Here is a 144,179-nt window from a genome sequence, read left to right as displayed (position 1 = left end):
ATATTTTGAAGAATGCTGGTTGCTGGGCCCCGTCGACTTCCATGGTCAAAAAAAAATTACTATGGAAGTCAATTGTCCCACTTAAGTTTGAAACTCAAATAGGTTTTAAACAAGTGAAAGTTGAATTAGTGATTACAGAGTTTACATTTTTTGGTGAACTATACCTTTAATAAAAGGATTAAACCCTTTGTAACTTGAAACAGATACTCAATTTTTTTTTAAAGTAAAGTCAACTAATCGCTTTTTACAGTGTTTGCATTATTTCAGCTTTATCACAGTGATTTGTAATTCAAAAGATGTATTTTGCCAACATCCAACATTGTAAAACTAATATATAGCTACACTGTAAAAGACTCTGTGGGTTCCACACAATCAATTTGTTTTAAGTTTTTTTTAAGTAAATTTTTCCCTCTCCGCTGTCGCCACCGGCTTGCATGGTTCGGGATCTGTAGAGCTGCGCATAGTTGGATTTGCTCTTCGGTGTTTGGACTCTCAGTAGTGATTTTTAAACCACACTGAACTGAACTTAAACACTACAAACTGAACTACACTGTTCATATTTACTATGACCTTTTATGTGAAGCTGCTTTGACACAATCTACATTGTATAAGCGCTATACAAATAAAGGTGAATTTAATTGAATTGAATTTTAACTTAATCAATTTGGGTTGGGACAACATGTGCCCCAAAGTGTGTCCATAAATTGTTTGCCCTTTGCTCGAACTATTTATTTTAAATGAGCTGAAACAATTCTTCAGTTTTTTAAACTTATTTTTTTTATGTTCAATCCACTTAAATTTGTTAAAACTAATAAGAGAACTTAATGCCTTCATGTTGTCCCAACACAAACTGATTGTGTGGAACCCACAGTCTTTTACAGTGTAGCTATATATTAGTTTTACGGTAACACTTTACAATGAGGTTTATTAGTTAATGCATTTACTAACATGAACTAATCATGAACAACACTTGTACAGCATTTATTAATCATAATTGAACATTTACTAATGCATTATTAACATCCAAGTCCAGGTTTGTTAACATTAGTTAATGCACCGTGAGTTAACATGAACTAACAATAAACAACTGTATTTTCATTAACTAACGTTAACTCTCACGAACAAATACTGTAGTAAATGTTTTGTTCATTGTTTGTTCATGTTAGTAAATGCATTAATTAACATTAACTAATGAACCTTATTGTAAAGTGTGACCAGTTTTACAGTGTTGGACGTACACAAAAAACATGTTTTGAATTCCAAATCACTGTGATAAAGCTGAAATAATGAAAACACTGTAAAAAGGGATTAGTTGACTTAAAAAAAATTAACAGTTCAGTTTTTAAAGGTATAGTTCCTCCAAAAATGTAAACTCTGTACTCACTTATTCAACTTTTACTTGTTTAAAACCTATTTGAGTTTCTTTCTGTTGAACAAAAATGAAGATATTTTGAAGAATGCTACTTCCATAGTCAAAAAAAAAAACCTACTATGGATGTGACTGGTCCAATTCAAAAGTTTAAAAGCACATGAGGGAGAATAAATGATGAGGTAATTTCAATTTTGGGCGAACTAACCCTTTTAGGTGAAGTCAACTTTTCATTTTCAAGGCACCTTTTTTCTAAGTACAGTAACTAATTGCTTTTTACAGTGTATAAGTTCAAGATTAGCTTTAGCATAATAAAAACTTGAGTAACCATAAATTAATAAAATAACAGCACAAATATAGGCCTGTGTACAACAATTATATAAGAGATAAAACAGTATTTAAAAGCCTCACAAATGTCGCAATATGATTCACAGAATTACCCATTAATAGCCTTTGTTGAGGAAAAATGACAAAATCAGAGAATTGTAGGACAAAAGAAAAACTAGAGTGCAGGGGCGGACTGGGACAAAAATTCAGCCCTGCACTGTAGCCACACCAGCCCACATTACCACACAGACACAGCCCCACCCACGGACATGCACATTCAATACTTATATTAGTGTACATATGGTGAATTAATATAAGCAGTAGTATATCTCATAGATATTTAAACATTTAATGTATGTGACTGGAACAAAACAACCTGTTTTTAACAAATTTATGCCTACGGTAAAAACTAAATAAAAAATAATCTGTGAATCCTGTAGAGTCTGTGTGCTGTCTATGTCGTTTGTCGGCTATTACCTGTGAATGTGTCTCACAAACACACACCTTTACACACTAATAGACATGCAGCACTAGCAACACCAGCATACTTTTATTCACAAATAACTATGTACAGTTGAAGTCAGAAATATTAGACCCCATGATTATTTTTCCCCCCAATGTCTGTTTAACAAAGAGCAGATTTGTTCAACTCATTTCTAAACATAATAGTTTTAATAACTCATTTCTAATAACTGATTTATTTTATCTGTCATGATGACAGTAAATACTATTTGGCTAGATTTTTTTCAAGACACTTCTATACAGCTTAAAGTGACATATAAAGGCTTAACTAGGTTAATTAGGTTAACTAGGCAGGTTATGGTAATTAGGCAAGTCATTGTATAACGATGGTTTGTTCTGTAGACTATCGAAAAAAAATATATAGCTTAAAGCGGCTAATAATTTTGACCTTAAAATGGTTTTTAAAAAATTTAAAATTTTATAAAATAAAAATGATTTTATTCTAGCCGAAATAAAACCAATAAGACTTTATCCAGAAGAAAAAATATTATCAAACATACTTTGAAAATTTCCTTGCTCTGTTAAACATCATTTTGGAAATATTAAAATTCAGGGGGCTAATAAATCTGACTTCAACTGTATGTTATTCTCTGCAGTGTTGTCATTCTCTTCGCCTCTACCTAAGGATTAAATACATATTGTAACCTATGCATGTATTTAATGTTTTACTTTAAAGACTAGCAATGTATTCAGTTCACTACAAATGCCTACAGTACTATGGCTATAGCTACAGGTTCCTTTGCATGTTAGACTATATTGCTAGTACAGTAGCATACAGTAGTCTGTATACCCTAAATCCCACGTTATCTGCTGATAATGACATTTTAAAACGTACGGGAGTCCTACAGTGAGCTTACAACTGTCAAACACAGTGTAGGTAACTGTCAGAAGTAGCGTGAATGGTGTCAAAATTACTTGGTGTATTTTAGTATAATGACTTAGAAGTATATTTTCTGTTTTCTTCTTACCTCCTCTACCGTGCTGCTGTCCTCTGATGCAGCAGCCCAAATTTAAACCTTTCGAGATTATTTCAGTAAATTTTATGCATTTGGCAGCGTCTGATTTTAGAGCCCTTTTTTGCTTTCCTGGAGCTTTTCGGCATCGCCTTTCCAGTTTTTACCAGTCCATCTCTGACACTTAGCTTGTATTGCTCTTACTGTTTGTTTGACATTCTTGCCAGATTTTAATTACGTCCGCGTAACCTCTGATTGGGTCAGCCCCTATCAAAACTAGCCGGTCGTCACCGATTGAGCCAAATGCTTAACATTTAATTGTTATTTTTATAATAATAATAATTATTATTATTACTATCATCATCATCATCATCATCATCATCATCATCATCATCATCATCATCATCATATTCACATCTTGCAAGAGATAAAAGCTGCCTGCATATAAAAACAATACATATTAAGAAAAAAAAAACTGACCGGCCCACATTTAAAAATGGTCCGCCCCTGCTAGAGTGAATTATTAATGATTTATGATGCAGAACTTTACTTTTCAGTTGTCTTTAAATGTATCCTGTTTTGTTACACTGTTTTATTGCATTAGAGATTCCTCACCTCAGCTGCCCAGGAGCCCGCTGAATCTTTTTGAAGCCGGTATGTGTAGACAAAACCTTGACACCTGGCAGTGTGAAGTAACAAATGAAAATGAGCAGAAGACGATCATTTAAACAACAATTTGAAATTGTTCTTTGACACCTCAAATAAAACGGAGTAAATTCATTGCCTTTAAAGTGACAGGCTGACTTTTCTTAAAGGTACAGTTCACCCAAAATTTAAAATGTACTCACTGTTCCCGCTCAGGTGGATCCAAAATTTTCTTTCTTCTGTTGAACACTAAAGATATTTTGAAGAACGCTGAAAACCTGTAAACACTGACTTAGTAGAACATAGTAGAAGCGAATGCTATGGTAGTCAATAGTTACCGATTTTCAGCTTTCTTCAAAATATTGTATTTTGTGTTCAACAGAAGAAAGAATCTCAAAAAGGTTTTTACTTTAACAAGTAAAGGGTGAGTAAATGATGACAAATTTTCATTTTTGGGTGAACTCTACCTTAAAAATAATGAGTAAACCATTGTAACTTGTAACAGTTAAGCTGACCAAATTTGTATAATTATGCACAAGTTTTACTCACTTTTTAAAAATGTAAAGTCAACTATTGGCTTTTTCCAGTGCAGGCTAAGTGTTCAGTTAAAGGGATAGTTCACCCAAAAATTTGCTAATTTCAAACATTTTCAAGTTTCTTTATTCTGTTAAACATAAAAGTAAGTTTTCTACAATGGAGGTCAATGGTTACCGGTTTTCAGCATTCTTCAAAATATATTCTTCTGTGTTTAACAGAAGAAAGAAATTCAAAAAGGTTTTAATCAAGTAAAGGTTGAGTAAATGATGACAGAATTTCATATTTTGTTGAACAATCCCTATAAAAAGTTAGAAAACAATGGTATTTGGCTTAATTTGGAATAATTAAGTTGGCAAAATGTGTACAGTATAATTCCGCAAATAATTTTAATGTAACAGTTTTACTCACTTTAAAAAAAACAGTAGTCAATCAATTGCTTTTTTGCAGGTCTGTCATCATTTACTCTCCCTTTACTTATTTCAAACATGTTCAAGATTTCTCATAAATTTTTTATTTATTTTATTTTTATTCAAATGTTAGTTTCCTGCAATGGATGTCAGTGGTCTTCAGCATTCTTCGAAACATCTTCTTTTGTGTTCAACTGAAGAAAGAAACTCAAATTGGTTTTAAACAAGTAAAGGGTGGGTAAATGACAGAACTTTTATATTTTGTTGACCTGTCTCTTTAAAAAAAGTGAGAAAACCATTGTAACTTAGAACAGTTAAGTTGACTAAATGTGTATAGTTATGCACAAATATTTTAATGTAAAGATTTTACTCACATTTTAAAAAAATAGCAGTCAATCAATTGCTTTTTGCAGGCTGTCATCATTTACTCTCCTTTTACTTTTTTCAAACATGTTCAAGTTTCTTTTTTCAGTTAAACACAAATGTTACAATGCTACAATGGAAGTCAATGGTTACCGGTTTTCAGCTTTCTTCAAAATATCTTCTTTTGTGTTAAACAGAAGAAAGAAACTCATAAAGTTTTTAAACAAGTAAAGGGTGAGTAAATAATGACGGAATTATCATATTTTGTTGAACTGTCCCTTTGAAAAGTAAGAAAACCATAGTAACTTGGAACAGTTACGTTGGCAAAATGTGTTTAATTATGCACAAATAATTTTAAGACAATAGTTTTACTCACATTTTATAAAAGTAAAGTCAACTAATCACTTTTTGCTGGCTGAGTGTTGATTTAAAGTGAAAGGTTGCCCAAAAATTAAAACTCTCATTTTCAAACATTTCCAAGTTTCTTTATTTTGTTAAACACAAAAGTTAGTTTCTTACAATGGAAGTCAATGGTTACCGGCTTTCAGCTTTCTTCAAAATATCTTCTTTTGTGTCAAACAGAAGAAAGAAACTCATAAGGGTTTTAAACAAGTAAAGGGTGAGTAAATTATGACAGAATTTTCATTTTGGAGTAAAGGCTGAGTAAATGATGACAGATTTTTTATATTTTGATAAGCTATCCCTTTAAAAAGTGAGAAAACCATGGTAACTTGGAGCAGTCAAGCTGACAAAATTTGTATAATTATGCGCAAATAATTTTAACGTAACGCTTATACAAGTTTCTTTATTCTGTTAAACACAAAAGTTAGTTTCCTACAATGGAAGTCAATGGTTACCGGTTTTCAGCATTCTTCAAAATATCTTCTTTTGCGTTCAACTTAAGAAATAAACTCATAAAGGTTTTAAGCTAGTAAAGGGTGAATAAATTATGACAGAATTTAAATTTCTTGTTGAATTGTTCCTTTAAAATGTAAGAAAGCCATGGTTACTTAGAATGGTTAAGCTGACAAAATGTGTATAATTATGCACAAATAATTTTAATGTAACAATTTTACTCACTTTTTAAAAAATAGTAAAGTCAATCAAGTGGTTTTTGCAGGCTGAGTGTTGATTTAAAGGGATAGTTCAGTCAAAAATGAAATCATTTCCAAGTTTTTTTATTCTGTTAAACACAAAAGTTAGTTTCCTGCAATGGAAGTCAATGGTTACCGGTTTTCAGCATTCTACAAAAGATCTTATTTTGTGTTCAACAAAAGAAAAAAACTCAAAACGGTTTTAAACAAGGGTGAGTAAATGATGACAGACTTTTTATATTTTGTTGAACTGTCCCTGTAAAAAAGTGAGAAAACCATTGAGCAGTTAAGTAGTCAACATTTGTATAATTATGTGCAAATAATTGTAATGTAACAGTTCTACTAATTTTTTTTTAAAATAAAGTAAGGTCAAGCAATTGCTTTTTGCAGGCTGAGTGTTCATTTAAAGGGATAGTTCATGCAAAATTTTAAATTCTGTCATCATTTACTCGCACTTTACTTATTTCAAACATTTTCACGTTTCTTTATTATGTTAAACACAAAAGTTATTTTCCTACAATGGAAGTCAATGGTTACCTGTTTTCAGCTTTCTTCTAAATATCTTCTAATGTGTTGAAATGAAGAAAAAAAACTCAAAAAGGTTTTAAACAAGTAAAAAGTGATTAAATAATGACATAATTTTCATATTTTGTTGAACTATCCCTTTAAAAAGTTAGACTTGGAATAGTTAAGTAGTCAAAATATGTATAATTATCCGCAAATAATTTTAATGTATTGGTTTTACTTACTTAAAAAAAAAAGTAAGGTCAAATTGCTTTTTGCAGGCCTGTCATCTCTCCCTTTACTTATTTCAAACATGTTCAAGATTTTTTATTCGGTTAAACACAAAAGTCAGTTTCTTAAAATGAAAGTCAATGGTTACTGGTTTTCAGCTTTCTTCAAAACATCTTCTTTTGTGTTAAACAGAAGAAAGAAACTCAAAACTGTTTTAAACAAGTCAAGGGTCAGTAAATGATGACAGAATTTTCATTTCTTGTTTAACTGTCCCTTTAAAAAGTGAGAAAACCATGACTTGGAATTGTAAAGTAGTCAAAATGTGTATAATTATGCACAAATAATTTTAAGACAACAGTTTTACTCACATTTTATAAAAGTAAAGTCAACTAGTCACTTTTTGCTGGCTGAGTGTTGATTTAAAGGGAAAGTTTGCCTAAAAATTAAAACTCTAATTTTCAAACATTTCCAAGTTTCTTTATTCTGTTAAACATAAAAGTTAGTTTCCTACAATGGAATTCAATGGTTACCGGTTTTCCACATTCTTCAAAATATCTTCTTTTTGTTGTTTAAACAAGTTAAGGGTGAGTGAATGACAGAATTTTCACATTTTGTTGAACAATCCCTTTAAAAAAGTTAGTAAACCACTGTAGCCTGTAACAGTTCAGTTGACAAAATGTGTATAATTATGCGCAAATAATTTTTAGGAATGCCTTTACTCACTTTTAAAAAAAGGTAAAGTCAATCAATTGCTTTTTGCAGGCTGAATTTTAAATTTAAAGGGATAGTTCACCCAAAAATGTAAATTCCGTCATCATTTACTCATCCTTTACTATTTCAAACATTTCCAAGTTTCTTTATTCTGTTTCATACAAAAGTTAGTTTCCTACAATAAAAGTCAATGGTTACCGGTTTTCAGCTTTCTTCTAAATATCTTCTTTTGTGTTAAACAGCTGAAAAAATCTCAAGGAGGTTTGAAAGAAGTAAAGGCAGAGTAAATGAGCTATCCCTTTAAAAAGTGAGAAAACCATGGTAACTTGTAACTGTTAAACTGACAAAATTTGTATAATTATGCGCCAATAATTTTAATGTAACAGTTTTACTCACTTTAAAAAAAAAAGTAAAGTCAGTCAATTGCTTTTTGCAGGCTGAGTGTTCATTTACAGGGAAAGTTTACTCAAAAATTAAAACTCTGTCATCATTTACTCTCCTAGTCAAAAGTTTCTTTATTTGGTTAAACATAAAAGTCAGTTTCCTACAATGGAAGTCAATGGTTACCGGTTTTCAGCTTTCTTCTAAAGATCTTTTTTATTTTCAACTGAAGAAAGAAACTCAAAATGGTTTTAAACAAGTAAAGGGTGAGTAAATGATGACAGAATTTTCATATTTTGTTGAAGTGTCCATTCAAAAAAGTGAGAAACCATTATAACTTGGAAGTTACGTAGTCAAAATGTTTATAATTATGCACAAATAATTTTAATGTACTGTAACAGTTTTACTCACTTTTTAAAATTTAAATAAAGTAAGGTCAAGCAATTGCTTTTTGCAGGATGAGTGTTCATTTAAAGGGATAGTTCATGCAAAATTTTAAATTCTGTCATCATTTACTCGCCCTTTACTTATTTCAAACATTTTCAAGTTTCTTTATTCTGTTAAACACAAAAGTTAGTTTCCTACAATGGAAGTCAATGGTTACCGGTTTTCAGCATTCTTCAAAATATATTCTTTTGTGTCAAACAGAAGAAAGAAACTTATAAAGGTTTTAAACAAGTAAAGGGTCAGTAAATGATGACAGAATTTAAATTTCTTGTTGAACTGTCCCTTTAAAATGTGAGAAAGCCATGGTAACTTGGAATGGGTAAGCTGACAAAATGTGTTTAACTATGCGCAAATAAAATAATGTAACAGTTTTACTCACCTATTTGTTTTTTAAGTAAGGTCAATCAATTGCTTTTTGCAGGCTGAGTGTTCATTTAAAGGGATAGTTCACTCTCACATTCAAACATTTCCAAGTTTCTATATTTGGTTAAACACAAAAGATAGTTTCCTACAATGGAAGTCAATGGTTACCGGTTTTTAGCTTTCTTCAAAATGTCTTCTTTTGTGTTTAACAGCAGAAAAATTGTCAAGGAGGTTTGAAACAAGTAAAGGGTGAGTAAGTGAGCTATCCGTTTAAAAAAGTGAGAAAACCTTGGAACAGTTAAGTTGTCAAAATTTGTATAAATATGTGCCAATAATTTTAGGGCAACAGTTTTACTCACATTTTAAGTAGTCAACTAGTCTAAAAAAACTAAAAAGTAAAGTCAACTAATCCCATTTTTACAGTGCAGGTTAAGTGTTCATTTAAAGGGATAGTTCACCAAAAAATGAAAATTTTGACATCATTTGCTTTCCCTTTACGCATTTCAAACATTTCCAAAGTTTCTTTATTCTGTTAAACACAAAAGTTAGTTAATGGAAGTCAATGGTTACCGGTTTTCACCTTTCTTTAAAATATTTTCTTTTGTGTTCAACAGAAAAAAGAATCTCATAAATATTTGGAATCGCTTGAATAGAGTAAATAATGAGTGCATTTGTTTTGTTTAGGTGAACTATCCCTTTAACTGATCCAGCTGAAATAAGCTTGCATGTCAAAATGCTGAGATTTGTTGAGAACTTACAGAACACAGAGGCAGTATGCGCCCGGAACGCTCTCGCTGTCCCGTATTAAATAGCTCCCATCTTTGCCCGCTTCATTCAGACGCATCTCACACATTTCTCGGCTGATGGCACCGTGATAAACAGAAAGCGATTCCATTGTGCTGCAAGCATTGTATTTCAGACAATCACTACATGCAAGCGATATGTGTCCCTGAGCAGGAAATGACGAAACAAGGCAGGAAATAAGAAGAAGAAGAAAAAAAAAGAAAATCTATGCAATGCATGCTATTCATGCCAGTGAATGATAATGTCAAACTCATCTCTCAAGTCCTTTTACAGATTAATGCTTCAGCATGCCATCATTAGTGTGCAATAGTTAATATATCAAATTTAATCGAGTTTTTACAGAATGACACCAAAAAAAATCATGCTGTTTCACACAGGGTTATTATTTTCTTCTACTCACTTCGCAGTTCACAGCTCAGACTTCTGTAAAGATATAGATGTGGTTTTATAGATCCCTCAGAGTAATAAAGAGCAGGTCATTGCTATTAAAAACGACTGACATTTTCTGTATGCAGATTTTCCTGCAGCATCTTTGAGATTATTGTACTGTATTATAAGAAAGTGGAAAATTTGTGTTGTATCCAGGAAAGGGTTCTGTCACATCAAAAAACAATCCATGTGACCACATCCTGCCTATATTGCTCTGTATGTGTGTACGTTTTTGTGTTTGTTTCACAGATATAACAGATAACAGAGAAACAGATATGTAAATGGATTTTAAAAGACTTTTTGACTTCATATTGATGATGTGTGGATGGAAATTAAATAAGTTTAGAACAAAAATCACTTTTTTCAGTTGAACTTTGCTGAATTACTGGACCTTTGTCATTAATTTAAAGGGTTAGTTCACTCCAAAATGAAAAATCGGTCATAATTTATCCAGCCTTTACTTGTTTCAAACATTTATGATGTTTATTTCTTCTGTTAAACACAAAAAAAAGATATTTTAAAGAATGTTGAAAACCGGTAACCATTGACTTTCATAGTATTTGATTTTTCTACTATGCAAGTGAGGTTTTCAGCTTTCTCCAAAATATCTTCTTTTGTGTTCAACAGAATAAAGAAACTCATAAAGGTTTTAATCCACTTGAGGGTAAATAAATAGTGAGTACATTCTCATTTTTGGGGTGAATTATTTGTTTAATACTAAATAAATTCCTAAATGTTTGTTTCCACTTTTTAAAAATAAAATATTTTCCCATTAGAAAGTTCACATCTGAATAAGTGAAGTTTATTTATTGACAATTTCGAGAGGATCACGTGCTTATGATTGCTAGCAGCTGGATCCGCATTATCCAATTCTCAATGCACCAATCAGACGACTCCTAAGCTACTAAAAATATCCTGGGTTACGTACCACCGCTATCTTCATTTTGAAGAATCCTTCTTTCCACCCGTACTCCTCCTCTTTTTTAGATGGGTGACACAGTGGCCCAGTGCTTAGCACTGTTGTCTCACAGCAAGAACGTCTCTGGTTCCAGGCTTTACCAAACCAGCAGATGTTTCTGTGCGGAGTTTGCACTTTCTCCCCGTGTTCACGTGGGTTTCCCCCGGGTTCCCCGGTTTCCTCCCACCGTCCAAAAACATGCAACTTAAGTTAATTGACTAATCCAAATCAGCACCATAGACATGCTCCTAGTAAATAGTTATCTCTTAAGAGCAATCACTATCTGTTCATTAGTTATACAGCAGGGGAGTTCTCGAGATCTCCCTGAGCTCAAACTCCCCTCTCGCCTTGCAACGGGAGGGAGCCCCGGGCTCGAGGATCTTATAAGCTCAGGGCTCTCTCTGGGAACAGCATGCCAAAGTAGCTTATAATTAATCATCAGCTAAGTGTGAACTCTTGAATTGAACCACAGATTTGCATTTTAAGTGTTTATAGTTAATGATTAATATTGCTCTGTGTGTGTGTGTGTACGTTTTTGTGTGTTTGTATCTTCAGGTGAAGGTGTTTGCTTCAGAGATATAACAAATAACAGAGAAACAGATCTGTAAATGGATTTTAAAAGACTTTTAGACTTTATACTGATGATGTGTGGATGGAAATTAAATAAGTTTAGAATAAAATCATCTTAACTTTTTTTCAGTTGAACATTTTTGCTGAATTACTGGTCCTCAGTCATTAATTTAACCCTCTACCGTACGCATTATGATAAATCTGTAATTTTTTTTACTGTTTTTCTTTGTTTAAAATGGCTTAAATTGAAGTGCTGTAAAAAAATGTTGGAAACATTTCTTTTTTTAAGGTAATTTATGATATGTTGTCATATGGCAACAACGTCCAACAATGGATCAAACTTAAAAATTTCAAATTTAGAACTTTCCTTATAATTAATAATTTAGTTGTTTGAAATGATTTAATTGGTGTGGCAGTATTATAAGCTTTAACACAGAACTTATAAATGAAACCTCATACATACTTTACCACAACTCATATTCCAACAGCTTTCATTCCATCCTTTTTTGCTGAATATTATTGAAAACAATCATAATAATGTATTATCATACATACAACATACAGTAAATATAAATATTTCCTTCAGTAAATATTATAACAAATAAATAACAAGTCTAGTATATCCAGATGCATCAGAATAATGTAGCTACTAGCTAACAATGTTTATATATTATACTATACTACACCTGTCTTATCTGCATCTGAGCTAACTTACCTGAACTGTCTCTATCATCAAATGTCCAGTCTGCATCATTCTCGTGGTCACTAAAACCCATCTCATTCTCACTTTCATTTGCAGGAAGAGCCAGTTCTGTCCTTTTCTTCTTTCACTTACCATAGAACATGGTGGTGCTCGCTAATACACTGTTTCCTGTATTCATATCTATTCAAAAGTAATACTGCCATTAAAACTAGATTTTATTTATAATGCGAATGCCATTAACACACAACTAATCAACATTATATTACTAGCATTCATGTTATTGTTACAACTTAAAGGTTCACAGCTGACCTTGCTAGTTTGCTAACCCATTGCAATATTGCATGTTCCACTATTGCACAGTGTTTCCATTTGGCAACACAAACATTTTATCCATTTACAAAAAACTAATTTGATTAAATTTTTTTTTAGTTGTGAATATGACATCATAACTTACTGGAGGTGATGTTTCAATTTTTTTTGTGGATCTGACATAATTTAATCCTTTGTTTTTATTGACGTTTACATTTGCTTTCAGCAACTACTCACTATAAGTGACAGTCTGTCAGAAATCGCGCTACAGAAAAACACAGCATGTCATGTGACTTAACCAAAGCACATCATTGGCTACTCTAAGATCTTCTCTTTCCAACAAAAAAATATGTTGGACTTAAATAAACAGTGGCAAGGAAATGAATATAAGTATCATGTTGCCATATGGTTACACCGTGCAGTAAAGGGTTAAATGGTTAGTTCACTCCAAAATGAAAATTCTGTCATAATTTACCCAGCCTTTACTTGTTTTAAACATTAATGATGTTAATTTTTTTCTGTTCAACACAAAATAATATATTTTAAAGAGTGTTGAAAACCACTAACCATTGTCTTCCATTGTATTTATTTATTTTTTCTACTATGACAGTCAAAGGTTACATGTTTCAGCTTTCTTCAAAATATCTTCTTTAATGTTCAACAGAAGAAAAGAGGTTTGAAATAATTAGGAGTAAATAGTGAGTATTTTAATTTGTGTGTAAACTACCCTTTTAATACCAAATCAATTCCCAAATGTTTCTTTGACTTGTTTAAATAAGGAAGATATATAAGGATCATACAGAATTTTAATAATTGAACAACAAATTTTCATGTTGAGTGTTGGTATGTATATTTAACAGGCACCAGATTAAGAAAGGGACTCAGCCAAAATGAAAATGAAAATAAATTTAACAAACAAAATGAAAACTTTAGTGTTTAAAGTATTGGTTTTCAGTTTACATTATTAGATTTTTATTAGCTCACAAAGAGTAGTACTTTGAAATAATGGTGTAATGTTAACCACGTTGATACAGAAATTAAATATATTTTTTACTTTTCTTTAATTTATATATAAATGTATAATCAATCAGTGTTCATTCATTCATTCATTCATTCACTTTCTTTTCGGCTTAGTCCCTTTATTATCTGAGGTCGCCACAGCGGAATGAACCGCCAACTTATCCAGCATATGTTTTAGCAGCGGATGCCCTTCCAGCGGCAACCCATCACTGGGAACAATCAGTGTTCAATGTTTTATAAATAATTAATGGTACATTTAAAAAAAGGATAGGTTACAAATCTAAAAGGAATGCCAAAGCAGTCAGAACATACCTGAATCAAACAATCTAGATTTATGTCTACAATTTATATTGTTCACCCAAAACTGAAAATATTTCCCTTCACTACTTCTCAGCTTCTTTCTTCTGTTGAACACTATAGATATATTGAAAAAAGCTGGAAACTGGTAACCAAGTGTCTTTCATTATTGTTTAATCAACAATGGATGTCAATGGTTACTGATTTTCAGCTTTCTTCAAAATACAGTCAGAATTATTAGCCCCCCTTTGATTTTGTATTTATTTTCTTAAATATTTACTAAATGATGTTTAACAGAGCAAAGATTTTTTTTACAGTTTTTTTCTGGGGAAAGTCTTATTTTATTTTGGCTAGAATAAAATCTGTTTTTAATAAAAAAACAAAAAACATTTTAAAGTCAAAATTATTAGACCCCTTAAGCTATTTATTTTTTTCGATTGTCTACAGAACAAACCATCATTATTAACCTAGTTATTATTAACCTAGTTAATTATTAACCTAGTTAAGCCTTCAAAATGTGCTTTAAGCTTAAATACTAGTGTCTTGAAAATTATCTAGTAAAATATGATGTAATGTAAAAATAAATCAGTTATTAGAAATTCGTTAACAAAACTATTGAGTTATTTTCAAATGTGTTAAGAAACTTCTCTTCGTTAAAGAGAAATATACAGGGGGGCTGATAAATCTGACTTCAACTGTATCTACTATTGTGTTCAACAAAAAAAAAAAAAACAGGGTGTCAGCTGAGTCTTAAAAAATCTTAAATTTCAAAAACTAAATTTTAGGTCTTAAAAAGTCTTAAATTCAGTGCAATATTGGCTTGTCTTAAATCGTTTTAAATAGGTCTTTATTTTGCTTTGTCCAAATAAAGCTACTCAGTTGGGCTGACAACCATCCAATCATCAACAATACATCTCAATAAAACTTTATTTTCATATTCAAGTTTTTATTGCAGATACAACTCTCAACAGCAAATTCTCCAAACTAAATTCTATAATCAGGAAAAAAATACTAATAATAATTACATGATTCCTCATGATAAGGCTAGAAAAAAAATCAACCATGCCTGTTGCTCAGTAGAGTGATTGGTGGTCTTTGAAAGGCGAGTTGTTTTTCCTTTATTTTAATATCCTGATTACATGACATAATAACACATCCATATCTCAGCGGGGTCCGTCAACCTAAAAATGCAATTTCCATCGTGTTACGTGGATATTTGCAAGTGTTGTGACCAATTTGCGGGGTGTTTCTTCAGTTGTTTGTGTTGTGACCAATTTGCAACACGTGTGCTGTCAAATTGATGAAGATAGTTTCTTTATTTGCTGGTGTTTTTTGTAATTGCATGTGCTCTCTTAAATTGCAGAGTGTTAAGCTACGGTCACACTGGGCTTTGTGTGTGCGAAATTCTGTCGTGCGGCACTGCGAAAAGGGGCGAGATTAAACATTTTAAAAAGCGAGCGATCGGTCTATGTTTTAAATTTCTGTCCAGAGCTGTTTTGATCCTCAATTGGTCTCACGCAGTCAAGTGATGCGATTTCGCAGGTCAGAGTTCACCAAGCTTGAAATTTGCACCGCATCAAACTTCAAAACTTGACACATGACCCTGCGTTTCCGGTCTGACGCATTCGCGTGCGTTTGAATGGAAGTCTATGGGAAGAAAAGTCTAGTGTGACCGCAGCTTTAAGCTCTCTCGGTCACCGTACATAACACTGGAACCATCGACACACAGGAATCAACGGTTGTAGACAATATTGTACCAGACACAGGACTGAACAAAACACAGGACTTAAATACACAGCACGATAGAACTAACTGGACACAGGGGTGAGACACAGGTGGAAACACTGAACATTAACAAACGGCGGGAAAATGGAACAAAGAAATCACAACACATGGGGAATTCACATAATCACGGTGCACATGGAACACAAAAACACAGAACCTGACAAGTGAATGGTGAATAAATAATGATTAAATATAAAATGTTCAGGCGAATCTCTTAAAAACAGATTTTATTAGGTTAGACTGCATGACTAATTTATGTTTATCCACAGGGCAATGCATATTGCATCAGTTAGGCATCTCCTGTTATGTGATAAAAAGATGGCATATTAAAAAGGCAACAAATCAACAGATTTATAATGTCTTCTTTAAAGAAGTGCTTTTAGCATTTTTGCCACCTTGTTCTGATCGTACAAAGATGCAACGTGGGAGAGAGGAGGAAGTTGAAACCAAATCTTGATTAACCTACTGCGCACTACGCAACCGCAAGCTATTTCTGCCCCCTAACATCCCCCCCCCTGCTTTGTCTTACCTTCTGATATGTGTAAATTCTCATTGTGTGAGAGCAAACAGAGAAGTTATTCGCACAGTGACACTGAAACAATATCTTTTATTCAGGAGCACACTAAAGAAGGTTTATATTTGTTCTTTCAAGTCATGTTTATAGTACTGAATCATGTGTTCATGATAGGTATTTTTGGAGAAATATACCCTCTAAAACACAATTATGGCAGATATTAAAGACTATTAAATGATATCTAGTAGGTTTATCATGTAACTTTCCAGAAGACAGATGGACATGTTCAAAAAAATAAAATAAAAAACACTTAGAAAAGATAGGGAGTGTTAAAGTTTAACCTTATTTGTTCTCTAATTTTACACTCCCTGACAAAAGTCTTGTCACCTATGCAAGTTTTATAAAGAACAAATAATAAATTAACTTCTAGTTCATCATTTGGTTTCAGAAGTGGCTTATATGAACGGCAAAGGCCTCTAGATTACGCTTATTTCACCAAAATAAAATATGATTATGACTTGATAACTGATATGAGCTTGAAGGACTGCATCCATACATCTCTGCAATGACTCAAATCACTTATTAATAAAGTCATCTAGAATGGCAAAGAAAGCATTCTTGCAGGACTCCCAGAGTTCATCAAGATTCTAGGGATTTATCTTGAATGCCTCCTTCAACTTACCCCCGACATGCTCAATAATGTTCATGTCTGTTGACTGGGCTGGCCAATCCTGGAGCACCTTGACCTTCTTTGCTTTCACTTTGATGTGGAGGCTGAAGTATCAGAAGGAGCGCTATCCTGCTAAAGAATTTGCCCTCTCCTGTGGTTTGTAATGTAATGGGTAGCACAAATGTCTTGATACCTCAGGCTGTTGATGTTGCCATCCCCTCTGCAGATCTCTTGCACGCCCCCATACTGAATGTAACCCCAAGCCATGATTTTTGCTTCACCAAGCTTGACTAATTTCTATGAGAATCTTGTGTCCATGCAGGTTCCAATAGATCTCCTGCAGTATCTGTGATGATTGTGATGCAGTTCAACAGATGATTCATCAGAAAAATCGACCTTCTGCCACTTTTCTAAACGATCAACTAGAAGTCAAATTATTATTTGTTGCTCTTACAACTGGGATCAACGTCAGGTAGTGTGTACTGAAGTAGATGTAAAGTTAGGCTTCTGGTAGGGAGTTTGTGTATCATAGATGGTACTATATTATTTACTGCCTGCCTTAGAATGTAATGTGATTTTATTAATTTTGAGAGTTGCTGTTGTCTCCAGTGTTGATGTGTACCCTGCAAACATACTTCCGCCTGGCCCATTGTTGGCTTTTTGTGATTACAGTGGGCTACAGTAGCCCATGCCAAATATGCCCAGTTCTGGCTTGCCTGGGTTTGGCACGCTAATGGATTGTCCATGTAATGTGGTGTAGCAAAGTTCGTTGTTGAGGGAAGAAGAAGACAGGGTCGGCGATTCAGGTAAGCAGTAAGTTTTATTTTTCAAATGAGTGCACAACAACCGTTGTGTGTGTGTGTGTGTGTGTGTGTGTGTGTGTGTGTGTGTGTGTGTGTGTGTGTGTGTGTGTGTGTGTGTGTGTGTGTGTGTGTGTGTGTGTGTGTGTGTGTGTGTGTGTGTGTGTGTGTGTGTGTGTGTGTGTGTGTGTGTGTGTGTGTGTGTGTGTGTGTGTGTGTGTGTGTGTGTGTGTGTGTGTGTGTGTGTGTGTGTGTGCGTGTGTGTGTGCTCTCTCCCTCTTTTCCCGGCTGCTCCTTCTGCTCTCCTTAAGAAGGGTGTCTCTCCGGCCCAATCACTAGAATAAACAGGTGTTATTTATTATTTCTGATTGGCCTGCTGATTAGCCGCCGGGCTCCAAACCTGCTCTCCCCCCTCATTCGGTGGTCGATCATGCTTACCTCTCCACATGTGGCAATAATGATTTTTGGTCACACTTTACAACAAGGTTTCATTAAGTAATGTATTTACTAAAATAAACTAATTATGAACAGTACTTGTACAGCATTTATTATTCATGTTTCAACATTTACTAATGCAATATTAACATCCAAATTCATGCTTGTTAACATTACTATAACATGTATAATTAATATAACAATTGTATTTTGATTAACTAACATGGACAAATACTGTAATAAATGTATTGTTCTTTGTTTGTTCATGTTAGTAAATGCATTAACTACTACGACCTTATTGTAAAGTGTTACCTGTAACTTAAATATTGTAACTATAAAATAAATAAAGTAACTTAATACACACTATAATAAAAAAATATATATTTTAATAAAAAAAATGGAAACCGAACATGCCAACCCTTTTTATAAAGTTAAAATAATCCCCAATTAATTTAACAAACAGGTTTATTAGCAGAAAGTCAGAGAAATGTGGATATAGAAAATATTTATGAAAGTGAATAGAAATAGAAAAGACTTTAAAACATAATCTGAAGAAAGGTATGTTTAAAAAAACACAAAATGAAACCCATTTTGCAATAAAATAAATTTAAAAAACACAAATACAATCAGTAGAATAAGCTAATTCTTAAAAAAATTTTATTAAAAGTGGTAATAATTAAAAAATGCATAAAAAAGGAAAAGAAATAACATAAATTCAAGAAAAACGACAATACAAATGAAATGGGCAAAGGCTTAACCATAGCGGGGTAGGCTAGCTGCAAAGCGGTTATCTATAAACCACATGGCTGCTCACACATACACATGCACACGCATACACACAGTGTACTAAGGGATCATAAAGGACAAACCACACATGCTTGATACACCACCAAGACGAGGACAGATAGCCTCCTGACTCAGGGCTACAAAAGCACAGCAACAAAAGAAAAACAAACTTACAATTAATATCAAGCAAATTATGGTAACACTTTATTTTGATGGTCCATGTGAGTATTAGTAGACTGTCTGCTTAATATCTGCTGATACTGCTCCTTCAAAAGACATTTAACTGACTATAAGAAACTTTGCAAGTATTTGTTAACTTACATTAACCCTAACCCCAACCTAACAGTCTACTTATAATCTAATGAGAGTTAGTTGGCATGTAGATGCAATGTAACTTAAATTCAACAAACGAAGCATCAAAATAAAGTGAGACCCAAATTATCACACAAAGACACACACGCCTGAAATGAAGCAATTTATCATTGAACAAAACAATAATGCAAGTCAATGAGATAAAACTGTATAGAAAGAAGATAAACAAAAGCCAGCAATAGCGCAATAATACAACCTAAATTATGAAGTATAAAAAAACAATTCAAAAACTGAGAGAGTCAGCAATTAAGTTAAACACCATCGATCTCGCATGAAGGGTTGAGAGACAGTACATACAGCGTCTATAGAAAATCATCAACCCACTTTAAACCCCCTTACTTTATTTGTCATAGAGCCTGAAATCAATTCACATTCCAAATAACTTTTCCAGCCGTTGAAATGTTTTTGTTACCTTCTACTAACCTGGGCCTCTCTACAACTTATCCTGAAGGTCTTTTGAAAGCAAGGTGCAATGTGAGAAAAGGTATACACTCACTGGTCACTTTATTAGGTACACCTGTCTAACTGCTTGTTAATGCAAATTTCTAATCAGCCAATCAGAGTCATCTGCTGCAGCTCAAACTGAGCATCAGAATGGAAAAGAAAGATGATTTAAGTGACTTTGAACGTGGCATGGTTGTTGGTGCCAGACAAGCTGGTCTGAGTATTTCAGAAACTGTTGATCTACTGGGATTTTCATGCACAACCATCTCTAGGGTTTGAAGAGAATGGTCCGAAAAAGTAAAAAATGTCCAGTAAGCGGCAGTTCTGTGGGCGCAAACGCCTCGCTGACGCGAGAGGTCAGAGGAGAATGGGTAGACTGGTTCCACCTGATAGAAAGGCAACACTAACTCAAATAACTACTCGTTACAATTGAGGTATGCAAAAGAGCATCTCTGAACACAACACATCCAACCTTGAGGCAGATAAGCTACAGCAGCAGAAGACCACACCAGGTGCCACTCCTGTTATCTAAGAACAGGAAACTGAGGCTACAATTCGCACAGGCTCACCAAAATTGGACAATAGAAGATTGGAAAAATGTTGCCTGGTCTGATGAGTCTCGATTTCTGCTGCGACATTCAGACGGAAGGGTCAATCGGATGGAATTTGGTGTCTAAAACATGAAACCATAGATCCATCCTGCCTTGTATCATTGGTTCAGGCTGGTGGTGGTGGTGTAATGGTGTGAGGGATATTTTCTTGACACATTTTTGGCCCATTAGTACCAATTGAGAATTGTGTCAATGCCACAGCCTACCTGAGTATTGTTGCTGATCATGTCCATCCCTTTGTCATCTCAGACTGGTTTCTTGAACATGACAATGAGTTCACTGTACTGAAATGGCCTCCACAGTCATCAGCTCTCAATCCAATAGAGCACCTATGGGATGTGGTGGAACGGGAGAATCACATCATGGATGTGCAGCCAACAAATGTGCAGTCGCAGGTCTATATGGACCAAAATCTCTGAGGAATATATCCAGTACCTTGTTGAATTTATGCCATGAAGGATTAAGGCAGTTCTGAAGGCAAAATGGGGTCCAACACGGTACAAGTAAGATATACCTAATAAAGTGGCCGGTGAGTGTAGATTTTCACAGGGTATGATGATTTTCTATAGGCTCTGTAGCTGACATTTGTGGCCATGCAGTGCAAACAGTCACCAACACAAATTTCCAACAGCAGCTTGATGTGAAGGCACACCCACACACACTCACACCCACAAAGTATGACAACAGTGCAATGTTTATAGTATCTCTTATGGACCGCGGTCCTTTAATAACCTCAAGAGATTATGAGATTGCATTGCAATCAAATTTGGAAATGATGTGACGTCATTGTGTGTATCTTGTTTTGAACCTAGAGTGTGTCTGAGCCTCGGACATTATCAGAAAGGCTATTCTAGAGTTTAGGAGTCATAAATGAGAAGGCTCGACCTCCTTTAGTAGGATTTGCTATTCTAGGTACTACCAGAAGCCATGAGTTTTGAAATCTTAAAGAGTGAGTTGGATTGTAGCGAGACAGTAGGTTGGTTAGATAAACAGGAAGATAACAAGCAATATTTTATCATCTATATATAGAACTAAACAGGCGGCCAGTGTACATGAAGAACCAATTGAGGTGATATGGTCATATTTTCTTGACCTGGTAAAAACTCTGGCAGCTGCATTCTGCACTAACTGAAGTTTATTAATAGAGGATGCTGGGCAAACAGTGAACAGAGCATTACAGTAATCCAGCCTAAAAGTCATAAATGCATGAACTAGCTTTTCTGCATCTGAGATAGATAGCATGCTTCGTAGCTTAAAGGTATTTCGCAGATGAAAGATGAAACCGTACAGTGCTCCACTTCTTGACCTCTACCCAGCAAAAAGTGCTACAGACCACACATTTGTTAAATCAAGAGGACTCAAAACTGTGGCCTTAATCTGATTAGATATGAGTAGGAATACCAAATGTGTTAAACCACTTGTTCAGCAACACTTGAGCCACTGTCTTTGCTTGCTGGTCTTGAGTAGGAATAGCCATTGTATACTTGGTGAAAACATCTGTCATCACCAAAAGAGAAGGCTCAACCGTCAACAGTTACAACAGTCAATAGATTTCATTAGGCCTAGATGCCAACAAGTGACCCAAGAAACTCTGGGCAACAGGCTGTGTGTACTTGGCATCACTGCACTACAATGGAAGTCAAACCTGCCCAATAACAACGCTGCTGTGCCAACTTGGTATAATGGACAACTTGGTGTCCATATGTCCTTGGGGCACTTGTGTGAGGACCTCACTATGCAAAACAGAAGGCAGAATTAGGTGTAAATTTACCTCACACTCCTGTGGCTGAAAAATCTGATGATACAAGACAACTGTCTACGCTCTAGGAATATAGGGTGCATACCTGGGCTGAAATTACATGGCCCCAGTAACTCACTTGATGCAGCTTTTAAACGCTCTCATTCCCATCGACTTAAGACCATTTCCAGATGCTCCATTTGTTGGGTCAGAAGAGGAGAACTCCACAATATCATCCAGGTCAAGAAAAGGAGACCTACCCTGTTAATCCCCAAACATTTATTCCATTAAACACTGAAACGCGCCTGGGGCATTGCAGAGCCTAAACGGCATTCAGTTCTACTCAAATTGACAGAGGTGAAAACTGTCTCATTTAGTAACGGGAACCTGATTCTATCCACTGGCTGAACTCTCAGGAGCCCTGTGCTCACAGTCTGCTAAGGTCCCTTAGGCTAGCCCTAAGTGGGCCCATAAAGGACCAGAGCAGGTTTTTTTGTAAGCTAGCAACACTAGTTCTAGTATTCGCCTAAATGTTTGTGGCACCTCTGTAAATGTAAGCAGGCTATTAGAGTATGAGTGCATCACAGGGGCTCAAGTAGTTAGCATAATTACAACAAGAAGGTCACTGGTTCAAGTCCCAGCTGGACCAGGAGGCCTTTCTGTTTAAAGTTTTCATGTTCTCCCTGTGTCTGTGTGAGTCTCCTCTAGGTTCTTTTGGTTTCCCCAACACTCCAAAGACATGCAATATAGGTAGATTGGATAAACAAAAACTTTGGTAGCCTATATCATTTCACCCTCTTCAAGTCAGTGTGCGTATTTACTACAGGCAGTTTTGATGTAAAAACACTAGAGTCAGCAGCAGAACACGCAAGCATTGTATTGCCTGTAGTAAGCCTGCACCCTGATCTGATGTGTAAGAAACAGGCAAACAAAAGTGTTTTAATAGTTTTTTTGGCACACAAAAGTCTTCTTGGAGCTTTCTTTGATTACAGTTGAACCACTGAAGTCAAATGGGATGTTTTGACAATGTCTTTGGATCCTTTTCTGAACTTTTAATGTCACACATTAAAAGCATCTAGGCATCTAAGATGTTAAGTTCTACGGTAACATTGTAGGCACACCGAGAATATGTTGTGATTTTATCTAGGATGAGTAAGTTTGGAGTCAACAAATCGTTATTGCCCTCTTGTGGACTACATTATTTTAGTCATTTAAAGAATAGTTACATGATAATAACTGTAATGTCAATGTCACCTCCATGTGATTTTAACCTTTTATGACTTTCAATACTTAACTTAAACTTAAGATCATGACCACACAAAAACCAATGAGGTTTGGAGTATGATGTGTTACCAAAATCAATTCCTTTTAGGGTATAGCCTGTGCTACATATTTATGGTGTTTAGCATTTGATGTCTGAGATTGCTGAACATCTGACCCAGGTCAGGAATGTAAGAACAGCATTTATTCATTAAGAACAGATTGCAGATACACAGATAAACAGCTTGTAATTAATAATTTGATCAGCATGTAATCAAAATAATCTAGAGTTCTAAAGTGTAACATTTTGTTGTCATAACTCTCATGAAACACACAATTTACACACTATACAGAATACTTGCCAATTAAAATGCAGGCTTGGCTCCAATGGTCACTATTTAAAAAATAGATCACTGAATCATATAGGGAACTATAAGTAGACATTTATGCCAGTTCAAGGATTTTTCTGTTTGAATGTTGAATTGTGTTCCAGTGATACATTCTGCCCTCTGCATATTTAATTTAATTTAATATTTTTAGGGATTATTTAGCAATATAGGAATATAACCATATCAATGATCTCCAGGGGTCTAATTTATGTCCTGCAATGTGAAAAAAGAATGTAAGAAAACATATTTTGTACAAAAATATCAGTTTAGTGTGTTTGAATTCTGGACTTTCTTATTTTCTGGCATTTTGAATAATGGTGAAATCTGTCATCAGTAAATTCTCCTTGTCTTTGGTTTCACAAAACCAATTCTCATGGTTTTGTGCATCCAAAAAATAGAAAATAAATCATGTCCTAAAACATTAAAAAATATAATTTAATATTTCACATATATCATATAAAGTTTTTCTACTTTCACCCTTCTTTTTCTACCAGCATCAGTTCTAATAATTACCAAACATTAATTAATTCTTAGAATTTTAACCTTTTAAATGCTAGTTTGTTTACAAAAAGACAGGTGTTTTTATAAAAGGCCAACACGGTGATGCAGTGGGTAGCACTGTTGCCTCACAGTAAGAAGGTCACTGGTTTTAGTCCCGGCTTGGTCATTTGGCATTTCTGTGTGGAGTTTGCATATTCTCCCCGTGTTGGCGTGGGTTTCCTCCGGGTGCTCTGATTTCCCCCACAAGCCCAAAGACATGCGCTATAGGTAAGCTAAATTGTCCGTAGTGTATGTGTGTATGTCCTAGTCCTCCAGGCTGAGCATTGGGCTAACGACCTACCTCATAAACATTAGCTGTTACGAAACACCAATATGGTGGGCTAAATATCAACTTCAATATAAACGGCACTGGGAGTAAGTAAGTTCTTATGAAAAACAATTAATTGTTTTCCATATACTATATGCTAAGCAGAATAAATCATTGTTCATTACAGTCTTGGATGTGTCAATACACAACACCATTCATTTTGAGCCATTCATATATTTAATGTAGTCTACTGTAAGAAGGAAGAAGCTAAGTCAAACCAGCCATTCCAGTACTTCAACTTGTATATTCACACCTGAGCTCTCAAAAGAGGAAAAGTCCTAACCAGAGTCTGGGCCATATTTTCATCTTAAATCGATGCCTTTTATCCTCTGCCAGTTCATCCCCCAGTAACCTGCACTCCCTTGATCCATACAGAATTCTTTATCCTCATCTTCTGCTAGTTTTGTCCACCTAACAAACCCCTTGGTTGCACTCAGTCATCTTCTGACAGTTGTGAAATGCCTTAAAGAGCCCCTATTACGGGCTTTTGAAAATGATCTTCCACACAGTGTGTAACACAGCTCTAAGTGAAGTGAAATATACAGCTAAAGCTTAATGCTGAAAGTGTGCCGTGTTTAAAACTATTGATTCATTTATAAAAGAGTCGACCCATAGTGATTAGAATGAATCACAGCGTTAACAAGTCTTTAGCCGTGTCGGTGTGATGACGATACGGAGCTCAAGCTCTGCCCATTTGTTACAAGCGCAGACCCGGGAAAATTGAAACCCTGGCCCTGCCCACAAACACTGTAGAAAGAAAAAGAAGAAGACCAACACTGTAGCAGATCCCGGTTAATCAAGTCGCAAAGACGCTGTGCTCTGAAGTGTGAAGGAAAGTTAGTGTTATTTTCCCTACCCAAAGATGTGGCTGTGAAGAGTCAGTGGTTGAAGATTACTTTTGCAAAAATACCTCAGCATTATAGCACCAGACTTCTGCTACGTTCCCATAATTTTTCTGATGAGTGCTTTAGCAATCTACACGCTTACAATGGGAAATTCGTCTGCTGTTTGTTAAAGGAAGGATCAGAAAAGACTATTGATGTATGGGACTTTGTCAGAGCTTGACAGGAACTTTATCGGTACACAGTTCATGGATCAGTTCCTTCCTCCATTTCACAAGAGTAAGTAACTTATGATTAAAATGGTTCCCTAACTGTTTTCTCTAGCTTGCAAAATATGTGTTTAATTGTGTTTTGTTACTTGTAACCTCTTGTACTGTATCTGGTTAACTCTTTATATTCTCATATCACGTCTAAAACCACAACATGTGCGTCACGAAAACACGACATGTTCATTTGCATCTTCAGAGTTTACTACAGCAGCCCAAAATTTGAGGCCATTGAGGAGGATTGCCTACATTTAAGAAGCGGTTAAATAATATCTCTTGTTCTTTTTCAGTCAGACCTTGAGCTTAACAGGTATATTGTCTTAACAGGTATATTGACAAAATCATGGGTCACGTGTAAAGAAGCCATCCTGGCAGGCACAGGATGTCAATATGATGCATACCTGCCAACACTCCCGTATTGTTCTGTCCCCCGGAAAACTCCCGGCAGTCCACCCCCCCTCCTTTCCTCAGCTTTTTGGTTCAGTCCCCATGGTCACCGAACCCACCGCACAACCATCTTCATACCTGCTTCCCAGTTCGCGTGCACCTTCACCCCTGCTCTTCAGTTCGCGCGCAACCGCCCCCCACCCCTCCTCTACACCACGCGCACCCCCGGATAAAATTTCCCGCATTTTATGATCCAAATGTTGGCAGGTATGATATGATGTCAGATTGATGTTGTACCCCAAATGTTGCATTTTGTTTGGAATTGAAAATCAGGTTGACGTCAGAACCCAACGTCAGGCTGACGTCAATATCGAATGTCGGACAGATGTTGCATTATGGTTACTTTCCAACATAACCTAAAATCCACCAAATATCAACGTCTAATGATGTTACAGCTTGACGTTGTGTAGACGTTGCCACTATGACCTCTATCAGACGTTGGATTTTGGTTGCCATACTTGATGAATAAATGTCAGAATTTGACATCAGTATGACGTTGGTTTAAGATGCTGGCTAGATGCTGGATTTTGGTCACTTTCCAACACAACCTAAAATCAACCAAATACAAACGTCATTTCATGTTGTTATTGGATGCCAAAATAACAGTGTCCTTGAAGCTGGAGACCTAAATCTAACCTAATATTAACGTCTTATGATGTTGGGTGCCTGTTGGGATTTCTCCACACCTGAAGCATCTTCAGCATCAGATGAAGTTTCTCAAAAGAAAAAACAAACATGCAAACTAAACAATACATTAAGCAATATAAATATACAAATAACTAAATAAATGCACTTAAAGAAAACATCATGACTTTGGCTTTGAGTACTTTAAAAGTTTTATGCAGCAAGAAATTAAAAGAAAAATAACAGAAAGTACTTGATTTTCACTCTTTACTTTAAAACATAGCACATCATTACAGCTAACAATATGTAAATTCATACTAAACATTCATAAGAAAGTAAATAAGGAAGTGCATTATTACTGAACACCAACAGATTATATAGTTATGAATAAATCACATAACTGCTTAGGTGTATCTATAGATATGAGCACATGTCATACAAACCCATTTTCACATCCCACGGTTTCTTACATTGTCTACTTTGTGCCAAACGTAGCCTTCTAATTCACCAATCAACAATAAATGAATGTATATGTATGTAGCCTATTTAAAAAAGGGTTTCTTTTATAATGTTAGACTTTAAGCCTGCTGAACAAATATTTCCTTTCATGATATACAGTAAACACAAAGGTTGAGTCATTGAATTCAGTCACACAAAAGGTTGTTAGATATTCTCAATAAACATTATATGGGTCATTGCCTGACCAGATCACTTTTGAAACTTTTAATTCAGAAGTAAATGTTGTAGACATTCCATGACTTGAAATGGCCATCACCACTTTCTCAACTGGTAACTTATTTACCCTCATTGTGAAAACGTAGCCCTATATACATTTCTGGAGATCGTGAATTATGTAGCCAGAAGTACGTATGGCTGCATTTCGTCGTTAAAACGAATGCTACGGGGCGGTATGACACTTCTTTTTCACGATACCTGCTGACCGCTTACCTCCGTGTGAACGCTTTCCTGCTCTTACCAGATTGTCCAGTGGCTTGCAGTGTATGTTGGTGTACTTAAGATGAAAAATGAGTTGACCGTGACAACGGGGTTCGAGTATGACGAAGAAAGGTTTCAGAAAGCCGGTAAGACAAAAACAAAAGCCAAAAAAAAAAACCAAATAAATAACAGTGTGAGAATGTGGTAAAATCTGAAAATGTGGTAAAAATCTGGATTTTTCTGGATTGCTTTTTAAAACACTATCGCTTGGGTTTAGGAAAAGGGGTAGGTCGGGGTATTGGTCGGTTGGTCAGTCAGTCACTCATGAGAAGAGCCGGCACGAATGACACTCGTGAAAGAAACATGAGATCTCAAAAAGCGTACACAGTGGCCTCTGGTGAATTTATACAAGAAGAGCAGGCACAAATGGCACTCGCATGATTTACACAAGAATAGCAGGTGTGAACAGCACACGCGAGAGAAATTTGACATCTCAAAAAGCGTACAAAGCAGCCTCTGGTGGATTTACATGAGAAGAGCAGGCGCGAACGGCACTTGCGAGTTAAATTTGAGATCTTAAAAAACGTACACACTGGCCTCTGGGGGATTTACGCAAGAAGAGCAGGCGCGAACGGCAATCGTGAGAGAAATTTGAGATCTCAAAAAGCGTACACAGCAGCCTCTGGTGGATTTACGTGAGATGAACAAGTGCGAACGGAACTTGTGAGAGAAATTTGAGATCTCAAAAAGCGTACACATCGGCCTCTGGTGGATTTACGCGAGAACAGCAGGTGCGAACGGCACTCGTGAGAGAAATTTGAGATCTTAAAATTACGGCACTCGTGAGACAAATTTGAGATCTTAAAATTACGTCACTCATGAGACAAATTTGAGATCTTAAAATTACGGCACTCGTGAGAGAAATTTGAGATCTTAAAATTCGTATACAGTGGTTTTTGGTGGATTTTCGTGAGATGAACAAGTGTGAATGGTACTCGTCAGAGAAATTTGAGATCTTAAAAAGCGTACACGGCGGCCTCTGGTGGATTTACGCAAGAAGAGCAGGTGCGAACAGCACTCGCGAGATAAATTTGAGATCTCAAAAAGCGTACACAGCGGCCTCTGGTAGATTTACACGAGATGAACAAGTGCGAATGGCACTCGCGAGATAAATTTGAGATCACAAAAAGTGTACACAGCGGCCTCTGGTGGATTTATGCGAGAAGAGCAGGCGTGAACGGCGCTCGCGAGAAAAATTTGAGATCTTGAAGATCATACACAGTAGTCTCTGGTGGATTTATACAAGAACAGGCGCGAACGGCACTCGCATGAGAAATTTGAGATCTTAAAAATCGTACACAGTGGTCCCTGGTGGATTTACACGAGAAATGCTGTGTGAACAGGACTCGTAAGAGAAATTTGAGATCTCAAAAAGTGTACACAGCGACCTCTGGTGAAATCATGAAAACAAAAACTGCAAACAAACGTACCTCCTGGGACGTATTTGGCGTTCTCCAGAAATGTATATATGGGTAAGTTTTCACAATTGGTTGTATTTACCAATATTCAAAGAATTCTTGAGTGAGCAAGTCTACCAATATTGAGGAATTTTCAAATGACAGCTATGGGGTCTGTCCAACTACTCAGTTATTATAAATTTGCTGCTTTATAATTTACATTCATTTACTGAAAATATAGCAAATGGGCTATATGAGTTTCTTCTCATGAGCACACTATTTAGTCTTGGGCCATATGGCTATGGTTATGACATCTGGCGTTAGACAAAAGGAAAATAGCACAGATAATAAATTACCTAAAATAAAAAATATACATATGTGACAGTCAAAAAAATTAAAAAAGTGAATTTTCTTGGCCTAAGACTTCTGCACATTACTGAATGAAAAAGAAAACACTTGCTCAATATTTGCCATGAACTACAATAATAAATAGTATCAGAGTAGCTTTTACGAATCAACAATAGCAGATAAACAAACGAAATATGATCAGAAAAATAATACAATGTGTATGAATGGTTTCAGTGTGCTTACTACAGAGTAAGTATATTATACAATCAAAAATAACCCCATTGGGAGGCAAATTCAAAAATCTACTTTACCTTTTTTCTCTTTTAGACATACAAAAACATCTAGTTATCATATGAAATGAGTTCAGTCAGTATCATACAACATCTGTGATTCATTAAGGAGAGCGCGATACAAGATTGTGACACTTTCACAAATCTGGAATAATCTCATACTAGGAATTAAATTCAAAATCACCCAGGTAAGTGAAAGGAATACCCTGTTTAGACTATTTGGCTGTGGAACAAATGTCTTTGATCATCTGGTAATAAATGAGCACTGTATGCTGGTCAGCTGAAGTCTGCCTTTTAAATACCACAAGGCAAATATAATAGTGGTGAATGATACAGATTTGAGCACATCAGGGTTATGATTGTCAGTCAGTTTTCTCCGGATGGAGGTTTGTGGAGTTTTTATAGTCAATAAATACTAGAACTTCTATTTCTTCCCATTTTTTGATGTGAACTTATTAAAGTTTTGCCAGAATGGAGATTGTCCTGATTTGGAAACGTGGAATTCGACTAGATCTGATTGTTGCATGTCATCCGAGAGCACGAAGGGTCCGTGAGACGAGGGGTCCGAGGGAGACACGCACCTGCTCTGGCTCACACCTGCTCGGGAGAATTCAAAAGACAGGAAAAAAAGAAGAGATGTTTGAGAAATGATGAAAATGCAGCCAACTGGAAGAAGCGAGCCAATGCTGAAAGCAAAATAATCAGTGTGCAGCTGTGATGAATCATGCTTCAAAGCATACAGAACATCCCTTAATCAATGTACCATGGTAAATAGCCACAGTTTCCACCTAAATACCATAGTTAATAATAAAAAAGTCCACTTCTGCCTTAATGACACACTTAAATTTAAGCAAATATATGATGGTGAGGTAAATCTCAAAACTACCTTCACTTTTCTGAGCCACTTTTTGCAATCCGCTAGTGTATAGGGGAGAGCGGGGGCGAAAGTAACATGTGATAAAAGTAACAAATCGATTTTCTCAAATCCCTGACATTTGCTTTTCCAGCCTATAGCAGCACATCCTGCATGCAACCCTTGATGGAGCTGCCAAATATCCTGCTGATAGCTTCAAATTTCAGTTTCAAGAGCAGAAATAAATTATTGTAGCGGTTCTTTTTTCCTTTTCACAAGTCGTGTTTCTCTTTTCATGTGTCACACTAATGATCAATCTACAGGTTATTTAGTGCAGTAACACATCCTTAAGTTTGCAATGTTTGAGCTTTTCAGTTTAAAAGTAGATCAGGTTTAAATGGAAAGAGTGCCTGTGGGGAAGAACGTATTTACAGTTAGTTCCATAAATATTTGGACATCGACACGATTCTAACATTTTTGGCTCTATACACGAAACAAAATGACTGTCAGCATTAATTTGAGGGCATTTACATCCAAACCACGTGAGTGTCTAGGAATTACAGCAGTTTGCGTATGTGCCTCCCACTTGTTAAGGGTCCAAAAGTAACAGGACAGAATAATAATCATAAATCAAACTTTCCCTTTTTAATACTTGGTTGCAAATCCTTTGCAGTCAATTACAACCTGAAGTCTGTAACGCACAGACATCACCAGACGCTGGGTTTCATTCCTGGTGGTGCTCTGCCAGGCCTCTACTGCAACTGTCTTCAGTTCCTGCTTGTTCTTGGGGCATTTTGCCTTCAGTTTTGTCTTCAACAAGTGAAATGCAAGCTCAATCGGATTCAGGTCAGATGATTGACTTGGCCATTGCATAATATTCCACTTCTTTCCCTTCAAAAACTCTTTGGTTGCTTTTGCAGTATGCTTTGGGTCTCCATCTGCACTGTGAAGCCTGGTCCAATAAATTCTGAAGCATTTGGATTAATATGAGCAGATAATATTGCAAATAAGTCATAATTCATCCTGCTGCTTTTGTCAGCAGTCACATCATCAATAAATACAAGAGAACCAGTTCCAGTACATACAGTACATGCCCTCGCCATGTCACTATACTACCACCATGCTTCACTGCTAAAGTTCAAGAGCAGTTCCTTTCCTTCTCCATACTCCTCTCTTTCCATCACTCTGGTACAAGTTGATCTTGGTCTCATCTGTCCATGGGATGTTTGTTCCAGCACTGTGAATGCTTTTTTAGAACTATAATCTGGCCTTCCTGCTTTTGAGGCTCACCAATGGTTTACATCTTGCGGTGAACCCTCTGTATTCCCTCTGGTGTAGTCTTCTCTTGATTGTTGACTCTGACACACATACACCAACCTCCTAGAGAGTGTTCTTGATCTGCCCAACTGTTGTGAAGGGTGTTTTCTTCATCAGGGAAAGAATTCTTCGGTCATCCACTATAGTTGTTTTCTGTGGTCTTCTGGGTTATTTGGTGTTGCTGAGCTCACTGGTGCGTTCTTTCTTTTTAAGAATATTTCAAGCAGTTGTTTTGGCCACGCCTGATGTTTTTGCTATCTCTCTGATGGGTTTGTTTTGTTTTTTCGGCCTAATGATGGCTTGCTTGACTCTCAGTGACAGCTCTTTGGGTCTCATCTTGAAAATTGACAGTAACAGATTCCAAATGCAAATAGCACACTTGAAATTAACTCTGGATGTTTTATCTGCTCATTGTAATTTGGATAATGAGGGAATAACACACACCTGGCCATGGAACAGCTTAGAAGCCAATTGTTCGATTACTTTTGGACCCTTAACAAGCGGGAGGCACATATGCAAACTGTTGTAGTTCCTACAGCGTTCACCTGATTTGGATGTAATTACCCTCAAATTAAAGTTGACAGTCTGCAGTTAATGCACATCTTGTTCGTTTCATTTCAAATCCATTGTGTTGGTGTATAGAGCCAAAAATGTTAGAATTGTGTCGATGTCCAAATATTTGTGGACTTAACGGTATGTCCCACTGATAATATTCATACTTTATTTTTCACTTCCACATTAGAGTTTGCAGAGTTTGGATTCATATTTTTTAAATTAATGCATGCCAATAATAATAAAAAAGATTTAAAAAATGTAAAAAATTGTAAAATATTGCATTGTTGGATTTTGCTTTTGAAACATTTGATGCAAGTGAAATTAAAAAATTAAAATGCTGTTTAAAATAATTTTTTTTTTTTTGCAAAAATAAAGGACAAAATATGTTTGCAGTGAACATTATCTAGGTCATAGTCAGATATATTTAAAATAAACAAGATTAAGCCAGTAAATCTAGCAAATATTGTTGTTATTTCCGTCTCTGCCTATGGGTTCAAAATGAACAATGCAACTTTTGTTTAAAGTGAAGTTATATTGGACTTGTTCTACACTGACACATGTTGCATTCGCAGATGTGTGTGTGACTCTCTCTTTCTTTTCCTCTGCACAGGCCCCACCCCAATTACACATATGACGTGCCCTGGGATTGGCTGGAGTGACCCAGGGCGTCTTTAAAAAAAAAAGGAAAATGGGCATGGAGCGGGAGAGTGAGTAGGTTGGCGTGTGAATTGGCATTTGGTGTTGTAGACAAAATTATATAGTGGCAAGTGTTATTTTTGTTTGTGTTTCCCCATTTTGTTGCGTGTTGAAATTTAGACGTTTTTAGTTTTTTATACATATGTACATGTTTTCCCCACGCTTGTTATTTTGATTTTGGTTTATTTGTTGTTATTGTAAATTTACATACATATTGTACTTTCTACATACATGGTGAGAAGAAGTAGGGGTTGGACGCCACACTTTTCTATAAATATTTTCTCTTGTTTTTATATATAGTCAGGAATGTAGGAGTAGTTTTGTATTTCTGTTCAGCCTGTCTGGCACCAACAACCATGCCACGTTCAAAGTCACTTAAATCACCTTTCTTCCCCATTCTTATGCTCGGTTTGAACTGCAGCAAATCGTCTTGACCATGTCTGCATGCCTAAATGCATTGAGTTTCTGCCATGCGATTGGCTGATTAGAAATTTGCACTAACGAGCAGTTGAACAGAAAAACACTGTACCTAATAAAGTGGCCAGTGAGTGTATATTTCTGCAAAAAATGTTATCTTCAGAAATTAGGTTTTTATTAAAAATGGTACTTTCGTCTCCGCTCTCTTCTATAGTATCCAAATACTACTTGGAACAACTGTATGCAACATTTAACTGTATATAACTTCAGTAACTATGGTATTTTGGCAGAATTTACCACAGTCATGACAAAATTATAAAGTATGAACTACAGTCATACATGAGTCTAAGCAATTGAAATATATATATTTCCAACAACATGATATAAACACAATCAATAAATAGGCAGCTGTTTTTCTAGCAAAAAAGAAAGAAAATTTCCCATGGCATTTTGAAACACAATCTTTTTGAGTTGATAATAGTTAGAGATAGTTCAACCGAAACAAAAAACACTCATTATTTACTCTCCCTTTTCTAAAACCTGTTAAATTGTAATCAAGTTGGTCTTTCTTAGCAATACTTGCCTTGATTTAATGATTTAAAATTTTATTGAACAAAAAAAAAAACAACAGAGATTCATAAGACTATACCAGGGTTAGTAAATAATGAATTATAGTTTTTGGGTGAATTATCCCTTTTAACTCATTTTACTTATAATAATAATAAAAAATACCAAGATTCTTAGATAGTAGTAGCTTTTTATAGTTGTATTTCAAAGTCGTTGCCATGCTGCTTTGTGGAAAGAACTAATTCTACATTAAATGCTAATACAAAATACCTTTATCATTTTCATACCATGTCCATATAAAATGTCCCTCTTTCTCAAGATGATATCTATCAAAGAATCTGCAAATTCAAGAACATACTTCACCGTTTGTCAGTGAAGCATTGAGGATGACAAAAAATAATGACCTACAAATATAATATATAGGGATTTCACTATAAAGCAGACATACTTTTTCTATATGTAAAATTACACCAACTTTCTCTCTCTATAAAACAAACAAACAAATAACTTAAAACAGATATCAAGGGGCCAAGCACAAATGCAAAATATTCATTACAAGAAAATGAAGTAGGATGTACAGTTGAAATCTGAATTATTAAACCCCCTTTGATTTTTTTTCTTTTTAAAATATTTCCCAAATTATGCTTACCAGAGCAAGAAAATTTTCACAGTATGTCTGATAATATTTTTTCTTCTGGAGAAGTCTTATTTGCTTTATTTCAGCAAGAATAAAAGCAGTTTTAAATTTTTTAAAAAGCATTTTAAGGTCAATATTATTACCCCTTTCAGCTACTGTATATATATATATATATATATATATATATATATATATATATATATATATATATATATATATATATATATATATATATATATATATATATTTGATAGTCTACAGAACAAGCCCAGCCTAGTTAACCTAATTAACCTAGTTAAGCCTTTAAATGTCGCTTTAAGCTATATAGAAGTGTCTTGAAAAATATCTAGTTAAATATTATTTACTGTCATCATGGCAAAGATAAAATAAATCAGTTATTAGAACTTAATTATTAAAACTATTATGTTTAGAACAGAAATTAGGGAAAAAAATAAACAGAGGGTGACTAAATCAGGTTGTTTAATAATTCTGATTTCAACTGTAGCTTTTTCTGTAATAATTGAAAGAAAATAATTGGTGCACCACAGTGTTCACTTCATGGAGCTTTGGATGTCTCCTATATCCGACCTTTCCATTTCAGATTTTGAAGTGCCTGTTGTTTTACTGATGAGTCATTTACTGTAAGTCTGTTTGCTTAAGAAAACAATGAAAATGTGTAATGTTGGTGTGTCTCCCCGAATAACTGCTCATAACCTCTCACCAGTTGGTGGTGCTTTTACTAAATGTCAATGCACATAAAACATTCAGTCCATTATGGACTATAAATAGAGGCAGAGTGCTTCTTGCTGCAGCATCCATTTGCTGCTTTTACCTAAGTGGTGCTTTGACTATATACTTCCACCAGACATATAAACGCACAGTGTTGCTATAGCAGTCAGCCTTATATATGGGCTACATTTGACAGTTGAACTTAAAGTTGTCAGTATTTTTACAAACTATTTGAACAAAAGAGATATCTTTTGCAACTAGCATAAAAGAAGACTTATTGTACTATAGAGTGACCCTAACCAACAAAGTCATTATTAAAAGTGCCGCAGAGTGAATATCGGGATCACTGATATGCACGCCTCAGGCTGCATTTGATTAGCCACATCATTTCCTAGTGAGATTACAACAATGATTATTTCTTCCCATTATTTTAAGTTCATCCAAGTTTGTATTTAATGTATTATGTATGTGGGACTCTTATTTTGAAAACGGGAGACTAAAAAGTAGTAGCGTTGTACACAGAGGCTGTTTCTCAATATGTGTTCTTCAGCGGTCTTGCATCCTCGTGTTCTAGTGTAATGTCATCATCAGCTGCCAAAGTTCAGTTCCAATACTCAAGACCACAAGAACAGAGAACACGCGAAACTTCCCGGATGTGATCTTGATATCAAGGACTCACCGATGCAGACTTGAGCACCGAACTCGCTCTGGAAGTCCTATAAGTCATTGCGACTGGAGGTGGGAAGCGCAGCATTTTATTTAGATTTATTATTAAAGTTCAGAGATATCATTTATTTACCTCAGGAGTTTCCCTAAATGAAACGGTGAAAGTAAAAATGACCATGAACATCTTAATAACGGAATAAACACATTAAGGGTGTTTGTTTGCTGAAATTCGTATTAAAATCTGTTTTATTTAACGTATATTTATAATGTTTTTATGCATAGTAAATATTTTGAAAAGGGGAAAAACAATAAATCGTTGTATGAATGCTGTAATGTTTAAATAATTTACCATTTAAAACGCGTGAATGTCATGTGACCATCAGGAAGAACGCAGCATCTCATTTCTCAGAGGACACGTTCTCTGCCCTTGCGGTCTCCCGAGTTCGTTCTTCCGAGGACACCTGGCAAGACCGGTCTCCACAAGAACGCAAGTCCGTTCTCAGCGTTCTTGGAATTGAGAAACAGCCAGAGTGTTCACAGCTTGTCAGAATGCAAAATGCAGGATATACAGATTATACATTTATTCAGTGTTGCCCCAAAAAGCCATAAGGTTTGTTTAAATGTTTATATTGTTAGTTTAATATGTATATTGCAGAGTAAGTTTGTAATGAGGAAGCAGACGCATGTAAATTAATGAATATAAGTGTTTAGACTGCAAAAAAATGCTTTTCTTAGATTTTTGTGGGTAATTTCTGTGGTTATAAATGAGCAGATACAATTTTTTTAACTTACCTAAGCAACATACCTACTGTACTATACACTGTACTACTGTACTATACACAACAATGCTGTCGATTTTAACACATTGAATCAATGCACACTATGGCAAATTTAAGGTTTTGACAAGAACTGCCATACAATTCATTAGGATGCAGCCGCTGCAGCAATATTGGGGCTACTGTACTTCTGGCAGCAGTGGCCAATCACAATTCAGAAAAGAAGATGCATTATATTTCAATTCCTTCAATTCCATCAGAAAGTGATGTGTTTTACAAGTTCACACACAACGTTCTGCATTTTCAGTAGCAGTACCAAAATGAGTTTCCAGTCTAACAAGGAAAGACACTATAAGACAGTTAAAGAGATAGTGCACCCAAAAAAATTGTTTTGAAGAAGGCTGACCTCCACTGGACCACCATTGACTTCCATAATATGTGTTTTTCCTATTACGGATGTCAATTGTTACAGGTTTTCAGCTTTCTTCAAAATATTTTCTTTTGTATTAAACATAAAAAAAAATTATAAAGGTTTATTACCACTTAAGGGTAAGTAAATAGTCATTTTTTGGTGAACTATCCCTTTAATGTTCAAGTTCTTGTGAGCAAAACCTTTTATATAGTCACAAGCTGTATTCCTGTTGAAAAGGACTCAGCATCGACAGATCTTGTCAGATCCTTTTAGTTCATTCAGCAGCACAGCCTGGTCCACAAAGGACCTCTACAGTGGCACACGCTGTCAAACCCACATGGCTCCTGAGTGACGCAGACAGCCAGTCTGTGAAGGCTCTTCTGACCCAGCTGCCTGCTCTATACTCCAAGGGCCCTTTTGCCAACATGTCAACTACTACTGGAAGACAACTCTGTGTAAGGCATCTGCATCATCAATGTCTCCAGTCCCTGTGGTTCAAATTATAAGCAACTTAACTTTGAGACTGTAGAGTTGAAGAGACATAAGACATTAGAGTGTGCCAATTTTCATTACACTTATTTCTACTATCTGCCCTATATTTACATTTACATTTAGTCATTTAGCAGACGCTTTTATCCAAAGCGACTTACAAATGAGGACAAGGAAGCAATTTACACAACTATAAGAGCAGCAGTGAACAAGCGCTATATATTCACTATACCTGTGAAAAATACAGTAGGACAAACAGAGTAATGAACCTTCAGTGCTTGGCCCCAGGAACTATAAAACAATGCTAACATGTTGTTTCGCAGAATAGAGATTAGAAACCAATATCAATCAGCATGTAAGTGTGCTTTCACACATGTAGATCAATTGCTTTGTTTGAAATCAGGGTTTAAAATGGTTAAATGTTGCTTTATTATTCTTGGCGCAGTTCACTTTCATATGGCAAAGTTTCTAAACGGACCAAAAAGTCATGTGTGATTGAGTCAGTTGCAAAGTCTCTTCACAGTGGTCATATATTTATATTAGGGCTGTCAAAATTAGCGCGTTAACGCACGTGATTAATTTGAAATATTTAACACGTTAAAAAAAATAACGCAGTTGCAGTTTTTTTTTATTTCCTGTTGTGGTCGACGTGTGTTCAGGGACGGCGCGTGCATAGAGGCGACCTAGGTGGCCGCCTTGGGCAGCAGAATAGTGAGCGAACCCCCTGGTCCTAACTTTCATCCGCGAACTGGTCACTTTCTTTTTCACTTCCGGGTTGAGGGCGGTGTGATTGCCGTTTGCCTAGAGCGCCAGTTCAGCTTGCTCTGGCCCTGCGTGTGTTTAACGTGCAAATAAATTTGGATAAGATCAAGGACGCACTTTTAGAAGAAAGGTTTCAGTATAAAACAATTAATGTCACACCACCAGGCTATCCTGCGCTTCCTCCAGAGTTTCATGCAATTTCGGATGTTTCATTTTTAATCTTTAGACTTTAACTGCAGTTCAGCAGTTCACTCTCATTCAGCATATTTTCATTCAGGATGTTTTATTGGAATTTGTTACCTCATGGCGAACGGAAAGAAAAACCTCCGCATTTCGGGACTCGCGTGACCCTTTAAGGTAATCAAAAATCGCTGCTTACATGTGAGACTCTTAATCAGTATTATCTTAATCATAAAAGCAGAGTATTGGTGTCCATGTAAATGTACTGTAGTGAAAGTGGCAAAGGAAGTCGCAAGCTGTCAAAGACAGCCACAGTCCTATTCTCTGCCTTTAAGCTGCGTCCATGAGCCCTCACATTTTATAAGTTTGACGTGTTTCCCCCCTACACGCAACTTTTGTAAAGCGTCTGCTTCACGTGCTGTGTCAGAATCCTTGCTTGTAAAATACAGCCAGACTTTGATGAATAAGCAAATTTACTGAACGCGATCATGCGTGTTGATCCGGGTCCGCTGTTCTGTGCGCGTTGTCTGTGTGTGTGTGTGTGTGTTTGTAGTCCACTTAGAATCCAACATGGAAATAATTTTTGTTTGTTATTGGCATTGAAATTCAAATGGCGCTTAAATGCCTGTATTTTTATCTCTGTAATAAATATGGCGTTTCGTGATTAATCATGAATAATTACAAAAAAAGTGTGATTAATTGCATTAATTTTTTTAATCATGTGACAGCCCTAATATATATATATATATTCATTTATTTATAGTACTGTGCAAAAGTTTTAGGCCATGAGAATTTTCACCCAAAAAATGATTTAAGGTTGGATATTTAAAAAAAATATTAATTTACATTTCTAAGCATTATTTTTGTCGTTGATCGGAATTGTACAGTGAGATTATTGTCTGCACAAGGAGTCTGACAACCCCCAAGGCTCCACACACAGTCTGTTTGACATGGATGACATGAAGAAACAGAACAAACTGAGACAAACTAAATCCAGAAAAACGTTTGCAACATCTCTATAATGCTTCAAAAAGCCTGCATAAAGGACTTTTGCACAGTACAGTACTGTATATAACCTTCAGCATATTGTGTGGTTCGTTGGATTGGATTGCTTTCCCTCTACAACAAAGTTTTTAACCAAGCCAAGGACACCTTGCTCAGATGATGTCAGATCAATTGTTTTACCTTGTTCACATATACACAAATGAACTGAGCTGGGGAAATGCTCCAGGTTCCAAAACAAATGTCTAAGTGTGAAAGCACCCTTAGTTTTCTGTCTTTTCATTGTTGCTTGAATACATATTCGTATACATACATGGCTATACTGTATATATTAGCCCTCCTGTGAAATTTTATGTCTTTTTCAGATGTTTCCCAAATGCTGTATAACTAAGAGGAGATATTTCCCAACATATTTTTTAACATAAATTTTAATAACTAATTTCTATTAATTAATCAATTTTGTCTTTGCCATGATAATAGGACAACATATTTACCTAGTTATTTTGCAAAAACTAGCAATTGTAAGTGTAATTTAAAGGCTTAACTAGATTAATTAGTTTAACTAGCCAAATTAGAGTAATTAGGCAAACCAGAGTATAATGATGGTTTGTTCTGTAGACAATATATATATATATATATATATATATATATATATATATATATATATATATATATATATATATATATATATATATATATATATATATATATATATATATATATATATATATATATATATATATATATATAAAGATATAGCACTAGCATTTGACAAAGGACAGCTTTCAGAATCTCTCCCAGTTCAGTGCTGGATTCAGCTAAAACTCCTCAAAGGAACAGCTCCAACAGACGAAGCTGTGAATTGTGAGACGCATCCTGTAAGTATTTTTTTATTAGTTAAAATTGATCAACTTGAAGTTGAAGTTGAAATTGATCAGCGCAGTGTTAACAGTATGCTGTAGTGAGGATGTAAACAAGGATGTAAACAACGGGAAATGCTGTTTGGCCCCGCTAACAATTTAGCTACAAATTGTCAACAAATTAGTCTTCAGCAGCGCGTGCAGTGTCTCTCTATGCATGTCTCTCTATGCTTGTCTCTCTCTCTATACAGCTGCCTTTCATGCATTCTATATCTTAAATCAGAGGTGTCCAAACTCGGTCCTGGAGGGCCGGTGTCCTGCAGATTTTAGCTCCAACTTGCCTCAACACACCTGCACGGATGTTTCTAGAAAGCCTAGTAAGTGCTTGATTAGCTAGCCCAGGTGTGTCTGATTGGGGTTGGAACTAAACTTTGCAGGACACCGGCCCTCCAGGACCGAGCTTGGACATGCCTGTCTTAAATAATAAACTCGCTAAAGATATCAGAATGTGTTTACTTACACGTTTATGCTAAATATATGTAAAAGACACTTGTCAGATTTTATTTTAGAGAGCAGGCGAGAGGCTCAGCTGTGTGCTCTTCATTTCTGTCTGATTCAAGCAGCTAACACTGCTAACAGCTGCTCTGACTGGACTTTTTACACAGGGCAAAAGTGCGTGATTGTAGGGGCGTGACGTGGAGCCAATCCGCGAATCAAAGCACATTATGTTAGCGGACTAATCAGAGCTTCTTGAGGGCGGGTCTTTCAGAGAAACTAGGAAATAGTCATTTTCATGTTAGCTGTATATATATCAAAGTAAAATAACACGATTTTCTACAAGTGAAGCATGAGCACACATTACTTTGCATCTTATAAAAACAACCAAGCCTTAAAAATACACTGTGGACCACCCTTCTAAATTATTTTTTTCAGTTTTTTATTTTAGTTGTAGTAGTTTAATCCTACTAATCAGTTCTCCTTCCATTGGCTCCACGTTGTGATTAAATTGAACTGAGAAATATTCATTTGATGTGATTAAGGCAAAGAGTATTCAATTAAAATGAAAATAAAACAAACGACACTGCATTATTATTGGCAGAGCTGTCGATCAATTCAGTCCAGCACAAGTTTATCAGTTCTGCACTCCCGCCAAAACTCTGATGACAATCAATGGCTCTGTCTATGCAATTCAATGAAGCTGTCATTACAAGTATTGCAACTGCAAGACCTCCGAGGATAGACAGAAAGAGATGATTTCAAATTGGGTTCAGGTTCATTTATACAGTTGAAGTCAGAATTATTAGCCCCCCCTGTTTATTTTTTTCCTCTTTCTGTTTAATGGAGAGATTTTTTCAACACATTTCTAAACACAATAGTGTTAATAACTCATTTCTAATAACTGATTTATTTTATCTTTGTCATGATGACAGTAAATAATATTTTACTAGATATGTTTTAAGACACTTCAATACAGCTTAAAGTGACATTTAAAGGTTTAACTAGGTTAATTAGGTTAACTAGGCAGGTTAGGGTAATTAGGCAAGTTATTGTATAACGATAGTTTGTTCTGTAGACTATCAAAAAAATAAATAGCTTAAAGGGGCTAATAATTTTGACCTTAAAATGGTTCATGAAAATTTAAAAACTGCTTTTATTCTAACTGAAATAAAACAAATAACACTTTCTCCAGAAGAAAAAATATTATCAGACATACTGTGAACTTTTCTTTGCTCTGTTAAAGAACATTTGGGAAATATTTAAAAAAGAAAAAAAAAATTCAAAAGAGGGCTAATAATTCTGACTTCGACTGTAGATGTCTTCCACTGTTTTCTATCACTAACTATCACTAGTTTATTCAGTTTGAAAAGATGTATCCAGTCATATAACTGCGGGTGTTGATTAGAGCTTTTGTCACTATGCTGAAAATGATAGTTTGTCTACTTTTATTAGTCATTGCCCAAAAACTCACGATGTGTCCAGTCTGAAAAACATGAATCTATGAATATGTTCATGTACACTAGCTCACTAGAGTAAAGCAACAATGAGAAGACGGGAAGTAGAAATAGAAGAATGTTGAATTCACCTGGTATCGCTTTGTTGCCTCACCTTTCTGTTTGGTAACTTTACGCACTGTCATGGCAGCTTGTTTTTTTTGATATTCAGAAATTTCAAAACCTGCACAAAAACACCAACAGAAGGAGAAGAGTTGAGGTGAGGGAATAGAATGCAACTGTATTTTATACAAATAATGGTACAAATAATGGTACAAAAAACTGTATTTTATACAAATAATGGTCAAAATCCTTTCCAAGCACAGAAGCTATGTTTCCATCCAAAGATGCTAAATAGACCTGAAATTTGGGTAAAACATTTAAAAATAAAGCACTATTTTTGCATGTTTCATCAAGTCATATTTAAGACCTTCAAAGACATTTTTAGGACTATTATGAATTATGAATTGGATATTCAGAGTTATACAGGGCTGAAACTGCTTGAAATCCTGCAACGTGACTATTGCAGATTATCGATATCGTCATATCGATGCTGAAACGAAATATTGTGCAGCCCTATTATGCGACAAAATGAGCAAAAAAAATGTGGATGGAAACATAGCTACTGATAAACTAATCAACGCAAGACAACTTACCAATTTTTTCATCCTCTTGGACCATCTTGCGCTCCTCATGAAAAGCCCTCAGCCAGCGGATCTTCTCTTCTGGCTTCTTGGCCAAAAAGATGTGAATCTCGTCGCTGTCTCTGTTGTGTAGCTTGAAAGCATTTTTAACGCTGACGTTGAAGTCGTCATCCCGTCCATCAATAGCATCTCGCACTGCGTATCTATCCATGTCAATGCGTCCTTTGTAGTAAAGTATATCCCGTCGTATTAGGTCCTGGGAAGAGAAGAAAAGTGATTACTGAAGGTTTTTTTTTTTTAGCTTGTGAGATGACTGTATCAATGGAATAAATATGCCATAAAATGTATTTATAGCTAGCATGATCACTTGTATGTCTTTTGCTGGATGACTGCAGTGCTATAATATACACTTGATTATGTGGAATTTACTGTAATTCTGATAAAGCAATGTGATCTGTTAAGAGAAGTACAAAAACTGAGAAACATTTAAAAAAAGCTGCTGATTGTTTTGGAAATTCGGCCATTTTATTGTCATTAGTAAAGCATCTTTAATTAAGGTGTTTGGAAAGAATGGTTGGGAATTCTGAGAATCTTTCAAACTGTTATAGTGTGGATATATGATGATATATAGATACTGTATATAGGCTCAGTAACAGTTTATATATAGAGCACAATTAAAAACATCCACATTTGGCCAATGTGATGTACAATGTACAAAAGAGTTAACATAAATATAAACCATGCAAACAACCAGTGATGGGAATAACAGCACTATAAAGAAACGGCATTGCTAACGGCGACGCTTTTTTCAGTAACGAGTAATCAAATGAATTACTGTGTCCTCCGTTACAGTGATGTTACCGTTAGTGACAATAAAATGTGCGTTGCTTTAATTGAGAACACTGAAGCGATTTTCATGCAAGCAGCAATCTCAGCCATAGGACTAAGCACTTATTCTCTGGGGTGTGTGTGTGTGTGTGTGTGTGTTCAGGGCTGGGGCAGGACACATAACCAACCAGTGATGATGATTGGTGTGTCTGTGAACGTGGTGTAACTGAGAACGTGCTGATTGGCTTAGATAGAGTCCATTTTCATCGTTTGCCAAACAGAGGCAGACTAGGGCGGGTGTTCACACAAGTCACACACACCAACGACCAGGAGTCAGAACGATAGCAAATCCAACAAGTTCAAAGGCAGCATTTGCAAACTGGAAATAGAAGCACTACTTTTCCCTCGTTGAGGTGAAAGGCAAGAATGTTTATCTATTTACAGAAACTCTCTGCGTCGGTGACAAGTAATTCTAATCTAATGAAGCACCTCACGTCGTCACATGCCACCACAAAATTAGTGGCTACATAGGTGATAACGTGAGCTCTGCTACCAATACAATTAATAAAATATATATATACTGTATAAAAAATAATTGTTACCATCACCAGTGATCCAGCATTTGCAGATCGCTGGAGAACTACACATATGACACTTTAACAAACTACATATCCCAATCCGACACCTTACACACCAGTTCCAGGTCACCCCTGATTACTTGCACACAGCTGTAGCTCATGAAGACTGATTACATGGACTATATATACTCCTCACATTCACACACACATGGCTGAGTCTTGTTTTTCTGTGAACATTTCTAAGCGTAGGGCGCCACGGTGGTGCAGTGGTTAGCGCTGTTGCCTCACAGCTAGAAGGTTGCTGGTTCGAGCCCCGGCTGGGCCAGTTGGCATGCCTGTGTTGAGTTTGCATGTTTTCCCCATGTTCACGTGGGTACAGGTGAATTGCATAAACTAAATTGGCTGTAGTATATGTGTGTAAATGTGAGAGTGTATGGGTGTTTCCCAGTACTGGGTTGCAGCTGGAAGGGCATCTGCTGTGTAAAACAAGTTGGCGGTTCATTTCGCAATGGGGACCCCTAATGAATAAAGGGACTAAGCTGAAGGAAAATGTTTCTAATAGTTATCCTTGTCTTGCCTTCCCCTTTTTTGTTTACCATTCATGTTGTTTTGCCACCTGTCCTGACCATTTACCTGTTTCTGACTACGTTCTACCCTCATGCTCCAGTTTGCACCTGTTTGACCATTGCCTGCCTGACTATTCCCTAAATAAACTACACATGGATCCTCACCTCCGTTGATCCCCGATGTTACAATAAAGTTGAAGACAAAATTATTAGGCCTCCTGTGGTATTTTTAATTCTTTTTCAAACATTTTCCATGAGATGATAAACAGGGTAAAATAATTTTTCTATTATATTTTTCCTAAAATATTGACTTGCCTAATTAACCGAACTTGCTAGGTAATATAGTTAACCGATTTAAGCCTTTAAATTACACTTAAACGCAATACTAATATCTTGCAAAATAACTAGTTAAATATTATCTACAATGATGATGGCAAAGACAAAAACTATAATTAAAAAAAAATGTGTTGGAAATCTCTTCGTTAAACAGCACATGGAAAATATTTGAAGAAGAATTTAAATATCACAGGAGGGATAATAATTTTACAGTACCTACGATTAAATATTTAAATAAATTAAAACATAGGCATAAATACAACATTTGACACTAACTCCTCACTATATACAGTATTTAGCAAATGTCATGTACCTTTTTGCACAAGACCAGCTGATGATCAAAAAGGAAGAAGACTCGCTGCTGACTCCTGCCATAAGGCTGATAGATCCACGACATCTCCCCCGTGTAGATCAGCTCTGAACTTCTGTCCAGAATGTCATCACCCTAAAAAACATTAGCAGTCAAGGCAAAGAAGTTAAGTTAAGCTGAATTATTAAACAAACAAAATGTGGTCATTAGAAGTCATTTTAAACGATAAGAAGTTTTCGAACAATAAAAGACTAAAGAATAACTATTGCTTTTGCACTTTGTTCATGTCCAAATGTACAAAACAGGTGTATCTCAAAATATGTAGTTGAATTAAATTTTTTTTAGGGACCAAGCACCAGCGGTGCATAGGCCCTATTGGAATTGCCTCATTTATTTATTTATTTATTTTTAATAATTGCTCTGGTGCACACACACCAGAAGTGGCGAAAATGTATGTTTGATATGTGTTTCTGAAATGGCTGTGGCAAAATGGTTCAACAGTGCCACCTATACACTTTTGATGAAGTTTTTTTGGCAAGCCAACTGTCCTGACCTGAACTCTATAGAGAATATGTAGATCATTATCAAGAGGAAAATAAGAAACATCCAACCAACAATACAGATGATCTGAAGGCCACTATCCAAGCAGCCTGGACTTCAATAATGCCTCAGTAGTGCCACAGGCTGATCACCTCCTGCCTGTTACAGTCTCTGTCTTGTCTTAGAATTCACTTTGGTCTTGCACTTGAGTTTATTCATGTAATTCCCTGTCACATTAGCATTCTTGTGTTTCCTTAGTTGCCCTTGGTAAGCTCGCTGCGAAAAGGGGCGGGATTAAACAAGATGATTAGACATTTAAAAAAGCCAGCGATTGCTCCATATTTTAAATTTATATTCAGAGAGGTCGTGTTTTAATCCTCGATTGGTCTCACGCAGTCAAGTGATGCGATTTCACAGGTCAGAGTTCACCAAGCTTGAACTTTGCACCGCAGCGACATGCGAAACTTGACGCATGACCTTGCGTTTCCGGTCTGACGCGTTCGAGTGCGTACGAATGGAAGTCTAAGGGAGGAAAAGCCCACTGTGAGCGCAGCTTCAGTTTCTTACTGTCTCCACCCCCTTGTTTTCTAATTTACTCATTATCCTTTTGTCTTATTCACTACGCTGTAAAAATTGCTAGGTTTCACACAATTCCTTTATGTTGTCCCAACACAAATTAAGTTAAATTAACTGAATCGTTTTTACAAATTTAAGTGGATTCAACATAAAACAATTAAATTAAGTACCATAATGACCGCATTTGGATCCTAACTCATCATTCAACTTGCTACACAACCAGACGTGACACTAAAGCAGTAAATCATGCACAAAAAAAGAGTCACCAACCAAGTATTGAGTGCATGTTTTGGAAATCTTGAACATTTCTGTTTTGTAAATTTAAATTGATTGATCTTTGAGAAAATTTCCTTTTTTTAGATACCTGTTCTTATTTTATTAAAATATCCATTAATTAACAGTTCTATACTTTCTGTTTATTTGCTGTTATGAATTGACTTATGGGCCTTGCAATCTGCTCTGTCAACTTACGATGTTCAAATTTCTAATCGTTTGTTAACATTTTTGACATTTTAGTATAGTTTTATACAACATATTGTTTAAGAAATGCTAGAGAGAATTCATTCATTTAATTATTCATTTTCCTCTGGTTTAGTCACTTTATTGAATAAACCGTCAACTTATCCAGCATTTGTTCTACACAGCGGATGCCTTTCCAGCTGCAACCCATCACTGGGAAACACCCATACACTCTCATTCACACTCGTACGCTATGGCCAATTTACTTTATATTTAATTCACCTAGAGCGCATGTCTTTGGACTTTTGGGGGAAACCGGAGCACCCGGAGGAAACCCATGTGTACACGGGGAGAACATGCAAACTCCACACAGAAAGGCTATCTGACCCAGCTGGGACTCGAACCAGCGACCTTCTTGCTGTGAGGCGACAGTGCTAACCACTGAGCCACCGTGTAGCCATAGAGAGAATTAAGTCCATTAAATAACAGAACAAGTACTGGCAGTTCATTACCAAGTTTTTGTACCATGATTTAAAACACCAACTCAGACAATACATTACTTCAAACTAATAATTTCAGTCAAATCGAAAGTCCAGGGTCCCTTAATGCAGTTAAATCAATAAATAAAAACAACAATAAAAAACATGAATCACCAAATACAGAAAACTGTTACAGATCATTTTACATCAAGTCGTAATCATTAAAATGTTTGACTTTGTGTGTCCAATAAACCTAGTATACAAGAAAGTTTGCTTTTTCATACAAATAGCAAATTCTGAGATAAAAGAAGTAAAAGAGTTCAGTCTAATTCAATTTAGAGGGATGTGACCCATTAAGCTAAATAAATCTTATTTAAACACACCTCCCAGTCCAGCACTGAGGCTTGCCATTGTGCGATCTTGTCAATGTTCTCCAGTCTTCTTTTGCGCTCATTGATTTGTTGGGTGACGTTCCTCATGACAGCGAGTGCTGCGGCCACATAGCGGTAATCACTGCGGTGAACAGAAACACAACACCCACAGACACTAAATATATTTAGAAAACACACAGATAGGATAGGTCATGTGTTGCAATTTACAGACAAACACAACTAGGTAAAACTAATACCAAAAAATGTATTTCAAAATATGGAGTGTTCTTTAACTGGGCAGAATGAAAAGATGAACCACTGTTTTACAACATCAATATTAAACAGATGTAGCCCTCCCAGATCACTGGAGAACACTCCCTGTCATTCACCCAAACTACATTTCCCATCACGCTTCGCAGCCCCACACCTGTTTCAGGTCACGCCTTGATTACACACACACAGCTGAAGCTGATCAGGTCTATAAACTCACAAACACATTCTGGCTGAGTAGTAAGCATTATCAAGTGTTTTCCTGTTTAGTCTAACCATGTTTTGACCATTGTTTGTTTTATGTTTATGTATGTCAACCATTTGCCTGTTACACCAATTACTCTTTGGATTATCTATATGCTACCGTCTGTCCCTGTTTGAACCTTGCCTGCCAGCCCATTCTAATAAAAGCTGCTTTTGGCTTCATCGACATCATTACACTAACAGTTGATCACATACGTTTACAGTAAAAACGCATTACAGAAATGCACAAACAAGTTAGTATTGCTAAATGGTGGTTTTCAGATGATAGTTGGTTCTCTCTAGTTGTGTTTACCAATAATATACAGCACAGCTCCTGTTATATTCTGTTCTTTGTCAGTTTGTTGTCTATTAATGTGTTTCAAATGGGATATGTTGCCTTTTGAAGGGCACTTTGAAGTGGAAAACATCATGGCCACCATATTGAAGTGTTGTTATTGAAGTGCTCAAAACTGGCTTCTAAAGGATATATCTGATGGACTTTTGTGCCATGATCCTTTGAGAAAGGAAGCTGCTTGGTTTCACACACTGCATTCACACACTGAATTCAGTTCGGAAGGATTCATCCCAATTCTCTAATCTCTATTGGATGACCCCTTCCGAATAGTACCCAACATTTAAATAAGTGGTTAAAAGGATAGTTCACCCAAAAATGAACATTCTGTCAACCGTTAGCCACCTTTATGTCGCTCCAAAACACTGAGATCTTTTTCAGAACATATATATTTAATAGTTTTGAAGATATTTTGGTTGAAATCTGAGAGCTCTCCCATTCTCAATAGATAGCAATAGTCATTTAAAGTCAAGAAAGGTACCAAAAAGCAGAATATATGCATTCAGTGGTTTAATTGAAATATTATGAAGCTTCGAAAATACCTTTGTGTGCACATAAAACAAAAATATTGACTTCATTGAAGAGTTTTTCTCCTTCAGTGTCAGTATAGAGTGCACATTCACAAAGATGCCAGCACATGACTATTTTTGGAATGTTTGGGTTTGGAACAATGAACACTTTTCACACTTCTGGGTTTTTTCAGTAGCAGAAGTTACCCTAGTTGGGTAAACTTAGAGCGCACTGAATGTGAGAGTACAACAAATCATTTTTTACAATCCTATTTGCTGAAATAACAAAAGAAAAAATCCACCATGGTGTTTTCTGAGACTGATAAGGGCAGCCAGAAGAGGGAACTAAGATAAATTTACTGTCCTCCCCATAGACGCTGCATTAGAAACACCTAGCAGAAGCTGTAATTCGTTTTTGTAATTTAATGCAAAGATGATATACTACATACATAAATACATATACAGTTGAAGTCATAATTATTAGCCCCCCTGAATTATTAGCCCCCTGTTTATTTTTTCCCCAATTTCTGTTTAACGGAGAGAAGATTTTTTTCTAAACACAATAGTTTAATAACTCATTTCTAATAACTGATTTATTTTATCTTTGTCATGATGCCAGTAAATAATATTTGACTAGATACTTTTTAAGACACTTCTATACAGCTTAAAGTGACATTTAAAGGTTTAACTAGGTTAATTAGGTTCAGGCAGGTTAGAGTAATTAGGCAAGTTATTGTATAACGATGGTTTGTTCTGTAGACTATCAAAAACAAATAGCTTAAAGGGGTAATAATTTTTAACTTAAAATGGTTTTGAAAAATTAAAAACTGCTTTTATTCTAGCCGAAATAAAACAAATAAGACTTTCTCCAGAAGAAAAAACATTATTAGACATACTGTGAAAATTTTCTTGCTTTGTTAGGCATCATTTGGGAAATATAAAAAAAATAATAATTCAAAGGGGGGCTAATAATTCTGACTTTAACTTTAAATATTTATAAGTTTTTTTTTCTTTTTCTAAATATAAAAAACTCTTAAGGATTTAATTCTTGTGAAAAGGGGCCATATGAGGGTAATTAATAATCTAATTTTTATTTATGGGTGAACTAACCCTTTAATATCTAATTCTCCTGTGATCTCCTGAGATGTTGTTTGTAAAAATATTTAAGTGTTTTAATTTGGATTCTCCTGTGCTGTGTGATTATTCCAACTGTCCAAATGTTCATAACACAAACTGGCCATGATTCCACTGAAAGCTGCAAATGTAACTTATTCAGAAAATATTGCATAAATAGTTTATGAATAAAGCATTGTTTCAGCACCATGTGGTTAAGAGAACAGAAAAGTCTCTTCCTTGGAAACTGGCACAAAGTATAAATAATAAAAGTGAGCGTTTCTGAAACTGGGGAAGCTTGTGGCTCTTTTTTCCTACATTATGAATGAGTTGTGCCTTGGAGTGTGCTGAAGAAATGCAATAACAATCGCTGTCATGTTATCTTGGGTTCACATGGTGGTGTTTGGAAGTTCCAGCAGATAATTTACTCAAAACCTTTTCATGAAAGTCTTTGCTCAAGCATTTTTCTATGTGATTAATGCCAGCTGTAGACTACAAACATTTTTTGTTGTCTTACATCTTGTCACCATTAATAAATGTGTCAAATTACATTAAAGAGCCCCTATTTTGGTTTTTGAAAATTACATTCCATGTAGTGTGTAACACAGCTCACAGCAAGTGAAGTGAAATATCCAGCTAAGGCCTAAATCTGAAAGTTGACAGTTTTTAAAACTAATGATTCATCTAAAAAGAGTCGACTCATAGTGGTTAAAATGAATCGTCTTCAAAACGAGTCTTTAGCCGTTTCCGCGTGACGTGGCTCCAAACATAAACCCCGCCCAATTGTTGCATGCACAAACCTATGAAAATTTATACCTGTGGCCCCGCCCACTAACCCAGCAGCAAATACAAACAGACCCTGAAGTCATCATGAGTCATGATGACGCTGTGCTTACCTGGATATTATTAGAAGTGTGAGGGAAATGGGCGATTCATTCGTTTGTTAAAGGAAGGATCAGAAAAGACTACTGATGTATGAGACTTGTGAGAGGAATGGATAGACAATACACCAGGGGTGCATGCTAAATAATGCCGTTGCACTGCCGTTTGTCGCTGCTATGGCCACCGTCAGCTGTTCCTACACATGTGCAGCAGTCAAGGTTCAGAATAGCTTAGCTTTTGCTGCTGTGTGGATTAATACCGAATGCGTCTCATAGTTAAGAATGGAGCAATATGCTGGTGTTTAACGTAACACTGAGCGCACGTGCACGAGCGCAAACCCCTCCCTGCCTCCTCCCCCATATAAATATGGAAATGACTCTACTTTGGCAAAACCAAATGAAAAAGCAATGGCAAAAGCAAGCAAAAAGAGAAACTTTAAACAGAATGTAAATTGGAGGTGCTCCTTTCCGTGGTAGTCCAGAGATAAACGGTGTTTTTTGCAAGTTTGTCCTCCAGAATTAATAACAAAAGTAAAAAATATAGTGGGAGAGTTTAGCTTACACGGTTAACGCAGTGGGGTCTGAACATCACACTGTGAAGGAATTAAAAAAGAAATAGTGCGATGTAAAGGTGTCAAATTTTGTAATGTCCCGTTTGATTGACAGAGATAAATGAACTAAAGAGAGTGGATATCAGCAGCGTGAGTGGCGTAGCCCGTAAAGCGCATGGCAGCATGTTTTGACCAAGTGGCAACCTCCCGCTCTCCCTCGGGAAGCCAATACGGAAGTAACTAAAACTGCAATTCATCGACTCGCCTTGGGGGGCTGGCTCCAGGAAGTCCAAGTCATTTCTGACTGCAATGGGAAATTGGCCATTTTTACAGCTGATAAAAACATGCTTACAGCCTGGTACAAAAGATGGCTTTGGTGCATATAGCCATGATTAACCTTCATGACAACTGTGAGGGGGGTGAATTTTTTTATAACTCATCCGTTTCATTTTTATTAAGTTATATTAAGTCTGCATAATTAAGGGCGTGGCCACTTGAGTGACAGGCTAATTAGCCGATGAACTCGGCATATACATTGCATTTTTGTTTTGGTTAATGTGTCTTTACACAGTCAATTGCCTTTTGGGATTATTTCCTACAATTATCAGATGATATGGCATGCTGTGTGCACTTAATTGTGCTCACAAACTATTTACGTGGTCTTCGTTTCCCAGGTGAGTGAAATTATATACTTATATACCATCTCTATAAATGTATTTGTTTTATTTAAGATCATTTATCGTTTATAATGTTATTTAGAGCTGTAATGCCCTCCAGAATGTGACAGATTGATTAGCTGTAGGCTCTAGAACAGTCATCTGAAGCGTTGTCATACAGTGTTACGCCTGGATTTCATCAATAGTCTTGCATTTACTAACACACACTATATCTGAAGTGTTTGGAACGTATTTCGCGTTTTCCTCCTGTTGAAAAAACGTCATAAGAACAATGTTTAGTGGCTCAGTGTATTACAGCAGTATTTTTAAAAGACTAAACACTTAATTGATATAGTGTATAACCAAGCACATGTGGTCAGAACACAAACGAGTCGCAGGTAATAAAGTATTAAGCGTTTCTCCCAAAGTAAAGTCTGTCTGCCAGGTCTAAGCAAAGTGCCAGCAGGTGTCTGTAGCTTCGCTCACTCTCTGCCTCTTTGCCCTTGTTTGGTATCCCGCCGTGGGTGCGATGATGCGCAAACAAAATGGCGACGGTTGGCCGCGCCTACTTGTAGCTTCTTTTGCAGTGGTCAGAAACCTATGGGTGACGTCAAGGATACTACGTCCATATATTTTACAGTCTATGGTTTCGCTACATCTCCCAGCATTCCTCTCGTCTGATTACCCTGGCACCTGAAAGCTATCCCAACTATTTATACTCCTTCTCTGCAGCTAATCATTGTGAAGTCTTGTTTTTGTCCCGCATACCCTGCTGAAAAAACCAGCTTAAACCAGCCTTGGCTGGTTTTAGCTGGTTGACCAGACTGGTTTAGAGGGGTTTTGGCCATTTCCAGGCTGGTTTCCAGCAATTTCCAGGCTGGTCTTAGCTGGTCAGGCTGGAAAATGACCAGTTAAATCCAGCTAAAACCAGCTTGACCAGCCTGGTTTAAACTGGACATAGCTGGTTTTGGCTGGGCTCCCAGCCTGGCTAGGCTGGTCAAGCTGGTTTTAGCTGGTCATCTCCCAGCCAGACCAGCTAAGAGCAGGCTGGAAATGGCCAAACCCCCTCTAAAACCAGGCTGGTCAACCAGCTAAAACCAGCCAACCAGCCTAGGCTGGTTTAAGCCTAGGCTGTTTTTTTTCAGTATGGTACAATTCTGAGCATTTCCCTGTTTTCTGACCTGATTCTGTGTTTTGACCCTGGACTGTTTTCTCGTTTCTGTGATTGTTGATGCTGCCTGCCTTCTGTGATTCTCTGCTCAGTTGAGAAGGGTCTGAATGCAGACCTGGGGCCTCATGTACAAAGACTTGCGTTGAATTCATACTAAAACATTGTGTATGGACAAAGCTGTAAATGTGCGTACCCAGTAAACATTCAGATGTATGAAACAGTGCGTACGCTGAATGTCACGCATATTCTCTTTGTACATCTGAATTAACATGAAACTGAGCGTACGTGCACGAGCGCAAAACCCCTCCCTGCCTCCTCCCCCTAATAAATATGGTAATGACTCCACTTCGGCAAAACCAAATGAAAAATCAATGTCAAAAGCAAGCAAAAAGAGAAACTTCACAGAATGTGAATTGGAGGTGCTCCTTTTGATAGTAGACCGGAGATAAACGGTGTTATTTGCATGTTTGTCCACCAGAATGAATAACAAAAGTAAAAAATAGAGTGGGAGAGTTTAGCTGATGCGGTTAACGCAGTGGGGTCTGAACATCGCACTGTGAACAAATTAAAAAAGAAATAGTGCGATGTAAAGGTGTCAAATTTTGTAGTGTCCCGTTTGATTGACAGAGATAAAATAACTAAAGAGAGCGGATATCAGCAGCGTGAGTGGCGTAGCTCGTAAGGCGCATGGCAGCGTGTTTTGACACTATCAATCATGAACTCGGTTTAAATCCAGCATCTGATAAACTCAATCTTCTTTTTTCCCCATTTCATATCAGATATTGCCTACTCTTCATCACGAGGAAGACAAGTAGGAATCATTAATAGGTGTGTGTATTGTGTTAAGCACATTTGAGCATCACATATTATTTGCACATTTATTGAATGGAAATGTTTCTGATTCCCGTATGCAAATTCGTCTTCTGATGGCGCCTTTATAGCAATGTGCTCCGATTACACTGAGAAAACCGTCGATCGCTGCAAATTGCGCTTTAATGTTTGGCTGGTCAACTGTATGGTATGGAAACCTAATATACCTGCTAGACATGCGGATGATCCCATCCCATACAGCTGGCATTGCACGGCTCAAAGATACTTTGTAGTGTGCAATTTAACACAATTGCCTCTAGGAGTCGCCAACGGAAATAAAACAAACACACACAAGAAATGCATGTACATGCCAAGGTAATGCCAGACATGAAGTTGGCGTGGACCAACGCACATTCTCACGTTCATTTCATTGTGAGTAAATCCAAACGTGAGCGTGAAATCTGGTGTACGCTTTTGTGCGTATGCCACATTGATACATGAGGCCCCTGGTGCAATGCAATCTGTGCTGCATCCAATGCTTTTTAATGGGCTCACCTTACCCTACCCCTCACAGTGACGGGGTTAAGGGGTTACATTGTTATGAATGTATGTATACGACAAAATATGAATGTTAGTTTAGTCAGATTGTGTTTGTCTGTACAGTAACTGTGAATTAAATTGATATCAGTACACATTCAAAATCCAGATATTTCCAGATATTCACAAAATTATAATGCCAGAAGGCTATTTGACTGAAAGCACGTGTGACATTCTGCTTTGGCCTGAACATAATCCTCAGATCTCAAGGCAATGTGTTTTGTATATATGTGTGTGTTACCTATGCTCCTGTGCCGTGTACTTGAGTAACTCTGCAAGCTGTAGAGGATATTTGCATATCTTCTGCACAGGCGTGAGGAGGAAGCCATCAATGGCAATGTCAATCATCTGCTGGAGGAGACGACAGGCTTCAAAAAAGTGCTGATAGCGTCCATCCTTCATCAGCTTGGAGAGCTCCATGCAGGCATCTAGATGGTTGTTGCAATACTCGGAATAGATCCAGAAACCATCTTGCTGTATTAAAAAGAGATAAAAAAGTTGCTTTGTGGGTTTTCAGGAGTCATTTCAAAGGTCTGAATAGCTAATACAAGGGAATACACAACTACTATTAATTAGTGGGGCGTTTCCAAAAACTATCATTAGCCAACTAAGGTCACAAGTTCCGTCGTTACAAACACAGTTCATTGGCATTTCCCAAATACACCATTCCAACGAACCTTCGCAAACTGCGTCGCAAATTTGTATGCTTGCAACTACAACTCCGGAGCTGTATTTAGAAGCATAGTTCCTGGTTGTGTTCTATTCCCCGTTATCCCCCTATTCCCTATTCATTTCGAACATTTCAACATCTAAACTGGGAATAAAGTAATCTCTCTTAGGTGTAATTTGCTTTCAAAGTATTTTTACAGTTCTGTTTTAGAGATCATCATATTGACAATTGCGTTCCCTGCGTAGTGCATTTTGAAAACTTATGCCATTTTGAACACAGCCGTGGCTCATGACGAAAGCTATAGGTAACATATTAATTAAAAGTGGAATTTAAATTAAGTCTCCAAAGCTTGTGAAAACAAAATATACAGCATGCATTAATGCTTTTAATTTATAATAGGTTATTTATTAAGTATCTGTGTTGTATATGACACGGGCCTGTTGGTTAGAATATTTCTGCAGTGGTTTGAATGTATCAAATTGTAAAAGTAGACTTTTTAAGTAATGAAAAAATATCCATTCATTTTCTTTTCGGCTTAGTCCCTTTATCAATCTGGGGTCGCCACAGCGGAATGAACCGCCAACTTATCCAGCATATGTTTTTATGAAGCGGATGCCCTTCCAGCTGCAACCCATCTCTGGAAAACATCCATACACACTCATTCACACACACATATACTACAGACAATTTAGCCTACCCAATTCACCTGTACCGCATATCTTTGGACTGTGGGGGAAACCGAAGCAGCCGGAGGAAACCCACGCGAACGCGGGGAGAACATGCAAACTTCACAAAAAAACGCCAACTGACCCAGCCGAGGCTCGAACCAGTGACCTTCTTGTTGTGAGGCAACAACACTACCTACTGCGCCACAGTGTCGTCTGAAAAAATATCAAATTTAATAATAATAATAATAATTATTATTATAAAAATTATAATTATAATAATTATTAATTATTATTATTAAGTAGGATTTTTTTTTCATTTCTTGATAAATAGCCTACTGTAAATTATAACCATTAACGATTTATGTGATTTATATATGTGATTAGAATTCGTGTTAGCTAAGTGGTTTTATGTTTTAGCAATGTTATGAAAAGGAAACAGGCCCTACAGCAGGGGTCAGGAACCTTTTTTCAGCAAAGAGCCATTTCAGATCGTTTTTATCAAATGCATTTTTTAAAGAGCCATATAGGGTGTGTGTATATAACAAAACCTTAATTTTTTTATAAACAAAACCTTTATTTATGTCCATGCACAACTCAAAAATAAACAAGTATGACGCATCACTATGTATTAAGAAATGACAATTTACAGATTTTTTTTCTTTTTGCCTTTGCCACTCATGAATGTTTGAATATACATGCATAAGGTTACCGTATAATGTAAGTTACCTTAGAAATGTACCACAGAAATGTAAGAAATATAACTTGCCCTTTATTGTTGCGATTCAAGTTAAACCACAGCACCACATATGCGCATTGGTTGAAACGTCCTTTTATTGTAAACCGAGTTCCTATTCATTTTGCTAAAGAAAATATGATATAAAGGGAATTGTAATTGTATTTTCAATAGGAAACTGTTTTAAATATTTTGAAATGTTATTGAAGAGAGGCAGCTGGAGAGCCACATATTTTTGGTCAAAGAGCCAAATGTGGCTCCCGAGCCATAGGTTCCCTACCCCTGCCCTACAGTATATGTGTCGTTTACATATATTTCAATTAGCATGAAAACAAGTGCATGTTTTTATCAAAACTAATATTGTATTTAATTTCAAAGAAGTTGTTACTCCACCCTGTTTAGAGCGCCATTATGGGCGTTTTACGATATAACTAGCGTGGTTCATACAATGGATCTGCAACGGAGAAACTACAGTTTTGGGAAACACTCATCACTGCATCATTCTTTACCCAAACGATCCATCGTACTGTGATAGTTCAGCCGTGAGTTACGTGGTTGTTTGGGAAATAAAGAAAGTATATGATGTAAAAAAAAAATCTAATGTGACCCTGGACCCAGGGACGTAGCCAGAAATTTTGGGCCCTATGGACAACAATTCCACGAAGGCCCCCGGGAAAAAATTTGAAGGCAGAGGGGGGTGATGAGTGAAACATTAGTGATCTCTCCGAAGAGAAGAGCAAGTGGGGAATGGAGGGTGGTCATAAGTGAAATGTTAGCAATCTCTGAAGATGATAAGTAAAACATTAGCAAACTAACGGGGGGCATCAGCTGGGGTGGGGGAGTATATCGCTGTGTCCCCTGCAACCCATCGATGGGCCCCTAAATTTACAGGGTTCTCTGTCTGTCATGCTTCCCCCCACTTACTACGCCCCTGCCTGTACCACAAAACCAGTCTTAAAGGGATAGTTCAAGCAAACATAAAATTCGAAATGAAATGAAACTCCCTTCACTTGTTCCAAGACTTTTCCCTCAAAATTTACTCAAAATATACTCAAACTGTAAAGTGCTTCCAAATATTTATGAGTTTCTTTATTCTGTTGAACATAAAAGAAGATTATAGAAGTTTATAGAAAGCTGTAACCATTGACTTCCATAGTATTTGTTTATCCTACTATAGATCTCAATGGTTACAGGCTTGTCAGCTTTCTTCAAACTATCTTCTTTTGAGTTCAACAGACTAATGAAACTCCAAAAGGTTTGGAAACACATGGGCGTAAATCGTAAATAAATAGCGGTAATTTTACATTTTTGGGAAAACTAGCCCTTTAAGTTAAATGGTTTATTTGTGAAAATAGCCCAGAATACATAGTAAAATGATAAATTATGCCTAAAATCATTATGATGGTAACTAAAGATCAGGTTCCATAAAGATATTTAGTAAATGTTCTACCATAAATATATCAAAACTCAATTTTTGATTAGTAATATGCAGAACAAGTCCAAAAACTGGTTTTGAACAACTTTATTCTCAATGTTATTTTTTTAATCCTCAGGATCCAAATGTATCCAATCCTAACAAACCACACAACAGTGAAAAGCGTATTTATTCAACTTTCAGTTGTAGTATAAATCTCAATCTCCATGAATTTATTGATTTTGTACAATGTACTTACATGTTCCAGAAAACATGGTCCAATTTCGCTGAGATGGGGTTCCTCAATATTGTACTGTTTCTCCAAGTCCCGCACGAATCCCATTTGAAATCTGTAGATATCCTCAATGTTTCCAAAAATCACTTTTAGCTGGTCATCATTGAACATGTCGATCCTCTTTCGGCACTGCCTTAAGTAGCCCTACAGAGAGAAACACTTTCAGTCTAGCTCTCTGGAAACTTCAGATGATCATGTCACATAAATCTGTAATAATGGAGTGGTTTAATCTAAAACTTCTAAAAGAGACACGATCCCTTTATATGATAGACGGTTTTCATTTTTGTGATAATACACAGAGCTCATTAAATCTGCAGAAGCTCATGATTGTTTAACTCATGACAGCCAATGACGCTTGTTCTTGTGTGTCAAGCTAGAACAGTTTGTTTACTTGTACAGATGAAGAGAAAATGATTAGCTCTCTTGAGTAAAATTTGAATTCTTTTTAAAATATTTCCCAAGTGCTGTATAATAGAGAATTTTTTAACACATTTTTAAACATAATATAACATTTTTAATTACTAATTTATAATAACTCCAGTAATTTAATTTTGAGCTATTTTAGCCTTTACATAACTAGCATACTAGAGCGGTAATCTAACTATACTAACTACTAACTATACTACTATACTATAAATACTTAACTATACACATAACCTAAGACAGACTATACAAGTAGTTTTACATAAGAAGGAACAATATTGTCCAAGATATTGTGCAAAAGAGGTATTTAGAAGTGAAGAAAACAAGTAGTGCAACATGATTTGTGGTACATTCACAAGTAAACATTTATTTTCTTATTGAGTACTTGTAAGACGGAGTTTAAGTAAAATGTCCGGTGCATATAGAGAAAAGAGTGTTTCTACAGGTGGTTTGTCAAGACCACTCACTTTGAGGGACGTTATTAGAGGGAGGAAAGGTTATAGCATTTGATTAAAGATTATGAGGGCATATTCGTTTTTATAAAATAATGAAGTGAACAGATACATTTTTTACAAGAACTATTATATATACAGCTGAAGTCAGAATTATTAGCCCCCCTGAATCATTAGCCCCCTGTTTACTTTCCCCCAATTTCTGTTTAACAGAGATTAAGAGATTAAGATTTTCTCAACATATTTCTAAACATAATAGTTTTCATAACTCATCTCTAATAGCTGATTTATTTTATCTTTGTCATGATGACAGTAAATAATATTTGACTAGATATTTTTCAAGACATTTCTATACAGCTTAAAGTGACATTTAAAGGTTTAACTAGGTTAATTAGGTTAACTAGGCAGGTTATGGTAATTAGGCAAGTTATTGTATAACGATGGTTTGTTCTGTAGACTATCGAAAAAATACAGCCTAAAGTGGCTAATAATTTTGACCTTTAAATGGTTCATAATAAATTAAAAACTGCTTTTATTCTAGCTGAAATAAACAAATAAGACTTTCTCCAGAAGAAAAAAAATATTATCAGACTTACGTTGAAAATTTCCCTGCTCTGTCAAACATCATTTGGGAAATATTTAAGAAAGAAAAAAATAATAATCAAAGGGAGGCTAATAATTCTGACTTGAATGTATATATATATATATATATATATATATATATATATATATACACACACATATATACAACAGTTCTGCCCGGTTCTTGAATCTGATAGGCTGATAGTCGTGAGATATTAAAGTAATATCAGCACTCGTAAAGCCTCTTCACCCTTGTGTATTACTCTGCCTACATGAGTGGCAAGCAGAGAACTACAGTTTGACAAATATTGTAGCTGTTAGACAACATAATGTACTTTTGAGGCTTTTTTTTTAGGTTGTAATGTAGTTGTTTAAATTGCAACTATGCAGTTTATTTATAAGGACCGTGCCTATTTGAAATATTCAGAAATTCATAATTTCCAAAATTCAGCGCGTTGGCGGCCATTAGCCTATCATACTGGAGCCTGGAGAAACTGAGTCCAGCTTCTCCAGCTCCTAGGCTGCAGTTCTAGCACAAGACGTTTGGCTATAGGTGAATTGTTTGTGCTCAATTGAGCCTGATTTCTCTCAAGGTTTTTTAATTCTTCACTTTCGCTAAGTTTTTTCCTCGCCGCTGTCGCCACTGGCTTGCATGGTTCGGGATCTGTAGAGCTGCGCATCAATGGATTTGCTCTTCTGTGTTTGGACTCTCAGTAGTGATTAGTAAACCACACTCAACTGAACTAAACTGAACTGAACTTAAACACTGAAAACTGAACTGACACTGTTTCCATTTACTATGATCTTCTATGTGAAGCTGCTTTGACACAATCTACATTGTAAAAGCGCTATACAAATAAAGGTGAATTGGATTGGATTGGATACTGAGCAGAGCAAAGACGGTTGACGTTCCAGCACAAGATGATGACAGCGACAGCATAATACATTATGGAGAGAAAGACAGCATTTGCTAACTACAGCTGAACAAAGCATTACAGAACATGTAAATGACATTCTAAGTCAAGCTCTCTCTTTTGTATGTTGTTGTGCTGTTTTTACACCATAGTAACCTGCTAGTATTTGCTTTGCTTTGGCTTTTTTCGGGGTTAATTATTGTGATCTCCCAATTGCAACAGAGAAATACTGGGAAATCTCAGTAGACTGATGGCATTTCATGTTGTTCAGCCTTATAATCTTAATATGTGAGCAAAATCACCTGTTTTGTTATCGTTTTAGATATTATGCTACAGAATCATTCTAATTCTAGCTCTAAAGTGACGTTTGTGAAGTAGCAAGTAGTGTTCTGACATCAGCTGCCGATGTGAATGAATGGTGGAAGAAGTAGTTTCTCAAACAAAAGGGTTTTTGAGACTCTCCATGTTTGATTTAGTTTTTTATATACACAATTATGTCGTCAAACTTTTGTATAAATGCAATATCACATGAGTAGTAGTGCGATATGGCTGTATATCTTCACCGGTGGGACATTAAGTCACTCGCACTGCTACTCGTGTGATATTGCTCACATATATTAATATATATACGTATATTAATATATATATATATATATATATATATATATATATATACGTGAGCAATATGACACGAGTAGCAGTGCGAGTGCTTTAGTGTATATATATATATAAAAATTGTATTTAGCTTTCGTGGTGACTGTAATAAGGATAATAATATTTAAATTAGCAGTTTTTAAAAAAATATGTAAAATATAAAAAAAATTATAAAAATACGATAAACAATGACCTTGCTCTATTAAATATAACATGCGAAATATTTGAAAAATATGTACAATTTCAGAGGACAACTATTAATTTTGTCTTATAACTTATATATTTGTTTTTATTACAATACAATAATCCGTGACCATTTAAATTAAGTAAAAATAATTATCAGCTTATAACATACTGTAGTAAAAAATAAACATCGCAGCAGTAAAAAACAAAAACCACCAACTCATATCATCATATCATCATTAACACACAACATTCAAACAAAAGTTTTAAACTTGGGATTCATTAAAAATATCTACATTCATTTATGATCTGAAAATGTGCAAGATTCCTATCAGTTAAATTACAGTAAATTGTTGAATTATTACAACTTTTTTCAATTTCCAAATTAACTTAATATATTCCGTGGCACCAACAGAATCTGATGAATGCAGCTGTACCTCACATATGTCCTTCAGGTGTTTGATGTAGTGACGCTCAGTACTCATGATCTCATTGATAACATTAGCCCTCATCTGATCTCGATTCTGCAGCGGTTGGCCAATGCACAGGCAGCCGTTGCTTGGGTCAGTGTGTCCGTTCTGCACCTCGCTGGCACCCTCAGCGGATTCGGTGGCGATGTTTTCCTGGTTAACCCATAACTGGTAGGAAAGAAACAAAGATAAAAAACCTTGTTATATCTCCAAGTTCTGCATTTTTTAAATGAGATCCCTAATTCTCACTGGGATAAAGATGCAGGATGTGTATACTATGAAAGATTCCATATAGTACAAACAAATACAAATTAATTTCGCCATTGAGTTCTACCAAAGACAGCTGGCCATATAATCTAAAATGTGGGTCTGGGGCTCACATTGCATTGTTTCATGACATATGAAGAACAAAGTAGTGCAGTTCAGCCTGAATTTTCATGTGTTAATGGGGTATTGAAATCTAATAGTGGGATATATTTACAATATTTACCATACAATAAGAATAACAATCTCATTTTTAATTTTTTTACAGTCAATACTTATATTAGGTTATATTTATTGGACAGTTTACAGATCAGATTCAGGCTGGTGAAGGGGAATGGAAGTCAAACCAGTAATTGAAGTAAATTGCACATTTGGCTCAATACAGGATCGTATTTTTAAAAAGTTACATTATGACATTTTTGGCAAGACTGACTAAATACTTATGGCAGTCCCTCTTTGGCTTTAAAAATGATCGTCAGGATTTATTTTAGTAATAAAAAGGCAAGGACACAGTTATTTTCAAGGCTGAACTTAGTGCCTATTACCATTCAGACACAAAATGTTTAGGAGAAGAATACTCTAATCAAATTTCAAGGTGATTTACTAAAGTTTGTGATAGTCTTTTTACCATACACCCAGTGAAATGCAGCGCCATGTGCGATTAAAGTTTTTTTTGCTAGTTTCAGACCGGCGCAGGTTTCATTTTCACATTTTGCACTAAATGTAAAAAATGCATATGTGGCCATTTGCGTGCTCATGGGTGTGCTGGTCTGAAAAGAAGGTGTGTTAAGGCACATTGTTGGTGCGTTGCTATTTTAAGGCAACTGAATTAGACCGCACCATTAGTGCAGGGTTTTTATTTGTTATTTAAAGAGATTGCTACTCTGTTAAAATAATTGGGTTAAAAATACACCAACATATAACCCAACTATAGGTTATTTTAACCCAATGCATTGGGTTATATATTTTAACCCAATGCATTAGGTTATTTTGATTTAATGTTATTTTTTCAATTCTGGTCTTACTATTGCTACTTTTACTATTAATTTTAGAATTATGGCTGTGTAAATATTTATTATACAGTTTTCAAAAATATTGAAAATGCTTTATTTCCATTACATTTAAGTTGCAGACACTTTTGTTAAAAATAAATCAAGAATCACAAACAATGAAGAAACAGAACAAAGTCCAGACAGTTCTAAACTGTGCAAGCAGAAAATCATGTGTTGATGGAGCAGAATATGGAGCTGTGTGCTGTAGAGACCATCCAACAGCTGCAGCAGGCTTCACTCAGTATCTACAATGTACAATACATTTTAACCACATCCAAACGCTTCTAAAAGGTGGCCTTGGATGGTGAAATGCATATAAAAAACACGACACAGAGAGGTAATTTGATAAAAAAAACAACAATATTATTGCGTTAGATCTTAAATAAACTTTATAGCGCAAAAACATTGTGCACGCATATTAATACAGCTGTTTTGAGTCAGTTAAATCAGTTGACTGTTGAAATTCAAAATTTTAACACAACTTGTTGAGTTAGTAAAAAACAGCCAAATAAGGGTTAAAAATGACCCAATAAAGCACCACATATTTAACTCAACTGGTTGAGTTATTAATAAATAACCTAATAAAGGTTAAAAATAACCCAACAAATCACCAAATATGTTTAACTCAACCACTGGGTTAAATAAATAACGCAATGTTTTTAGAGTGTAGTGTTATGTGCCTATGCAGGTCAGAAACACTGTTTAATACACACACTATGTATCTGTTATTTAAAGAGGCCATTAGTTACGCGTCTATGCAGGTTGAAAGCATGCATAAACATTGCTTATTACACACACAGGGATGTGCAGCAGTACACAATTATCATTAAATATGAAAAATGTAAGTAAGTTTATTCATGACAATTATATATTTCTTTAGTGTTATTATTAGTAGTAGTATTTATTATATGCATATTTATATTTGTTTTTATCATTTTTGTTTAGATTTGTCACAGTTTAGGGCGATAGGAATACAGTGCATCCGGAAAGTATTCATAGCACTTCACTTTTTCCACATTTTTTTGTTACAGCCTTATTCCAAAATGGATTAAATTCTTTTATTTTCTCAAAATTCTACATACAATACCCCATAATGACAATGTGAAAGAAGATTTTTTGAAATTGTTACAAATTTATTAAAAATAAAAAACCTGAAAAATCACATGTACATCAGTATTCACAGCCTTTGCTCAATACTTTGTTGATGCACCTTTGGCAGCAATTACAGCCTTAAGTCTTTTAGAATATGATGCCACAAGTTTGGCACACCTGTCTTTGGGAATTTTTGCCCATTCCTCTTTGCAGTCCCTCTTAAGCTCTATCGGGTTGAATGGGAAGTGACAGTGTACAGCCATTTTCAGATCTCTCCAGAGACATTCAATAGGATTTAGGTCTGGGCTCTAGCTGGGCCACTCAAGGACATTCAACCAAGTTGTTGTGAAGCCACTCCATTGATGTTTTGGCAGTGTGTTTGGGTCATTGTCCTGCTGGAAGAAGAACCGTCGCCCCAGTCTGAGGTCAAGAGCACTCTGAAGCTGGTTTTCATTCAGGATGTCTCTGTACATTGCAGCATTCATCTTTCCCTCTATCCTGACTAGTCTTCCAGTTCCTGCTGCTGAAAAACATCCCCATAGCATGATGCTGCCACCACCATGTGGTGCCTGGTTTTCTCCAACCGTAACGCCTGGCATTCACTCCAAAGAGTTCAATTTTAGTCTCATCAGACCAGAGAATTTTGTTTCTAATGGTCTGGGAGTCCTTCAGATGCCTTTTGGCAAATTCCAGGCGGGAGTGGGTTCCATCTGGCCACTCTACCATACAGGCCTGATTGGTGGATTGCTGTACAGATGATTGTCCCTCTGTAAGGTTCTCCTCTCTCCACAGCTCAGACAGATTGACCATCGCGTTATTGATCACCTCCCTGACTAAGGCCTTTCTCCCCCAATCGCTCAGCTTAGATGGCCGGCCAGCTCTAGGAAGAGTCCTGATGGTTCCAAACATCTTCCACTTGCGGATGATAGAGGCCACTGTGCTCATTGGAACTTTTGGAGCAGCAGAATTTTTTCTGTAACCTTCCCCAGCCTTGTGCCTCGAGACAATCCTGTCTTGGAGGTCTACAGACAATTCCTTTGTCTTCATGTTTGGTTTGTGCTTTGACATGCACTGACCCTGAGACCTTACATAGACAGGGGTATGCCTTTTCAAATCATGTCCAATCAACTGAATTTACCACAGGTGAACTCCAATTAAGCTGCTGAAACATCTAAAGAATGATCAGTGGAAACAGAATGTACCTGAGCTCAATTTAGAGCTTCACGACAAAGGCTGTGAATACTGATGTACATGTGATTTTTCAGGTTTTTTATTTTTAATAAATTTGCAACAATTTCAAATAACCTTTTTTCCACATTGTCATTATGGGGTATTGTGTGTAGAATTTTGAGGAAATAAATGAATTTAATCCATTTTGCAATAAGTAACATAAGCTGTATATAAGCTGTAACATAAAAACAACCCAGGCTCATTCGTAGTCGTAGTCCCGTGTACGTTTCTGGAGACCGCGAAATACGTAGCCGGGGGTACGTACGGCTGCATTTCATTTTTTTAAGCGAACGCTGGGGGGGCGGTGTGATGCCGTTCCTTTCGGCGCTTGCCGGCCGGACAGCCGGCCGCTCGCCTCCGTGTGGAGGGCTTTCCCGCTGCAACCAGTTTGTCCGGTTAGCTCTTCGTGTACTCTGGCGGACTCGAGGCGCAAAGAGGGGCTGACCACGACGACGATGACCGGGTTCGAGTCCGGGGAAGAGCGGTTCCAGAAATCAGGTAAGAAAACAAAAACAAAATCCAAAAAATGAAGCGAACAAGTTCGTCACAGGGTAGGAATGTGGTCAAAATCCGAAAACGTGGTAAAAATCAGACGAGGGCTTTTCTTTTTATGGACGGCTTTTGTGAATCGTCGTTGGTTGGGTTTAGGGACGGAGGAGGGTGGGTCAGCCGATTGGCCGGTCGCACGGTCAATTATTCTGTCATCCAGGCAGACAGCCGGAAGGTCGTTCGACAGCGGCCTCCAGCGGGTTTACGCGAGAACGGCGAGGGCAAAAAGCGCGCACAGCGGCCTCTTGCGGATTCGCGAAAACAAAAACTGCAAAAATACGTACCTCCCGGGACGTATTTCGCGGTCTCCAGAAACGTCCCCGGAACTACGTTCTCAGAATGATCCTGGGTTGCATAAAAAAGGTGGAAAAAAGTGAAGCACTTTGAGTACTTTCGGATGCACTATATGAAGTGTGTTTGGAGATAACAGTTTTTTGAGCAGACTTCATTGTTCATTTATTAGTTTGCTGTAAATTAGAACTTACTTTACAAATAGTGTTAATTAAATCTTTGTGCTTAACAAACGAAATTTTAAAATTAAATATACAATGGATGCCTTCAGTGGAATGCATCCACCACAGTTTTCTGAATCAATGGTCGAAAGAAAGAGATCGAATGGAGGAGGCTCGCTCTCAAGATGGTCTTTCACCATTTTCACGCTAGTGAAGCATTCAGTATTTCCACTTACAAAATATGCCAAATAATTAGCAAATGTGCCATGGTGTGATGCAACTGACTCTTAAAGGGAATGGGAGATTGGTTCAATACAAGTTATGTCCAAAAAAACACACTTAATGGATTAAAAGAATAAGGGCAACCCTTTTAGGCCATGCACCTGGCACAAAGACTGTTTTTCCCATCCTTAAAATAGCAAAAGTGAATTCGGTTTACCCATGTTCCTACATTGGTAAAATAGAGCCCTTGGTCTTTACATGAAATATTATTGTGTCAACATCCACATTTGACTCTAAACAAGCACAACCGCCATTGAAAACGTTATATTTGACACTACATTTGCATATGTAATTTGTTGGTACATTGACATACAGGAATACCTCATGTTTATTCATGAAGAATATCGTAATGATATACTGGAATGTACAGACATGAGGCATTATTTTGCCTAAATTGGACCCCAATTTCCGTCTAGTTTACTGGTGTTTGTGCCTTTATTTAATTTCCCCAAAAACAACATCTAACCAATTTTGCACCCATGTTGTTCACAGATTTCAGGCATCTTAACGTCACCAGCTCTGCTTGTTTGTGGCCTAATTTGCACCTCTTTGAAGCAACTGTGTTATTTAATTCACGCACTGTCGGTAGGTCACTGGCAGAACTTTCAAATTCCATCTGGGCTTTTAGCGAACTATGCTAATTAACCCTGTTTAGTAGATATAGGCATATGTTTTTTTTTTTGAGTCTCTCTATTGTCTGTGCCAAATTGTTTTGTGGTTTTGTGCAACATGTAGCCTATACTGAGTAGGTCTACACAAGGGATAAGAGTAAAGTTTACACTTTTTTAGTAATACTCAAAATAAATGTGACCAAAACCACAGAACTGTACAAAACCAGTCATACATGTATATTTTTGGATTTATGCATTATCTGAATGCTAATAATTATATAATGATATAAATAAGCTTTCCAAAACTGCATAATTTAAAAGGAGAGGACAATATTTGACTGAGATGCAACTATTTAAACATTTAAAAAATATAAATAAATAAATAAATAAATAAATAAATAAATAAATAAATAAATATAGTTGAAGTCAGTATTAATAGCCCCCTGTTTATTTTTTCCCCCAATTTCTGTTTAACGGAGAGAAGAATTTTTTCAACATATTTCTAAACATGATAGTTTATAACTCATTTCTAATCTCTGATTTATTTTATCTTTGCCATGATGACAGTAAATAATATTTGACTAGATATTTTTCAAGACACTTCTATACAGCTTAAAGTGACATTTAAAGGCTTAACAAGGTTAATTAGGTTAACTAGGCAGGTTAGAGTAATTAGGCAAGTTATTGTATAACGATGGTTTGCTCTGTAGACAATCAAAAAAAAAATTAGCTTAAAGGGGCTATTAATTTTGACCTTAAATTGGATTTAAATTTTTTTAAACTGCTTTTATTCTACCCAAAATAAAACAAAAAATACTTTCTCCAGAAGAAAAAATATTATCAGACATACTGTGAAAATTTCCTTGCTTTATTAAACATTTGGGAAATATTTAAAAAGAAGAAAAAAATCAAAGGGGGGCTAATAATTCTGACCTCAACTGTATTTATTTATTTATTTATTTATTTATTTATTTATTTATTTATTTATTTATTTATTATTTATTTATTTATAAGCTGGACCACAACAGATCACATCAATTTTATTTTTTACTTAAGAAGTTATTATTTAAGTTTGTCACCAGAACTATAGAAACTGTATTATGCTTGGGATGGGGATGCTCGTTTCGGTTAATTTTGCCAACCAACAACCGCCGCTCATTAACCGAATATTAACCGTTACCAGAATAATAATAAAATATTATTTAATTTTAAATAAATGACGTGGCTATTTTGTGTGGCACGTTAAATATTGCATTTTAAAACACTGATTTATTTTAACATGTGAACAGCAAACAGAACACAACAGAGCATCTTCATGCTCCTGCAGTGTTTTCAGCAGCATAGAAAAACAGAATAATCTAAACAAAAAGAATAACATAAATCCTGCTCCAGATCTTTTGCACTTAAATGACAAATTTAGATTACAAAACGAAAACACTGACTGAATCCTTTTTAAGAACTGGCATAGGCTGTTTGTCCAATCATGTTTTATTTCTTACGTCAAATAAAAATATTAGGCTACCTCAAATAGATCGCTCCACGGAAAATATGCATTTAATTAATGCTCCGCTGTTAGTATTATATTACAAAACCTCTGTCAACTTTTTTTTTTTTTTCTAAAGTAGAAATTTTGTGCAACGCCATTATGGCTTATTTGGACAAAAAATCCTTTTAACATGGAAAAGATACCTTTTAACATGTGTCACATCATCACGCCTGTAATTAGGACATGGTGAAAGAAACCATTTACCTGAATAAAACACTGCTTAATACTTACACTCAAAAATTTATGAGTTTCTTTTCAAACCAAATTTGGGTCAAGCATGGACATACAGAAGTTAAGATTGTACTTTTGTCCCCTATCATGTCGTCCATCCAATTAAAATGATTTCTGAATTGAGAAAAAAATGTAGGTCGGGGCTTGATTTGGGAACTAATTGGATCATTGGATGATCCATGTCATGATTTTGCCAAGTACGTTGAGATCTATGTTGATCCTGGAAAATCATTTTTGTTTGAAAATGTAATCCATATCTATTCCCTACCCTAAACCCAACCATAACTGTGAATTATTCCCAAATTCGGAGGGGAATAATACACTCATGTAGAACTGTAAGCCTAAACTTAACATAAACTGTAAATGTATCCCTTAATTCTGATTGGCTGATTGGAAATGTGGTTCCAGGATCAACATAGATGATAATCCAGGAGCATGTCCTACTTGGTGAAATCAAGTTGGAGGTTGGAAGATTGGCATTTTTAGCAATATGGTGGGGGTGTGGAGGAATCACCATCGGCACTCTCAGAACAGAACATTTTCATTATTTTTGCAAGTGCACAGATACCTTGTTTACAACAAGCACTGCTATACACATATACAAATAAGAAAAGTACATTTTAATTTCATGCCGACTTTAAATGACATTTTTTATCTGACCCAAATTTGAGTTGAAAAAAATCGACAGTTTACTTAAAATCAGATTTATTCAATTAAAAATCTTGGCATCTACAAACATAAAATGGGAAGCTGCCTGCAGCGCACGAAAAAGAGAAGATGGTTCTGAATGCAAAGCAGCTTTCTACAACTAACATTCATTTGAAGATGAGGCCTGTGATTTGGAGGATTTTACAAAATGCATCCGAAGCAGCACATGTAATGAAAAAGAAAACCAAAAAACATACTGGATGCTTATGTTCTAAGTCTATTTGAAAGCTATGAAGCACACTAGGAGCGTGATTTGAGTTGGATGCTTTGTGGACAAAATCAGCAGCACTTGATGAGATTTGAGCTGGGAACGCACCTTTGCTGTTGTGTTATGGAACCTTGGAGTTGCTATAGGGTTGATATAGAAAACTGGTTTTGTGTAAGGTTGAGGAGGGTGGGGATCAACCTTTGAAAAGAATAACAAAAATACACTTTGTTTGAATTTGCTCTTGCTGTGGAAGAATAGAAATGGAACAGTGAGATGGAAGTGGCTTGGCAACACTGATTCAACACTGACTGCATTCTTTCCCAAGACCAGACAGACGCATCTAATCACAATCAGTATCCGAGACCTCATTTCGTCACTTCAGACCTCCAGCTGCATCACAATTAAATCATAAGATCTAGGCCCTTGTAAGATGAGATGAGAAAGTTAGTCAGAGATGTTGCTGCGACGTACCCTCACAAAGCTGGCAGGGAACCAGCCCTCCTCATCATCGATTTGGCCCCACCACCAGTCCTTATTGGAGGCGTCCAGGACTTTGATGACATCTCCCGCCTTGAACGCCAACTCCCTCTCGGCCATCGTCACGTGATCCCATACTGCCTCCGCATTGACCACTGAGCCTCCGCTGATCAACTGCAGAGAAATAAAATGACCTTGATGGACAAAGCTCCTTTTGTTTTTAAATACACATCATCTTTTTGCAGTCGGTCAGAAAACCAACAGTCCAATCTCAAACCTGTGATACTGGATTAGAAAATGATGTGATGTTAGGCTTTATGATTGTTCAAACACAGTAAAAGAAGAGTAATAAAAGTCAACTTTATACAAACACTGCTAATTTGAAAACTCCCCTAGAGTTGAGTTGACCATTTTTTAATCCATTCAGCTAACCTCTGGGTCTGGTGGAAGCACTTTTAGCTTACTTACTTACTCCCAGGGCCATTTATATCGAAGTTGATCTTTAGCCGCACCACATTGGTGTTTCGTAACATATAGTTTTTATAAGGTGAGTTGTTAGCCCAACATTCAACCATCAATCTGGAGGACCAGGGCATACATATATACACTACAGACAATTTAGCTTACACAATTCACCTACAGCACATGTGTTTGGACTGTGGGGGAAACCAGAGCACCCGGAGGAAACCCACGCAAACACGGGAAGAACATGCAAACTTTACACAGAAATGCCAACTGGGACCTTCTTGCTGTGTGACAGCACTACCCACTGCGCCACCATGTTGCTAGAACTTTTAGTTTAGCTTAGCATAAATAATTCAGTTGGATTAGACCATTAATATCGCTCTCAAAATTTTTGCAATGATCTTACACAGCACTTAAAAATAGTCCCCAGTTAGGCAACTAGGAAAAAAAAGTGCTGTGTAATTTCATTGCTGAATTTCCTGGTACAACGTTCCTTGATTTTTGCACTGGTATGAAAGTATAAGTTCCTACCCATATTAGCATAAAAAATAGCAACATCTTATTTTCATTTTCTTTGTACACAAAAACTACAGAAGTCTCTATTGATAAAAAAAACAGCTTAAACCAGTCTAGGCTTGTTGGCTGGTTTTAGCTGGTCGACCAGCCTGTTTTTAGAGGGGTTTTGGCCATTTCCAGGCTGGTTTCCAGTCATTGCCTGCCTAGTCCTAGCTGGTCAGGCTGGGAGATGACCAGCTAAAACCAGCTTGACCAGCCTAGCCAGGCTGGGAGCCCAGCCAAAACCAGCTATGTCCAGCTTAAACCAGGCTGGTCAAGCTGGTTTTCAGCAGGGTTGTCAAGCATTAAATAGGAAAATTATCAAAACTCTTTGATAGATGCTAATGAGCTAAGCATAGCTAAAAGTGTTCCTGTCAGACTGGGAGATCGGCTGCTAATCATCTAATCAGATTCAATGATTTATGCTAAGATAAGATTGTCACATCCTTTGGCTGTAATGTCCTGGTCTGGACTCTAGAGGGCACATTGTTGTATGCTGTTGTAGTTAACAATTTAAGGGTTTTAAATTTCTGTCCAGAGAGGTCATGTTTTGATCCTCGATTGGTCTCACACAGTCAAGTGATGTGATTTCGCAGGTCAGAGTTCACCAAGCTTGAACTTTGGGCCGAAGCAACCTACTAAACTTGACGCATGACCTTGCGTTTCCAGTCTGATGCATTCGCGTGCGTATAAATGGAAGTCTATGGGGTGAAAAGCCCAGTGTGACCGCAGCTTAATTCTTGGCTACTGTGATTTATAAATCATGTTTAGGTGTTTGTCATTTGCTTTCTTACGTCAACCCTTTGTGTTTGTTTTTTCATTGCTTCAGGATTTTGCGTTGTGAGTACTGTTGGTTCTTTGCTTTGTTTCTAGTGTTCAGAGTATTTTTTTTGTAATCTAGCTAATCACATTTGACTTCTTGAGATGTTTTTGTATGATATCACTTGGACTGAGATATGAAATAAAGCTGCACTTGGGTCCTAACCACAGTAACTAGCTTCGTATTGTGACAAAGGTAACCCAACCCTTTCAACCAACTGGAAAAATGGCTGAATGGGTTAGAAATTGTACTTTTAGCACTTTTAGCTTAGCTTAGCATAAGTTATTGAATTGGATTAGACCATTAGTATCGCTCTCAAAAATTTTTCAATAATATTAAAAACTTACTCTTGCACTTAAAAATAGTCCCCAACTAGGTAACAGCGCTGTGATCATTGAGCCTGCTGAATTTCTGGGTACAACATTCCTCGAGTAATACGCTGGAATGAGAGTATAAGTTCCTACTCATATTAGCCTAAAAAAATTGCAACTTCTCATTTTTTTAATACACAATGTAACTACAGAAGTGGCAAGCTTTAAATAGGCAGATTATCAAAACTCGTTTATAGATACTAATAGGCTAATTCGATTTAATGGTTTATGCTAAGCTAACAAAGCTAAAAGTGTTCCTGTCAGGCTGGGAGATCGGCAGCTAATTGTCTAATCAGATTCAATGATTTATGCTAAGCTAACCTTGTCACAGCCTTTGGCTGTAATGTACTGGTCTGGGGCTGGTTGCACCTGCAGTGCATTAAACGTAGCCTAGTTGTGACTTAAAGTTACAACTTGCACATTACAAAATATTTTTGTTGCACCACTGAACTTAGTTTAAATGAAACGCTACGATCCAACTAAATATTTATGGCAACCTCCCACCATGTGTAACTGTAGAAAAGCATGACATTGAGATTAGTTTACATTGAGGACCTTGCGATCATATTAAATAATTTTCTTCCTCTACCCTTTACTCACAGCCTCATTTTCCTCCCAAATCTCGCTTTTTTTTCAGTTCGTGAAAGAAGAGTTTAATTTTCTATCATGGAGTGTTTTGTGTTAATTGTATCCATCAATTAAAATGAGAATTTTTTCATGACTGAATTTTTCTTCCTGCTGTTCAAGTTTCAAGTTTAAAAAATCAAGTTTAATGTTTTGATAACTGAGGGCGTACTCACACTATGCTATCCGAACCGTGCCAAGGCCCGTTTCCTGGATCGTTTGAGAAGTGTAAATGCTCTGAATCGGGCTCAGGTGTGGTTCAGTTGGCCCCGTTGGAAGAGGTGTGTCAGAGCGCGGTTCACTTGGGCCCGAAACTGAAGACGAAACGTGACTTTTAAGGGACCATTTCATGTGGATTTATTAATCATTCTTACTGTTCAATGACCACAAACTTTCGTAGATTATAAAGACGCAAACCCCTCACTGCACGTCAGCTGCACCTTCAGCAAACTTCCTAATTCCTGCAGCATGAGGACTTCATGATTGCTTATGAGCATGAAAACAAGGGGCATAAGAGTGCTTCGGCCCGGTTCAAGGCAACTGAACATAGTGTAAGTACGCCCTTAGTGTATTCACTGCTTGCGGTGCAGGAGTGTGTCGACTGTAATTTAATGTACTTTACAAATATAATTTGTCATTTCATTTCCATAGGACACTTATATATAGATGCATTAGTTGCAGAATTTTAAAGCAGTAAATGACTTTTACTGGATATTAAGTCATTCAGTGTGATTACGCATGACCTTACAGAGAGCTTACGACCTACTAACTATGGTTTGCCTTAAGAACACATGGTGCAACCGAAGTGAGAACAATTTCAGTTACAAACTAGCTAGTAGTTACTAAGCCCCTAGTGAGGAATTTACGGTCCAGTTTAAGAAGGAACTTTCAAACAGCTGGTGCAACCCTACCCAGGACTCTAGAGGGCACTTTGTTGTATGCTGTTGTGGTTAACAACTTCAGTCCCCATAATACTTTGCTGCTGTTATTTATAAATTATGTTCAGGTGTTTGTCATTTGTGTTTAATATACTGTAAGCCTTTTTGTGTTTGGTTTTTCATCGTTTCTAGATTTTGCGTTGTGAGTACTGTTGGTTCTTTGCTTTTGTTTCTAGTGTGTTTAGAGTATTTTTCTAGTATTGTTTCTTTTTTGTTCAGAGTATCTTTTCTTGTAATCTAGCTAATCACGTTTGACTCCTTGAGATGTTTTTGTATGATATTACTTGAACTGAGATATGAAATAAAGCTGCACTTTGGTCCTAAACACAGTAATTAGCCTCGTATTGTGACAAAGCTAACCTCAGCTAAACTCATTCAGCCAACTGGAAGATTGGTTGATAGGGTTCAAAAATGGTAAAAATCAACTGGTTAACTCTGGTGAGTTCTGAAATTAGCCTAAATTTAAAAATAAAAAAGTTTATTTATTGTGTCTGTGGACCTCCATCTTATTAGAGAAAGTATAGATCCCCTTTAATCACCTTTTTTACTTTCGGTCCTGCATTATCAGTACAAAAAACATTCAAAAATTGTATCTGTTCTAAAGTGCCTCATCTATCTCATAGCAGGTAGGTGTATATTTTTTCAAGAATAGATTTAGCACAATGGTGTAATTTGCAAGAAGTGTCCCAGTGAAATGTTGAAGATACAGTTTTGTATTAATCTTTAGACCTATATAATAGTGAACCACCACTGTACCCCAGTACTATCAGGGGCAAACTTAGTGATTTGGGGGCCCTAAGCAATTCCTGCCATGGGGCCCAAAAATCCTAATATGCACCCTTTTTGTATTTATTTATTTGTTTGTTTGTGTTGCTGAATTTTTCTTAAATCACACATTTTTCATCACTTTTATAAAAAGAAAAAAAAAGAAAGAAAAAAAACCCCACTACAAATAATAAATTGTTTCATTTTTAAAACTAAATCCTTATCTGATTTGACTGCTGGAGTGTTACGTTATTGTGGGGTGGGGGACAAATTTGTGCAGAAGTAATAATTACGATACAATTTAATAGACCCTTAACCTTTCAAAATATGATAGAAAAAGATGTTATATATAGGTAGAATTTATACGTATAAGTATTTATTGGGGGCCCCCAAATTTCCTGGAGTCCCAAGTAGCTGCTTATCTTGCTTATTAGTTAAATCCAACCATGAGCACTATATTACAGATAAATCTTCGTCTAGCTGTGGAGATTAATAATATGACTTCAGTTTGATGACAGTGTTTCAGCAATCCTGCAATTTGTGCTTTCTATCAGCCGTTGTAGACAGTTTAGATGTAACAGGATATTTTGTCAAAAAACAAAATTATTTAGTTTGTGATGAAGCAATTTAGTAACAGTATTTTTATTTAATTAAGCTGAAAACTTGATGCTAGAATGATGAAATTAATGAAATATTTAGGATGAAAGATGAAAACTAACAACTATAGCATTCATCCAACCACTAGAGGGAGCCTTCTGTTGAATATTAACATTAGTCATTACTTCAACTTTTGTTTCCTGTTTGTAGCTTTAAAAACCTCATAATTCAGTTAATTTATTATGTGCTTCTATATATGCATTGTAAAGTATTGAAAGTTCATCTTCCTTGGTATTTTCTTGTTTACTGCTATGATTTTTTTTGTGAGGGGTTTTCAGTTGTGGACACTCATTTCTGTCTTGATTGCTGACCACGTTGACCACCATTGTTTTGGATTCGCTCAATATTCTTCAAGATTGATTCAAACCTTACAACTGCTGCTAGTTTTAATAGTCCAAATAGATGAACAATTGAAGAGTTCAGAACAATGACTGTAAAAAAAATATGGAAGATGCAACAGCGCGTTTCCCATTGAATGCTTGTAAGGCAAAACGCCTCGTTAAAGGCACAAACTGTCTCAAACACTGCTGAAATTGGAGCCTGGGCATGCACAGAAGGGACTACCAAATGAAGCCAGAGGTTGAGCCGCGGAATCAAGCTTCCAAGCAAACGCTTGTACGTCAAATCAACCATGCCCGCTGGACTTCTCACTTGACCGCCTGTATCTGCACTATAACAAAGGCTCGCTAATAGAAATATATCTACTAAAAAACTGAAAATATTACTTTACAAACTGTATTGTAAATAAATGATATCAATATTTTCATATTAGTCAATAATTATACTGAAATTAATTAAAAAACTGAATAAAAATTAATGTACACACATTTACACAAGTAAATAAACAGAATCAATGATGGGCTAAAAATCTGCGGAAATCTGTGGAATTCTGCGTGCGCAGATTCCGTGTAGGCCTAGTTACAACTAACCCTCTGTCTTTTTCAACTTGCCCCACAGGTGGGGTAAATAATAACATTTTTACTCCTGGCACTTTTGGCAATACAGTACAGAAACCATAGATCCGGTGGTCATACTTTCAGTGGTCATTTGTAGGAGAGGCTTGTGTGTTGGTAACAAACAAATGGTTTGTCTAACCCTTTTACTTTCTTCATTATTTGGCCAAAACCAAAAAGTGTTACTTTGTGCCCCACTCTCCCCTATAGAGTAGTTAACATTTTAAGTGGAGCAACATTTTTTATCAAAATTGTCCTAAAACTATGGAACAACACCCATTCTTGTCAATTTTGAAACCTTCGATCTACCTCAAACATTGATGACTACTGTAGTGCCGGTCTAAATAGTAAGTTTATGCTTAGTCTTCATTTGTCTGTCTTGATGTTTGCAGCCATTTTGAATCTGTTCAATATATTCTCCTGCAAGACGGAGTCAAACCTAACTACAACCCTGAGTTCATTCCAATTACAGACTAGGACTGCTCCCAGTGGTATTATTTAAAACAACTCATTCAAATCAAATCTCATAACTCAAATAACTGTTCTGCAGTCTAATTTCCATCTACTCCAAAAAGCGCCAAAGGTTTCTATTTACGTACACTGCAATGGCGGATACCAGTTGAATGTTAATGTGATGTCTGATAAAGAGATTGTGGCATTGCTACAAAGACTTTCAATAAATATGCTGAAAAAGGTGACAAAGGATCATTTATTCTGCTTATGTTAGACCACAGGACTCAAGAACTGCTGTCTGTGATCATTTTTGCGGGGATTATACATGCTTAAACTGTAATACGGCAAGAAGAGGAGGGATCCCAGAAGAGTCTGTCATGGAATATAGGTTTAGATCAGTTAAATGACTGGCAAGAATTGCATTTATTTTTAAATATTTCACTTTTAGGTTGTAATTGTTGTATATTCACACAAATGAATCAGAAAAAAGTACAGGATTCAGTGACGAACAGACTTATTTACAATCTAGAGATGTGATAAAACCATTTCTCATCACATGTTAATAAATGCTGTTTCTGGCCAGCAAAACATTTTATGTTTAATAGACATCTAAACATAGACAGCTTGGCTAAAACAAGGCTAAACAAGGCTGTCAGTGAAATTCTAATAAACATCTAAGAATAGCCCAAAACAAATAGAAAGATTAGACAGACTTTATATGTGTAGTCATTCATTTCTGTCTATTTGACGATTAGTCTATTAGATTTTCACTGACAGCCCAAATTTAGTCTTAATTTAGATAAGTTGACTATGTTTAGACGTCTACTAGACATCTATTAGACATCTTTTAAGCATCAACCCCAATTACAAGATGTTCCAGGATGATTTATGCTGGTTAGAGCTGGTATAGTACCGGCCTGGAAAGTAGACCAGCATAATCATGGTTTCCTCAATCAAAACTGAGCTAGTGTACAAGCACTTTCCATATGGGGACCACCAAAGCAGCACAGCTTGCAAAACATATGTCCTGCTGGTGAACCGCAATGCTTCATTTTCATCAGGGTCTACCGTGTTCAGCAGCTCAGAATATCTCAGCAGCTGTTTATAAGCTGGATTTATTCACAGCACACCTTTAAGCTAAGCTTTTAACCTCAGCCTCACACTGACTGCACACAATGTCTCAAACACCAATATTTTAACGATTCATATTACTCTCAGATTTTTTTTAGGTATCAAGACACATTTTAGGGTGTTTTTTTGTAGCATTACAGCTTAATGTCAAAGTATATCAGCACTGTGTGTTGTTTTTGGGTTCTGAAAAAGTGCTTTGTCCCAGAAATGGAAAAAGCTAATGTCAGAATAAAAGATTGAAGCTGCTCATTCTCATTTAGACTCACTGAATATTCTGATTACTTCATTATGAATGTGTACACAGTAGTGTGCTGTTTAAATCCATTATGGTTTCTATAAGCTACTTTAGAGGAAACAAGACAGACAGGATGCGCGCAAAGCAAATGGGAATAAAAGATCTGTTCAGCTCTCTGTGATCATCTATCATCATCAAATGTGTTCAAGAATGAGTTTTACAGGTTTAACACGTCTTTAAAACAGTGCATGTTTGTAATGAATTACAGCGATTTACTTCATTACCACAGCCGTGTGTCAGTACAATTATAAAAGAAGATGCTTCAATCCCAGGTTGTGAATGTTAAATCTGGTTTATTTTGTACATTAACATAACGGATATCAATACAGCAGTTGATTTTAACCTGTATCCTGTCACATTTGCCGTGCAAATACAGTGCAAAGCTAAACCCACGCGCTGTATGTGTGTGTGAACTTTGTAACAACATTGTGTGACTCATCATTGCAACTCCACAACAAACACATCAAATAGTCATTGGGAAAGTTCTTACTGTAATATTTCTCACAAACGTTACGTGAGATTTGCTTCCTTCATGTCTGCCTGTTGTCTGACGCAGCCAAGGGTGGAGATTGAGTCACACTGACAGGCATGTGGGAACGGTGGGTGGGAAAGACTAGCATTAAATGCAGTCCACAAAAACGCTACAAGAGGCTCAGAGCTAAAAATTACAAACTTCTGAAAGATATAATAAATGATCTGATGGGTGTTTTGAGCTGAAACTTTACAGACACATTCTGGAGACACAAAAGATTTATATTAAATCTGGAAAAAGGGTAAACTAGGTGCCCTTTAAGTAAAATATACTGTCTGACAAAAAAAAATAAATAAATAAAACAACCATGTCACTGAACATTAACAAATACAAAATACCAGTAAATTAATAATAATAATAATAATGATAATAATAATAAAATAAAAATGTCAGCCAGCTAGCACATGAAGTGGTTCAACCAGTGGAAATAATCCATAATTTATTTGGCTTAACAATATCGGGCTAATTTTGTTATCGAACCGATAATGATAACATTACAAATATCATTTATCAGCTGATATGGCCACTGATACATATTTTAGAATCCATTTATCCCCTTTTGAGCCCATATTTGAATCCATTTAGTTGATCTCCAGATCTGGCAAGAGCACTTTGGCTTAGCTTAGCATAAATCATTAGATTGGAAGTGACCATTAGTATCTTGCTCATAAAAATTTGAAAAAGTGTTTTGTTAAGTTTCCTATTTAAAGCTTGACTCTTCTGTTTGTGTACTTAAACTGACAGAATTATTATTTTTTTATTAAAAAAGTGAAGTGTTCCTTTAAAGAACAGCATATTCACCACTCTCTAAGGGCGTACTCACACTATGTCCAGTTGCCTTGAACCAGGCCAAAGCACACTTGTCCCCCCTCCCGTCTCCCCCGACGGCCCGCACTCCCATTACAACCGGGCCTGTGCACGCTTGCATCATTGATGATGCGCTGTTCAGTAAGCGATTACGCTTAGCACAGTTGAGATTACTTTAGTTATATTGTTTTAGTAGTTTGGGATGCAGTGACACGCAGTCAGATATTTCGCCGAACAGATCAGCCACTTTTGACGCTCACAAACAATCGTAAAGTCGTCATGCTTCAGGAATTAGGAGGTTTGCTGAAGGTGCAGCTGCCGTGCAGTGAGGAGTTTACGTCTTTAATAATCTACGACAGTTTGTGTTCATTAAACAGAAAGAATGATAAATAAATCCATATGAAACTATCCCGTAAAAGTCACTTCTCGTATTCAGTTTTGGGCTTAGGCGCGCTTTACACTCACTCTACAAGCGTACCGCGCCAAACCCTAAGTGAACCGCGCTCTGGCACACCTCTTTCAACTAGGCCAGGGCCGGCCAAGTGAACAGTGCCTGAGCCCGATTCAGAGCACTCACACTTCTCAAATGATCTGGAAAACAGGCCTGGGCATGGTTCGGATAGCATAGTGGGAGTAGGCCCTAAAACTAGCATATTAGCTTGCACCTTGAATCTAAACTTCTCTGACCACCTTTCTAGAACTGCTCGATCTTGCAGATTCTCACTCTATAACATCAGAAAGGTCCGACCCTTCCTATCTGAACATGCAGCTCAACTCATTGTTCAAGCTCTTGTTCTCTCCAAACTGGATTATTGCAACTCTCTACTAGCCGGGCTTCCAGCTAATTCTATCAAACCTCTTCAGCTGCTTCAGAACGCAGCAGCACGAGTGGTCTTTGATGAACCCAAAAGAGCACGTCACTCCGCTACTCACCCGTTTGCACTGGCTGCCAGTTGCTGCTCGCATCAAATTCAAAGCTCTGATGTTTGCTTACAAAGCGACCTCTGGCTTTGCTCCTTCTTATCTGCTCTCACTTCTGCAGATTTATGTGCCCTCCAGAAACTTGCGTTCTGTGAATGAACGTCGCCTCGTGGTTCCATCCCTAAGAGGGAAGAAATCGCTTTCCTGAACTCTCACATTCAATCTGCCCAGTTGGTGGAATGAACTTCCTAACTGCATCAGAACGGCAGAGTCACTTGCTGTCTTCAAGAAACGACTAAAAACTCAACTGTTTAGTCTCCACTTTCCTTTCTAATTTTAACTGCCTCTCTGGCTATACCACTAACTGTACTCTCTCTCAAAAAAAAAAATTCTAATGCTTTGATTCTTAGACTACACACCTGAAACTTGTCTATAGCACTTATTCACTGCTGCTCTTATAGTTGTGTAAATTGCTTCCTTGTCCTCATTTGTAAGTCGCTTTGGATAAAAGCGTCTGCTAAATGACTAAATGTAAATGTAAATCGATCCTGGAGGACAGGTGTCCTGCATTGTTTGACTCCAACTTCCTTCAACACACCTGTATGAAATTTTTGTATATACCTAGAAACAGCATGATTAGCTGCTTCAGGTGTGTTTTAATACGCAGGACACAGGCCCTCCATGACCAAATTTGCGCACCCCTTCTTTACAATAACAGGAAATGAATAATGACGTATTATTATGTAAACTACACATTACTTTATTATGAATTAACGATGAGTTAAGGCGTGTGCTAATCATGAACTATATTTAACTACTACATGAGTCACATGAGTTCATGTGTTAATAACAGCTACCTTAATTACTTATTAGTACATGTTGTTAACTAATGTATTAATTAACATTTTAGTTTATGTATAATTATGTCATGACTTAACATGGAGGGGCACATCATCATTAATTCATGCTTAACCTCTAATAAACTCCTCTGTTTAAACTGTTCACGTTAATGTTAACATAACACTTTTCTATTGTTAATCAGTGTATTCAGTCGCACTAGACGGACATGCATAAGGAGTTCATTAGTAGTTAAGAATGAATTAATGACGACGTACCCCTCCAAGTAAACTCACAATATAATTATACAACAGCTCAAGAGTTCATGATGGTTAAATTGAGCAAAACTAATGTGGTAATTAACACATTAATTAACAAACAAGCATGTACTAACAAGTAATTAAGGTAGCCGCCATTCACACATGAGCTCATTTTGTAGTTGAGGTTAGTTCATGATTAGCACATGCATTAACAACATTAGTCCATAATAAAGTAATGTTTAGTATACTTATTAACACATCATTATTCATGTACTGTTATTGTAAAGTGTTACCATAAACTCTATATACAGGGTGAGCCATTTATAAGGATACACCTTAATAAAATGGGAATGGTTGGTGATATTAACGTCCTGTTAGCGGCACATTAGTATATGTGAGGGGGCAAACTTTTCATAATGGGTGGTGACCATGGTGGCCATTTTGAAGTCGCCATCTTGGATCCAACTTTTGTTTTTTCAATACGAAGAGGGTCATGTGACACATCAAACAAGAAAAAACAATGGCGTGCTTGGTTTTAACGTAACTTAATCCTTTCATGAGCCCGCTCACATATACTAATGTGCCACAAACAGGACGTTAATATCACCAACCATTCCCATTTTATCAAGGTGTATCCATATAAATGGCCCACCATGTAGATCTCTTTAACAGAGATGTCTTAGATTTTTTCATTTGAGCCACCCATGAGCTACAAACAGTAAAACAATAAGAAGTGGCACTTGATAGGCCGTTTGTACAGTACATGGCAGTACATGCATGCTGTCAAAGCGTTTGGCGATGGTTTTTCTGAACTCACCTGCAGCTTACAACAGCCACAGGTTCACTCTGACTCCAGCCTCAAAAGTGTGAAGCATTCTCTGGTCTTACACTAATACAAATATAGTAAATAAACATAGAAAATGCTGAAGACCTAAAGTAAATAGCACCATAAATAACTAACAACAGGAAGATCAAGGGTCTGAGCAATTTGCACAATTCAATTACAATCTATTTTGAAAAAGATTAATGATTAGTGCCAATATACAGTTGAAGTCAGAATTATTAGCCCCCCTGTTTATTTTCCCCCAAATTTCTGTTTCGAAATATATTAGTTTTAATAACTTATCTCTAATAACTGATTTATTTTACCTTTGCCATGATGAGAGAGAATAATATTTTACTAGATATTTTTCAAGACACTTCAATACAGCTTAAAGTGACATTTAAAGGCTTAAATAGGTTAATTAGGTTAACTAGGCAGGTTAGGGTAAATAGGCAAGATATTGTATAACGTTTGTTCTGTAGACTGTCGAAAAAAACATAGCTTTGAAGGGCTAATAATTTTGACCTTTAAAGTGGTTTGGGTCTTATTTGGGTGGGAGACAGCAATGTGTGAGGGTCAATGGGGTGAAGTCATCTGTGCATCCTAACAATATGGGAGTACCTCAAGGGTCTGTTCTTGGCCCATTGTTGTTTACAATGTACATAAATGATCTTCCAGATTTCTGCCCAGGGGTTAACTGCCAGTTATATGCAGATGGCACAGTCATCTATGTCTCTGCTAAAACACCTTGCCGGGCAGGTGAGCAACTGACCCAGGCTTTACAACATATTTCAAGATGGCTTGAGCTGTCTCATTTAACGTTGAATGTCAAGAAAACAGTTTCTATGTGCTTCTCTATAAGAAATAGACATGAAGGGATACATTTGAGGTGCTGATTAAAAATAAATATATTAAAGAATTGAACGAATTTAAGTATCTTGGCATAACTCTAGACATTAATTTACAATTTAATAGTCATGTTAAAAATATAAGTAAAAAGGTAAAGCCAAGTCTAAACTGTTTTCGTTTTATTAGAAGATTTTTAACACATCAAACTGCAAAATTATACATGCACAATGATATTCTCTCACTTGATATATTGCATTACATTATGGTCACAAGCCTCTTTAACTACATTGAAGCCTATTGACTCGATATAGAAACGAGCAGTTAAAATGATTGACTTGAAGCCTATGCGATGGCATCATTGTGATGATTTATATATATGCAACCTTTTTAGTTTTGATAGTTTTATAAAAATTTTATTATCTTAAATTGGTTTTTAAATGTTTAAATAATCATGTTCCAATGCTGTATTCAGATCTAATCAGTAAGCATCAAACCTCTCACAGAGTCACACGAGCAACTGCTAATGGTGGCTGTCTAGTGCCAAAGTGTACCTCATCTGGTCAATCTGTTTTCTCTGTAAAGGGAGCCAAACTGTGGAACGATTTACCTGTTAGCCTAAAATTAGAAAGTAATATAAATATTTTAGTATAGTGTTCTTAAAAAGTGGTTAAAAACAAAACAGCAGTGTTTGCACAAATAGTCTACTATTAGTTTGTTTGATCATGCCACCTTTGCTTTTGCCTTTAGTCATTTTATGTAAAGAATTATAATATTGTGTATATGTATTTATTATAATTTCATTTTGTCAATTTTGTCAAGCCTCTTGCACCTAGCACTTAGCGGCTAAAATAAATGAAAACCTGTAAAGGCCGAGACACACCAAGCCCAGTGTAATTGTGATGTTCATGTCAAATAAATAAAAATAAAATGTTTTTTAAAAAATTGAAAAATGCTTTTATTCAAGCCGAAATAAAGCAAATAAGACTTTCTCCAGAAGAAAAAATATTATCAGACATACTGTGAACATTTCCTTGCTCTGTTAAACATCATTTGGGAAATACTTAAAAAAGAAGAAAAAAAAGAAAAATCAAAGGAGGGCTAATAATTCTGACTTCAACTGCATATGAAAAGAAATGTTATACTGCTCCGTGAATCACTAAAAAATAGATCTTAATATTTCAAAAAGATCATATAATTAAGACACCTTTGAAGTCGTCTTTCATTATGGAGCCCCAGTGAATTATTGTTACATAACCGCCCTCAGTTATTCTCATGTTTGTGCATTCATTTATGTCCACCAATGAATGCTATTAGATTCTGCACTGAGCCAAAAAATAAAAAATAAAAAACAACACAAAAAATGACAAAAATAAATAAAATCATTCCATATCAGTCTTACTGTTTTTGTCAGCTACATGAGAGCTTGATTTTATTTTAGTAAGTCATAAGCCTTGCCGATAAAACTTGTCTGAAATGAAAATGTACAAATGTTCAAATCATATTAGAATCAAAACAAGGTACATGTCTGTGAGCAACATCCACATTTGTGATGAGATTGTTTTAATGGCTAAAAAATGCCCTAACCAACTACAAACATCCTCAGTGAAAACTCAGTTTCTATATAGCAAAAAAATATTATGTAACAGACTTGTGTCCTGATTGAGGAACCCTAAAAGACGCGCAAGCTTGCCAAAGACAGGTTTACACATACAAACACATTGTCATCAAGCAGCCTCCTTAACATCTAAAGCATATGATGTGCCTTTTGAAGCACAAGACTATCTAAGCTATAATAATCCATCTAGATGTGAAATAAAGCCAGCTCCTGGCAGGCTTTTCACAGCAAATTGACACTTCATAACTTGCCAGAATGTGCCACCACGTGTGCTGGCATGTGATCAGAGCCCTGATCAAACACATGATATTAACAGACAGTGAATTCACCATTTTCTAAACACAGCATTATAACTGACCATAGATAACATATAAATTCGGCTCATTGTATTTTGGAAATAATCTTAGCATATTGTGCTGACTCCCCTAATGCAAGACTGTACAGCATCCTGCATAAATTATTCATAAATATTGGATTACATCACACATGCTTTATGGCTCTGTTAAATGGCATTTGATATGTTATGGTTTCAGAGCATTTGCCATGAATATTAATTAAATGAACGCTAACAGACCCACTGGAGCATCTCGATGGCTTATATTCATAAATCATGCACACTATACACTACTTCAAGACAAATATGCTGTATAATAATTCAGTTTATACAATAGGCTGATTGAAAATCTGTGAACACACATGCACACTTAAAATTGTAACTGTAAAACTAATATTTTACCATGTCCACCGCTGTATAGAGAAGAATCGCAGATATGAGCAGCCGTGAAACAGCCCCAGGTGTTTCCAAGACAAGAAACGATCACAGATCTTTGTGCCTGAACGACTGTGTGTCAGTCATGCTGAAGATCCTTTAGCTGGAGCCCATGAAGAATATGAGAATCACGTTGACCAGCAGCAGAATGGCGATAACAGTGAACACCGCCACCGTTTGCACGTCCAAGGTCATGCTGCAGTGCTGCGAGATTCGAGGTGCTGATGTCAAACCTGCGATCAGTACAATTAGCAATGCATCCAGCTGCACAGATATGTCTGCAAGAGGATAGGAAAAATACACCACAACACACTCCGGCTACGTCTCAAAACCTAGTGAGCTGCCTAACTAGACAGCACATTTGGGGCTGGAGCTGCTGCTGCGCGCGCCCGTGATGCCCGGCGAGGCTGTGTTGCTAGGCAGCTCGTTACGTTTTGTCTCTCTGTGTCTTATATGAGACAAGACATTGATAAATACTCATCATCCTCACCATCATCTTTATCGGCATCTCTTCTCGCCAAAAAACAGCAGCGCGAGGAGAATCGCCACTCACAGCACAGATGACGCGCAATTGCGGCCAACCAACCACAACCGACCTGTATGGTAATAAACCCTCACCGTGGACACTCTGTCTTCATTAACATTAACAAATATTCGAACTGTTATATAACGCGTTATTCAATGTACCATGTAGTAAGTGTATGATATTATTTAATATTACTCAGTATAGCGGCGAGCGGGGCACAAAGTAACACTTTTTGATTTTGGCCAACTAATGAACAAAGTATTGGGGTCAGACAAACCATTGTTGTTGTTTTTTTTTACCAACAACACACAAGTCTCTCCTACAAATGACCACTGGTTGTATGATCGCCTGGTTTCTGTGCAGTGTTGCCAAAAATACCAGGAGTATAAATGTTACTATTTAACCCCACCTGCGGGCAAGTTGTAACAGACGTAACACATGCTTAAAAAGGCAGATTTAACACAATTCATTTTAAAACAGTTTACTTAAATAGCAGCTATATTTCCTCAGTATTAGCTCAATTATTTTTTTTATTCTACATAGCACTGTCTATTGGATAAACACATTTGGATTTATTTGGATTGTTATCCATTATTATACTTGTAGTATTAGCAATTAAATAATTTTTTTTTGTCTATTAAAAATTCCATTAAAACATTTTATTTAAAAAGTTTTTAACATCACACTCAAAATTCAAAAATGATTTTGTTAGTTTAGTTGGTGTCCAACAGTGTGTGGCTTATTTATAACACCCTGTTACAAGTAACCCCACTGTGCTGTGCTTTCCTCAAAACTGGCTAGCAGTCACTGTGTGTGTTTTACACCTTTCAAAATGGTTCCATCTTTTAGCCTAGAAGACAGTAATCACAACAATATAAGATTTTACTTGCATACTTTCACAGATTTTTTTAATAATAAAAAAAAATCGACTATGATAAAACATACTTTTATGCTGCAAAAACAGTTTCTCATCTGAATTTCGGCAAACTTTTTCAATAATTGGCAGGAAGACGTCTGCCGACACTGTGGTGAAAACCTCAGAAGCATGCCGTGGTTAACCTGAGTAAATACCTTAAAACTCCATATTACATTTTGCCACGCATTACTTTGTGCCCCACTCTCCCCTAGTTGAATATTTACACTGTAACGAAATGACACCCTAAAATAAAGTGTAACCGCACAATTTTCAGATGTAGCTAATGAGCCAGTTACCTGAAACTAAGATTTAAACTGATACGTAAATACAATGGAACTCTATTAAACTGTAATTATGAGCCCTCCTGTGATTTCTTTTTCAAATATTTCCCAAATGATTTTTAACAGAGCAAGACATTTTTCACAGTATTTTCTATATTATATTTTCTTCGTAGAAGTCTAATTGGTTTTTTTAGGCTTGAATTAAAGCAGTTTTAAAAACCATTTAAGGTCAATATTATTAGCCCCCTTAAGCAATGATTTGTTCTGTAGACAATCGGAAAAAAATACTGTTATACAAGCTTAAGCTTTAAATTGCACCTTAAGCTGAATACTAGTGTCATGAAAAATATCTAGTAAAATAGTATGTATATATATATATATATATATATATATATATATATATATATATATATATATATATATATATATAAATTCTTGTCATTAATCCCAGTTGTAAGAACAACAAATAATAACTTGACTTCTAGTTGATCATTTGGAAAAGTGGCAGAAGGAAGATTTTTCTGATGAATCATCTGTTGAACTGCATCCCAATCATCACAAGTACTGCGGAAGACCTACTGGAACCCGCATGGACCCAAGATATCAGTCAAGTTTGGTGAAGGAAAAATCATGGTTTGGGGTTACATTCAGTATGGGGCATGCAGGATATCTGCAGAGTGGATAGCAACATCAACAGCCTGAGGTATCAAGACATTTGTGCTGCCCATTACATTACAAACCACAGGAGAGTGCAAATTCTTCAGCAGGATAGCGCTCCTTCTCATACTTCAGCCTCCACATCAAATTCCTGAAAGCAAAGAAGGTCAAGGTGCAGCAGGATTGGCCAGCCCAGTCACCAGACATGAACATTATTGAGCATGTCTAGTGAAAGATAAAGGACGAGGCATCGAAGATGAATCCAAAGAATCTTGATGAACTCTGGGAGTCCTGCACGAACGCTTTCTTTGGCATTCCACATGACTTTATTAATAAGTTCTTTTAGTCATTGCAGAGATGTAAGGATGCAGTCCTCCAAGCTCATGGGAGTCATTCACAATATTAATTCTTTTTCCACTGCACCATGACTTTATATTCTATACTGTACATTATTTCTGTTGAGTGACAAGATTTTTGTCTAAGCAAAGTCAGACCTTACTGTCCTAATTAAAGAATTAGAAATCAAGTCATGATCATATTTTATTTTGGTAAAATAAGTGTAATCTAGAGGCCTTTGCCTTTCATATAAGCCACTTCTGATACTAAATGATCAACTACAGTAGAAGTCAAGTTATTATTTGTTCTTTTTAAAACTTGGATAGGCGATAAGACTTTTGTCAGGTAGTGTCGGTCATACAGTAACCTGTGATGGGCTGTTTCAACAAAAGATTATCAAAGATGACGTGTTTTGTGGATTTTGCTGAACAGGGAAACATTTGCATCCCTGGACCAATAAATTGATGATCCTAAAATATCGCACTTACTGTTTACTCTAAAACTTCCATGCGTTTGAGACATAGGGGTCTATTAAAATACACACTATAGTTTCATTTGACATCACTTATAGGCTATATGTAGATGCAAACACCTAATTTATAAAAAATATAGGGTCTCATATTCAATTAATTTGCATCCCGAATGTCACCTTCACTAAAATTCTGACAACACAGTCTTTATTGGAACATTTGTAAATGTTTTGTGTATTTTATGTTAAAACTGTAGGAATTGTAATATTCTTGCATGATGATATTTAGGGATGCATTTACTAACAGCTTGAGCTGGTGCAAAAGCTCTTTTAGTTAAAAAAAATAACTACTGACAGGGAGAAATTAATAACGAAAGGGGATGTACGATTATTTTTGTGACTGACATCAATGCAAGTGTATTTTTAGATGCAAAATGTGTTGGGGGATAGGACTGTATTTAAATGAATCACACACTATGATTAACTAACGCTTGCATTAATCCATCTACTGGTTATTTTCACCAATCTACTGGATTTGTGCTAATTTGTGCCTATTTACTGAATTAAATCAGGTACTTGATGTTCTGACAATCTCATCTAATGACAAAATTGGAAATGCTACAGTAAATGCTAACTTTGGCATGCAAAAATATCCAAAAAGTATATTAATATTACAATAAGATTAAGAACAAACAACCTATTTTGACATCATGCAAATAAATGAAATATATATTTTACACCACACAACTTTAAATGTATCAACTTTAAGTTTATTTCCAATAAATCACGTCATAAACATTTTATTTCGTTTACTTTCCTCTCTAAATATTGTAGGTTTTATACTAAAGTGATGTTTAGAGACAAGAAATAATAGTATTTGTATCAATGCATTATAATCACACAGTTTTCAGATTATTGTAATGAAATATCTAAAGTATAATGTATTAAAACAGATTTTCTCTTGTGATGCAGAGCAGACGGTTACGTAACGCTGACACTGGGATTCCCACGCGGCTTCATTCTACCCATCCTGACATTTACACAACAAAGGTCACATCTGAAATTCAAACAGATACCAACTCTTTCATGAATACAAAGCTGAAGTTTTTTGGAGAATCGGGTGTGATATAAGGAGATAGAGTGCATGCATTCTTGTTAGCACTTACACACATTACTATGCGCTCACACATTAAAACTGTTTATTAATAAGACTGGCAGTTCAGAGAAATACATTTAACTTCAAATCAATGAGCAGTCACGGTTTGTTGACACCATTGAAATGAATGTGTAGTTCTGTACAGTGAAACCAGGCAGTCACAATTAGTCATCCTTCACGCACATCATTCATTTGCTTGTTTGTTTGTTTGTTTTATTTGACTGTATTTAAAGGTGTGTGAATATAGCCAGCCTCGAAATTTATGAATTTAATTTCTTTATTATCACACTTCATAAAAACTGAGACTGAGAAACACTTTGATTGACATTCTCTCATTGTACCTGTCATCAGAGGGCGAAAGCCCCGCCCATTAGTGATGATCTCTTGCTCATTAGAATAAACAGCCCTGAATGAGAAATAGCTGTCCGCTGTTAAAATTCTCGCATCGTACCTGCCGATGATAATGTCAGCAACTTAGAGTCATTATAAATGTGGAGTTTTAAGAATGCACATATATACACTGTATTCTCCAACCCAGGCTCATTCTCAAAATGTAGCATATATATATTTCTGGACGCCAAATACGTCCCAGGAGGTATGTTTTTTTTCCCGTTATTGTTTTCATGTATCCACCAAAGGCTGCTATGTACGGTTTTTGAGATCTCAAATTTCTCGAGTGCCAATTGCACCTGCTGTTCTTGCATAAATCCACCAGAGGTCGCTGTCCCCTTGCCTAAACCCAACCGGTACTGTTTTAAAAAGCACCAATTGACCAGCGCCCACCCACTTCTCTAAACCCAACCGGCAGTGTTTTGAAAAGGAATATAGAAAAAGAAAAGCCCCCTTATTTTTACCACATTTTCAGATTTTACCACATTCTCACCCTGTTATTTACTTGTTTAATACATTTTTGGCTATTGTTTTTGTCTTACCCGCTTTCTGTAACCGTTCTTCACTGGATTTGAACCCCAATGTCGCTGTCAAATCCTTTCTGTGTCTCAAGTCTGCCAACGTATGTGGCGAGCCACCGGACAAACTGGTAACAGTGGAAAAGCAGTCCACACTGAGGTAAGCAGTCAGCTGCCAGCGGGAAAAGGAACAGCGTTTTACTGGCCCGTAGCATTCATTCCAAAGACGAAATGCAGCCATACGTACCTCTGGCTACATGATTCGCGTTCTCCAGAAATGTATATACAGTAGGGTTGCGTTTTCAGAATGATCCTATGTTGGTAGTCTCCTTCTGAGCCACCTCTTTTGATATTTTCAGTTTTTCACAGACATAACATTAGTCCTGTTTTGAATCTGCCACTATGCTGACACACAGGCATTTGTAGCTCTGTCCTCTTTTGAAAAGAGAGCTGAGATAACACAATCTCAGAGCAATTCGTAACTTTTTGATTTAGAGGCTAATTCGCACGAATTCGTACAATCTAATTCCTACAATGTAGTACAATTCGCTCATCCCCCAATGACGGTTGGGTTTAGGAGTGGGGTTAGGTGCCACGCCTCTTTTTTAAAATCGTACAATTTCGTACGACTGAACTCGTATGAATTCCTACGAATAAGCCACTAAACTGACAAAACGTAAAATACTTGTGAGATCAGGCTGGCTGAGAGCAGAATCTCATTTGAATTTAAAGCGACAGTCACCAAAACAGCACAATTTGGATCAAAGTCTAAAAGGGGCAGTTTCAAAGAGGCATAAAACATTATTTGTGAGATATTTTGAACTGAAACTTCACATACACACTCTCAGAGACTTATATTACATCTTGTAGAAAAGGGCATAATAGGACCCCTTTAAATCATAATACAACAAAAGCCATAAAGAATAATGTATGCACATTTTAAAATGGCTAAGAAAAAAAAGCTGTAGGCTTAATTTCCATTTGTTTTGTTTTTAAAAAAAATAATAATTCATTATCAGTATTTCCTGTTAAAACAACTAACAACTTATGTGTACTTAAAGGTACAGTTCACCTAAAAAAAAAAAAAAATTCAATGCTTACTGTACTCTCCCGACACTTGTTCCAAACCTGTTTGAGTTTTTTTTTTCTTCTGTTGAACACAATAGTCAATATTTTGTAGAATGCTGTAAATCGCTGACATCGATAATATGTGTTTTCCTACTATGGAAGTCAATGGTTACTAGTTTCCATCAATATGTCTTATTTTGTTTAACAGAAAAAAAGAAACTCCTGAAACTTTGGATCCACCTGAGGGTGAATAAATAGTAGGTACTTTTTTCTTTTTAGTTAAACTATCACTTTACAACACCTAGGTAATTTATTCCATGAGCAAAAAAAAAAACTAAACAAAAACAAAATCCTCAATGTTCGTGATTTCAAGTCCAACTGTGGATTTACCTTTAGTTTAAGCCTATATGACTTACAGTATTTGGGCAGTCTGCATTGTGACGTCATGCGAAGCGGCTTCCGGGTCCAAGTGCTCTATCAAATTGTATGGGGAGACTCATCAAATGATAATAATAAACATTTACAAAGCATTGTAATACTTTCGAAAATCATGATCGCAATATATATAACCATCCCTAATATCCGATGGCCAGAATGTGATTCATATTTTATAAATTGTTAAAATTTTGGTATTTGTGATGCAGTCCAGAGACTGTTGTGTACACTATGATTTTATGAAATGTCTGATAGGACTAAAAAGTGGCCATAAATGGATATTTTCTCAATTCAAATAAGTAGCGGCTTAGACCCAGAAACAGTATTCCATACATCATGACTTAACAAGCGGATACCCAAATATTGCAGCATAATACTAATAAAAGTGTGACTGTAGCAATGTACCTACTAACATTTTCAAGGTTGAGTCTAGCTAAAACTCTTTGTTTGCCTTACAAATGTTTAAATGAGCTAAAATTGACATTTCCCCCTTCAGTTTATCCAATATTTGAGGCTTAGATCCATTGATATGGGAAGATAACTAAAATGCTGTTGTTTCAACTATTGTCAATGTTGATACTGTGCTTTTATGTGCAATTATGTTATTAGCATTTGTATCAACATCAAACTCAACAATGTTTATAACCAGCGAATGTCAAACATACAGTGCAATGTGTGTATTATCTTTCTGTTTTTATTTATTTATTTTTTAGAATATGCTGTAATACTGTATGGGGACATTTCTACTCCAAGACAGGACTCCACAAACCAGGAATAACCCTAAAAACACCCTCACAGTATGCAGCATCTGTTATAGAAAAGCAACACTTGCTATCATAAATTTTTAATATTAAATAAGTGTCTTTTCACAAGATAAGGACAGACCGTCTCATAAATAATTAGACACCTGATGAGTCATTGATTTATTATATTGTGGTGGAAAAACTCACATGCTGTGACACAGGCACAGGCCCTATTTTCAAAGGCTCTATTAACATCTCACTGTTTTATGAACACTGTATTCCAGCAAAATAAAGAAACCAATTATTTCTTGCTTCATATGAAACTGTTCATATTATATGAAAAATAGTAGGCTACTACACTGTAAAAAGTAAAGGTGCTTCAAGTACTCTGTTGAGTACTCAAGGAACTTTAAAATGTATTTTAAGTGCCTCAAAGCTCTTTCTCTCAAAATGGGGTTCCTTGAGGAACCACTGACAGTCTTTGCAGTGCTTGCAGAACCCTTTTGCAGTAACTGGGATCCTACAAGCACTTTTTTGTCAATACTGAGGTTCTGGAGTCACTGTTTCCTTACACTAAGACCTCGAAGCACTTTGAAAGTTATTGGAGGAACTCAATTTTCAAAAAAGAGTTACTGAAAGATCTATTAACTTATATAATGGTTCCTGGTGGATCTCTCCTCTAAAAGCTAGCACTTAAAGGAACTAAGAGATTTTTTTTTTTTTGTCATAATTAAATAGACAATTGTGGAGACCAGAAAATGAGATGGATGTTCATTTACTTAATATTTACTTAGTTATTTGTGCTTTTAGAATGATATGAAATTTGGTGTTTGTTTTTCTTTTTTGTGTGGCACTCACAAGAATATCAATGATTAGAGTCTAAATGTTAACTTGATTGCAGTTAGGAGGCTGACTGGAAAATTGTGAAAAAATTTGAAAATGTAAAAGTAATTTTGGAGGATAAAATACAAATGAGCCACAACAGAGAGAAAAAAGAGACAAAAACATGCACAGGCTTGTACAATTATGAAAATGATAATTATTATAGGGAACTAATTCCATTTTCTGTCACTTAACCTCATTAGACCTTTGAATTTTGACATTTAAAACAATATTAATAACAACAACAACTGCTGCAATAATAATATTAACAATAATAATAATAATAAATATTAAGCTATTATTATTATTATTGTTGTTATTGTTGTTATTTGTATAAAAATAGAACTATATAACACAGTTCTTCAAAAATCCACTCATGAAAAATATTTAAGATATTACTAAACTTAAGTATATAGGCTATGGGCTCTGGTTTATTATAAAAAGTATTCCTCCAGTTTGTTTTGATAAACCAACAAAGATAACTTGCTAATGAATGCAGTATTTTGTACATTTTTATTTTTCTGAATTAAATGTTTTTTCATCTGTTTCTTGGATTAATGGAATGGAATTAATTGTGTTGCCAAAAAAAAAATAAAAAATTAACCGGAACTAACAAAATAATATAAACATGACGCGGACGCGCATCATCGTGCACGTGCATCGTGCACGCGCAGGTGCAGGTCGCAGGAGGCGTTTTCAAATAGCGATTTGTAACGGCTCCTTTCCTCAATTTCGTGACTGCTGTCATCTCTAACACACGGAAGGTGAGTAAGTTGGCAAAATAAATATACGAATTAGATACGATTTGCACACAAATATCTACACTTACACGCATCATTATGTCGTGTAACCTGTTTTAGGAACGTCTCGCGAAGCGATTGCTGTTTGCGATAATAACAATCGGCTGGATATACATAATCACTCAAATTACACGTCTACCTCACACAAATATAAATCATTTGATGTAAAATTTTGATTTATGTCGAAATATTTTATTGTCATTGAACACGAAGCTTCCATGAAAGCCATTGCAAGCGACGGTTGATTTCAAATTAAACAGATAACGTTATACATTCGTACTGATTATTGGACGGCTTTTTTTCCACAAATATATTTATTTACTTATTTATTGTCTTCCCTTACATATACAGTGTGTAGCAAGTGTCTTGAGCAGCTATCTAATATTCTTTCCTTATATTGTTTGTGAGTAATATTACGCATTTGTTATTATTTGCGTTTCTTCAACAGTTACCTGTGTGACAAATTGTGTCTAAGTTATGTACTTCAATACATTTTTTATTCATTCACACAAATAATGTACATAAAGCCTGCTTTTTTCCTTCTCAGAACATCCACATAAACTCTGAAATTGTTCAGTATTCTCTCAAACAGCCGTTTGAGTCACCTCAAATGTAAGTATTTTTTAAGTAACTAACTGAATTGGAAATAAATGTAAAAATACTTCATTTAACAAACAATATTTGATAATCATTATCCAGCTGGGTAACACTGAACTAATGACAATAAACTTGTAACCTTTTAAGTGTCTAAAATCACTCACTTATTTTCTCATTTGCTTGTTTCTGATGTATCCATATTATGTGTAAATCATTATGACAGCTATAGACTAGAAATTTAAAGTTTGCTGTATCAAATCCAGGTAGCAGAGGGCCAGATTGAAACGGTCCGATGCACTTCACTTGCAATGCAGATCATCATTTCTGGACAGCTTTCTACTTACTGCTGTGGACATGAAAGGTTCAGCAGACTTTTTGCTCTGAATGAATTGCTATTAACATGGTGTGAAGAACAAAATCTGCTCTTTATTAACAATTGGAATCTTTTCTAGGATCGTCCTAGGCTTGCCTATGCTGATGGGCTGCACCACAGCAGTACTGGAGCTGAATTCCTGTTGGACAAAATCTTCAGGATGCTTTGACGAGTGAGTGAAAATCCACATTTTAGCCATTTAGACTTTTGCTCGTCCCACTTTAATCACAGTAATGCATATCTGGCTAACTCCATAGAAACTGTCTGTTCCTCGTATTATTAAATCAAGAATTTAATTTTCTATGTGTTCTAGAAAAAAAATCTATTAAAAATCAAACCAGAACAATGGCAAATAAGTGAAAATACTTTTTTTTTAAAGTTCGGTCTTCTAAACGTCAGGCCACTTGCACCTAAAGCACGTATTGTTAATTAACAGACAACAATCTTAATGCACTAATAATCCTAATCTTAATGTCTTACTGAAACCTGGCTTAAACAAAATTACTACAGTATGTTAGTTTAAAACGAAGCCGCGTTGAACTTGAATTTAATTAAATTATATTTATTATTAGATAATGCAACATAATGCAATGCAATTTAATGTAATACATTTAAAATAATAGTTGTTTAATTAAAATAATATTTATAAAGTGTCCACCAAATTATAGTTTTTTTTTACAGAGTAGTGAGTTAGTTAATACCACCTCACAAATAAGTGAAGTTTCATAAACCAAATTTCGAGAGGAGCACGTGATATGATTGAGCACGTCTGGCCACTCATCTGTAATCAGTAATAATCCAATCAGAGCGATCCTAGTTTACTATAAATGGATCATTTTCTCCCTAATGTTTTATCTTCATTTGGAAGAATGCTTCCCGCTACAAACGCTTCAGCATTTAACCTAGGCTTCAGCATTGTTTAAACCTTTCAACGTGGAAGAACAAACAAACAGCAACAACAACTCCAGCCAGAACCCCGCTCTCCCCAAAACTTCAGCCGCTGCTTCGCCAACTATCAAGCCTGAATTACAGCAAGACGCCGGCCCACCAGCTCTTCCAACTTCTACTCCTACTGCCCCACTCAACGCAAGCCACACCTTCCATTAAACTCAAGACGCCAGCGATCCAAGCCATTTCTATGAAGCCTGACTCTCACTGATATCCTAGAGGTCCTCTTTCGGTAACGTACATGCTTTAAGCGGAAGCTTCGCTACATAACTACACTCTAACAAAGACTAAACATTTTATAAAAATTTTGAAAGATGAGACCAGCGTGATTCAAATGATTTCAATAAAGAACTCACCTCTCAACCTCCCGCCTGTCCACAGATCCATAACTTTCTGACTGCAGAAGTAATTCGATTGCAACTGATCAAGCAATCTTTTCCAAAAACATTAGTCCACAACATACTCGTATGTTGATAACCGTCCATGGAAGGATGCACTGTTTTCAGTCAAACCAGCTGCTGGAGCGCGTGCAGCAGAATAGTCTTTCAAGCACAAACACTATAGCGATTTTGCTTGTCAAAATGGCCGCCGACCTTTTGCACTCTGACGGATACTCCAAGGAGCCAAAAGGAGAAATGTCACCATCCAATGAGCTTTCCAAACTTAAGATGACCCCGCCTTATCTCTTGACAGTTTCATGAATGGACTGAGTGCTAAGACTTTGTGAATGAATCCGGCCAGATCACGTTAAGATTCCGAACGTGATGATATTTATCTTGGACTTAGTAAAAGCCCATGACAAACAGTACATTCACACAGTTCCTACTAAGTGGTGACATCGTTTTTTAAAGTTAAAGGTTGATGTTGGCAGTTGATTATTTACACTTTATATTTAAATAAAAAAAAAAAAAAAAAAAAAAAAAAAAAAAAAAAAAAAAAAATTATAATAACCCCTCTGCCACATCTAATCTGATAGCCATGGAACCAACGAAAAGAGTATTACCCAGCCAGTGAAAAACATTCAACACAAAGCATTGAAGCTCTTTTGCAACATGCCAATAGCTACTCTTATATCAATACACATGAGTGCCATAGTCACGCTTATAATGACAAGTCAGTGGGACGAGAAACAGCGAAGAAACAACTTCCTGCTTGACTGCTACGAACAAAGAGGACATTTCTGGCAGTAGAATAACGTTTCATCCACTGACTCTGTTTAGATACATTTTGCTTTTAAACAAACTACTATATCACTAAGGGGTTAAACTCCACTTCACCATACTATCACCTCACCTGCTCTTCAAGAGGTACTTCCAGGACCACCAGCCAAGACACGGCCCATATCCTCAGCTCTTCATCCATCTGCCACCCTGCAGGGGGACGAATGTCCACTTCTACAACCCTTGCTTATTGTGACATCTAAGCTATTGTAACATGTATTAACAAAGGCTCTTCCATTCACAGTTGACAACGCTCTGACGAAGCGACCTTGCATGAATATCAGCTAAAACATTTAATTATGTCTGCTGTACATGTACCATGTCGTGACCATTTAATCTCTAATTCTTTCTTGTTTTCTCATTTTTAGAGGTCATGGCTACCAGCTCCAGAAACTACCCTTATTCAACCCATCACACTCTATATCCATTTCCAAATGTATTCACACTCTTCACAAAGACGCATTTCCCCTCATACAGCCCACACACTTTAGGCCATATTTACACTAGCCCCTTTTGCCTCATACAGCCCACACACTTTAGGCCATATTCACACTAGCCCCTTTTGCCTCATACAGCCCACACACTTTAGGCCATATTCACACTAGCCCCTTTTGCCTCATACAGCCCACACACTTCAAGCCATATTCACACTAGCCCCTTTTGCCTCATACAGCACACACACTTTAGGCCATATTCACACTAGCCCCTTTTGCCTCATACAGCCCACACACTTTAGGCCATATTCACACTAGCCCCTTTTGCCTCATACAGCCCACACACTTCAGGCCATATTCACACTAGCCCCTTTTGCCTCATACAGCACACACACTTTAGGCCATATTCACACTAGCCCCTTTTGCCTCATACAGCCCACACACTTGAGGCCATATTCACACTAGCCCCTTTTGCCTCATACAGCCCACACACTTTAGGCCATATTCACACTAGCCCCTTTTGCCTCATACAGCCCACACACTTTAAGCCATATTCACACTAGCCCCTTTTGCCTCATACAGCCCACACACTTGAGGCCATATTCACACTAGCCCCTTTTTGCCTCATACAGCCCACACACTTTAGGCCATATTCACACTAGCCCCTTTTGCCTCATACAGCCCACACAATTGAGGCCATATTCACATTAGCCCCTTTTGCCTCATACAGCCCACACACTTGAGGCCATATTCACACTAGCCTCTTTTTGCCTTATACAGCCCACACACTTGAGGCCATATTCACACTAGCCCCTTTTTGGTTTTGAAAAGTCTGAATTGACATAATTTCAATCCCACATTTCATCCCATCATAGCTGATCTAACTAGGCAGGAGGAGGAAGCTCTGCCTTTCTTTATTAATAAGCCACCCCCCCCCCCCCATTCACCCATTTCAAACACTATTCGCTTTCTTACACCTCAAGAGAACAATACCACATCACGGAAGCACAGCTGATCTTCTCCAACTGACCTCCACCCTCATGCATTTCTAGCCCTTGTCTCCTCTTTTCTTCCTTTAATTTCCCTCTAAATTCAAACTATCCCATACTTCCATTTACTCTTTCACCACAGCTCTGACCCATTTAGCTCTGACCTACCCAAGTGTCAATTGATGTAGCAGCAATGCTCTAAACAAGTCAGATACACTTACACTTCAAATACCACTATCGTCACACTCCCAACCCCCCATGAATACAGTAATAGATGCTTCTGCAGGAGCACATATTGTCTCCCTATTGACCCACCGCACCTCTGCAGCAGCAGAGACGCTCAGCTGAGCTACACCCCCCCCCCCCCCCCCCCTACAGCGCAACTGCAGTGACATTCTAACCGACCCCTTATTCACTCACCTCTACATATCACTAACAACAGTATTTTTCATTCTTACGGGAACATGCATAACCATCCAATGCTGATTACCACTGCATCTCGGCGACTGCAGAGACACTCCACCCAATCTTATTCACCAATAACACCATGGCACTGTCACTCTAGCTAAGCTCCTCTTTTACCCATCTCTACATATCACTACTGACAGTATTGTTATTCTTTCAGGAACATGCATAACCATACAATACTGACTACCAACGCACCTTTGCAACAGCAGAGATGATTCAAGTAACTTTCGCCCATAGCACTACTGCACTGGCATTCTAGCTGAGCCCCTCTGTTACTTCATCTCTACATATCGTTACTGACAATATTTAGCACTCATAATGCTCCAATGCTGACTACCACTGCACCTCTGCAACAGCAGAGACGCTCCGCCGAGCCTTATTTTCCCTCTGCCTTCCCCCTGCCTCCTCCCCTCTCCCCCTCCCCATTTATAGTTGACAATTGCCCAGTAACACTATTCCGAATTTAGAGATGATTCATAGCATTCTCCGCCTCTCAGACTCCCACTCACTCTCCAGTCCCCCTTTTCACAGGGCCTCTGCGAGGGGTTAAGGAGATAAGTCAATATAGAAAAGTTTGAGGACAAGTTTAGATAGTCTTAGATTCCTGCAATGTACTAAATTTATCTATTTTATACAAGGTATCATTGTATGGTAAAATTTGACTGTATTAAATCTGTGAATATCAGGATGTCGTGTAGTTACGAAATCAGTAAAATCCTAGTAGATTTGACAGCTTGTTGCTTATTTACCACAGTTACCAAGGCAACACCATTATTTCTGCAGCTCTATAGGGACACGTTGAATCGGTTAGATTTTATAGATCTATATTCCATATGTATGTTTTAGTTTGGATTAATTTCTTCATTTTAATATTTAGTAAATATATTGTAAGATAAATATCGCCAGTATTTCCGGTTGAAAAGTGGTTATAGGTCTTTAAACGTATTGAAAGAGTCTTAAAGGTATTTAAAGGTGTTGAATTACACTTCTGATTCCTGTATATACTCTGTTTCAGAATATGAGCAGCCACCACAGAAGCCCAAAGGGCTTAACAACAACAGATCCAGACCCTGGGAAGGTGGTCATCCAATGCCTTAAAGACATGCATACGTCTTCGCCAAAGGCACCTCAAAGAAGCCCAGATGACTCTCGCCAGCCATCAACCCACAGCTACTCAAGGGCGAGGGCATGACCCAGCCACCTTCCCTCCTCCTTTCCCTTACTTTAAACTAAGTAACACTCAACCTTCTCCCCCAGTCACATTGTAAATCGAAGGTTGCCTACAAGTCCCCTCGTCAACCCGCCACCCCCGGCCGTTTCTGCTGGAGTCTTCACAGCCCCCTCCCATTTCCCGACTCCTGCCAGACCCTGCCCCCCCTAAGGCTCTGACTCCTGCAGGAGTGTTACCCCGAGCTTCGACTCCCGCAGGAGTCATCTCACTGTCCCCCCCCAGGCCTTAGCAAATTTCTATTATATGTTTGCATATATATGGGTGTATGCGTTTGCGTACGTATCTACGTATTTGTGCGGGCGTAGATGTGGTATATGCATGCATGTATGTACACGCGTATAGAATTATGCGCGTGTATGTATATACGTATGCGTGCGTGTATGTATGGATTTGTGTGTGTATATATATGTATCTATGTGCGCAAGTACATAGACATATATATATTTTTTACTTATAGCGCTGTCACTCCCCGCTCCATCTCCTCACGGAGTGTTCCTCGAGCACCTAACCCATCCCGTCACCCTCTAACAGGAGTCTTCACCGTCCAAATCCCCTTTTCCCCAGTCTCCTGTCAGAGTCGGCCAGCTTGCCCTGTTCCCCGGGCGCCGACCCCCGCAGGGGTCATGTCACTGCCCCCCCCCCAAGGCCACTGAAACTCATTATTTATATATATCTATGGATTCTCGTCCATGGTTATATATTTATATAGAGCGCTGTCACTCCCTGCTCTATCTCCAAGTAGGAGTGTTCCTCGAGCATCGACTCCCTCAGGAGTCTCGCCAAACTCGCCACTCACCCTCTAGCAGAAATCTCCACCACCCAAATCCCAATTCACGATTTCTGCCGGAGACGGCAAATAATAAGAATTGCTGCCCCCAACTCCCGCAGCGCCTATTCCGACTCACAGAAGTCTTCTGAGTGCCCCCTCCAGGCCTTAGATTACCCCATTATATATATATATATATTTATATACTCTCATATATACATATATATTTATATATAGCGCTGCCACTTCCCAGCTCTATCTCTGTCAGGAGTGTTCCTCGAGCATATTTTGTTTTGATTCTTAATGAGTCAACCCTGGCCACCCCTTTCTGGCCCCCTCCATTATTCACCCCCCTCCCCCCGCCCCACCCCCCCCCCCCCCCCCCCCCCCCCCCCCCCGCTCAGGCTCCAACACGAGTCTGTTTCACCCTTTGCTCCAACTAGAGCTCCCTAATCTTTTTCCTTTCCATATCCTCTATATCCAGCAGCCGGATATAGCAAAAACTTTCTAGCTTTTTGGGGGAAATTCTTCGAAATACACGGCTGCTGTCCCGAGTTGATAGCATTTTTGGGGAACTCTCGAGACCTACCTGATCTCGGATCCCCTGATATGCTTATCGACCGGGCGGGAGCCCTGGGCTCAAAGATCTCCGAGCTCAGGGTTCTCTCCCGGGACAGCATGCCAAACCAGCTTTATACGCCAAGCATATCTAAGTGGGAACTCTTGAAGTGAAGTTTCATAAACCAAATTTCGAGAGGAGCACGTGATATGATTGAGCACGTCTGGCCACTCATCTGTAATCAGTAATAATCCAATCAGAGCGATCCTAGTTTACTATAAATGGATCATTTTCTCCCTAATGTTTTATCTTCATTTGGAAGAATCCCCCCTTCCACCCCTTCTCTCCTCCTTTCCTCCCTTTTCAAAAGGGGGAACTCTCGAGACCTACCTGATCTCGGATCCCCTGATATGCTTATCGACCGGGCGGGAGCCCTGGGCTCAAAGATCTCCGAGCTCAGGGTTCTCTCCCGGGACAGCATGCCAAACCAGCTTTATACGCCAAGCATATCTAAGTGGGAACTCTTGAAACATGGTTTAAAGTAAATTAAAATTTTGTCATCGTTTACCCACCTCTAATATGTTCCAAACATGTTTGATTTTCTTTCTTTAGTTGAGCGCAAAACATTATATTTTGATTAAAGCTGAGCATTTTTAACCGTTAAAAATAAATTATAACCAGTATATCAAAAGTATGGATTGTGGTTATAGGTTTTCTGTTTTCAGTTCAACAGATGAAAGAAACTTAAACAGGATTGGAACAAGTGAAGGTTGAGTAAATGATGACAGAATTAAATCTTTTGAGTGAACTGTCCCTTTAAAGTGGAAGTGAAGCACTCAGTCAAGTTTACATTCATTTGTAAATTGATTTCCAGTTTAGTGAAAATATAATAAGCAAACTCGATTAATGTAACAATTATTGAAGAAAATAGCATGTTTTACAATAGTTTATATTTTTAGAGCTAGGGTGCAGCTATTTTGGAATATCACTGTCTGACGTCACGAGGTTGGTTCCGTTCCCTCAGCTGAACAGATACAGTGGAAGTAATGGACTGAACACGGAGACTGGAAAGCCTAATTTGACACAATGCGTGAAGTTTTGGATGTGCATCACAGAGCTAGTGCAAATACAAGCATTACATTTACAGTTAAAGTCAGAATTATTAGCCCCACTTTGAAATTTTTTTCTTTTTTTAAATATTTCCCAAATGATGTTTAGCAGAGGAAGGAAATTTTCACAGTATGTCTGATAATATTTTTTCTTCGGGAGAAAGTCTTATTTGTTTTATTTCAGCTAGAATAAAAGCTGTTTTTAATTTTTTTAAAGCCATTTTAAGGTCAAAATTATTAGCCCCTTAAAGCTATATATTTTTGATAGTCTACAGAACAAACCATTGTCATACAATAACTTGCCTAATTACCCTAACCTGCATAGTTACCCTAAATAACCTAGTTAGGCCTCTAAATGTCACTTTAAGCTGAATACTTGTGTTATGTAAAATATCTAGTAAAATATTTACTCTCATCATGGCAAAGATAAAAAAAACAGTTATTAGAAATGAGTTATTAAAACTATTATGTTTAGAAATGTGTTAAAAAATTTGGAAATTAGGGAAAAAAAATAAACAAGGGTGCTAATAATTCAATGGGGCTAATAATTCTGACTTGAACTGTATGTCCGAAATATAAAAATACATTTATACATTTTTAAATTTTTCTTTTATTATCGATCAATTGATTTGCTTTGGTCCACTCTGTTTTACAATGCTTGACTGCCCTCAATGTCTTTAACAAGATCTGGTACCTGACATAATCGAGGCGGGTACTTTCACTTTTCACTATATAGCCCCTCACTTCTGTTCATGTTCAAACCAAACTAAGATCGGTGCCGTTTTTCAATTCACAGGTTTTTTCGTGCTTCATATTCAGTGTTGAAAGATTATTGTAATCGTTGCATTAGTCTGAATGTAAATCACCATGCCAGGCAGCGCTGCACCAGTGTGAGAGAGTAGACCAAAGCACATCAAATGAACAGTATTTAAAAAAAAGAAAAATAGTAAACATATAAAACAAAATTATATTTTAGACACAAGTCTGTTCCTTGTATTTGTACCAGCTCTGCGATGCATGTCCACAACTTCACGCATTGTGTTAAATTAGGCTTTTCAGTCTTCATGTTCAGTCCATTATTTCCATTATATCAGTTCAGTTGAGGGAACGGAACCAACCCCGTGACTTCAGACACAGCGACATTCCAAAATAGCTGCACCCTAGCTCTAAAAACTACAGTAAAACATGGTATTTTCTTCTAAATGGTTACATTAATCGAGTTTGTAATATATATTTTCATTAAAGTAGAAAACAATTCGCAAAATAATGTAAACTTGACAGACTGCTTTACTTTCATTTATATATTTTAAAACACAAGACCAACTTTATATTAAGGCACCTTAACTACAGTACTTTAAAGTTAAACTAATAATATGGTACAATGCACTTAAGTACTGTATATACATGTTTTTACATTGTATTATTGTAAAAACTTATTGTTGAGCCCTGTAATATTAATTTCTGTATTTCAAAGGCCACTTTTAGTCCAAAAACAATATTTGACCTTCATGCATAATTGATTTAAATTTTTAACTCATATAATTTTCTCTTTATTTAATGTGTTTTTAATCAACTAATGGTTAATTTAAAAAAAAAAGCTAATAACTACAACCTGAATAAAATAACAATATCACAAATGCAGTACACTCAAAATTATTGTGCATTATCTGTGAATGAGTTGGAAAATATGTGGGGTGCACTAAGGAGGGAGTGGTTTCACACAGCTTTTGTGTTGTCTTATTTCTGATTGTGCTCAGATATTTGAGAGGTTTACATTCTATGGATTTTGCCTTTATTGATGTATATGGGCACTCTGCAAGCAGTGAAAAAAATCCTTTTATGTAAATTGAGACAATTCTTACCTTTATTGATGTTTCCTTTTGTTATTCAGAAATGTTCTGCATACCTTTCGTGAATGTCTTGATAAGTTAAAAAAATGGCTCTGGGAATATTGTGAATTTTTGTTTTCATAACTTCTCAGATTAACTACTTTTTAATTTACTTTTATAGGGACACCTCCAATGTGAAGCAGTGGACAGCTAAAGATGTTGCTGACTGTTATTGCTAGACATTATTTAAATTTGATTGTGTGCATTAAAATGTATATTACATTATTAATCATATTATGTGAATGTAATTGTGATGTATATTGATTAATAAAAGTAATTATTTATGAAAAATGTTACTTTTTAAAAAATCTATATAGATAGATAGATAGATAGATAGATGTCTATTGAATTTGTGATTAAACATGTTTGCACAAACCATAAATTAAGAGAGGTAGGAAAAACAAGCATTAAAAAAATAAAATGGGGCTTCAAAGCACTCAAGATGGTTCCTGGTCATTCTTAATAAGAGGGTTCCTCAGAGAACTGCCCCTTTTGAAATGGTGCCCAGAGGTTCTTTAGAGGGTTCCACCGGCGTGGCAATGTGAAGAACCCCAAAAAGTGCCTACATGAACCTTTCATTTTTACAGTGTTAATAAGAGGGTTCCTCCAGGAACCCTTGAAGGTCCTCAAAAAACTGCCCTTTTTTGAAATGGTGCCTAGAGGTTCTTTAGAGGGTTCCGCCGGTGTGGCAATGTGAAAAACCCCAAAAAGTGCCTCCAGGAACCTTTAATTTTTACAGTGTAGACATGTGCTGATAATCAGTGATTCAATGCATGAATAAACTTGCTCAACATTCATATCATGGGCACCTAAAAATACAAGCTGCGTCTCAAATGGCATACTATGTAAATATGCACTTGTAATTATGCAGATGTACCACATCCACCATTTTTTTCATGATCACATGACCTACCCATGTCAGTTGTGTTGCTTCACTTCCATTTATAAATTCTCTCGTGGTGGCGTAGCATCCATCAGATGCACACTTTGGAATCTTGCCGAAAGTGGTAGGTCCACTTCTCGCATACTGTTTTTCAAATTCTATGAATTCGGACATACTACTTTGCTCGCATAATGATTTTAGCGTACTATATAGTATGGAAGTATGCGATTTTTGGATGCAGCCTAATGTTTTTTTACTTAGCGGAAGTTCAGTCCATTTCCCTGATGACGTTTGACGGTTGCCAAATTAGCTAAATAAATGACCAAAGAACCCAGACTGATACCTGCTTTCTGGAACCGCTCTTCAATGGACTCGAACCCTGTCGTCGTGGTCAACTCCTCTCTGCGTCTCAAGTCCGCCGACATACATGTCATACTAACGGGACAAATGGTTTGCAGCCGCAATGCCAGCCATACAGAATTAAGCGGTCATACGGAGGTCAGCTGGTAAGTGAGAAAAGGAACGGCGTCACACCACCCCGTAGCGTACGTTTAAAAAATAATGAAATGCAGCCATACATACCTCTGGCAACGTAATTCATAGTCTCCAGAACCATATGTAGGGCCATGTTTTCAGAATGAGCCTGTGTTGATTTTAACTGTTGAATATGTGCATCATCCGGGTAATTAATGTGCACCTATTTCAGTGTTAATGTACTACTTACACTATTTATACTTCAAAATGGCGTAGAACAGTGCATAAGCCGAAACCAGCACTGAACTGGGAGAGATTCTGGAAGCTGTCCTTTGTCAAATGCTAGCCATATCTTTTTTATAATTCTCTGGAACATAATTAAAAGTAAATGGTAAGCACTTCTCTCTTTGTGTCGTGTCCTTTGGAAGCCCAAATACAGAAACAGAATAAGCTCTCTGGAAATAGCAGCATTTGTACGCCATTTTAGCTTTGTCTGCTATATAACATTACAGCACCTATGGCCACACCCCTTTGCTGCGTGTGGTAAATAACCTGAAGGGTTTATGATCTCATTAACCTGAATGTATTTTTTGTAGTCCCCGTACTTTGTTCGCTGTAGGCGTTGCTAAACTAACTCTGTAAAATCTAATGGCTCCCTTTGCAAATTTGAGCGTGTTACATTTAAAGATGTTGTTTACGTTTACACAGCTATATTACACATAAACTAAAGTTTAAAATATGATATCGTAGTGGACCAGCCCTTTAAAGTAACCTTTTTTTGCAGCTTATATCGTGATAATTATCGTGATAAAAGCTTCAGCAGTTAACCGCAACAAGAAAATGTAATACTGGCACAAGTCTAATTTTAGTCCTGGCAATTATTCCACTGTACAAAACTCTAGCAACACTACATTTCGATAGTCCACCTTTCTGACATTTTACTGACTATAACTTAAGCAAGGAAAGTAGCCTGTTAATATTTTACTGAGAGTTTAGTTGATAAGTGTAACCAAAATATTGAACAATAACATTCATGGTTAATGTTTATACCAACATGAACAATCAATGAACAGTCATTACAGTATTTAGTTATCTTTATTGGAAAATACAGTCATGTATGTTAACAAATTAAAACTTTAGATTTTAATAATGTATTAGTAAATGTCGCAATTAACATTAAATACAATTATTAAATTCTGTAAAACTATTGTGATGAACTAACATTAACTAATTTAGTCTTATTGTAATGTATGAGTTTTATTAACTACGGATTTGGGATTTTGTATTAATGCTATTGGTAACATTTAAGTAAAAATTTTCCACCATTTACTACTTATTATTATTATCTGCCTTAGCCTTATTATCTGCCTATTAGTAAGATATTAACTATTTATTAGCACTTATAAAGTATGATCTCATTTTACTTTTATTTTACATTTATTGAGCTAAAAGTCTTAGTCAATGCTTTGTTTATAGCGTGACTTTTGCATTAAAATAAATTGTGATAATGATATCTTCAAATTCCTTGGTGTGAACGAGCCTTAGGTCATGTAGGCCTATATTTGGAGCAGTCCAGCTGAGGAAAACAACAATAGACCGGACAAAATGTGTTGACGAACATAGGAAAACAATGATACTTCCTGTCTGAGAGCTCGTGCGTAACAGCACACAGCTTTTCAATTCTGCTCAAATCCACACGGAGACTGACCTCACTGAGAAACACACGACAAGACTACTTCTTTGATGTAAAAATATACTAATAAAACAATATAGGTCATGACAAGACAAACTATGTTTCTTCTGAATATACCTTGGAGAAGAGGAGATCTAAATTAGGTCAAAATTGTCAAAAAGATCTAAAAATTCAGTTAGGAGAGATAAAAATAGAAACAATGCTTGAACTGTTGACATAGGTAAGAGAATGGAGCTATAAAAGGAGTGTGAATAACATCTCAGACCATTTGGTCTTGTTGGGTAAGAGAGAAATATATTAGTCTTTAGGGAACACTGCACTTTTTTTGGAAATAAGTTCATTAGCTATGTTTCCATCCACCTATTTTATGCGCATTTTGCATATGCACATTAAAAAAACGGTTGATGGAAACGCCATGATGCGCATAAATTTTGAAAATGAGCATAAAAGACGCATAACTGAGTAGGATAAACTTTTTCTCCGATAAGAAAAGATGCGCATAAACTACGATGGAAACACTTTTGCTGCACAAATTCCAGTATGCTCTTTAAAAAAGGTCATGTGATTTTGTGATAAGAGATCATGTGATGATGAAAATGTGTGTAAATGGACAAACCAGCAGGCTGAGCATACTGTAAAACATCCGAAATGTTGTTTAGGTCATTCTAAAACGCCTTACCGTTTAAGTATTAGTGGTATTATATTACCTTATTACACCTTCAAACGCCACCGCACGTTCACTGCGTGTCAGGATTGCCTTCTGAGGCACAAGTCATTTATTAGACGAAGAAAAGATTGACATAACTTCTACTACTGCAGCAAATTGAGTTTTTATTGTTGATATCTGGCGCCAGTTAATCAGGAAGTGACGATTTTGTTCGCTTTGACTCGTTGGATGAAAACGCTGCTATTGTCAACCCAGGCTCATTCTGAAAACGTACCCCTATATACATTTCTGGAGATACATCCCAGGAGATACTTTTTTTTTGCAGTTTTTGTTTTCGCAAATCCACCAGAGGCTGCTGTGTACACTTTTTCAGATCTCAAATTTCTCTCACAAGTGCCATTCGCTCATCCAGAGGCTGATGTCGACTGACTGACTGACCGATCGACTGACCCACCCTCCTCCTTCCCTAAACTCAAGCATTAATGTTTTCAAAAGCACCGATAGACCAGCACCCAAGAGAAAAAGAATTTTAAAAAGAGAGAATAGTTTTAAAAAACAACTCAGAAAAAGAAAAGCCCTCGCCTGCTTTTTACCACATTTTCAGAATTTACCACATTCTCACCCTGTTATTTACTTGTTAATTTTATTTTTTGACTTCCGTTTTTTTTGAGTGTGTGTTTGAATAGACATATACACATAATTAATAATAATAAGATCTAAAGATGTTGATCTTGGTGGGTTTTTTTCAAACACAAATAATTTCGTCCTAAATGAGCACAAAAAGTTAGGAAAGCAATCGAAGGCTTTTCTTATAATGTTAGATGTGTGCATTTTTAAAGTGACACCTGTTATTTAATGTAACCAAACGAAAAAAATCTAAATAAATAAGAGATTCATTCTTTGCTCTTTAATCAGAATGTGTTAGTTATACAGTGAAGAAACGGCTAATGAGATTTGATAGCTTGATTCTATTTCATTATAATAGCTATTGATTTTAATAAGCTGAACTGTTTGCTAATATACTTGCTGCTAATGTATACTATTTAATTTTCTTTTGTAAATAATGATAATAAACATATTACTGGCCATTTAACTGTCTATTTGCAATGAAACCGCTCTAAATGAACATATGTATCAATCTAGGGATTTTTTTAGGGGGGGGGGGGGGGGGGGGGGGGGGGGGGGGGGGGTTGGGGGACATGGTCCCTTATTATGGTGGGCATATCCCTTATTTTCACATCCCAATGGTGACAGGTATGCAAACTAACTAGACAAACTGGTAACAGCAGGAAAGCCATCTATACGGAGGTAAGTGGTCAGCTAGTAAGAGTGAAAAGGAACAGTGTCATACTGCCCGTTGCATTCGTTTTGAAGACGAAATGCAGCCATACGTACTTCTGGCTACATAATTTCCAGAAATGTATACAGGGCTACGTTTTCAGAATGAGCCTCATTTGTTGTTGTTGAATGTTGCTCATTTTACAACTCCCTTAAAGTTTTACCATTTTTAAAAAATCTATTCAGTCGATCTCCAGGTCTGGGGAGAGCAATAGCTTAGCTTAGCATGAATCATTAAATTCAATTAGATCATTAGCATCTCGCAAAAAAGCTTTCAAATATGCTAATGGTCTAATCCTATTCAATGCTTCATGCTAAGCTAAGTTAAATGTGCTCTCGTCAGGCCTAGAGAACGACTCAATGGATTCAAAAATGGTAAAACTCAACTGTTTAACACTAGGGGAGTTGTAAAATGAGCCTCCAGAAAAGTATAGTGTTTCTTTAAGCCTATATTACTATAAAACAACAACAACAACAACAAAAAACGAACTAAGAAATAACTAATTAACACATCTGATTCCTTTTTAGTTACTTATATTACAAACGATTTTAATATTACATTTTTATCCAACACTGCAAATGAGAAATATACACTCACCGACCACTTTAGAAAGTACACCTGTCCAACTGCTCGTTAACGCAAATTTCTACGCATCAGCCAATCACATGGCAGTAACTCTATACATTTAGGCATGTAGACATGGTCAAGACGATCTGCTGCAGTTCGAACCGAGCATCAGAATGGGAAAGAAAGGTGATTTTAGTGACTTTGAACGTGGCATGGTTGTTGGTGCCAGACAGGCTGGTTTGAGTATTTCAGAAACTGCTAATCTACTAGTATTTTCATGCAAAACCATCTCTAGGGTTTAGATAGAAAAAGAGAAAATATCCAGTGAGCGGCAGTACTGTGGGCGCAAATGCCTTCTTGATGCTAGAGGTCAGAGGAGAATGGCGAGACTGGTTCAAACCTAAAGAAAGGCAACAGTAACTCAAATAACCACTCGTTACAACTGAGGTAAGCAGAAGAGCATCTCAGAACACACAACACGTCCAACCTTGAGGCGGATGGGCTACAACAGCAAAAAACCACACCGAGTGCCACTCCTGTCAGCTAAGAACAGGAAACTGAGGCTACAATTTGCACAGGCTCACCAAAATTAGACAACAGAAGATTGGAAAAACGTTTCCTGATCTGATGAGTCTCAATTTCTGCTCTGACATTCGGATGGTAGAGTCAGAATTTTGTCATCAAAAACATGAAAGCATGGATCCACCCTACTTTGTATCAACGGTTCAGGCTGGTGGTGGTGGTGTTGGTGTAATGGTGTGGGTGATATTTTCTTGGCACACTTTGGGCCCATTAGTACCAAATGAGCATTGTGTCAACACCACAGCCCACCTGAGTATTGCTGCTGACCATGTCCATCTCTTTTTGGCCACAGTATACCCATCTTCTGATGGCTACTTCCAGCAGGATAACGCGCCATGTCATAAAGTGCAAATCATCTCAGACTGGTTTCTTGAACATGACAATGAGTTCACTGTATTGAAATGGCCTCCACAGTCAGCAGATCTCAATCCAATAGAGCAGCTTTGGGATATGGTGGAACAGGAGATTCACATCATGGATGTGTAGCCGACAAATCTGCAAAAAACTGCAAGATGCTATCAAGTCAATATGGACCAAAATCTCAGAGGAATACTTCCAGTGTCTTGTTGAATCTACGCCACAAAGGATTAAGCAGTTCTGAAGGCAAAAGGAGGTCCAACCCAGTACTAGTAAGGTGTACCTAAAGAAGTGGTCGTTGAGTGTAAATACCTTTCTGTTTCTATAGAAAACCCTTCACTCCCTTTGCATAGAAGATCCGCTTGCATACACAGTCTTGTAAACATAATTTATGCTAATTGCACTGCAATTATGCACATTTTAGTCATTTTGAAAGCAATGTAGCTATATTATGCACCTGCCATAGCAATTAAACCACCATTAACTGTTTGTGTGTGTCATAATTTTAATCACATGATTGCCTTGGCTACTGAGTCTGTTTCTGTAGTTATCACAAAATTAGGAGAAGCAATTAAAAATCAACAAATATAAACGCATGCACACATTGTAAAAAAATTCTGGATTCCCCACAATGGAATTGTGTTGGGACAACATGAAGGAATTAAAGGTGCTGTATGTGAGTTTTTGACTCACTAAACATAAAAAATACCATAATAAGTTTGCAGATATTAAAGAAGCATGCCAAGTGAACATTCTTGTATATCTGAAAAACAATGCTGAAGTCAGATATTCTGTTTGAAAATGTGTCTTTGTTACCACATATTTCTTTCATTTAGTCAGGAAGGCTCACAAAGCATGCGCCCACTACCAAAATGTGACCTCCGGTGGACAGTAAAGCCTGTTTCACACTGCAAGCGTGAGCAGAGCATGAGCAGCATGGGTTTTTTTTTGGCGTCCATGTAAACAGATTAGAGCTTTCATACATTAAAAGAGGCGAGAGCATCGCTGAAGCAGAAGTGCTGTGATAGTTTTGCCGCTGGGACTATTTTGCTGCGCTGCTCACGCTCAATTAAAGTGACAGTACAAAGTAGCAATTTTAACACAATAAATGCATTTTTATGTATTCAATCAAATGAACTTAAAGGATTAAAAACGGCAACAAATATTTAGTTGGGCCCGAACTACAAAACAAAATTTAAAGGTGCTGTATGTAAGTTTTTGACTCTTTTAAAGCATAAAAATATTATAATATGTTTGCAGATATTTAAGAAACATGCCAAGTGAACATTCTTGTCTATCTGAAAAACAATGCTAATGTCAGATATTCTGCTTTGAAAATGTGTTTTCCATGCTAGAACGCTGTCTTTGTTTTGGTAATTTTAACCTGCCCACTGCCAGTTTAGCCAATTATATTTCAGCACCCTGGGTTGCCTTGGTGGAAAACTGTGCATTTCATTCATACACTCAGAAAGGCTCTGAAAGTATGCATTCGTGACCGAAATACGACCTCCGGTGGACAGTATAGCAGACTCCAAAAATGAGGCAGATTCAGTTCCACATGAGGTTATTAATTAGCAAATTATATAAATATTATGAGCGTAACCATTAGGTGAGCAGGTTACATTGTAACCGCATGTCCTAACAACACGCTTCATGACGAGATATGCAGTGATAAGCAACATGGCTGTTTGCAGAGATACAACACAACAGAAACTTAAATACAGTCATTCAGAAGCACTGAATATGCACTCACTCACGAAATGGTAAAGTTTATAATCTAATTAATACATATGAACCCTCTTTAACATTATTAAATGTACATGCTGAATCACTCATATGTGTTTAAGTTAGTTCTAAAGTGTACATTCAAATGGTTTATTTTATTTTCAAGATCTGAGCTAAACTATCTGCTGCTGCTTTCAGTATATGGCAATAAATGGAATTTAAAATGGAATTTAAACTCACATTGTTAGCATTTAGCACTGAATAAAGCACATGAGGTTCACCTGAAGTGATCATTGTCATGGTTTTCTGTTGTTCAGCCGTTTCTAAAATATAAATTTCAGGTGTTGGTTAGAACAAAAAATAATTTTAATATGAAAAATATTCCTTCTATCATGTGTCATTGTTTTTATTTAGAACACAGTGTAAATCACTAGCTCCTGTCGTCAATTTTACAACCTACGGCTGCGTTTGTTTTGATCCAGGAGTGCAATACCTTGTTTAACCACTGGGTGGTATTAGTTTTAGTATCAGATTTGCGTAAGTTGCTCACTAGTTTGATCATGTATAAATATCATTATAACAATATTGTATAATAACTATAGGCCTACATCATCCTGACAATCAAAAACAAAATGACATGATATCACAGGTGATTGTCTTCTGACCGAGTGCACCTGAAAAGACATGAATGACACTCATCAGAGCATGAGAAGCATACAGTTCTTTAGGATCTATATAATTTTTAAAATAAGGATTTGCAGGTTAAGGAAACAGCATAGGAGGAAGTTGCTGTAGACGCAGTCAGTGTGAAAGACAAATGCCTGTGCACTGCTTCTGCTCTCCATATGCACTCTCAACTTTTCAAGCGCCAACAGAAGCGTCAGCCAATCAGATCACTTTATGCAAATACCTCAGCTCAGACAGTAGCCGATTGTGGACTAATTTCATTGGCTGACGCTGCTATGACGATCGCGTCAGCCTTAACTTCAGACCCGCCCTCTGTCAAGCGTTGACACTGAAGCCTCGTGTGAATACATGGTAACAGACTTTGAAATGAGACGCGGATTCAAAGTTCCACATAAGGTTATTAACTGGCAAATAATATAAATATTACCAGCGTAAACATTAGGTGAGCAGGTTACATTGTAACTCCGCGTCCCAACAAAATGCTACGTGGCGAGGTTTGCATTGATAAGCAATTTGCCTGTTTGCACCAGATGAAACACCACAGAAATTGAATACAGCCATTCAGAAGCACAGAATATGCACTCACTCACAAAATGGTAAGGTTTATAATCTAATTAATACATATTAAACCTCTTTAACATTAATAAATGTACATGCTGAATCACTATGTGTTGGTTTTGAGTCAGCTCTAAAGTTCAATTTCAAACGGTTTCTTTTATTTTCAACATCTGAGGTAAACTATCTACTGCTGCTTTCAGAAGTATGACAATAAATGTGATGTAAAGTGGCATTCAAACTCACATTATTAGCATTTAACACTGATTAAAGCACACAAGGTGTACCTGAGGTGATCATTGTCCATTTTCTGTTGTTCAGCTGCAAGAAATAAAAGTCGTTTCTAAAATATCAATTTCAGGTGTTGGTTAGAACAAAAACTCTTTTTACTATGGAAAAATGCCTGCAATCACGTGCCGTTGCTTTTATATAGAACACAAATTAAATCAGCCTTTAGTCTCGGTTGTCAGACTCGCTCCAATTGGTCCTCAATCTGGCAACCTGCACTTCCAGGATCCAGGAATGCAATACCTAGTTCAACTACTGGGTGTCAAACTTACATCATGCTTTGGTTAGTTTGTAAAAACGTAGGTGGATTAAACATAAAACAATTAAGATGTTCAAAAAAAATCTCAAGAAGTGTGTTGTTTCAGCTCAATTGAAATAAGCTTGAACAAACAGCAAACATTTTTTAAGTAATGTAATAAATCTGTATAGGCCATGTTTCTTGAGCAGCAAATCGGCATATAATGATTTCTGAAGGATCAGATACTGATGAATGGAGTAGGAATAGGAATATAAACAAAATGTTGTTATATAAAACTGATTTTTTTAAATTAGGAAAATAATATTTCACAATATCACAGTTTTTACAGTGTATTTCTACAGATAAAAGCAGACTTGAGCAAATCTGAAATATTCCAGACTGCCAGTGAAGCAGAGTATTTTGAGAAATGTAAAGGAGCCTAGAATGTGGAAATGGAAACTGGGATTTTACTAGATTGATGAGGAAAGAGACTCGACGACACCACGGTTAATCTTTGATTCCCAGCATGCTTTGCTTGGCTTGATGACTCATTTCTTCAAATAAGCCCATTACATAATGCAAAGGATGGACGGATTTTAATACTGAACCCAAATTAACTTTGAGGGTGAGATTTCTCTCCCCGGTTTGCAGCAGCCCTTTGTGAACGTGAGCTTAAGCTGACATTAGAGCTGCAGGCTGAGTTCATCTCTAAACGAACACTCAGAGCAGCTTCATCAGCAGTACATTTCCAAGTTTAACTCATTTACACATCCTCCACTGAAGAAAGAGAAGAGTGTCAGACACTAATCTGGTGTGTCTCTGTTCTTATCAATCTGGAAAAAGACTCATTTCGATCTCATATTATTTAAATACAGTTTGCAGGAAAATAACTTATTTCCTCTGTTTGATCCTGTTTACCAGTCAGATGCTTACAGACTTAAAGACACACAATATAGAAAAGCAGGCATGCCCATTTAACCAAACTAAGCTTAAATGGTTGCAGACATGAGAAAATGTCAACCCAGGCTCATTCTGTCACTGACTGACTGACCTAAACCCAACCAACAGTGTTTTCAAAAGCAGTTCAGGAAAAGAAAAGCCTTCACAGCAGCTTGATATTTACCACATTTTCTAATTTTACTACATTCTTTCCCTGTTATTTACTTATTTATTTTTTAGCATTCGTTTTACCTGCCTTCTAAAACCGTTCTTGACCAGACTCGAACCCTGTCATCTCAGTCAACTCCGCTCCACATCACAAGTCTGCTGACACATGCTGTGAGCCACTGGACAAACTAGTAACAGCGGAAAAGCCGTCCATATGGAGGTAAGTGGTAAGCGCAAAAAGGAACGGTGTCATACCACTCCGTTGCGTTCATTTTGAAGACAAAATTCAGCCATAAGTACCTCTGGCTACATAATTTGCGATTTCCAGAAATGTATATAGGGCTACGTTTTCAGAACGAGGCTATGTTGGAAAATGTGCCACAGCAAAACCACTGATAACAACAAGGTATATTTAAAAGTACAACAGAATGAAAATCTGAATATACCTAGGCATAGATGGAAAGCTGAGGTGCAGTGCGTGGTCCTATCAGATTGTAAGCCTTAAACACAACACCATTGTTTCCTCATTCTCATGTTTATCCTATCAGTGTAAAATCTCAGTGTAAAATCTCAATGAAAAACAGGCCAATTGGTACAAAACACCAACTGTTCGACATTGGATCATTGATATGCAAGCTCCAGGCAGCGTTTGATTGGCCACAATGTTTCCTTCTGAGATTACAACAATTATACATTTTTACTCTTATATTCCAAGTACTGTATAACAGTTTATAAAGTTTCCTATTGATGTGTGACTCTTATTTTGAAAATAGGTTTTAAAGAACAGTAGGAAGCTGCCGATGTTATTTCATTGGTTCACAGGTCGTCAGAACGCAAAATTCAGATTCAGATTCTAAATTTATTAAATGCCATCTCAAATTGACATAGGGTCTGTTTAAATGTACATTTTGTTAGGTAAACAGGTATATTGTGAAAGTATGATTGTAATGAGGCAACAAACGCATGTAAACTGCTGAATATACGTGTTTAATGCATGTTTACATCGTGTCATATCACTCAGCTCTTACTATAATTTTTCTGCAGTGAAAGGACAGGAATTTTTATTGGAAAAACTCATTCCTGTCCGTGTTTTCACACATGCTAAACCCACAAACTCTAAAAACATTTCTGTCAGTCCATTTTGTCAGGTATAATTATTATTTAGCCTATATTTTACTCACAATGCATATCTCAGGAGCAGGCTTAATGGGCAACTCACTTGCTCCTAACGTGACACTCTTCTTCACTTCATTTGAAGCGATTGTCATTTGTTCAAATATTTTTTGTCAGCTGAAGTATGATTATTTTGCATGTGTATTTCAGAGTACATCACGCTGTGTGAGAGAGATCTGAGAGCAGCATGAGAGCAGAGCTCATTAATATTCACGACCCTTCCAAATAAGGTAAAAACTGAGCTTTCATTCTAGAGCCTACTTCTAAGGATATAAATGGGCTTGTTGATCCATATTTTGCCCTTACCTAAGAAACATAGTTTAATCTAGATGTCAAAGAACAATTTTAACAACATATCAGGGCATTCCAAGGCAGCTTTAAAATAATGGTCGTTGTGTGACATATGAAAATAATAAAGTAATTTGGGAATTTTATTTTAAAATGAATAATCACAGTAACACAATCAGGGCATATAATGGTGTATGAGATGGTGTGGTATAATGTATAATGTAGTATGGTATAAAGTTAATATAGAATATAAATTGTTTAATAATATGCCAGTAAATCTTCTCAGCGCTGGAGTTTATCTCAAACCCAAATCAAACTCATCTGTAATTTTCAAGTTACTGTGAAAAGCTTTGTTAATTTACTTAAGTGTTTGGAAGGTTAAACACATTTTATAGCTTCACAGTGGAAACCATAATCATGTCATCTGGCCTGGAATAGCACTAAACAACACGACTTCACACTGAGAGATGGTTATACATTAGAAAAATGGTTTGATTCACCATTGGCTAAAACATTGGATGTGAAGTAAAAAGGCAATATTTGATTAGTGAAAACAGAGGAAAGGAGTTGTGGCCCTTTTGTCAAAATAAAAAAGGAGGAAACCGTCAACACTAATGAAGCTGTATTTCTGATTCATGAATAAAATTTTTGAAGATCTAGAGTTTTAAGTACTGTACATGCTAAAGGTTTTAACTGAGTGAACAAAATGGAGGAAAAGGTATGCCTTGTTCAGTTACATATTGTGCACTATTGATGTTGTTATATACAGTACTAGAAAGCTGATTGAAAATCAGCAACACATTTTACCTTATTAACACTTTAGCAGTTAAATATAGAAACAAGATACTAAACAATGAAAAGCACTGAATTTCAGACTGTGATGCTGTTCATAAAGTGATACTGTGACATCTCTTAAAAAGACGTGGATTAAATAGATCCATCCATGTGGGTTACATTCAGGTTATGTTAAGAACCTCAAATTCTGGTTGCATGGACTTTTAGAGGAGGGTGAATTAACCCTTATAGTCTCACAAAAAACATCTTAATGGATACTTTTATTCAATGCGCTTACGTAATAACATTTAAAAATAGCCATTCTTGTTTCATTTACACTACCTGCACTGTAAAATATAGTTTCCAGTTTCTGTATTTTGTGATTCACAAGTGTTTTCAGTTTATTTATGGTTGTGAATCACATTCTAGTGGCATGATTTTTTCTCTATCCACTTTTGATGTTGAAAATTCAACTCTACAGTTTAACAAAGTGATGTTCATTGACATTTTAGTAGTTTGAAATAATGCCATGTGTAAAAATAATGATATATAAATAAATCAGAAAATGTACTGGCAGTTTACAAGGTTTTTGTATCATATTATAAAACACCAAACCAGACAATTTATTACTTTAAACTATTAAAAATGTTAATAAAAGTTGGAAGAAACACGAAGTTCCCATAATACAATTCAAAAGCACAAATAAACAGGGAAAATAAAAACACAAATCACAAAATATGGAAAACTGTGGATATTTTTTTACAGTGAAGCGAAGACATTTATTTACATCTACATCTACTTGAGAATAAACATAAAACTGATAGTGTTAGAAAATGAGAATGTGTCGGATTCTAGAAATTCAATCTGATAAGAAACTGGCAGAAGGCTTACAAACCTTGTCACAAACCTGTTTGAGTTTATTTCTTCTTATGAACACGAAAGAAGACATTTTGAAAAATGCTAGTTGCTAGCACCCATTGACTTCCATAGTATTTTTATTTCCCGCTATGGAAGTTGATAAGTCCCAGCCACCAGCATTCTTCAAAATATCTTCTTTCGTGTTCAACAGAAGAAGGAAACCCATAGAGTTTTAAAACCAGACGAGGGTGAGGCAATATTGAGGTTTATTTAATTTAGAAGTATCCTTTTAAGACTGTAATTAAAGTAATAATAATTAATTAATAACAAATTAAATAAAACTGACATCTTAAAAATGAGTTTTGAATTCAGAGGGATATTATCAGTGCCATGAGTGTTACAGTTGCACATTCATTCATCCTGCGTTACTCTCTGATCAACACATGAAGGCACTAATACTCCTAAAAGCCTGTAAGAGGTATGCGGTTTTGAGACTGAAGATTAATCACTCACCATGTTCACATGCAGTGGTCCTGATCCTGGTCTAAACAGCTTCCGTCTATTAGATCCTGTGCTGCTGTTCCTCATACGGAGAATGCTTGACTTGGCTATCGACTTTGCTGCAGAACAGGTTGAAAAGAACGCTAATTAGAACCACTTATTTAGTGAACACTAACGTCTATCATATAATTTATCTACTAAAATACAGAAAATATTACTTTACAAACTATAAAACACATAAATTATACAAACATTAGCTTATTATTCAATAATATTACTGAAATTATTATAAATAACTGAATAAATACACAGTTGAAGTCAAAATTATTAGCCTTCCTGTGACTATTTTTCTCTTTTTCAAATATTTTCCCAAATGATGTTTGCAAGGAATTTTACACAGTATTTCCTGTAATATTTTATTTTCTAGAGAAAGTCTTATTTGTTTTATTTTGGCTAGAATAAAAGCAGTTTTAAATTTTTTAAAACCATTTTAAGGTCAATATTATTAGCCCCCTTAAGCAATATTTTTACAGATTGTCAATGACAGAGAAAAAATCTGTCCTCTTTTGAATTTGCCACTAAGCTGACACATAGGCGCCTGTATCTCCGCCCTCTTATAAAAAGAGCCTAATCTCATTTGAATTTAAAGCAACAGTCATCAAAAACAAAACAAAACAGCACATTTGGGATCAAAGCCTAAAAGTCGACAGTGTCGAAGAGTTATAAAACATTATTTGTAGGATATTTAGAGCTGAAACTTAACATGCATATGAAGCAACATTGAGGTATAGAGTAGTTTGGATGTGGACTGTACCTGGAGGAGTGAGCACGTGTGTGAGGGCGATGGGCTCCAGTGCAGAGAGTGTGTTTGGCAGAGGCAGAGAACAACACCGCTGGAGGAGAGCTTTCAGTGGAGGATCTGCAGGCGATTGACCAGGAGGACGTGACAAAGTCTGAAAATCACTGCATAAAGTCAGATCAGCCTTATAGCAGCAAAAAGCAAACAAAAAAGAAATTACATTTAACTAAATCCAATGGTTCTCAAACAGGGTCCCTCAGGACACTTCCAACTTTGCTGAAGATGAATTAATATGAGTTAAAATGAGCTATAACAGTGATATTTAAAATTGTTTGGTCACACTTTACAATAAGGTTCATTAGGTAATGTTAATAAATGCATTTACTAACATGAACAAACAATGAACAAAACATTTACTACAGTATTTGTTCGTGAGAGTTAACGTTAGTTAATGAAATACAGTTGTTCATTGTTAGTTCATGTTAACTCACGGTGCATTAACTAATGTTAACAAGCATGGATTTGGATATTAATAAATCATTAGTAAATGTTCAATTATGATTAATAAATGCTGTACAAGTGTTATTCATGATTAGTTCATGTTAGTAAATGCAATAACTAATTAACCTTATTGTAAAGTGTTACCAATTGTTTTATTTTATTTTTCTCATTTAGCCTTCATGCAAAGCCTGGATATGTGAAGTCATCTTAGAAGTGTAATGTCTAGGCATGGGAATATGAAATCATTTTACAATCAAATCATAACTTTCTTTCTTTCTTTCTTTCTTTCTTTCTTTCTTTTCTTTCTTTCTTTCTTTCTTTCTTTCTTTCTTTCTTTCTTTCTTTCTTTCTTTCTTTCTTTCTTTCTTTCTTTTTTTCTTTCTTTCTTTTAAATATTGAGATTTATACATCACATGGAAGCTGAATAAATAAGTTTTCCATTGATGTATAATTTGTACAAAATGTATATGAACACAACTATTATAAAATCTGTAATCTGAAAGTTCAAGTCAAGCAAAGTATTGAGAAAATTGCCTTTAAATTTGCACAAAATAAGTACATATTACTGATAAAAGGATTAATTTTTATATAAGAAATTTACAAAATATCTTCACTTGAAGAACCTCTATTATGCAATAAAAAAGGTCATATTTTGGTTTTGGGGGTCTCCAACAAGGCATGCAAGGCCGAAAAACACTTTCATTGTCTTATAATACGCATTTATTTTTACCTAATTATCCCAACGACTCCCATATGATTTATTCAGTGATTCATTCGAACTGATAAAGTTCCTGTCAAGCTCTGACAAAGTCCCATACAGTCTTCTCTGATCCTTCCTTTAACAAACGACTGACGAATCCCCCGTTACAGGGTAGATTATTGCATTAATCACCAGAACGTTCACTCATTAATGTTCACTCATCCTCTGTCAGGATCAGTCCCACACACACCCGCACTCTGCTAGTGTCTGAGGGGAAATGCGTGTTCATGTTTTACCGGATCCAGCTTTTTATATTTGGTGTTGTTACGTGGTGATGTCCATACGAACAGGCAATAGATCCGGATGAATGACGAATCATTTAAATGAGTCGAATATTTTATTTAAAAAAATCTATATTTTTTAAACAAGGTGCATTTTTTGATTTAACCCCTAAAAACCCATAATAGTGACTGTTAATATTGTAATGTATTTTGATAATAAAGAAAAATCTAAATATAAAAGTGCATAAATGGAACGTTTAAAATATACTTGTGCAAGATTATATAAGCTTTGTGGTACAGGGTCTTAAACAATAATATTAATATCAAAAACTACTATAATTATTTTAATTACTGTAAGATATTTACACTTCTGGTTTTTGTACATTGAAAATTGAAAGCCTGTTCTCACAGTCAGAAAACATAATCTCATTAAACTGTTCAATTAAAACATGAAATCCACAAGCTCTCCGGGGTAGTCATGACTAAATATGTTTAAAATATAGTTTTTTTACTGCCTGAAGATTTAGATATGTTTCCTTCTTGTCATTATGCAAAGAGTTGTTAACACATCAGATGTTGCAAGAAGAACAAAAGTATTTAATTAATGAATGTCTTAATTTTTAAGGCTCATATACCAGCAGAACATAAGTTAAAAAACCAACAATGAATCAAAAAGGTTCACTCTGTAATTGTTGATGTGCCAGTTCTGGCAAATCAATACAAAGTCACTTGCAGTTTCTTGGCAATTATTGGCCTTTTAAATACCTGTAAAGCGAGAATGGAGGAATAATTTGACTGAAAAAAAGCAGTATTTTAACTCAGTAAAAAAACAAACAAACAAAAAAACAAACAAACAAAAAACAAACAAACAAAAAACAACAGCGCTCTCTTAATGCTTTGGTTTCTTTTGTATTTTTGTCAGGAGCAAACAGACAATGGTGGGCGGAGATCACGTAAATAGGCACTGTTATCAATATAATATAGTCGTTTTTGTTACTAATTTAGTTGATAAACTAAGAATATAAAATACTTTTAGCCTTAGTTTAGAGTATGTTAATTTCAACCTTCACTGATATATTATTAAAATCAAAAGTAAATTATAGGCTTATCTGTAGCAGACCTGAAATTTTTTATCAGTGGAGGGAAAAAATCATACATTAAGTAAAACTAATAACAAGTATACACAGAAATGTAGTGTAAGTAGTGTAGAGATTCAGTATTTGTTGTAAATACTGATACTATTTTTAATTTTCAATTCCTTTTACAGCATCAATAATGTAATTAATTAAAATATAATTAGTTGAATAATTAGTTGACTTAAACATTCATTAGGTTATTAAAGTGTAAAACAAAATGAAACACTGTTTCAATGCATGTGCCAGGTGCAACAGGCAAGTGCAGAAACTCTATTGAAAGTACTGCGAAAAATTTAATTACCATATTTTAAAGACATCCCAGCAGGCACAGGAGGTCAACATGACGTCAGATTGATTTGTACCCCAACATCATGGGGTCATTGCATTTTGTTGAAAATGAAAATCGAGTTGATGTCAGAACCCAACATCAATATCAAACGTCCAACCCTAAATCAACTAAATACCAACGTCTAATGATGTTACAGCATGACGTTGTGTGGACGTTACCTCTGTGACGTCTACCAGATGTTGGATTATTGTTGCCATAACTGATGAATAAATGTCAGTTTTTTTACGTCAATATGACGTTGGTTTATGATGTTGGCTCAATGTTGAATTTTTGTCTCTTTCCTATACAACCTAAGATCAACCTAAAATCAACCTAAGATCAACGTCATTTGATGTCGTTATTGGATGTCAAAATAACTTTGTCCTTAAATGCTGATTAGAAATTGAATTTTGGTCACCTGACTTCACGACCTAAATCTAATCTAATATTAACGTCTTATGATGTTGTGTACCTGCTGGAATGATATCAATCATCGTATATAAATCAGGTAGTGAAGATCATTGATTTTTTGAAGAAATCACATCTTAAATTTGGCAATTTTGCAATAGCATGACAGTTCACTAGAAGAGCTTGAGCTGGCTTACTGATAATTAAGTCTCTGTGTGTATACCCTATTCCTGAGAAATACATTACTCAATTACAGATATTTGAGTATTTGTAATTCATTACTTTACAACACTGATATTTATTAACTCAAAATAATGCTGTAACATATGTACTCATCTAATGTTAGGTAATGCATTAACTTAAACTATAAATGTTACTAATAATCGTAAAACACTGTGTCATAAGTGACGTCTCCAACCCTGTTCCCTGAGGCACACCAGCCTCCCTTATCTGACCTGTGTTATTTCTGGGCTGAGTTCCACATTTTTATACCCTTCCCTTGTTAACTTCCCTCCGTTCCATTGATTTGGATATACGTCATTGCTTACTTTTCACGAGTGCTTACTTGCAGAACCTGTGAGAAGGGTTGAATTAAAACATACTACAAGTTTGATCACATTGATTCCACTATTGAGCTGATTTATTATATTTTCTTTATGAATTTGTTCGATTCAAGTCTATATAAGGATGGTCTGCTATGAAGGAACAGTCATATTGCATTGAAGCTGCCTGAAGTATCAAAACTGTGAACGTTGTTAAAATTGAGGATTTTTCAATACTCTTGTCCACTTTATGAAGTGGAACACACTACAAAATGGCGGTGGGGTTCCTCCATGCATGAATGTCCATAAGCAAAGCGGAATGCAGCCCAGGTCATGGAGTCGCTACTAACAAGCTGGAGAGTTGAATCAAATACAGCTGAAACCAGAATTATTAGCTCTCCTAGAATTATTAGCCCCCTTGTATAGTTTTTAACGGAAAGAAGATTTTTTTTCAACCCATAATAGTAAAAATGATAGTTTTAGATAATTAGTTTAATTTCTAATAACTGGTTTCTTTATCCTTGCCATGACGACAGTACATAATATTTTACTAGATATTTTTGAAGGTAGTAGTATTCAGCTTAAAGTGACATTTAAAGGCTTAACTATGGTAAATCATTGTACAACCCCAAATAAGAAAAAGTTGGGACAATATGGAAAACGCAAATAAAAAATAAGGTAGTGATTTGTAAATTCACTCTGACTTGTATTTCATTGCAGACAATATGAACACAAAACATTTCATGTGTCTGGTCAGCTTCAATTCATTTATAAATATACATCCTCTCCTATCGTTCAGACCTGCAACACATGCAAAAAAAAGTTGGGACAGAAGCAATTTAGGGCTAGTAATTGGTTGAATAATGATGTGTTTTGAAACAGGTGATGTCAACAGGTGATTGTAATTATTATTTAGTATAAAAGCAGCATCCAAGAAAGGTCTAGTCCAGGGATCTCATACTGCTGGCTCGTGGGCCATTTACGGCCTGCCCTCCTCCCGCCAGCCCACAACTGACGTCAAAAATATAACGAGATTTGGCCCACCAAAACATATAATCTTGATCCACTATCATTGTTGTGCAGTCGCGTTTAGCCATTTGTGATTTTGACCCGCCACCTAGTTGACTTTAAGTACTGCATTCAGATTTGATTTACTTTTATTTTCTCTGTGTGTGGTTGAGAGTAACGCATGCCTTCTAAATTTGGGGCTGATTTAAATGTTAAAATATGTCCATAAGTGCTGTATTTTCATTAAAGGTCTATTTTAGGAAATATTCAAGGGTCTTAATTCTTTTTACCACTTGTATTTTGTTGTCAAACACTTCTATATGGCTTACACGTTATGCTGGTGGTGTAACAAATATGATAATTTTGCTAATATCTTATTCAAATTGTCTCATTTAATAGATTTTCCTCATATGTTTATTTAGATTTGCATAAAACTATGCACACTACTCAAATTTTACTTCTAGTTAAATTTAACTTGTTAAAGTAAATGTGAATATGTCCATACTTTCCTCCCTCTTTGTTGTAGTTTTACAAAAAAAGAAAGAAATTGAGAAGAACAATTGCCAGTGAAGTCATTTAAGTTACCCAAACGGCTTTCTGCTGTTTTTTCGCTATTGGGACAATACGATTGATTGGGACAGAATAATAATTATTATTGTTTGTAGTAGTTTCATAGTAATTTAAACTGCCCTTTCAATATGTACCACAAGTAACAAAAAGCTGGAGTTTTGACAGCATATACTATGTGGAAGAATGACTGAGTGTGTGTTCGATGCTCGATCATATACACAACAGCCACAGATTTATTTCAGCAGCTGATGTGTGACGATAAGCGTGCTGATTTGCATTATCACTGCTGACAGGTAATGCTTGAAATATAAACATCATGTTTGTTGTCCTAAGATGCATTAATTATGTCAGGTTTCTACTTTTTTTCTTGTACTTGAATGTTAAAACAGCCCTCCCATGAATTGTCAGTCACTGAAATGACCCCCAGCCAATTTGAGTTTGGCCGTTTAGTAGCAAAGATGTGCCGCACATTGCCAGTTTGCCAACAAATACATGAGAAAATGAATGAAATGTTTATAAACAATGTTCCTCAGAGTAAGATAGGATGACATTTGGATATTTCATCTTAATCAGTGTATAACATAATAAAAAAGATTCAAGAATCTGGAGAAATCCCTCATGCAGCGTTGCATCAAGAATCATCACTCATCTATAAGCGAAATCACCACATGGGCTCAGGACTACTTTGGCAAAAGTTTGTCAAGTACCACAATACGTAGTTATATCCCCAAATGCCAGTTAAAACTGTACTGTGCCAAAAGGAAGCCCTATGTTAACAGTGTCCATAAATGCCGTCGACTTATCTGGGCTCCTGAAACACTTTATCATTTGGTGTCTTCAGTCCCTAAATTTCTTTTACTGTAGGTGTTGTAAAAAGGAATGGAAACATTACAAAGTGGTAAATGTGCCAACTTTTTCTGATTTGTGGTTGTATAACTATAGTTTGATCTGTAGATAATCGATAAAAAAATATTGTTTTAGGGGGCTAATAATATTGACCTTAAAATGGTTGTAAAAAGTTTAAACAAAACAAATAAGGCATTCTCCAGATCAAAAAAATTATAGGAAATGCTCTGTTAAACATCATTTGGGAAATGTTTAAAAAAGAAAATAAGAATTTTGACTTCACCTCTAAAATTAACATTTACTGATGAGCACGTACTGTATGCTACAGTACTATTTGAATGTAAGTTAATACAAATCTGTGGTGTAAAGCAAGCAGCAACCTCCCGCTCTCCCTCGTGAAGCCAATACGGAAGTAACTGAAACTGCAATTCATTGACTGGTCTCTGGGGGCTGGCTCCAGGAAATCCAAATGATCACTGACTGCAATGCAAAATTGGCCATTTTTACAGCTGATAAAAAACATGTTTACAGCCTGGCATAAAAGATGGTCTTGGTGCATATAGCTAATATTACCTTTCATGACAACTGTGAGGGGGTGATTTTTTTTTATAACTCATCCATTTTGTTTTTATTAAGTTTTATTAAGTCTGCATAAATAAGGGCCTGCCCACTTGAGTGACAGCTAGGTCTCGCTGGTGGTTGTCCTGCATATAAATATATAGTATTTTAGTTTTTTTGTATGTGGCTTTACACAGTCAATTGCCTTTTGGGATTATTTCTTACAATTATCAGATGATATGGCATGCTGTGGGCACTTAATTGTTCTCACAAACCATTCAAGTGGCCTCCATCTCCCAGGTGAGTGAACTTATATACGTATATGCCATCTCTAAAAATACTGGAAAACGCCCATACACACTCATTTACACACACTCATACACTACGGTCAATTTAGTTTATTCAATTCACCTACTGTACACCGCATGTCTTCAGACTGTGAGGGAAACCATAGCACCCGGAAGAAACCCACGCCATGCAAACTCCACACAGAAATGCCAACTGGCCCAGCTGAGACTCAAACCAGTGACCTTCTTGCTGTGAGGCGACAATGCTAACCACTGAGCCACCTTGCAGCCCCTCCTTTAAGAGTCATAGTCATTTTTTTCTTCTGGAAAAAGTCTTATTTGTTTTGTTTCTGCAAGATTAAAAGAAGTAATTAATCCTTTAAAACCATTTTAAGGTCGAAATGATTATTAAGCTATATATTTTTTTCGATCTACAGAACAAACCATCATTATACAGCAACTTGCCTAATTACCCTAACCTGCCTAGTTAACCTAGTTAAGCCTTTAAACATCACTTTAAGCTGTATAGAAGTGTCTTGAAAAATATCTAGTAAAATATTATTTACTGTCATCATGGTAAAGATAAATAATTCTGAGTTCAACTGTGTTTTTAGTTCATAGTAACATATTTACTAAATCATGTTCTAACTTAATTTTATAAGTTATACATGCTCTTTAGATTCAGTTTAACATAATATAAGTTCAATGGTCTCAAGGTTAATTTGATTCAGCTTAAAAATTTAAGGCAACCAGGATTTTTTACAGTGTGTTTTTATGCTGTAACTACACAGGTTAAATGGATAGTTGACTCAAAACTGAAAAAATTACCTCATAATTTATTCTCCCTCGTGTGGTTTTAAACCGTTATGAGTTTCTTTCTTCTGTTGAACACAAAAGAAAATGTTTTGAAGAATGCTGGTTGCAGTCACCCATCTACTTCCAAAGGGGAAAATACAATGGAAGTCAATAGGCACCTGCTACAAACAGAACTCATAAGATATTTATCTTAATATCTTGTTCTACCGTTTTATCTCCGAATATCTTCTTTTGTGTTCAGCAGAAGAAATAAACTCCAACAATTGAAGGGGGAATAAATGATGACAGAATTTCCATTTTTGGGTGAACTATCCTTTCAATATTAGGTTCAAAGGTAATTTTAGTGATAATACCTTGTTATTAACCTGTTTTTCCAACCATTATGATCAATCCAGTACATAATAATAATAATAATAATAATAATAATAATAATAATAATAATTCATTTTTTTGTAAATGGCACCTTTCTGGACACCCAAGGTTGCCTTACAACAAGCATCAACAGCCATAGCAGAACAAATTAAAACAATTAATAAAATGTTGCCAAACAAGATTTTAAATGCTAGAAAGGAATTGCAGGTACAAACACATCGTGAGTATAAAATAACATGATAAAAAAAAGTCAACAGAAAGCCTGCTTAAGAAGATTGCGTCTTGAGACAAGATTTAAAAGTGTAAAGACCATCACTGCTCCTTAGATCCAGGGGAAGCCAGTTCCATAGTCGAGGAGCCGCAGAGATCTGGCACCCATTGTGCTTAATCGAGTGCGAGGTGGCACCAGGGAGAAAGAGTTGGCTGATCTAAGAGTGCGAGAAGGGTATAAATATAGAGAAGTTCAGTGAGAGATTGAGAAGCAAGATCATGAAGCGCCTTGAAAGTGAGTAGTAGTATTTTAAAATCAATACAAAACTTTACAGGAAGCCAGTGAAGGAAGTCCAGAGAGAAGTGCATTACAGTAGTCAAGACGTGAAGTAACTAATGCATGGATGAGAATTGCTGTGTTATTGGTCGTGAGAGAAGGGTGGAGACGAGTAATATTACGCAGGTGGAAATAAGCAGTATGCGGAATATTATTGATGTGTCCTTCAAATGAATGTGCTATTATCGATGTCTATTGTAAATTTATCAGCTTTATCCAATGTCCCGATGAGAAGGGCTTCAATTTTGTCACTATTTCATTTTAATAAGTTTTATTTCAGCTAAACATCTGCTGAAAGTGGAAGAAAGAAAAGAACTGGAGGGCTTGGTGGACAGGTAGAGTTGAGTATCATCAGCATTGCAGTGAAATTCTGTTGCATTTTCTAAAAATGTACCAAGAGGCAAAAGATATATGATAAACAGGAGTGCACTCAGTACGGAACCTTGTGGGACACCAGTAGTGACAATCTGAGATCTTGACTTAAAATCCTTAATTTGGACAAACTGAGTACATTCTGCGAGATAGGAATGAAACCATGAAAAAAATGTATACTTTTGAAACAGAGGCATAAAATAGCTAGGATGAAGTGCTATAATATATGATAATACACATTCAGTTGTATGCTTTTTTAAACTGTAATTTCTTAATTTACTCTTTTAACGTCTATACATGAGCTCAGAATATCAGTTTTCTTCCTGTTTTTGTTGATACTTTGATCTACAAAGATGTGTATTCGTCGGTTTGTGTGTGTGTGTGTGTGTATATACAGTAAAGCACAAAATTATTCATACCCCTGGCAAATTATGACTTCAAGTTTTGTTCAAATATAAATAAAAGGGGAATAAAAGCAATAATTTTTTGATGCCTCTTCTACACTATCTTATTGGGAGAAGACTATGCCATTTCCATAAAAAAAGAAACTTGGTGGTTGAATAAATGTAACTTTAAGTCTGAAATTGCCAGGGATATGGATAATTTCAGGCTTGACTCTATATATATATATATATAGATTGTTAAGAGGTTGACTAATGATTTACAGTTTTTATAACAGAGAAGATTATTATTTTACTGCTCATGAAATGAATGGAAAAACAACCAACAGATGTGGTAGTATCAGACTCATTTTCTGCATCAAATAGTATAAACATTAGGAGGTCATCTTTGAGATTGGATTTTCTGTATGAAATTTCACATATTTTATACTAAATACATCAAGAGGAACGCAGGTTACATTTTATGGATACCTGCTTCATGTAGGAGTAGTAAGAAATCACAGAATTGTATGTAGATTTGATTTTTTTAACTGATTGCATGTCAGATTTATTGCATGACTGCTCCTATTGAAAAGCTGCTCCTATCAAATATTGTCTACTTAATTGACTTAGTGTAAAGCTGTGGTCACACTAGAGTTTGAGCTTGCGAAATTCTTTAGTACAGCGCTGTAATGGTCATGGCTGCGTCCGAAACCGCCTACTACTCAGTAGGTACTGCATTTGAATGACGTACAGGACCATGTCCATATGTAGAGAACAGAGTAACGCCCACAAGGGTAATGCTCATACTACTGTGACGGTTGTGGTTTGAGTTGGGGAGGAGTAGACGATCATCCACTACATATTGGGCCTGGTTCAGGTTATCAATAAGCTGCGGGTTGCAGCGAGGACTGTCTCCTGGTTTCCCCCCACAGCACAAAGACATGTAGTATACTGTAAATGAATTAAATAAACAAATTGACCATATTGTAGTGGTGTATGAATGAGAGAGTTAAGACAACATCAATATTTAAGTTAACTAAACCACGTCCATTACACTTGTATTGTTCTTTAAGTCCTGTCAACTTTAACCTGAGTTAAGTTTAACTTAACCTGAGTTAACGTAAACAGTGTTGAAACTACCAGGTCAGTGTGTTTAGGTAAACTGAACTAAAATCTGTAGGACATCGGCCCTTCAGTTTGGTCATCCCTGCTTAATAGGCTGCTTTTAAAGGCTGAAAACAAATCTGGCTTTTTAGAAGTCACCAGATCAGCGTACATTACCTTAAATATGTCCTCTGGGCAGATAAATTTTTTCCTATCCATGCAAGTATCTGATTTTCATCCTTGGTTTTGCTAGGCAAGTCTTTCAGGAGTGCAGACTTTTCAGAGCCAGATGGCTCTGCTTCTTCACATCTCGGGTGGCTCTCTATCGTGGCTAAAGAGATATGAGTAGAGCTGATCTGAGACTGAGATTCGTCCGAGTTATTACACAGAGAATTGCTATCTCTTGGAGAGTCCGGACATGTTCTCCAGGCCTTCAACACCACAGGAGGAGAGCAGTCCACCTTGTCATTGACAGCCGAGACCACCTTGCACATGTCAAGAGGTAACGTGGATTTACCATGCACTGAGGTGTCATCTTTGTGTTCACTTCTGACCGGCAAAGGTGTGTTTTGTGGGAGCTCTCCTGACTGCTGAGTCTTTCTCAAATCTAGCTGTGACTGTTGTCCTTCAGGAGGAGAGAACGAGCGAGAAGAGCCATTTCTCCATTTCATTGCAGTCTCAGCCACAGTATTGAAAAACCGGAGAAGGCCTCGGAAGTGGCCGCTTTTGCCATCGACTCCCGATTGTTCAGGAGCAGAGTTCAAATCTTTGACTAACTCGAAGCTGACAGAGCCGTAGTCAGAATCAATGGTTTTATCAAGGGTGTTCATGGATTCGAAACTACTCTCCGCCAACGTCTGGCTTCCTTTTCCTTTGAGGGAAATTCTTCTCAAGTAATTCAAAACATCGCCTCCCCTCGACCACCGTCTCCTTTGAGGTATCTTGAAGCTCTGTTTGGCACAGCTGTCTTCCTGTTCAATCACAGAGGGATTGTTGCAGTTGGAGAAGTTAGGGTGAGACTTCTTTGTGTAAATGACCCTTTCTGACAACTTGCAGCCATTGTGGTTGCTAACAATGTTTTTGGTCTCCTCTTGGATGTTGTCTGGAGTTCCAGATGGGTCTATGTCCTCGAATGAACAGTAGAAATCTGCTGTATTTCCAGCAAATGAATGTCTCTTGGCTTTGTTTTTAAAAATGTGCTTGAACTCTGACGAAGGAGAGTCTTTGCACATGTACACATCGTCCCCTTCATCTTTCAAGTCTATGTTGTATTTAGAATCTGAGATCTTACTAGCTTTGCCTCTAAAAACTGATGGGGATTTTAATTTCTTAAAGTTCCTCACTTTGTTTGTGAAGGACAGTTTGAGGAAGGATGGTTCACCGGGGAGGACCATCGAGTGAGGTCTCCTGTCCGGGTCAGAGGTGGCTTTGCGACGCTGCAGGATCCTCCAGATGGCCGCCGTTCTGGAGCGCCGGTTGGGTTCCTGTTTTTCTCTTCTGAGAGTCTGACAGGGAAGAATGGAGTCTGAGGAATTTGACTCCGGAATCCATGAGATCTCGGTTTTGCTCTCTTCGTCAATGGAAATGTTGAAGACGTTATTGACAAATCCATTGGTGAGGCCAGACTCTGAGGTGGGGCTAGTTGTGCTGTCCATTGTCTCGCATTTTAAGACAAGATGTCAGGTGTCCAAATTCGGAGGCATTTTGTCATCCTTAAACTGTGCACAAGAAATGGCAAAATCACATAACGGGAGATTAAATACAAAGTGTATGAGATAAATAAACAATTAAATGCAATATTCTACATTCTAAAAACTTTATACACACTTAGAAATAAAGGTACAAAGTATATCACTGGGGCAGTACCTTTTCAAAAGGTACACTTTTGGACTGTGCAAGTGGTCATTAATACCTCTAGGGTACACTTTTTTTAGGGTCTTCGCAGGGTATCAAAAAGGTCTTAAAATGTCTTACATTTTTAAACAAAATTTTAGGCCTTAAAAAGTCTTAAATTCACTGAAATGTTGTGTTATAGGTCTTAAATCATTTTAAACAGGTTTTAGTTTTGCTTTGTCTAAGCAAAGTTACTCAATTGGGCCGACATCCAATGACCAATAATACATCTTATTAAAACTGCAAAGAGATACAACTCACAGCAGCTGTTAGACATTTTATCAGCCAATTCCCCAAATTAAATTCCCCAATCAGGGGAAAAAAATAAAAAAAAATTACACGATTCCTCATGATAATACAATGCCATCAGAAAATATTTAACCCTGTATAAGTTTCCTTCCTAAAATTTCCTTCTTAATGGTCTTAAAGGGTCTTTAAAAGTCTTTAATTTGACTTGATGAAACCTGCAGAAACGCTGTTTTTACCTTTAAGGCTCACTTTTATACCTTTAAGGAACTATGAAGTACACATATGTACGTTTAGGTATTAATATATAATTAAATATGTGATATTTAATAGGGATGTCCAGATCCGATCATGTGATCGAAAATCAGACCTGATTACGTGGTTTTTGACTCAATCAGGGGTGCGTTTCCCAAACAACGACGTAACTCGCGGCTGAACTACCACGCATCGTTTAGGAAAAAATGATGTAGTGACGAGTGTTTCCCAAAACCCGTAGTTTCTCTGTCGCAGATTCATCGTTTCGACCACGTTAGTTATCATGTAAAACACCCATAATGATGCTCTAAACAGGGTGGTAACAATTTTAGAGACAAACCCCATCATTTCTTTGTGCAAATAATATTGTTTTACACACACACGCATTTAAAAGCAAAATCCAATATTAGTTTTGGTAAAAACATGCACTCGTTTTCCATATTAATTTAAATATATGTAAATGGCACATATAGGGCCTGTTTCCTTTACAAATATTGAGAACATTACATATTTTATTCTAACACGTATTCTAATACATATATAAATCATATAAATAAATTATGAGGCTATTTATTAAGAAATGAAATTTAATATTAATTATTTATTAGGAAATGAAAAAATCCTACTTTAATAATAATATTAATAATATTAATGATGATGATGATGATTATTAAGTAAGATATTATTTATTTATTTTTATTTTTTTGTAAAATCTACTTTTACAATTTGACACATTCAAACCACTGCAGAAATGTTCTAACCAACAGGCCTATGTCATATACATTACAGATACATTTCTTAACAAATAACCTACTATAAAGTAAAAAGCATTAACGTATGCTGTGTTTTTTTTATTTCACAAGCTTTGAAGACCGTAACATAAATTCCACTTTTAATTAACAGGTCACCTATAGCTTTCGTCATGAGCCACGGCTTGTGTTCAAAATAACATCAATGTTTTTAAAGTGCACTGCGAAGGGAGCGCAATTGTAAACAAGAAGATCGCTAAAACTGAACTGTAAAAATACTTTGAAACTAAATTACACATTAGAGACTTTAATGCTTTTTTAAAAAATGAGTCCAAGTTTAAATGTTAGAATGTTCTAAATGAATAGGACATATGGGGGATAACTTGGAACACAGCTAGGAACTATGTTTCTAATTACAGCTCCATAGGTTTGCAAACGCAGTTTGCGAATGTTCGTTGGAACGATGGTTTTGGAAAATGCCAAATCAATGAACTATGTTTTGTAACGACGGAACTGTGATCTTATTTGGCTAACGACGGTTTTTCAGAAACGCACCACAGAATCGGACATTACCTTCCAATCAGGACTCAAATATATATATATATATATATATATATATATATTATATATATATATATATATATATATATATATATATATATATATATATATATATATATACAGGGGCTGACTGGCCATAGGAAGCATTGGAACATTTCCCGATGGCCTGGCGGTCAACATATAAATAAAAATACAACACAGAGATAGACCTCTTTCTTGACTTCACACAGAAACAGCAACGCATGTTTGGTGTTGGTTAAATACTGGCAAAGTAGAACACAGTAGCAGCTTAAAGCGGAAAGGGTGAGTATGTCTGTGCTCTGGAGGGTATCATAAGTTGATGACGACAACATTGCCATAGCAAACTGTGAGATATGTAAACTTGGGTTTGCCTGCCAGGTATTTAAAGTTGAGGTGCTATTTGTTTTTACATTAGATATATTGTTATATTTACTGTTGTACTTAGATCAGTCCAAAAGAGAAGAATTTATGTTATTTATTACTTGATTGTTCAAGCTTCCTTAGAGGTGCTCTGTTTGTTAACCGAGTTTTTGAATGTTAAAATAAGGTGAATTAAATAAAATAAAAGGAACATCCTGGATCTGTTTCTGTGCTTTTCTTCATTCTTTTTTTATGTATTATAGAAAGATCGAGTTTCAGCATCGGCAGATTCTCAAAATCAAATGACTAAGACTCAAGGGCAAAAAAACCTGATAGGGAAATCCCTAATATTTAATAACCCATTAAGAACAAAAATTGTACTTTTTTAAAAGGTAACACCCATGTGACAGATTTTGTACTTTTATTTCTGAGAGTGTAGAAATGTCTCAAATTTGTCACAAATCACACTTTCCTTATTAAACATTACACTTTCTTCATTTGTACATACAAACAAACTACAAAACCATTTAGGTTGTTCTGCTAATAACATTTTACACAATAAATTACTAAGTTAATAAAATATTTTTCCTTAATTTACTACATGGGGATGTTCTCACACTCTAAAAAAAGCTGGATTGTATTTACCCAAAACTAGATCAAATATGAGCAAACCCAACATTTGTGATGAATGAATCCAAAGGTTTGGGTTTGTCCTCGTTTGACCCAGCTTTGGATTAATACAATCCAACTTTTTTTTTGAGTGCACATTCTAGGTTAAACACGAACACACACACACACACACGCACACACACACACACACACACACACCACACACACCACACACACACACACACACACACTTACAAAATTGACATATTTAATGTTACAAAAACTAATTCTGATTTATAAAAAATACAGCATCACAGTTTCCACACATATTAAACAGTTTTCAATTGTCATAACACTACTACTACTAATAAGAAAAGTTTCAAATAAGTATATAAGAATCATCTTAATGTTATCTTTCATGTTACACTGAGGACTGACGTAATGTCATATCATTTTTAATGTCAAGTCAGTTTTTTTCATGCACACGCTGCTTGTTGCTGCTTGTTTAAACTACTTATTTTAAAATGGTTCAGTTGAAAAAACATAATTCTTAAGGTCTTTTTGGGATAACTTAATTGTTTTCTGTTAAATCCACTTAAATTTGTGAAAAAGATTAAGTTAACTTAGTCAATATGTGTTGGTACAACACAAAGGAATTATTGGAACCTAGAATGATTTTACAGTGCAACTTACATATTTAATGATACAACAATAAATATGATTTTGAAAAAAATATACAGCATCATAGTTTCCACACATATTAAGCAGTTCTCAACTTTCATAACACTACTACTACTAATAAGAAAAAATTACAGTATATAAGAATCATCTTAATGTTCTCTTTCATGTTACTCTGAGGACTGACGTGATGGCAATCCAAACTGACATATATTCAGTGGTGTAAAGTAACAAAATCACAAACACTCAAATTACTGTAATTGAGTAGTTTTCCTCAGGAATTGTAGTTTACTAAGTAGTTTTAATAATGTCTACTTTTACTTTCTCTTGAGTACATTTTAAGTGCTGTGTTGGTACTTTTACTCGACTACTTTCCTTCAACCTGCAGTCACTACTTTATTTTTTTCTTGTCGATGGGGATTAGAAAAATCACTCCTGTGATTCCTGCCCAATCAAATCGCAAGGTAATAGAAGGTAAATCGTATCATAAAGAACTACCTCAAACATGTGTGCTTTATAATTGCAGAAAACTGTTTGGAAGCATTAAAGCGTCCAAGAAGATATCCAAAATCTTTACACGCATTGACCCAGAGACTGTTTAGATGCATGTCACTGATGAGAAGATGACGGATGTTTACTGTATGATGACCAAAATTGCCTTAAACACCCAGCAGGCACAAGACGTCAGCATGTCGTCATATTGACATTGTACCCTAAAGTCATGGGGATGCTGCATTTTGTTTGGAATGAAAATCAGGTTGATGCTAGAACCCAGTGTCAGGCGTACATCAATGTCCAACGTCCAACCTAAAACTAACCAAATATCAATGTCTAATGATGTTACAGCTTACGTTGTGTGGACGTTACCAGTATAACATCTATCAGGCATTGGATTTTGGTTGCCATATGTGATCAATAAATGTCAGTATTTTAACAACCTAAAATCGACCGTATATCAACATTATTTAATGTCATTATTGGACATCAAAATAATGTCCTTAGATGCTAGACATTAGACATAGACAAATATTTGGTCACCTGACATCACAACCTAAATCTAATCTAATATTAACGTCATATGATAACTCGATGCACTACAGAATGTTACGTTTACACACATGCACAAATTACATGCAAACGCATCAGCTTTTAACAGCGTAATACTCACTACTCACTACTCTTGAGGACTTTTGAAAGGTCTACTTTTTACTCATACTTTGAGTATTATTTACAACATATACTTTTACTCTACTTGCACTACATTTTTAGTCAAGTAATAGTACTTTTACTTGAGAGTGATTTTTTTAAGTACTCTTTCCACCACTGCATATATTAGAAAAAAAACATATTTTAACCAAAGATATTTTAAACCGCATTACTTCTCAACATCATTGTTTGAAAGAAATGCATCAGTGCAAAAGTAACTTAACATACTAACTTATTAACTTACTAACACAAACATATGAATATACAGTACACTAAAAAAATGCTGGGTTCCACAAAACACCTTCATGTTGTCCCAACACAAATCGATTAAATTAACTTAATAGTTTATTATGTTGTTTCAACTCATTTTAAATAAGTAGTTTAAACAAGCAACAAAAATAATTATTTTTAGTTTGGGTAGAATAAATCTTAAGAATAAGTCTTGGTAACACTTTATTTTGATGGTCCATTTGAGTATTAGTAGACTGTCTGCTCAATATCTGTTGATACTGCTTCTTCAACAGACATTTAACTGACTATAAGAAACTTGGCAAATACATGTCAACTTAGGCTAACCCTAACCCCAACCCCAACCTAACAGTCTACTTATAATTTTATATGATTTAGTTGGCATGTACAGTGCATGTGGAAAGTATTCATAGCGCTTCACTTTTTCCACATTTCTTTATGTTACAGCCTTATTCCAAAATGGATTAAATTCATTTATTTCCTCAAAATTCTACACACAATACCCCATAATGACAATGTGAAAAACGTTGCAAATTTATAAAAAAAACCCTGAAAAATCACATGTACATCAGTATTCACAGCCTTTGCCGTGAAGCTCTAAATTGAGCTCAGGTACATTCTATTTCCACTGATCATTCTTGAGATGTTTCAGCAGCTTAACTGGAGTTCACCTGTGGTAAATTCAGTGATTGGACATGATTTGAAAAGGCATACACCTGTCTAAATAAAGTCCCAGGGTTGACAGTGCATGTCAAAGCACAAACCAAGCATAAAGACAAAGGAATTGCTTGAGAGGTACTGCAAAGAGGAATGGGCAAAAATTCCCAAAGACAGGTGTGCCAAGCTTGTGGCATCATATTCAAAAAGACTTGAGGCGGTAATTTCTGCCATAGGTGCATCAACAAAGTATTGAGCAAAGGATGTAAATACTTATGTACATGTGATTTTTCAGGTTTTTGGAAATGGAATAGTCAGTAACATCCAAAGCACCAATCAGCAGTGCATTTATGATGTCTTGATGTAGATTTCTTACAAAGTATTTAAAAAAAAGAAAAAATTAAAGGAACTAAGTATTTTTATACAAAATATTCAGCTTTTTTTAAACCCTATCAAATACAAATTAGATGCAGTGTAACATAATTCAACAAACGGACCATCAAATAAAGTGTGACTGAAATCTTATTTAATTAATTATCTTCTATTCTGCTATTCTGAACTTATGTTGAAAAATAAGAGAAAGAAACAAGCCCAGATGTTATGAACCGACACCTCAAGCAATTCTTATTTCTTATTTCACACACAAACGAACATATTTAATTTTACAAAAACAAAATCTGATTTCTAAAAAGTAAACATCACAGTTTCCACACATATTAAACAGCTTTCAACTGTAATAATACTACTAATAATAAGAAGAAACATTTAAAATAAGTATATACTGTAAGAATCATCTTGATGCTATCTTTCATGTTACACTATAAGGACTGACGTAATGGCAATCAATTTTTTTATTCACAGAATTTTTCAGAAGTCTAGCTTTTTTTTCGCTATTGAAGTCTTCAATACTCAATGTTAAAACTGTATTAGTAGTTTTCGATTATTAAATATTTGTGTTTTATATGTTGTGACATCTTAAGGCTTGCATATTTCCTCTTTATTAACTATACAGTGCACCTACTGATCAACTACTGGCATTTGAAAGTATTGTAGGAATCGCCACTGTAGGACTAATTTTTTATGGGGTTTTTTTTAACGACAAACATTGGCATCAGCAATCCATCCAAAACCACTATTATTTGTACAGTATACTCTTTCTTCTAAGATTTTTTCAACTTTGTCAATAACATCCAAAGCACCAACCAGCAGTGCATTTATATGATGTCTTGATGTAGATTTCTTACAAAGTATTTTACAGTGTTTTAAATACAAAAATACAAGTAACTAAAGTATTTTGATGCAAAATATTCAGCTATTTTCATCAACCCTATCAAATACAAATAAGATGCAATGAAACTTAAATTCAACAAACGGACCATCAAAATAAAGTGTGACTGAAATCTTATTTAACTCTTAATCATCTATTCTGCTATTCTGAACTTACTTTGAAAAATAAATGGAAAGAAACAAGCCCAAATGGTATGAACCGACACCTCAGGAAGCTCTTATTCCTTGATAAGAGAATGTACTCATGGAAAAAAAAACTTACCAAACTAGACCCGTCGGTTTCAATCAGAGCATCTCATGGAAGAGCAGAAAACATTTCGAGCAAATCCTTTAACATCAAAAGTGTTTTTCCAATGTAATCATTTAGACGATAGTAAATCCACAGCGTTCTTCAGGCAAGGTTGAGGGATTTTCTCAGCCTGATGCCCCACAGAGACCGAGCAGACGCCACAGACACACGCCCAGTTCCTCTCATTAAGTTTGAAGTCATGATCAAGTTGTTTCTGCCACTCTTCCACCGCATCTGCTCCAAATGGGATGCGATATTTAAGCCGGCTCAGTCATTTTAACTTTAAATATCCAAATGACATACAAACTTTAAAGTCAACTCATAGCCACAAAAGTAGTTTGCAATATATTTGCGCAGTGGTGATCGATGTAATCTACATAGTAAATGGACACAATGCACAAAAACGTAGGGTCAAAGTTTGATGGCCTATTTTAAACACTTCCCTTCTGTCCTGTTTTGGTACTACTGTAATCACATGGCATTTTCCTGCTCTACACAGGAAAGAGTGGATCTTACACAAGTGACCGAAAAAATGCTTTAAGCTTGACAAAGACAGGAAGCCTGGCTGACAGCATGTAAATATCTGCGCCGTACACTCTTTCCCTTCTGTCTGTGCTGCGCCATTGTGAGGGAAAGACAATTGGGCTTTCTTTCCCCTTGTGAGTCAGTTCACTTCAGTTTGTCAACACGACACTGCCACTCAATAGACATTTTAGTCAGCCAAACATGCACTCGGTATACATATCAAGCATACATTTGGAGGCTTTCATTGGTTTTTCAGCGTTTCTTCAAAAGTGTTTCTGCTTAAAGGAGATGAAAGGCCATAAAACATTCGCATTCAGTCCACTTCCTGTGCATGAGCCGACTGCTTTCCTGCTATCCATTTCGGTCACAATGCACATCCTGGATAAGTGAACCCTCCTTTATTTATTCATTTATTTGTTTATTTTTCTTTTTAGAACCATAGGCTAGACTTTATTGTTGAGGTGACGTTTCGTTTTCACTGTCGCACGACAAAAGAGATGAATATAATTAATATAGTCATCATTTTAAATGTTCTCCATGGAACTTGTGGTGTAAAAACTGCTGTGTTATTACATTTTTTTTAATTTTTTGAGCCAAATCAAAAAAGCATAAATTACAAAAAGCATAAATCATGAAATCATTCATAAATAACTCAGTTTTACCAACGCAATCTCACAGCAATTCTAAACTTTTTGATTTAGTGGCTAATTCGTATGAATTCGTAGAATCTAATTCGTACAATTTAGTATGATTTGTTCATCCTCCAATGATGGTTGTGTTTAGGGGAGGGGTTAGATGCCACGCCTCCTTTTTAAAATCGTACAATTCCGTATGACTGAACTCATACGAATTAGCCACTAAACTGATAAAATGTAAAATACTTACGTTTTCTCATGAGATTAGGCTGGTTTTACAAGTTTTTTTTTTTTTTTATAAATTTTATATTTTTTTATCCATATACAGTGCTCAATATAAGGGAGTACCATTTTGAAAATGAATATTTTTTTAATAAATTCTCAGTGAATATAGGTAAAATATTTTAGTGCTTTTGAACAAAACATTCATTCATTCATTTTCCTTCGGCTTAGTCCCTTTATTAATCTGGGGTCGCCACAGCAGAATGAACTGCTAACTTATCCAGCATAGATTTTACGCAGCGGATACACTATGGACAATTTAGCCTACCCAATTCACCTATATCGCGTGTCTTTGGACTGTAGGGAAAACCAGAGCACCCGGAGGAAACCCACACGAACACGGGGAGAACATGCACACTATTTAGATTACACAATTCACCTGTACCACGTCTTTGGACTTGTGGGGGAAACCAGAGCACCCGGAGGAA

General features: G+C 36.2%; 2 protein-coding genes and 1 long non-coding RNA gene across 7 annotated transcripts in view; 1 reads left to right on the top strand and 2 right to left on the bottom strand.

The window, feature by feature from the left end:
• Positions 1–9,779, bottom strand: part of sh2d1ab (SH2 domain containing 1A duplicate b) — a 15,481-nt gene extending 5,702 nt beyond the window's left edge. Inside the window, exons 1-2 of the mRNA XM_056472532.1 lie at positions 9,613–9,779; positions 3,787–3,850 (exon numbers count right to left, since the gene is read on the bottom strand). Coding sequence (XP_056328507.1) covers positions 3,787–3,850; positions 9,613–9,749 — 201 coding nt within the window. The 5' untranslated portion in view covers positions 9,750–9,779. The remainder of the gene's footprint in view (positions 1–3,786; positions 3,851–9,612) is intronic.
• Positions 9,780–29,342: 19,563 nt separating this feature from the next.
• Positions 29,343–133,560, bottom strand: arhgef9b (Cdc42 guanine nucleotide exchange factor (GEF) 9b). 5 transcript variants are annotated; one of them, XM_056472000.1, is made up of 13 exons: positions 133,427–133,560; positions 122,506–122,644; positions 121,704–121,810; positions 71,730–71,909; positions 71,367–71,456; positions 63,001–63,201; positions 59,320–59,499; positions 55,817–56,049; positions 48,435–48,564; positions 46,001–46,132; positions 43,392–43,635; positions 42,851–42,919; positions 29,343–30,423 (listed from the first exon to the last, which is right to left on the bottom strand). In XM_056472000.1, the coding sequence occupies exons 1-13, from the start codon at positions 133,466–133,468 to the stop codon at positions 30,251–30,253; spliced, it is 1,920 nt and encodes a 639-aa protein (XP_056327975.1). In that variant the 5' UTR covers positions 133,469–133,560; the 3' UTR covers positions 29,343–30,250. The 5 variants fall into 5 exon arrangements, with proteins under 5 accessions (XP_056327975.1, XP_056327976.1, XP_056327980.1 ...); XM_056472004.1 differs by having other exon boundaries at positions 30,334–30,423; positions 42,828–42,919; XM_056472002.1 differs by lacking the exon at positions 29,343–30,423 and adding an exon at positions 34,449–34,569 and having other exon boundaries at positions 42,828–42,919.
• LOC130240476 (uncharacterized) lies at positions 96,242–107,139 on the top strand. Its single transcript, XR_008838772.1, has 5 exons — positions 96,242–96,316; positions 96,900–96,964; positions 97,213–97,310; positions 97,402–97,494; positions 107,057–107,139. It is a non-coding gene; the product is annotated as an uncharacterized LOC130240476 (long non-coding RNA).
• Positions 133,561–144,179: the final 10,619 nt, after the last annotated feature.

This window comes from Danio aesculapii, chromosome 14 (assembly GCF_903798145.1).
Source record: "Danio aesculapii chromosome 14, fDanAes4.1, whole genome shotgun sequence".
NCBI lineage: Eukaryota > Metazoa > Chordata > Actinopteri > Cypriniformes > Danionidae > Danio > Danio aesculapii.
Note: the sequence above shows the minus strand (reverse complement) of the source record. Positions and strands in the feature narration are given on the sequence as shown.

Bases quoted from the DNA above. Each gene is read 5' to 3' on its own strand.
- arhgef9b (XM_056472000.1), bottom strand. From the start codon at position 133,468: ATGGATAGGAAAAAATTTATCTGCCCAGAGGACATATTTAAG. The intron at 71,910-121,703 runs GTGAGTGATTAA...ATTTCTCTGCAG, and splicing joins GACCACTGCATGTGAACATG to TTGATCAGCGGAGGCTCAGT. The intron at 46,133-48,434 runs GTGTGTTTAAAT...AATGTTTTTTAG, and splicing joins CCTCAGTGCTGGACTGGGAG to GGTGATGACATTCTGGACAG.